The following is a 134,529-nucleotide window of genomic DNA, read 5'->3' on the forward strand; positions in this document are numbered from 1 at the left end:
AAAGCTACCACTTTTTTTTTTTTTTAATGCTTATGGTGGTACTAGATATTCAACATAATGTTTCCCATTTTAACCATTTCCAAGTACACAATTCAGTGGTGTTCGTTACATTCACAATGTTGTGCTGCCATCACCACCATTCATTACCAAAACCTATTCATCACCCCAAAAAGAAATTCAGTACCCACGAAGTACTAACTCTCCATTCCCCACATCTCCATCCCTGGAAACCTCTAATCTACTTTCTGTCTCCATTAATTTGCACATCCTAGTTATTTCACGTAAGCAAGATCATGCAATATTTGTACTTTTGTGTCTGGCTTATTTCACTCAAGGTTCTTCAAGGTTCAGCCATGTGGTTTCGTGTATTAGAAATTCATTCCTTTTCATGGCTGAGTAATATTCCATTATATGGATAGATTGCATTTTGTTCAACCGTTCATCTGCTGATGGATATATGGGTTGCTTCTACCTTTTGGCTATGATGAATAATGCTTTTATGAACATCCATGTGCAAGCATCTGTCTGTCCATGCTTTCAATTCTTTTGGGAGTGGCGTTGCCAGGTGATACGGTGGTTCTATGTTTAAATTCTGAAACCACCAAGCTGATTTCCACAGTATCTGCATCATTTTACACTCCCACCAACAATGCACAAGGATTCCTATTTCTCCACATTCTTATCAGCACTTGTTATTTTCCTTTTTTATTTTTAATAGTCATTCTAGTGAGTATGAAGTGGTATCTTATTTGCATTTCCCAAATGGCTAATGATTTGAGGCCACCACTCTTGAGAGCATGTAAATATAAAAATATTCAAGAAAAACCATTTTTTAAAATTCTTAAGTCCAATATTTAAAAACTGGAAACTTTACTGAGACATGAATCTCCTGAATATTGGCATTACATTTATTTGCCCCATATTTATAACATGATTCCACTCAAACTACAAAGAGGAGTTTTTACTTCAATAAAAAAATTAACCGAAGCTCATCTAGAAGAGTAACTAATATTATGAGAAAACTATTCTCCCAACCCCCCCAGATGCTCAGATATTATTTACTTTGGCTCTGAGAGAGGAACTAATAGGTGGCAATGCAACTGGGCCACAGGAAACCTTGAACAGAGAATTCTGCACAACTTAAAAATGCTCCCATATGACGAAGGTATCACACATCCATGGAGAAGGGAAATATTACTCAATAAATAATACTGGTTCAAGTAATAAGCATTTTGGGTAAATTTTAAATCATCTCACAGCTTTGACCACAATGAATTTCAGATATATTAAAGAAGTACACACACACACAACTATGAGAAAAACAAATCATACTCTCTGGGGACTTCTTTATAATTTCTTTTATATTCCAATTTTTCTATAATAAAAAATATAACTGTCCTGCTAATTGAAAACTGGTCATATAAAACAAAACTCTTCTACAGTCTTACAGCGGGTACACCCTAAAGATAATAAATTCCAACCTCCCAGCCCCCATCTGCTGCTGCCACGGGAGCTGTGTGGTTTGCTGCCCAGCCAGGCGGGCCCAGGCTGCCCTCACTCCAGTCGGCCCCAGCAGGCCACCCTGCCTGCCTGCACCCTTCTCCCAGAGGACAGGGACCCTCCGTTCTATCTGCCAGGCTTCTCTCTTGGTGCTGAGAACCGGGAATCCCAGCACCCAGCCCAGCCCGGCGCCCAGCCCAGCCCAATGTGACGTCCAGCCCAGCAAGCCCAGCCCAGCCCAGTGCCCAGCCCAGTGCCCAGCCCAGCCATACATACAGCTCACACCCAGCCCAGCCCAGCACTCAATCCAGTGCCCGGAACAAGACATGAATCCCACAAAGAGCAGAATGGCTGACGGTCTCAGCCTCACCTTCCAGAAAGCCCATCCCCAGGCATCCCCAGAAACGTGCCATCCTGCCTGGTCTCCTCCCCAGGAAGCATCTTCACCCAAATCTGTTCCATCTCAGGACACGGCACCTCCATCCACCAAGTCCTAGAGACAGGACCCCAAATCCCCTGTACCCATAACCTCCGCCCTCTGTCTGAGCCACACTGCAGGGTAAAATCCTTTACTGGGGTGACTTTAAAATCTCTGGATGGAGAAGGCACCTCCTACACCCAAATCGATTCCAGACAAAATGAATATTTCAATTTTAAAAAATATTACAAAGTGCTTAATGGGTTCAGGGTCTCCTTTCAGGGTGATGAAAATGTTCTGGAACTAGACAGAGGTGGTACTTGCACAACTTTGTGAATGTACTAATTGCCACAGAATTGTACACTTTAAACAGTTACTTTAATGTTATGTGAATTTCTTCTCAATAAAAAATAATACCAGAAACTTTAGGTGGACATACATAAACTTTTGCACCGTAAATGGTTCTCCTACAAGACATCAAAGGCAGTATTTATAATGATGTATTTTATTTCAGGAAAAAAAGTTTCTAAATATCAAAAACAAAATGTTAAAAAGGCAAACAGTTAATTGTTTAAAAACCCAAAACATATGACAAAGGCTAATATTCACCTTTTTTTGTTGTTTTTTTTAATATATTTATTTTTAATTGTGGTAAAACATACATTAGGAAAAAAATAATTTGAACCGTTTTGAGTGGACATTTCTTTGACATTAAGTTCACTGACAAGACTTTCACCACCATCATTTTCCAGACAATTTTCATCACCCTCAACCAAAACTCATACTTATTTAGCAATAAATCCCTATTCCCCACTCCTGCCACCCGATAACCACTATTCTGCTTTCTGTCTTTACGAATTTGCTTATTCTAAGTTTTTCATTTCAGAGGAATCATACAATATTTGTCCTCTTGTGTCTGGCTTATTTCACCCCACATGACGTCTTCAGGGTTCAGGCATGTTGTAGCATGGACTAGCACTTATTTCACAGCTGAATAACATTTCATTGCATGGATATACATTTTGCATATCCATTCATCTACTGATGAACACTTGGGTGGCTTTCACCTTTTGAATATTGTGCACAATGCTGCAATGAACACGGGTGGACAGATATCTGAGTCCTTGCTTTGAATACCTAGGAGAGGAATTGTTGGGTCATACGGTAATTCTGTGTTTAACTTTCTGAGGAACTGTACAGCTGTATTCTACAGTGGCTGCACCGCTCTACATTGCCACCAGCAATGCATGTGGGTTCCTTTTGATCCATACCCTAGCCCAAACTTGTTGTTTTCAGTTTTTTTTTTTTTTTTTTCAAATAATAGGCATCCTGGTGGATGTGAAGTGGTGTCTCACTATAGTTCTACTTTGCATCTATGGCTAATGATGTTGAGCACCTTGTCATATACTTATTGCCCATCTGAATATCATCTTTGGAGAAATGTCTGTTCAAATACTTGGCCCATGTTTTAAAAGTGCAATTTTATTGAGATATATTTACAAACCATAGAAACCATCTGAAGTACACCCAGTATAAATAGTATCATCACATAGTTGTGCCTGCATCCCCATGACCAAATTTAGAACATTTTCATTACTCCAGAAAAGAAATAAAAAGAAAAAAGAAAACCCAAATCCTCCCATACCCCTTATCCGCCCCTATTATTGACCCACGGTATTGGTGTGGTACATTTGTTACTGTTGATGAAAAAGTATTAAAATATTACTGCTAACTACAGTCCATAGTTTGTAATAGATACATTTCCCCCATATATCCGTTTATTACTAACTCCTTGTAATAGCACCGTATATTTGCTCTAATTCATGAAAGAATATTTTTATATTTGTACAGTTAATCAGGGACACTGTCCACCCCAAGAGTCACTGTGTTATACATTCCCATGTTTTCTCCTCCAACTTTCCTTCTGGTGACATCTATGGCTCTAAACTTCCCCCTTTCACCACATTTACACACCATTCAGCACTGTTAGTTATTCTCACAATAATGTGCTACCGTCACCTCTGTCCATTTCCAAACGTGTAAGTTCAACCTAGATAAACATTCTGCATATTAATCAACCACTCCCCTTTCTTTAGCCTCATTCGATATCCTGGTAACCTGTATTTTGTGTCTAGGAGTTTACATATTACAGTGAGTTTACATATTATAATTAGTTCACATCAGTGAGAATATACAGTATTTATCCTTTTGTGTCTAACTTATTTCACGTAACATAATGTGCTCAAGGTTCATCCATATTGTTGCGTACTTTAGAACTTCATCCCTTCTTACAGCTGAATAATATTCCATTGTATGTATATACCACATTCTGTTTATCCATTCGTTTGTCGATGGACAAATGGGATGTTTCCATCTTTGGCAATTGTGAAGAATGCCACTATTAGCATCAGTGTGAAAATGTTTGTGCCCCTTCTTTCAGATCTTCTGCATATATCCCTGAGAAGTGGGATAGTTCTTGGCCCACTTTTAAACTGGGTTGTTTGTCTTTTCCTGTTGACTTGTAGGAGTCCTTTTTATATTCTAGATATTAAACACATATCAGATATATAGTTTCCAAATATTCTCTCCTGTACTCTAGATTCTTTTCACTTTCTCACTAATGTCCTTTGAGGCCACAAAAGTTTTAAATTTTGTTGAGTCCTCTTACTCTATTTTTTCTTATGTTGCTTGTGCCTTTGGTGTAAAATCTAAAAATCCATTGCCTATACAAGATCCTAAAGATATTTCCTTACATTTTCTTGTAAGTGTTTTATAGCATTAGCTCTTATTTTTAGGTTGTTGATCGATTTTTAATTAAGTTATTTAATATGATGAGAGATAGGGGTCCACATTCATTCTTTCACATGTGGATTTCCAGTTGACCCCACATGATTTGTTTAAGAGACTATTCTTTGCCCATTGAATGCACTTGGCACGTGTCAAAAATCAAATGGCCATAGAAGTGGACTCTCAAATTCTATTCCATTGGTCTATATGTCTACTTTTATGCCAGTACCACACTGTTTTCTTTACTGTCATTTTGCAGTAAGTTTTTTTAGTTCAGTTTTATTGAGATATATTCACATATCATACAATCATCCATGGTGTACAATCAACTGTTCACAGCACCATCATATAGTTGTGCATTCATCACACCAGTCTATTTTTGAACATTTTCCTTATACCAGAAAGAATCAGAATAAGAATAAAAAAGAAAAAAGAACACCCAAATCATCCCCCCCATCCCACCCTATTTTTCATTTAGTCTTTGTCCCCATTTTTCTACTCATCCATCCATACACCGGATAAAGGGGGTGTGATCCACAAGGTTTTCACAATCACACTGTCACCCTTTGTAAGCTACATTGTTACACAATCATCTTCAGAGTCAATGCTACTGGGTTGGAGTTTGATGATTTCAGGTATTTACTTCTAAATACATCAAAACCTAAAAAGTGTTATCTATATAGTGCGTAACAATGTCCACAAGAGTGACCTCTTGACTCCATTTGAAATCTCTCAGCCACTGAAGCTTTATTTGGTTTCATTTCACATCCCACTTTTGGTCAAGAAGATGTTCTCAATCCCACGATGCCGGGTCCAGATTCATCCCTGGGAGTCATATCCTTGCAGTAAGTTTTTAAATCAGGAAATATGAGTCTTCCAACTTTGTTATTTTCAAGATTATTTTGGCTATGTGGGGTCCCTTGCAATTCCATATGATTTGAGGATCAGAAAAAAAAAGGCTGCTGGAATTTTGATAGTGAGTGTATTGAATTTGTAGATTGAGAATTGACATCTTAACAATATTCAGTCTTCCAATCCATGAACATGGAATGTCTTTCCATTTATTTAGGTCTTCTTTAATTTCTTTCAGTAATGTTTTGTAGTCTTCAGGGTATACATATTTCACCTCCTTGGTTAAATTCCTAGGTATTTCATTCTTTTAGATACTATTGCAAAAGGGATTTTTAAAAAAATTCCTTTCCGGATTCTTCATTACTGATGTATAGAAATCCAACTGACTTCTGCATCTTTATCTTGACTCCTGTAACTGTGCTGAAATTGTTTACTAGTTCTCATAGCTTTTTTTGGTGAAGTCTTCAGGATTTTCTCTATATATGATCATGCCATCTGTGAATAGGGATAATTTGCCTTCTCCCTTTCCAATCTGAATGACTTTTATTTATTTTTCTTGTATGGCTGCTCTGTGTAAAACTTTCAGTACGATGCTGAGTAACAGTGGTGACAGTGGAATCCTCACTTGTTTCTGATCTGGAGGGAAAGCTTTCAGTCTTTAACCACTGACTATTATATGTCCTGTGGGTTTTCACAAATGTCCTTTATCGTGTTAGGAAAGTTCCCTTCTATTCCTAGTTTTCTGAGTGGTTTTTTTTTTTTTTTTTTTTTATCATGAAAGGAGGTTGGATTTTGTCAAATAAATGCCTTTTCTACATCAATTGAGATGATCATGCATTTTTCCCTTTATTCTCTTTATCTGGTGTGTTCCACTGATTTTTTTATGTTGACCCACCCTTGCATCCCTAGAGTAAATTTCACTTGGTCATGGTGTATAATCCGTTTAGTATACCATTGGATTCGGTTTGGCATTATTTTGTAGAGGACTTTTGCACCTAAGTTCATAAGGGATACTTGACTGTAATTTTCTTTTCTTGTTCTATCTCTATCCGGCTTTGGTATTAGGGTAATGCTGGCTTCATAGAATGAGTTAGGAAGTGAACCCTCCTCTTCTACTTTTTGGAAGAGTTGGGGAAGGATTGGTGCTAAATCTTTAAGTGTTTGGTAGAATTCAGCAGTGAAACCACCTGGTCTTAGATTTTTTGTTGTTGGGAAGATTGTCACTTTTCTTTGTTGGGAGGTTTTTGGTGGCTGATTTAATATCTCTACTTGTCATACGTCTGTTGTGATTTTCTATTTCTTTTGCATCAGATTAGGTAATTTGCATGTTTCATAATTTGTCCATTTCATCTAGAATTTTCCTGGAAAATGTTCCATTTGCACTTGAGAAGAATGTGTATTCTGCTATTTTTGTTGTACACTCTATATATGTCAATTAACCTACGATGGTTAACAGTGTTGTTCAAGTCCTCTATTTCCTTACTCATCTTCTGCTTAGCTGTTCTATCGATTATTGAAAATGATATATTGAAATCTCCAAATGTTATTGTATTGTTGATTTTTGTGCATATGTTTTGGGGCTCTGTTGTGAGGTGCATATGCATTTTTTAAGCATTATATCATCTTGCTGGGTTGAATTTATTATCAATATATAATGTCCTTCTCTGTCTCTTGCAATCTTTTTTGACTTAAAATCTGTTTTGTCTAAGCATTAATAGAGCCACTCTGGCTCTCTTTTGATTACTGTTTGCAGTAATCTTTTTCTACTGTTTTACTTTCAACTTCTTTGTGTCTTTGTACATAAAGTGACTCTCTTGTGGAAAGCATAAAGATGGATCACACTTTTTCATCTGATCTGCCAATTTCTGCCTTTTAATAGAGGAGTTTAACCCACTGACATTTAAGGTAATAATTGAGAAGAAAGAATTTACTTTTGCCACTTAGCTATTTGTTTTCTGTATGTCTTCAAGGTTTTTAGTTCCTAAATTACTCCATTACCACCCCCTTTTTAAAATATTTAGTTGCTTTTTTGTAGTGTAACAGTTCAAGCCCCTTCTTTCCTTTTCTTTCTTCATTTTTTTTTTTAGTTATTTCCTTTTTGGTTACCTTCGTAAACAAAATGAACATCTTATAACAAAGATCTAGTTCAACTAGAATCACCCTGGTTTTAACAATATACAGACTCCCTCTCCCATTTATTGTTATATAAATTTTACATCTTTATACACTGTCTGCCCATTTACATAGATTTATAATGCTATTTTACACATTTGCCTGTTAAGTCATATGGGGGGAGAAGCAGTTACAAATGAAAAGTACAATAATACAGGATTTTATACTTAATATGAGTTATCTTTTCTAGTGCTCTTTATTTCTTTTTATGGCTTTGTGTTACTGCCGTGTCCTTTTATTTCAGCTTGAAGGGCTCCCTTTAGCATTTCTCTATTTCCCCTAAGAGCAATGGCTCAGTATTCACTAATTCAGGGTTTGCAGTGGCTTTATGAAATATAACAACTGCAAATAATGAGAATTGACTGTACCATACCTTGATTGACCCAAACGCAGGGTCTACACTACAGTTACGGTCAACAGCCTGTGGACCTGGTCACAAACAGTGAACAAGTAGCCTCATCAGACTCAGAGCACACTCTGAAATATATACATTACTATAATTTAAGGAGGTTTTTATCAAGAGAAAAATCAAGAGAAAAATTTAAGGAGGTTTTTATCAAGAGAAAGAGTAATAGGTATGTTGGTGATGTTGCTGGAGAGTAGTAAAAGCACTAACACCTGTGACCACGACTGGGGTTTCTGAAACCAAACTACATAGCTCAGGGGGTCCTCCCCAGTGGATCTGCTTGTCACACTCACCAGGGTACCCAGCCCGTGTCCAGCTGCGGGGTGCCACGTGGGCAAAAACTGACACCTGCTGTATAACTCAGCAGTCCCTTTGCAGATTTGGAACTGACAAAGCTCACAGTGAAATCTACTGGTAAAACCTCTGCCTTAGCCCCAAATGGCTTCAGAAGCAGAGGGTGGGGGGTGGAATATGTGCCCAGGGGTGCTGGCTGCTCCTAAGTTGGCTGGGATCGTGGAGAAAGCTCCGGTCAGGCTCTGCCTGAGAGGCCACAAGCTGTGGATCCGCAGATTTCCAAGCAAAGTGGGCAAATCAGACTCACAGCTCCCCAGGCCCAGAGGTAACTCGGGGAGGGCAGAGGGCTGGGAATATGGGGCCATTCTAGCCTCGGCGACACCCCAGCTACAACTGTTACACTTCCGCAGTGTTCCTGCACGGTCACCCAGAAAGCTGGATGAGCACCGGCCCCAGGGGCGGACAGAAGCATTCTTGGATACCCCCAAACAGGCTGAAGGACAATGGCAACATGCAAATAAGTCTTTTTTAAATGTCAGAGGACCCCCAAAAGTCTGGACACCTGAGCTGCAGACCTTTCCCACCCACAGGGACCCCAGGGTCCAGGGGACTCAGAGACCCACCCACCCTGGCTCCTCCTGGCGCCTGTGTCACCCCCAGGGGAAGGGGCACCCCTGATGTCACCCCCTGTCCAGGAAAGCACCTGGACGCTCAACTTCTGAGAGAGGACAGAGCAAAGACCCCTGAGTGAGGGACTCAGATGGGAACCCCCAAAGCTGTGAACCCCGCATTGGGAACCAGTCCCAATGGCCAGACAGGGGCACAGGCAGGATGGAGATTCCCCCCCCTTCAGGTTACCGATACCGATCTCACCCCTAATGGGCACCTACTGCAGTGGGGCAAGTTGGGTGCCCCCCACGCAACTCCCAAATTAAGGGCGTGCCCTCAAGAGGTTCAGGGTCCCAAATACCCTCCTTGTTCAAAGGTGGGGAGGGGGTTCTGCCTGAGAGGAGACCCTCTACCCTCTTCCAGCTTTACCTCTGGGGACTGAGAGAGAACCCCGGAGGCAGGTGGGGAGCCCTGGGTTCCCGCTGCGCACGGCCAGGAGTGTGCCATCACCCCACACGGGACAGGACCTGGGGGCCCCTCGCCACAGCCCTCCAAGAAGGCGGATGGTGGGGAGGGGGCGGCTCCGGCCTGCAGCCCCGGGCCGGGGTCTCAGTCAGGCCGAGCAGACAGATCCGGACCCTCGTCCACGTGAGGAACGTTACACCTGGACAAGCCACCCCGAGATGGACGCACGGACACTGGGCCACACAGCACGTGCAAACTCCAAGAGGCGACACACGCAAACGCTGACCCGGTGCGCGCAGGCACCCACCCACCCGAACCCCCCACCGCGGGCCGTCCCGTCCCCGCGCGCACCAGGCAGGCGGCCGCCCCCAGGCCCACCTCGTTCCGGGTCCCCAGACCCGCGCTCCGGCCCAAAAGAGATGCACGAGGGCTGCGGGGCGGAGCACGCCTGCGCAGAACGGCTGCGCGTCTGTTCCCGCAAACTACATTTCCCAGAAGGCCTCGCGCGGCGCCGCCGCCGAGACGGGCGCCCCAGCAGAGGGCGCCGGCGCGGGGGCGCACGGGAAATGTAGTCCGGCCGCCGTGGGCGCGCGGTGCACGGGCGTTGGGTCCGCCTTTCGCGTGGGTGTCTTCCCGCCCCGTGCGCCGGGCTCGCTGCAGTCCTCCGGGGGCTCGGGGTCTGTCTGCAAACCAGTCATTGATCGGAGACGCCTGGAGGCCCCTTTGTGCACCACACCTGTCGGGCTGTCCACCTGTCCTCCAGGTCTGTCTTTCTGTGACGTCCCCGACGGTCCCTCTCTGCACCGTCCATGTTGCGCTGTCCACGTGTGCTGCTGGCTCAGCGCCCGTCCATCTAGATTTCTGGGTGTGTTGAGGTCAAGGTGGAAGTGAGACAGAGAGGAGTATTTATAATGATAAGGACAATAATCGGTGAGGTGTTTGCCTCAGGATACAGACGACGGAAACTTCAAGAAAGTACCAGGGGAAAAATCAACAGCAACAAATACAAGTCGACACCTTAATTCACCTATTGTAGCCCAGGGCAGAAGAAGTAGGCAAAAGTAAATAAATAAATAAATAATAATAATAATAATAATATGGATGCTCCGAAGTAGATTACAATTTTAGTAGCTAGTATTTCCTGAGCATTTACTATGTACCAGACATAAATTCTCTTATTTATCATCATCACCATTTTAAAGTCAGGAAATCGAGGCTCATGGAAGCTAATGGATTTCCACTTCTGACTTGATGCCATGACAACTGCTTTTACCCTCCTGCCCATTACACTGGAGAAAATGTATGAACTGGCAGTTTTCAGACATAGGACCACAGGCAGCAGAAGATGGTGATCCAGGATAGAAGTTAAACAAAGTCATCCCTAAATAAAGCCTCCAATATCCAGAACCATCAGAAAGCAGTAAACAATTTCCAGAGCTCTTATAGGGCTGGGGATAGTTTGGGTTCCCATTAGCCACAATGGAAAAACCTACACAGGGCATCGAGCAAAGCTCTCAGAAAGGTATTGCCTGAAGTGTAGGGCTACATTCACCTTGACTAAAGACACTTCTGAACCTGCCCTAATAAAGCTTAAAAAACAAGTCTCAAATGACTCAAAATGATAAAACTGATTCCAAGTCTCTTAGCTGCATGCCAGAACAAAGTGCAATCCTGAAGGAATACAGCCAAGTCCAGCAACCCAACAATAAAAATTCACAATGTCCAGCATCCAACTGAAAATTACCAGGCATTCAAAGAAGCAAGAAAATACAATCCCTAATCAGGAGAAAAATCAACCAATAGAAATGGACCAGAAATGACAGATGATGGAATTAGCAGACATGGTCATGAAAATAGCTCTTAGAATTATACTCCATGCATTCAAAAAAGTAGAGGAAAACGTGAATATGAAGATGAGAGAAATGGAAGCTATTAAAAAAACCCAAATGGGAGTAACAATCCCAGATGGAGTAAACATATGCCAACCTTTCTCTACCACTGAATGCAAATATAAAAACTGGATATAATGCACTGCACAGCTGCTTGAAGTCTCTCAAAAGTAAACATCAGCAGGTGGAGCAGGAAAGAACAACAGTATTTGAAGTGCCACTGAACTGGTATATTTAAACCATACCAAGAGTCTCAAAACATAATATTCCCAATGTTCAGGGAATGATAAAAAATTACCTGATACGTGAAGAACCACAAAAATCTCAGCTCCTGTGGGAAGAAAACAACCAACAGAGAAAAATGATAAGATTGCAGAGATGTTGGAATTATCTGACAAAGACTTCAAAGCAGTTATTACAAAATGCTTGAACAAAGCAATTACAAACACTCAAATGCATGAAGCAAACAGGGACAGAACTTAAAGGAGAAATAGACAAATCCAAAATTAGAACTGGAGACTTCCACGTTCCTCCCTCAATAATAGCTAAAACTAGTAGATGGGAAGTCAGCAAAGATCTAGAAGAACTGAACAACACCATCAACCAACTAGCTCTAACTGATGTGTATAGAATACTGTACCCAAGACAGTGGAAAACCCATTGTTTACACATTCACATGGGACATTAACCAAGATAGACCATATCCTGAGTCATAAATAAAATCTTAACAAATTCAGAGAAATTAAAATACTTTGCAGTATGTTCTTTGACTATAATGGAATTAATCTAGAAATAAATAACAGAAAATTAACAAGACTATATCAAGACACTTCAAAACAAACAATACACTTTTAATTAATCTATGGATCAAAGACGAAGTGTTGAGGGAAATTAGAAAATATTTTGAACTGAACATAAGGAGAAAATGCAATATATTGAAACTTGTGGGATGCAGCTAAAGCAGGGATTTGATAGAAACTTAGAGCATTAAAGAAAAATACAATGGAGTTTTATTTGTACTAGAACTCTAGGGATTTTATAGCTGTAAACGCCTACACTTAAAAAGAAGAAAGATCACAAATCAATAATCCAACCTTCCACCTTTAATAAATAGGAAAAGAAGAGCACATTAAACCCAAAGCAAGCAAAAGGAAGGAAATAAAAAAGATTAGAAAGGAAATAAATCAACTAGAGAATAGAAAAATGACAAAGAAAATCAGTGAAATCAAAAATTTTATTTTTTTTTTAACATCAATGAAATTAACAAACCTTTAGCTAGACTACCTGAGAAAAACATGATCTTATACAGAAAAAATCCTAAGAAATACCCCAGAAAACTATTGGAAACTAACAAATGAGTTCACCACAGTTGCACAATACAAGATCAATATGAAAGTCAATTGTATTTTTATATACTTGCAACAAACCATCTAAAAATGAAACTAAGAAAGCAATTCCATTAGCAGTCACATCAAAAAGAATGAAACACTTAGAAGTGAATTTAACAAAAGAAGTGTAAAATGTCTACTCTGAAAACTACAAAACATTATTGAAAGAAATTTTTAAAAATCTAAATAAAGGAAAAATATCCCGTATTCATGGATCTAAGACGAAACATTGCTCAAGTGGCAACTCCCCAAACTGATCTACAGATTCAATAATTGCTTCTTTGTAGAAATTGAAAAGCTGATTCTAAAATTCACGTGGAATGACAAGAGACCCAGAATAGCCAAACAATCCTGAAAAGCAAGAACAAAGTAGAAGAATTTATACTTCCTGATTTAAAAACTTACTTTAAAGCAAAAGTAACAAAGACAGGATAGTGCTGGCACAAGGAACAACACATAGAATGTTAGAATAGACTCGAGATCCTGAAATACACCCATACGTTTATGGCCAACTGTTTTTCTACAAAGAGGCTTTGGTGGTTTGGAGCTATGTGTACCCCGACAAACATGTTCTTAAATCTAATCCATTCCTGCGGGTGTGGACCCACTGTAAACTACCACAGGTAAGGTGTGAGCCACTTCATTCAGGATTGGACTTAATCCTCTTACTGGAGTCCTTTATAAACAGACTGGATACAGAGAGAGAAAGCCACGGATGCAAGAAGCTGAAATCAACGAAACCGGGAAGAGAAGAGAGAGACCAGCAGATGCCGCCATGTGCATTGCCTTGTGGCAGAGGAGCCGAAGATCACTGGCAGCCGGTTTTCGGGAAGAAAGTATCGCCTCAATGATGCCTTGATTTGGACATTTTCCTGGACTCTAACTGTAAGCAACCAATTCCCTGAACCCATTTCATGGTATTGCTTTCAGCAGCCTGGGAAACTAAAACAAGGGCCAAGACCATTCATTGGGGAAATAATAGTCTTTTAAAGAAACGGTGCTGGGACAACTGGACGGCCACATGCAGAGGAATGAAGCTGGATCCTCACCTTACACCATATATAAAAATTAACTCAAAATGGATCAGAAACCTAAATGTAAGAGGTAAAACTATAAAGCTCTTAGAGGAAAACATAGGAGGAATCTTCAAGACCTTGGATTTGGCAAAGGATTCTTATGTATGACACCATAGCATGAGCAACAAAAGAAAAAACAGACAAATTGAACTTTCTCAAGATTTAAAACTTGTGCATCAAAGGACACTTTCAGGAGAGTGAAAAGGCAACTCACAAGAATGGGAAAATGTATTTGTAAATCATATATCTGATAAAAGATTAATATGCAGAATATACGAAGAACTCCTATAATTAAGAAAATTTTTACTGTGCAAAGGACTTGAATATACATTCTCCAAAGAAGATATACAAGTGACCAATAAGCACATGAAAAGAGGCTCAACATCAGTGGGTCATCAGGGAAACGCAAATCAAAACCACAATGACATAGCAATTCACACCCATGAGGGAGGCTAGAATAAAAAAAAGTCAGATAACAAGTGTTGACGAGGACGTGGGAAACTGGAAACTTGTACACTGTTGGTGGGAATGTAAAATGGTGCAGCCACTTTGGGAAACAGTCTGACAATTCCTCAAACGATTGATTAAACATAGAGTTACCATATGACCCAGCAATTCCACTCCCAGGTATATGAACAAGAGAAATGAAAACTCAAGTCCACAAGGAAACTTGTACATGAGTGTTTATGGCAGCATTATTTTATAATAGCCAAAATTCAGAAACAACCAACTATCCATCAACAGACCAATGGATAAAAATGTGGTCTCTTCATACAATGAGATATCACCCAACCATAAAAAGGAATGAAATTCTGCTACATGCACAACATGGATGAACCGTGAAACCATTACGACAAATGAAAGAAGCCAGTTACAAAAGGCCCCACGTTGTATGATTCCTTTCATATGACAGTCCAGTGAGGGGAATCTGTAGACAGAAATTAGATTAGTGATCGCTCGGTGGGGTGGGGAGTGATGTGTAAAGGGTCCAGAGTTTCTCTGTGAGGTAGTAGAAATGTCCTAAGTCTGATTATGAATAGACTGAAAACCACTGAAGTGTACACTTTAAATGGGTGAACTGTATGGTATATGGATTATATCTCAATAAAGTTGATTATATCTCAACAAGTTCACAGAAATGTTGCTATATTAGGTAACTTTCTTGGGGTAAAGTAGGAACATGTTGGAAGTACAGCAGTTATCTTAGGTTAGTTGTCTTTTTCTTACTCCCTTGTTATGGTCTCTTTGAAATGTTCTTTTATTGTATGTTTTTTATTTTTTATTTTTTTCATACAGTTGATTTAAAAAAAAAAAAAACAAGGAAAAAAATATGTAGAGCCCCCTTGAGGAGCCTGCGGAGAATGCAGGGGTATGGGGCTACCCCACCTCGATGGTTGCTAACATGACCACAGACATAGGGGACTGGTGGTTTGATGGGTTGAGCCCTCTACCATAGGTTTTACCCTTGGGAAGACGGTTGCTGCAAAGGAGAGGCTAGGCCTCCCTATAATTGTGCCTAAGAGCCTCCTCCCGAATGCCTCTTTGTTGCTCAGATGTGGCCCTCTCTCTCCGGCTAAGCCAACTTGAAAGGTGAAATCACTGCCCTCCCCCCTACGTGGGATCAGACACCCAGGGGAGTGATTCTCCCTGGCAACGTGGAATATGACTCCCGGGGAGGAATGTAGACCTGGCATCGTGGGACGGAGAACATCTTCTTGACCAAAAGGGGGATGTGAAAGGAAATGAAATAAGCTTCAGTGGCAGAGAGATTCCAAAAGGAGCCGAGAGGTCACTCTGGTGGGCACTCTTATGCACACTTTCGACAACCCTTTTTAGGTTCTAAAGAATTGGGGTAGCTGGTGGTGGATACCTGAAACTATCAAACTACAACCCAGAACCCATGAATCTCGAAGACAGTTGTATAAAAATGTAGCTTATGAGGGGTGACAATGGGATTGGGAAAGCCATAAGGACCACACTCCACTTTGTCTAGTTTATGGATGGATGAGTAGAAAAATAGGGGAAGGAAACAAACAGACAAAGGTACCCAGTGTTCTTTTTTACTTCAATTGCTCTTTTTCACTCTAATTATTATTCTTGTTATTTTTGTGTGTGTGCTAATGAAGGTGTCAGGGATTGATTTAGGTGATGAATGTACAACTACGTAATGGTACTGTAAACAATCGAATGTACGATTTGTTTTGTATGACTGCATGGTATGTGAATATATCTCAATAAAATGAAGATAAAAAAAATAAAGTGAAAAAAAAAACAAAAACCTAATGACAATACACATCTATCCCCCCGCCCCCTCCAAAAAAGACAAGCAAAAACAAATGATGCACTATTTACAGGATACCTACAAACAAGAAAAAAAATTTTTAAATATATATATCAAGGAAAACCATTCATTCAGGGTTAGCCCTAAGCTGGGGAAACATGGGTGTGAGTTGGGGGTTGACTAGTGGCTCACAGGCTGTCATTATGTTATGCTCCAAAGTTACATATATGCTACATATTATTTCGTGTGTTTCCCATATTGCATTAAACATATAATAAAGAGGATACTCGCCCTCTTGGCAGCTTTCTCCTTTTTGGGACAGGAAGATGTAGAGGAAAGAAAGGCTTAATGGGGGCATCGGTTACAGGGGTGTACACCAATGTCTGACATAACCTGGTTCTAATTCTGGAAAGAGGTCTACACTCGCGCTCCCACGTGCCCCCCAGCCCCACCTGTCCCGTTCCATCACCCCCACCACAACAGCTATTAAGGTCCTGGGGCTCAGTGTGGGGGGGGGCAGGGAGTGGCAAGGGTGCACCCCGCCCCGACGTGCACGCCCCTCCCCACCCTGCGCCCCCCTCCACGTCCTGCCACAGGCCGAGGGCTCAGAGCCCGGGCAGGGAACCCCGGGGACCCAGCCCCCACCCCCCCAACCATACCCACTGCCCCTCTTCACCCCAGACGGGAGCACGGGGACACAGCCAGGCGCGCGCCCACCTGGAGCCCCTTGGGCCTGGCGGGAAACCCAGGCGCACACGCAGCCCCAGCCCGGAAATAAAGGGAGTGCACAACTATTGAGTGCTTGCTGAATACCAGGCCCTGTGCAGGCGCCTTTAGTGGCTGATAGTGGATGTGCATTAATTATGCACCTACTGTGTGTCAGGCTCTTTCCTGGGCCTTGGCAAGAAAGAAAGTCCCTGCCCCCCTGGAAGCCAAGTCCAAAGTGGGGGACAGAGTGCAACCAAGTGCTAACAAATACAATTACAGTTACTGCATCATTACTCGGTGCTAACAAATACAATTATAGTTACGGCATCATTTTCTAAATGCTTTCTAACTTTCTGATGTATTGTGGTGCAGCCAGAAGCAATTATCTGGAATGGTTGTGACGCACCGAACTTGAACCCTGGTGGCTTGTTTCTTTGATGACATGCTCTATTTTATAGCTGTATAGTCCAGATAACTAACTCGTGGCTGGCCCCACATGTATCCCCTCATCTTGTCTGGCAACCCGCCGAAGCCCCCGAGTGTTTGTTAACAAAATAACACGAGTCAGCCCAGAAATGACCAAGCTGGCTCTCGTCAGAGTGGACTGAGCCAGACATGCAAAAACCTAAACCTTAAACTTCAAATGAGCTAAGCACGTAGGCAATCTGCACGCACCCAGAGACGCGCTGTCTCTAACCTCGTCATCTAGACCTGCTGAGTTTGGTTGCATGCTGGAAAGCACTGGAAGTTTCTCCGATTCGGGGAGACGATTAGAGGGTCTGCCGTCCTCTCCTCCCCAGGCCAGCCTTTGCTAAGTAAACCTTTTCTCTCCTCAAAATCCCAGTGCCACTTAATTAGCCCTGGTGCACGCACATCGGGCAAGGACTTGCTTTTGCATGGCCACGGGAGCAGGGCCCTGCCCCCCAGGGGTCATGACAACGCCGGGCAGCGCCAGCTGGGGGGGCCCAGAGGCACGTGGGGTCAGGGAAGGCCTTCCTACGCGTCACCTCTAAACTGTGTTCAAAGGTGCAAACCCAGTGGGCTTGGAGGAACGTGGGGTGCAAGCTCGGGGTGGGGGTGGGGTGCCGGGACAGGGGTGTCAGGGGTCCCAGGAGGCCGTGGGCAGGAGCTGGGTGTGAGCTGCTGCGAGGTCACGGCCGAAGAGCCCAGAGACGCAGCCCTTGGCCCCGGGGACATTGATGGGGACTTTGATGGAGGTGTCTTTATTTTCATTTGCTCAATTTTTAAAAAATTTAAAAATAGATTTTTTTCTTGAATCTTGTCAAACGCTCTTTCTCGCTCTATTGATAAATCATAATTTTTTTCTCTCCCATTCTTCCAGCATGAAAAATTGCATTATTTTTTTTCTCCTGCCCTCCAGCCCAAGGATTTTGAAAACTCACCTTTACTCAACTATATTTACATGAAATATAAATCGGCACATTTCAGGTTCACAGGAAAAAGGACTTCTGACAAATGTGTGCACCTGCGTCACCCCACCCCATCAAGAGAGAACACCTCAGTCATTCCAGAAAGTTCCCTTGAGCCCCCTTTGCAGTCCATCTCCCACTCACCCTCTCGCCATCGATTTCTATCACTCCCCCTCAGCTTAAGTTTGAATTTACTTTTAATTTCGCCTGGTGTGTTCCCTCTTCCTCTTTTTCTCTGTTCCCACCTCCCCCACCAAGTCTCCCCGGAGATTTCTAAGTCTTCTTTCTTCCTTATTTTCATGGGCGTCTGGACCTGGCGCCAGAACCCCCCTCCCCAGCCCGTCACTGGGAATGAGGGGACAAGGGCAGTCAGTCCCCAGGATCACCGGTCACGGAGACCCCCAGCCGGCAGGGAAAGGGGAGCTCTGAGGCGCTGGGGCCGGGGCACCCCCTCTGCCCTCCGCCAGCAGCCACCGCACATGCAGACACCCTTCCATCCGGGCTTGTAGGTGGCAGAATGTGGCACGGAGTGGTTGAGACAGTTGCAGCCAAGAACCCGGAAGTTTCCCCCTCGGAGCCCAGGCGGGGGGTGCCAGGCCCACCCACGGCCCGGACTGGCCAGAGCCACCCTTCGGGGCTGCTGACGCCAGGCCCAGGCAAACAAGGCCATTCCCAGGCACTGAGCTTGTCCTCGAGGTCACGCAGGATCATTACAGGTAATGAGCTGCCCCTGCAGAGCCTGCTGCCCCAGGACAGTTTCCAGGGAACTCTGTGTAGCCACTGCCCCCCAGGGCCCAGTGAGCAGGGCAGGGGGTGTGCCCTGAGTGCAGCCCCCCAGCCCTGCACTAAGAACCGGGGCGAGTCATTGTCCCTTCCTGACCCCTTCTTTAAGACAGGGGCCACCTGCAGCTCAGGGGTCAGCAAGGCAGAGACATCCGAGTTCCTGGGGGCCCTGGGACGGCGTGGCCTCTGCCCCCCTGACTGCTGCCCTCACAGCCCGGTTTCGGACAGGCGGGGAAACTGAGGCTGGGAGAATGCAGCGGGATGGCCCAAGCCAGACCTGAAGCCAATGTCCCCTCCCGGCCGAAAGGCTCCCTGTTGGCTTCTTGGGGTCAGCCCTGCTTGGCTAGCAGCTTGTCCTCCTGCAGCTTCTCACCTGCATTTTCACGGAAACATAGAACAAGGTACACCAGCCCTGCCCGCAAAGCCGCACGCTCCACTCGGCCTCGGAACCTTGGGGTCTGTGTTTCCAGAAGCTTCCCGAATGGCCGTGGCCCTGCAGTCCTAAGCTGCCCCCTGCCCCCACCCCCGGAGGCCACCCGAGCGGGCCAGGGGCAGAGCTGGCCGGCACCTGCCCGCCCAACCCTGTCCCCCCACCCCCCACCCGCCTCCTCTCTGGGTGGCTGCCCCTGGGTGTAATGGCAGCAGGGCGAAGCGGTGACGACAGCGAGGTCCCACGGAGGGGCTGCCCCCTCCTGCCCCCGGCCCTGGCCGCTGAGGCTGCCCTGCTGCAAGAGTCTGCGAGAGGCAGGGTGCAGGGCCAGTGTGGGGAGCAGCCCGGCCCTGCTCACCCATTCCCCCGTTATGCTGCCCCGGGCACACAGAGGGCAGGGGGTGGGGGTGCGAGAGGAGCCCGCGGGGGTCCCCGTCAGCTCTCGGCCCCTCCACCTGCTGCCCCCCGCCACCCCTCTGCCACCTCCTTACTCAGCTCACCTCCTCCGGCGTGGCCTGACTCGTCACCCCGGGGCCCCCCGGCTGCCTCCCCCCTCCCTCTGGGCCACCTTGTCCTCCACACGCAGGGCTCTGGGACCCCCCCCACATCCAAGCGGCCACCCTCCACCTGCAGCCCCTTCCCGGGCATCTCGCCGCACACGGAACAAGCCCCAAGCCCAGGCTCAGCTCCCATCACGGTCCCGTCCCTACGCGGTTCGGGACGGTGAGAGTGGGGGCCTCACCCTGTCCAGGTGTCCTCTGCAGCCTGCCCCCGCCCTTCTCACCTCGAGAGTCCCCCCCGTTCTTCTCCCACCCCCCTAGCCTCTTTGCCAGCCCCTCCTGGGGATCTCCTTTCTCCCTTCCCAGTGAGGATGGGGGCTGGGGAAGGAACCAGGGCTCCTCTGTCAGCAGGATTTTAATGACTGTGGGGTTTGGGGGTGGGGAGGGGGAGAGGACGGCTAACGAGGCCCCAGGGAGCAGCAGAGCAGATGCCAAAGGGCGGTCCCAGGGGGGCAGGTGACTCATCAGGAATGGGGTGGTGGTGGTTCTGAGGGGCTGAGTGCCAAATTATCAACCCCCCAACTCACCCCTTGCAGGGATATAAGCTGCAAGGAAGCATGGAAGGAAAGAATGGGGGGCACCCAGGCTGCTCCCCGAGAGCAGGGTCTACAGCACCCCCCACCCACCCACGGAGAGAGCAGCATAAGGCCCAGGCCCCTGTGGGCCCCGGGGACACAGGTCCCCGCGGCTGGCTGTTCTCCCCTGCCACCCCCAGTGGATCCAGGCCAGGCCCTCCCTCCCCACGATGTGCCGGGCCCAGGACACAGCGGCCTAATTAGCCCCTGGGGGTGCAGTGGAACAACACACTGGGGGGCGACCATCCTCCCGCAGGGCCCGCAGCCCCTGGCGTGGCCGTGAAATGGGCACAGGCAATGCACGGCTCGTGCAAAGGCCCAGGGGCTGCAAGCCTGGCTCCTCCCCTCACCCCCAAGGGTAAAGTGGGGGGAAGGTCCCGGCCCCACCCGCCCAGGACCCTCCGGGCCGCATCATTCATTCACTGACACCTTCACCAATGTTCTGTCTGGACATTTGGGACCAGCTGTGTCCGGGTCCCCGGGGAGGGCTTGGCCCTGGACAAGAGGACCTGGCCCTGCTCTCAGGGATCCCACTGGGGATGGAGGGGTCAGGCAACAGAGAACCACTTAAACACGGCTGGGAGGGGTGCCGTGGTGGACGGCCAGTGTGGCCAGGAAGGATTCCCTGCCAAGTGACTTCCAGTGGAAGGATGAGTGGGAGCAAACGGGGACCTGGAGAGGTCAGGGGGACATCGGGGAGCAACAGACGCCCCCCAAGAGCTTTCCTATTGGGGCAGGAGGACATGGCTGGGGACGCCCGGGGATGGTTTCCTGCAGCTGCCCGGGGAATGAAAGGGGATGGAGGGGGGCAATCAAAGTGGCCTGGAAGCAGGTGGCCATGCCAAGGGGTCGGTGACTACAGGCGCCCGGGAGAGAAGCTCCGAGGGCCGGGAGGGCGCGCGGCTGCCCCTGGGCTCGCAGCCTGGCTCTGCGCCCACCGCTGCCCAGAAGGCGGCCCGAGCCCCGCGGGGCAAATCCCGAGCACCGTGGCCCGCAAGCGATGCCCGAGAGGTCCCCGGGGGTCCGGCCGTGCCGGGCTTCCCCGGGCCGTTTCTCCGGAGGCCCCGGTCGTTCCCACAGCCGCCCCGGAGGCCCTCTCCACGGCGCGTCGCCCGGGCCCGGCTGTCGCTAGGCTGCGGGCAGGGGCTCCGCGATCGGCGGTGGCGGCGGAGGCGCGGATGGCGGCGGAGCCCGGGCGCTCGTGGGCCCAGGCGCGCACCGCGTACGGCGCCAGCGAGGCTCTGCGGCGCGGGGCCGCCCGCCGCCGGGACCCCGACGGGCCGCAGCCCAATGGGCCGGGCCCCGAAGGCACCCGCGGCCCGGGCCGCCTGGCTCGGCTGCGGGGCCAGCTGCGGGCTGAGGCGGCGGCGCGGGCCGAGGCGCCGCGGCTGCTGCGGCTGGTGGAGCGCGCGGGGGCCGCGGCGGCCGGGGCCGGGGCCGGGGAGCGGGCGGACGCGCGCAGCCGCGGCTCGGTGTGCTCGGTGTGCGGGGAGCCCCGCGGCGGGGCCACCTACCCCGCGGGCGTGCTGGAGGTGAGCGAGCGGCAGCTGCAGGCGGGGCTGGCGGCCGTGCGCGCCGAGCTGGGCGCGGGGCTGGAGGCGCTGCGCGCGGAGCTGCGGGCCGAGCTGGAGGCGCTGCGCGCGCTGCTGCCGCCCCCCGCGCCCGCGCCCCCGGACCCCGCGCGCCGCGAGCCCCGCGCCGGCCCCCGCGCCCCCCGCGGCCCGGCCCTGCTGCGCGCGCTCGGCACCGTGCACGCCCTGGCCGCCGCCACCGCCACCGCCACCACCGCCGCCACCGCGCGCCCCGACGACAACGACGCCCCCGACGGCCCCGCAGACGGCACCGCGACCCGGGCTCCTGGCCGCAAGGGCCCGAAGAAGACGCCGGTGCCGCCCGCGGCCCCGCAGGGAAGTGGGGACTGAGGCGCCCATGGGCGCGCCGGGGCGACCCCGGGCCAGGTGGGTCCCCCGGGGTCGCGTCTGGGGCGCGCGGGTGGCTCTGCGCAGCCGGTGGGGGGTCCCCGCAGGAGCCTGAGTCCTGGCTTGGGGAGAAGGGGCTGGGACCGGGGTGTGTCTGCTTGGATGTGCTAGATTGGCAGCCCAGGGGACCCCAATTCCTCCACCAAAGGAAGGGGCTCACAATTCTGTTTCTTTAAGGGCCTGCGTGCACTGGAATAGAGGCTGTCACCCGCTCTCCCAGGGACACCCGGACACAGCCCCACTCGAGGACAGTCACCACACGTGCAGCTGCAGCCCACAGGGCATGGATTGGACACAAACCCCAACTCCGACCAGCCTCCCCGGACAGTGTCCCTTGGACTCTCAGCTCCACTTCGGGCAGTGACACCTTGTCAAGGACACTTAGCTTCACCACAGGCAGCCACCTGGACACTGGTCTCTCTCCAAAAAGTGTCACCCTGCACTCAGGCCCACCGGGACGGGCAGCCCTGGGCTAGCCAGGGTGCGGTCCCCTCCACCCAGGTGAGGGGCTGCAGACGGCAACTTCCCACCTCCTGGACTCAGAAATGGCCACTGGGGCCAGTTAACCTCGCCAGAGTCCCTGTGTCCATCCACCAGCTCCTTTAAAAATAAAATGTGTGCTCCTAGGCTAACGGTGATGCTAAGACCTGCTGGCTTTCCTCCTCGCAGCTGGTTTGGGGACTCAGGACGTGGAGGGTGGGGCGGACAGTTCTGGAAGGGGCTCTGGGGCTGACTGTGGTGGGGCAGGGGAGGGTCACTCAGGGGCTTCCCTGTTTATATGGCGGGCACAGTGAGGCCTCAGAAGGAAGGGGCTTTTGTCCTGATCCTGGTGGCACGAGGGATTCCCCACATGGGTGACTGAGGCAGAGCCCCCAGGACCCACCCCCAGCCACACGCTGCCAAGGCCGTTCTGTGCATCATTTATTGGGGTGAGGTGGGGGATTCCTGGATCTTAGAGGCGCCCCCAGAGCCACAGGCCAAGGCCCAGGCCCAGCAGGGCCCCCCAAGTGCTGGCCTGGGTGCAGGCAGAAGGAATGGCTGCAGCGTGGATGGAGGCACTGGGGGACGCTGAGACCCTGCGCCCCGCAAGCAGCTGCTGTGGGCGGATGTTACCCGTGAGCCTGGGGGTCCGGCCTAGGGCACCGTCCGGAACTGGGCCACCTGAGGGTGGGGGCGCAAAGACGGGTCAAGACAGGCAGCTGGGCAGAGGCAGTGGGGCCCAGGGGAGGGCAGCAGCCCTCACCAAGGGACAGGACCCCACCTGGGCACGCCCGATGGGCACCGGGTCTTCGAAGACGGTCCAGAGCACGGCGGGCTCGCAGCCGGGGGTGGTCAGCGACCCCGAGTAGCGGAAGTAGTGTGACAGGCTGGAGACGCCGGGCAGCAGCGAGGCCAGCGGGAAGGTGGCAGCCAGATCTGCGGAGACCCCTGGATGGGTTTGGGGGGTGGGCTTGGAACCGGCCTCCCCGTGCCCTGGCCACCCTGATTTCCAGGACCCCCCACCCGGGATGCCTCCCGTGGCTCCTCACCCGGCCAGGACACATTCTTCAGGCCGGACACGAGGGCCGAAGAAGTTGGGGTTGTCAGCATCCTGCTCCTGAGAGGGGCTCCAAGTGAGGTGGTGGTGGGGGGCGGGGGATCGAGGAGATCTGGGGGGTCTAGGGGAGGCTCTAACTGGGGAGATGGGGTAGGTGACCCCACTGATGCTGCAGATTCCTCCCACTTCCCATCCCCTGGGATCTTGAAATCCTACAACCCCAATAGACACCCAACCACTCCCCACTGCCCCCAGAGACCCCACAGGCCCCCCTGGTTCCTCCCCAGCCCCCCGTGGATCCCGTCCAGGAGCGTGGGAGCGGCGTCGCTCAGCCCCTCCCTCACCGCCAGCAGCACGGCCAGCACCGCATGCATCTGGGGAGGTACAGACGTGGGGGGTACTCAGGCTGCCCCCCACCCCCTCCCGCCTCCATGGGGCCCTCCAGCCCAGCAGCCAGCACCCCCAATACCTGCTCCCTGAGTCCCACCTCCATGGTGCAGCGCCGCCCGTCCAGGCTGTGCTCGGAGCCCCCCCAGTGGAAGTGCAACTGCAGCGTGCGGTAGGCGGGCGGGGGCAGCCCGGCGCCCCGCACCCCCAGGAGGCTCTGCGGGCCGGCGTCCAGGCAGAGGAGCACTGGGGAGCACGGGGGCCTTGCAGGGTGTGGGCAAAGGTCACCTGTCCCCCCAGGCCAGTCTGCTCCCGATGGGGCTCACTGCCCCCGTGGGTCAATGCTGGGCCAGCCCCTGGCCTCGGCGGCCACAGTGGAAGTCTCCCCACCCTGCAGGGCCCGGGGAGGTGGCCTCCTGTAGAGGGGGTGCTGACCCCCCAGGAATGTGTCACTGTGGGGGGCTGCAACTATTCCGGGGCATCCTCAGCCTGTGTGGGGTTTGGGCTTCTTGGGGTGTCCTGATCCCCGTCCCCTCTTTGTGGAGATTGATTCCTGTGGGGTGTTTGCACTCTTGGGTAAAAGTTCCTAACCCATTTGTGGGGGTCCCTAACATATTTGTGGGGTTCCTGACCCCTTTGGGGGCCCCAACCCCCTGTGTCAGGGCTATGGGGTGCTGAGCTGTGTGGCCATCATTCTCCAGGGTCCACAGACCTGGGGGTGCTGAGTCGTAGCCTTGGAAGATGAAGGGTCCAAGAGTGGGGTCCCGCTGGACTTGGTGAAGATTGATGTTGATGGGGGACTGCGATGGACCCCCACAGGCAGGGGCCATCTCCTTCCAGTGGGTGGGGCCTGAGGGGACAGGGTCTGGGGTCTGTAGGGGGGGCCCGGGGGGCAGCTTGGGGGTGCACAGGGGAGAGTGGGAGGGGTCCACCCTCCCACACATGCCCACAGAGTAGCCCAGCTCTCCCCAAAACCCAACCTGGATGTGTTACAAGTGCCACATGCCCAGCCCGTCCCCCCCAGATCCTGTCCTAGTCCGGTGTTCGCAGCACCCTCACACAGACGCTTGCCTCGGATCCATGGCCACAGGCTGGCTGGCACACGGAGAGGGGACGGAAGGCTCTCCCGGCACCCGGTCACCCGCCCGCCCCGTCCACTCGCTTGGGCTGACCACACCGACGGGCTTGCGGGTGCCCGTGGAGACTAAGCCTGACGGACAGACGGCTGGGCACACGCTGACCGGCAGACGTTACACACACAGAGGGACAGAGGGACACTGCCACCGGTGCCCAGGCAGCCACGGGCACCCGGGTCTACAGACGGAAACCCGCAGAGAGCAGACACCACATGCCCCGACGGCCCGGACATGGCGGCAGCCCCTGCGCCCCGGCCAAGCTCTGTCCTCACCGCACTCGTCCTGGGGGTCGCAGCACCGGGTGCCTGCGGGCAGGGCAGGGGCTGGGCTGTGAGCCCGTCCACCCGGGCCCTCTCAGGGTCCCGTCCCCTGGGGGGCTGCCAGGCCTGGACTCCCCGCCGGGAGACCCCAGGATCTCCTCCCCCGCCCAGAAGGAACCCCCCGGGGCCTGCATGGTGGAGGCGGCGGCCGCAGCTCGTGGGGGGGAGGACTGCAGGGAGGGCGGCGGCGGCCGCTGCATATTCATGAGCGGGGCGTGACCCAGCGGCCCGGCTGCCCGCCCCCGTCCCCGCGCTGGGCTCGCGGCTCCCCCCGGCCCCCCGAGGGGTCTACTGTTAACCCCGTTTACAGACGAGGAGGGAGGGGTGGGGGCCTGGAGGGGCGCTCCGGGGTGGGCTGGGCTGGGGTCTCCGCCGCGCTGCGGGCCTGGGCGCCCCAAACCACCGCCTCCTTCCTGGCGGCGCCCCCCGCGGCCCTGCGCGCCGATCCGCTCTTTTCCGAGGCAGGAACGACCCCGCCGAAGGGTCTCCGGCCGCCGCGGGCCCCGGTGGCAGTTCGGGACCCTCCCGCGTCCAGCAGACCCCCGCCCCGCTGCGGGCTCGCCACCGAACACCCCCCGTCGGCGGGCTGGGAAGGGGCGCCTGGCGGGGACTGGGTGACGGGGGCCGGGGCGAGAGGACGGGCATCGCCGAGCCAGCCGGTGCCCTCGCGCCCTGCACCACGGTGCGGGGACTTACCGACGGGCCACTGGCCTCTGGGACAGCGATCAGAGACAAGCAGGGACAGGAGGGTCTCAGGCTGCACCCACTGGGCTTCCACCTGCCGCCCAGCTCCTCTCTGCACCCGCGCAGCCGGGACCGCCAGCTCAGCCCTCACCTGTGCCGGGCCGGGGTCCGCAGCAGTCCATGTGGAGGGACGGGAGAGGGGACGACCCAGCCCATTCTACAGACAAGAACAGGGAACCCCAAGGCCTGCAGAGAGGGCCTGAGCCCCCATCCCCACATCTCATGAGGGAGGGGCCAGTCCCAGCCCAGCCACCCCACCCCAGCTGAGGCTGTCAGGAGGGCGCAGCCTCCCCAAGGACGGACCAGGCCTCTTCCAGAACACAAATTTATTTGGCATTTGGATGAAATGGGTCTCACAGCATTTTAAGAAAAGGATTAGTGCCAACCCAACCAAAAATAAACCCGAACTAAAAACCCTTAAGTGAAAGGAAACATAAAAAACAGGCATCGAGACAATGTACAGTGCCCGATCCCCGCGGCCGGGAGGGCAGAGGGCAGCCGCCCCGCAGCACAGCGGAGGCGCCCCCGGGCAGGGGCCCGGCTCTCCCAGGGTTGCAGGGTCGTCAGACTGCGAGGACCCCGAGGGCGGGCGTCCGGGAGGGAGGGCAAGGAGGGACAGGCGGGCCCCACGTGCTCCGTGACCCCTCGGCGGCCCCAGCAGGGCCGACCCCCGGGCTGGGCGGGACCCAGAGCTGTCGGGATCCCCCGCACCAGCCCCGGTCCAGGGCCCTGAGCGGGTCCCGCGGGTCGGCAGCAGTGGCCAGCGGAGGCCCGGGCTGCCCGGAGGTCGCCGAGCCCAGGGACAGGGTGACGGCCGGGCGCAGCCCTCCACCAGCTTTGGGGGCTGCAGGTCGGTTCCGAGGGGCGGCCTGCGGGAACCCCACTCTTCCTCCACCCAGGAAGGGTCCCAGGGTGGTTCCCATCGGGGAGCGGCGGAGCGTCTCCACCACGGAGCTCCCTCCCGGGGCACGAGGGGGCCGGGGAGCCAGGCCGCGCGCCTCCGGGCAGGAGGGGTGACGCCGCAGGGCACAGGTGCCCAGGGAGCCCCCCACCGCAAACACACAGACGCACACGAACACACAGACGCGCACACACAAGAAAAGCTCCAGACATTCACGCAGAAAAGGTTACAGAAGTGCTAAAAATCGCACAGAACCCGCGAACCCGCTTAGTCTCCAAGGAACGCTTCAGCCCCGGAGGACGGGCCCCGCAGGGGCAAGTGGTGGCTCCCTCGGCCGCCCCGGGGCTGCTGGGGAAGGACGGGGAGCGGGCACGGGGCGGGCGGGAAGCGGACCTCCAGGGGATGGTCGCCGGGCCCCCTGCCCCCCGAGAAAGAGCCCTCATGGCACAAACAAGGTGGGGGTAGGGCCAGGGGCCAACTCTGCCGGAGGCGGGGGGCCGGGACCCTGGAGGGTGGCAGACGGGGCCTGGACTTGCTCCGCTCCCCGAGGAGGGCCGGGGGCAGGGCCCTAGCTGGGCTGAGGCCTCCGGGGGTCCACCCGGGCGGAAGTGGGCTGCGGGGAGCCAGCTGGAGACGGGCCGAGCTCACCCTCCTTCCAAGCGGCCCTTCCCAGGGTCTCGGGTCCCAGAGCCCCCAGCCTCGCGCCCTGAGGGGGCCATCCTGGGACCCCCTGAAGCAGACCCCTGCCAGGCAACGCTGACAGTGCCCCCGGACTGGACACCCCAGCCCCCCATCGTGCCGGGGGTCGTCGGCCCGGTCACAAATTGCAGCACGGCACAGCGTTGGCCCGTGTTCCCAGCCTTTGTTCCCAGCCCCTCACTCTGTCCTCCTCTGCCGCCGGGTCCCATGGGGAGGTGGGCAGCCGCAGCCCTGCATGTCCGGAGCCCCCGCGCCCAGGCCTGCCCTCCGAAGGGCAGTGTGGGCTCTCTCACAGGCACACACACGCGGGGGGCACAGTGGAGCTGGGCCGGGGCCCTCACGGAGCTGGCTGCTGCGTCCATCAGGGTCGCCACGGGCGGACCGTCCCCTACACCATGGTGTTGAGGGGGCTGTGACCGAGCCGGGCAGCCCCCCGCAGGGCCTCTGTGGCCAGGGCACTCCCGCCCTGGGTGGGCTCGGGGGGCACGAGGAGGGTGCTGCTGCTGTCGGCCGAGTCCTCCGGGTCTGCGAGCGAGGCCCCCGCGGTGGGCAGGGACTGCTCTGGGGGCCGCGGCGACGCGCCCTCACTGCCACCAGCCCCCGGGGTTGGCGGGCCGGCCTCGGCTGGTTCAAAAGCGTCGTCGTCTGCAGAAGCGACAGCGGGGTCAGGGTCAGGGGCCAGGCCGAACCGCGGTTCCCCACCTGCACGCACCCAACATGGCCTCATGGGGGTGGGGTCCCCAGGACACGCTAATGGCCCCATGCTCTGGGCACCCGAGATGTGCAAGGGGCAGGGGCAGCCGTGAGCAGCCAAGCTGGCTCCCGCCAGACAGGGCACCCCCAACGGCACCACAGGGTCAGGCCAGACAAGCCCCCCACCACTCCTTCCTGCGAGAACTACAGCCACAGCGTCCCGAGGGGCCAACAGTCAAGCCACTGGCCCCGTCACAGACCTGCTCTTTCCCCCCTCTGCAGGGAGCACCCCACACACAGCGCCTGGCGTCTGGGCCTGCAGATCCCCACAGCCCCGTGGTCAGCTCCTGAGCTCGGGTGGGCCTCACCTCCAGCCCTGGACTGGCGCCTCCCCTCAAATGCGCCAGCTCTGAAGGGCCCCAGGCCCCTGGGGCACCCACTGGGGGTCCCAAGGACAGGCTCCGCCACCAGCTGCTCAGGATGGGGTCCTGGCCCCAGAGCCCCGTTCACCCGAACGCCAGGACTCGAGGGCCGGGGAGCAGGCTGAGCTGTGGGCACCGGGGGCCCTGGGCGTGGCCCCCTCCCCGGGCGGAGGCACCTGCGGGGTCGTAGAAGACGCCGTTGGGGTTGACGGAGGCCTCGTAGGGGGGCGGTGGGTCGTCGGGCTGGTCGAGGTCGGGGTACTTGTAGGCCGTGTAGGGGGGCGGGGGGTCGTGGAAGTGGAAGGTGCCGCCCTCGCCATCGTCCGACAGGTGCAGCGGGGTGAGGCCCGTGCCGAAGCCGTCTGGGCCGTAGTCGAAGCCGGGGATCCTGCGGCCCAGGTGGAAGTGGTGCACTGCCGGGCGGCGAGAGGGCGCCGGTCACTCGGGGGCAGTCCCCGGGACCCCGCCCTGCACCCTCCCCATGGGCCCTGCTGCTCCCCCGTCCCCTCCAGTCCCCTGCTCCTCTGCACACACCCGGCCTCAGGCCCACTCCCAGGACCCCGGGGGCTGCCGCGCGTGGGGGTCACAGGGTCAGGGGCGCTCACAGTTGGCCCCGATCAGGGACTCGATGCGCTCGCGGCGCCTCTGGCGCAGCCGGTGGACCATGAAGAGCAGCAGCGAGAGGATGAGGAAGGAGGAGACGCAGCTGACGACGAGCCGCATCCCGCTGGCCATGGAGTCAAACAGGCTGTTGCCGTCTGCGAGGAGAGGAGGAAGGTGCCAGCACTGAGGTGGGGAGGGCCCCAGACCCCACACCCCGCCGGCCCTCATGGGACCAAGCCTCGGCCATGTCTGAGGAAGGACGGAGCTCAGACTGAGGACAGCAGGACGACAGCAAAAGCAGACACGTGTCACAGCTGATGGCCCCGAGCGGAGGCCCCCGTGCTCTGGGGCTGCAGGGGTGCACGGGGAGCCGGCCTTGTCAGCAGGGTGGCCGAGCGCCTCCATGCAGGGCTCAGGCCCCCAGGACTGCCAGGTGCAAACACGGTGTGAACGGGGCCACCACAGGGGGCTGCACGGCCACCCAGGGCAGAGGCTGCTGCCGGTTGGCACGGCCACGGCTCCTCCCCAGCCACCAGGCACGTCCGGGAGCAGGGGCTCAAGCTGAGGACAAGCCTCAGTCTCCCCGTCCCCACTGAGAGCCGACGGACACAAAGTCCACAACTGTGACTGGCACAGGAAGTGCTGACAGCGAGGCAGGCTCGTGCTCTGCTGGACAGTGAGGCTGCGAGGAGAGGGGCCGAGGCAGGGCCGGAGGGGCGGGGGCTGCGTGAGGGACGCCGTGGGAGGTGTGGGCTGGGGCAGGTCCCCTGGTGCCAGAGCTCTGGCTCATGACAGCTGCTGGACAGAGGACGCCAAGGCGGGGACAAAACAGCGCTGGGAAGCCACTGGGGCTCCTCATGCAAGGGGAGAGAACGGTGACAGGATGGGGTGGGGGCGGCTCAGGCCCGCCGAGTCTGGGGACTGCTGGGGACGGTCAGCCCTGACCTGACGTCACACACACGACCCCGCTGCAGCTGTGGGGCAGCTGTGAGCACAGGTCCTCACCGGCCCCCTGATGATCTAGGCCCACCAGCCCTGGGCACGTGGGCTGTCGGGGGGCAGCGGGGCCCCGTTCCTGTCCGGGCCGAGGACCAGGAAGTGCTGGGTCACACGTTCGCGTGCCTCGGACCTCGGCACGAAGGCCCCCTCCCCAGTGTGGCCCCCGTGCTGGGTGTACACCAGGAGGAGCACAGCAGGGCCCCGGCTCTGTGCCCAGAGCACCGTAAGGCCGCAGCGGCCCTCAGCGTGGTGAGCACGAGCACGTCTGCGGTCACCTCCCACCAACCTGATGAAGAGGGTGAACTCCCCGCCATGGGGGGACCCGAGGCTCAGAGCAGTCACCCCCCACATCCCAGCCCAGCGGGGTGACTCAGGGCTCCCTGTGGGCCCCACACCGCCTGCCATCCGGGCCTTCCCAGTAGTGGACCCTCCGAGGCCCCAGAGCACCCTCCCTCCTCCACAGAGGGGGATCCCCACACCCCACTTTTCAGTGAGCGTCCCTTTGGGGTGGGAGCCCCTGGGGTCTCTGTCTGTGACTGTAACTCGCAGCTCACAGGCACAGAGCAGACTGGAGAGGGTCCGGGAGGGACGGGCTCCACAGATAGAGGCATGGCCTGCTCGGCTCCCGGCATGGACAGGGGCCCCGGGGACCGTCCACAGCCCTCTGCCCCAGGTGGACACATCAGGAAACCAGCCCCCCACCCTCCCGCAGGGGCGCCTGCCCCGTGCCCCACACCCCGGAGCTGCCTTTGCGGCTGACAGCACTAGAGATGTGCACGTGGGGAAAGGAAACGTCTCCCACCAACTGCTGCTTTTCCTGCTGCCTGGGGCCGCCCTCCAGCCTCCGGGAACATTCTGTCCCTGTCTGTGGGTGACAGTCCATCAGCCGGGCGCTGGCAACTGTCTTTTAACGGCTGCCAGCTCAGAGATCCCAGAGGCGCTTAGAACAGCAGCCCCTTTGCTGTGACAAACTCATGGTCAGTTGCAAAATAAAACCAAGGACTTGATGGAAATCCTGACCGTCCCGCCACAAAGGGTACTGGAAAGAAGCTTCTAGAAGCAAGCTACCCCTGTCCAGAGCAGACAGCGCCAGTCCCTCCGTGGTGTCATCGCAGCTGGGGCTGTCCTGTCCCCCGGGCCTGCTGGCTCCCAGCCGCCCCTGGGCCCTGCTGGGATAGATGCTTCTGGAACGGAAGGTGCCCTGAGGTCCGCAGGCCCCGCCCTGGTCTGACGCCCGATCGCTGAGCGACGCCCTCCCCAGGCGGCCGCCCGGCCCGAAGCTCAGTTACACGGGACGTTTCCAGGCCGTCCTGAGAGGAAGCAGCCGGAAGCAGCCGGGCAGGGCACCTCCGTTCCCAGAGTCCACGGTCCCCGGACTCCCCAGGAGGGAGGGGAGAGCCACGGGGGACAGCCCGGGGAGCCCCGCGTCGCTGCCAGCGCTCGGCACGGTCGGTTTTACTAGCTTCACTGTTTTATCGGGGAGGCAGCGGTGCCCCGTGTGGTTCTAATTTGTATCCCTACTGACCAGTGATACCGAGCAGCTCTTCATGGGTTCAGTGAAGAGTCATTTTAAATCCTGCCCATCTCTAAACAGGGGTGTTCGTTTTCTTGTTACTGTGTTTTAAGAGTTCATTACAGATTCTGAGACCTCGGCTAGCCACGTGATTTGTTAAGTGCCTCTTCTCAGTCGGCGGTTTGTCTTTCCATTTCCTTAATAGTCTTTCAAAGAGCAGAAGCTTTCGATCTGGATGGTCTAATTTACCACTTTTTCTTTAATGGACCACGTTTTCGATGCTGTATCTAAAAATGCTGCCTACCGCAAGGTCACTAAGATTTTCTCCCAGGTTTCCTTCTGAGAGTTATTTTTGCAGCCTTAGGTTTTGCAGTCAGGACCATGAGCATTCTGAGCTGGTTCCTACACACGGTGCAGAGCAACGTGGTGGGCGGGGACCCGCGACAGCCATGGTTCCAGCACTGCCTGTTGGGAGGATTCCCTTTCTCCCCGGAACGGCCTCTGCTCTTCAGTGAAAACCAGCCGAGCACAGCAGGGGAGGCCTGGTCCCACAATCTCTGCTGATTTCCGTGCCTGTTCCTTCACCACCGACACACTGCTCTCATTGATACCTAAGTCTTAAATCAGGGAGCGTGACTTCTCCAACTCAGTTCTTTTTAAAAGCTGCCTTGGCTCTTTGAATTCCTTGGCTTTTCCATGTAAATTTTAGAATCAGCTTCTCAGTGTCTACAAAAAACTCCACTGGAATTTTAAAAAGTGGGAGCTGTGCTGAACCCACAGTACTCTGGGGACCACTGACCCCTCAACGACACTGAGTCTTCTGAGGGTGAACACAGGGCAGCTCCCCCTTCCCTTCTGTTTAAGTCTTTAACTTCCTTCATCAGCACAGTGTGCAGTACACGGACCACAGTTAATTCTGTAAGATTTATGCCCAGTATTTCATGGTTTTTGGTGCTGTTGTAAGTGGTACTTTTCTTTAAAACGTCAGTTTCCAATTTTTACAGGTAGTGTGTGTGTATATATATATTTTAAAATTGACTTCTGTGTATTGATCTTGTATCTGAAGACCTTGCTGAACACACTTACCAGTTCTCGTAACTTCCATGGCTTCTCTGGGATCTTCTTTCTAGACAATCAATCATGTCATCTGCAGAGAGAGACGCTTTCCCTTCTCCCCTTCCAGCCTGGGCCCCACCTCCAGGCCATGCTGAGCAGGGTGGCGAGAGCAGACCCCTGTCTGCTGAGGGGACCCTCTGAAGGCTGACACCGGAGACCCCATTTCCCGTGTCCCAGCTTCGGGGGCTGTCTCAGTCCTTGGAAGAAGGACGCACTGCTCTGGGCGGAGAGCAGGCCCCTGGCTGAGCGCCCCTCTCTGCCTGAGACCCTCAGGCTACCCCTGCCTGTGTCCGGCACCACTGCAGAGCCGGGCAGAGGGGCTCCTGGGCAATGGAACCAGGCAGCCGGGCGATGAGACTTGTGCAGGACAGAGCCCGTGGAGAAGGCAACGAGAATCCCGGGGGGTGTAGTCGGTGGCCTAGGACCCTTGGTGAGGCCCCGGGAGGGTTTCTATGGCCTTGTTCAAGCCGAGCCTGCCCACCCCGAGACAGGACGGCCAGGAGGCCACGCTCCCCAGCTCCAGCTCCATGGCCGCTGCGGGCTCCACCATATGTTGGGCCCGACTCCCTCCTAGGCAGCGCACCCTTCCTGAAGTATGCGTCGGAGGCCCCGGCTGCCTGGCCTCCCGGCCTCTGAAGGACAGGTGCCCTCGCCCCGCAGCCCCCGGCATGCAGGGACATGACAACTGTGCATCCTGGGCTGGCTCGCGCTGCTCTGCACCCCCACGGGCATGGGATGCTGATGCTTGGGGCACAGAGACGGCCCCACACCCCTCTTTGGCTGCTCAGCTGCAGGGTCCGCGAACCCCGAGACCACCACAAAGCGCTCCCTGCCCCAGGTGTGCCCACGCTGTGGCACCAAGAAAGAACGAACCCAGGTGGTGAGCGCCAGGTCGCGTGTCTCTGAGACTGGATTCCTCTGGCGCCAGCAATGGCCCTGGTGTGGAGCACGACCAGGCACGCGACGCAGAGTCTGAGGCTTGCCAAGCACCCCTAGAGGGCGGGACCCCACGTGCTGCTGCTTTGGAAGTGGGAGGAAAAGGGTCACCCCCGAAACTCTTAGGTAGTGCCCACCTGTAAAGCACCACCTGATGGGGAGGACTTTCACCTTGAAAACGAGAGTAATGTTAAATGTGTCTTGAAGATGCCGACAGGAGCGACGGGAACCGTCACGACCCGCCGCGAGCACCCTGCTCAGGAACAGGAGGTGGGTGCGGGCCCGGCGGGAAGCCCAGCTCCGACCCGTAAAGGCTCGAGGCCGTCAGCTGCAGCGGCCCTGCGAGCACGGCCACTCTCCAGCTCTCAGCACCCGAGGGCGAACCAACCCGAGAGGCTCCAGGAAGCCGGGGGCCATGGGGAGGGACCGCAGCCCCGGGACACAGACGGGCCAGGAGCAGGTCTGGGTGCGAGCCACCGAGGAAGCAAGGGAAGCCCAGCGCCGGCCCCGGTGGGCTGAGTGCGACCCCCCGTCTCACCTGGGTCCAGGCACATGAACTTGCAGCACTCCCTGGGGTCCTTGCGGTACTGCTGGCAGCCCTGGGGCCGCTCGCACAGGGCGGCCACGCACATCTCCGGCTCCCCCCCGTGGCAGGTGCAGCTCAGGCACGGGTCGTCCCCCTTCGGGGTGAAGTAGAACCCTTCGTCCACCACGTTGTCCTTGATGTCGACACACGTCTGACCTGCAACAGGCACAAACACACACACACACACACACACACACACACACACACACACGCACAGGAGCGTGTTAATGTTGGTCTCAAGCACAGGTCTTGGAGCCCTGCCTCACCCACCCACCCGGGCCTGGGCACACCTGCTGGGTGAGGAGGTGGCGAGATGCGCCCGAGCCCTGCCCGGGCTGGACTCCCCGACCACCCCACACCCTCAGGGAGGGCTGTCGGGAGTGGTCACCACCAACGCCCAGCTGTGACCAGCACACCCAGTCAGGGCAAACTGACCCCGGGTGGCGGGGGAGCTGGGATGGAGGGGAAGGCCAGGTCTGGGGGAAAAGGCGCAAAGAGTTTGCTTCTAAGTTGCCTAAGTAGTTGTACTTAGGAGATCTTCTCGCCTCTAAGATACAGCTGCTGCACGTTTTAGCGGCTTCAAAATCAGAATGCATCTCTAATGAATCGCAGGAGACAGTGCCGGGTCTGCTAGATAAGACGACCCACAAACCTGAGATGTGCAGGGAACAATGCAGGGCTGAGCTGTGGCCGGGGGCTGGCCCCAGAAGAGCCGAGGAGGGGCTGCAAGCCAGAGCCCTGAGCCTGCAGACAGGACGATGCCGGGCGAGGGGCCGAGGCAGCAGGGGGTCCCGCTCCAAGGGACACGCGCCTGAAGGGGCCACGTGCTCAGCACACGGCAAAGGCACGGGAGAAGGACGTTGTTCCAGCGGCTACACGGGGAGAGCACGGGGCGGCCAGGAAAAGACTCGGCGGAAAGTTCCTCCGCATGGGTCTGCGGCTCACGCAAGGTGAGGGTGAACCTGTGTAGCCCACGGGGTCAGGGACAAGCAACTCAGGAAGCAATTCCCCTCCAAGGGGCCTCCGGGGCACCTGCAGTCGAGACACCCAACCCCAGGCCGCAAGGAACCCTGGCGGACAGACCCCGTCTAAGGTGAGTGACAATCCAGAACCATGACACACACGAGCATACGGTCCACCAAGAACGGGAGGCAGCAGACACAACAAGAGCAGGATAAAAGCCCGAGGGTCTTCAGAGAATGTCACAGTCAGATAAAGAATAAAACTTTTATTAAAATGAATGTAAATATGTGCACACAGTTATCAAAACATTAAGAACAACGATTTGTGAGAAAGCAACAAGAGAGATTCGTTTTCAAAAACACAGAAAACATCAAGAAATAAAAAAGAAAACAATTTCATTTATAATAGCAACTAAAATAATAAAATATCTAGGAATAAATTTAAACAAGGATGTAAAGGACTTATACAACAGAAATTAAAAAATATTGCTGAAAGAAGTAATAACAACATAATACTCAGAATGTCCAGGTGTCAACAAAAAATTACAAAACACACAAAGAAACAGGAAAGTATGACCCAGTGACAGGAAAAAGAGAATCTGCCAGATATCATCCCCGAGCAAACTCATATAACAGACTATTAGAATAATTAGGCAAAGACTTTAAATTTAACATCTTAAATATGTTCAATGAGCTAAAAGAAATTAGGAAAAGGTTGTCTGAACAAAAGAAGAAGATAAGAGATTATTAAAAAGGACAAAACAGAAATGTTGGCGCTGCAAAGTACAGCAATTTAAAGAAAACCTCCCTAGACAGATTCAACAGCAGACTCAAACAGACAGAAGGAAGGAAGGATCAGCAACCCTGACGACAACTGAACTCAGGCAGTGTGAGGAGCAGAGAGGAAAAATAAAGAAGAAAAATGAGCAGGGCCTGAGGGAGCTGGTCCCTGTCAAGTGCACCAGCAGACACCTCACGGGGTCCCAGAAGGACAGGAGAGGCAAAGGGCCAGAAAAAGTATTTCAAGAAATAATGGCCCAAGGTTCCCAAATCAGATGAAAGACGCAAATATACACCTCCAGGAAGCCCAACACATTCCGAGCAGGATAGACTCCAAGAGATCTACACAAGTCACATTAGAGTAAACCTGCCAAAATCCAAAGACAAAGAGAATTCTGACAGCAGCAAGACAGAGGCAACTTGTCACATACGAGGGGTCCCCCATAAAGATTCCAGTGGATTTCTCATCAGAAACTAAGAAGGAGAAGACAGTGGGATGACATATTTAAAGTCCTTAAGGAAAAAAACCTGTGAACCAAGAATTCTATAGGCAGTAGCAAAATTATCCTTCAAAAATGAAACGGAAATTAAAGACATTTACAGATAAACAAAAGCGGCAAGAGTCCATTACAGGAGCCCTGCTATATGAGAAATGCTAAAGGATTCCTTTAGATAGAAACAAAAGGACCCGAGAGAGTAACTTGAAGCCGTAAGAAGAGATATAGGACATTTGTTGCAGACAACTACACAGGTAAATATAAAATCCTGTATTATTGTACCTTTTGTTTGTAACCTGTTCCCCGCTCCATACAGCTGAACAGAAAAAATGTGTAAAAACAAAAAAAAATCTATGTTAATGGGCGTACAATATATAAAGATGTAACCTGAGGCAATAAGAACACAATGGGGGCGGGAAGGAGACACACAGGCATAGAGAGTTTGTAGGCGACTAAGAGGAGTCAGACGAGGTTGTTATAGTATAAGAAGTCCAGGGTAATGAGGTAACCACTCAGAAAATAACTAAAAATATAGAGAAAAGTAAAGACGAAGGGAATCAAAACTGCACACTACAAAAAAAGCCAACTTTTAAAAAAAGGCAGTAATGGAGTAATTAGAGAACAAAAACCCCACAAGATATACAAAACACAGAGATAAATGGCAAAAGTAAACCTGTCCTTCTCAGTTATTACCTTAAATGGAATCAGCTCCCTTTTTAAAAGGCTGAGACTGGCAGTTTCAAAAAAAGATCCGTTATGTACCGTCTTTAAGAGACTCACCAAGTAAAAGGGAGGAAAAAGAGAGCCCAGGCACCCAGTAATCCAAAGAGAGCCAGAGAGGCTATGTTACTGTCAGACAAACAGATTTCAAGTCAAAAGAGATTCCACAACACAAAAAAGGACATTATATATCGATAAAAGTTTCAAACCAATAGAAGATACAACAATTATGCAAACATATGCACCTTACAACACAGTACATAACATATGAAGCAAAAACTGACAGAACTGAAGGGAGAAATAGACGGCTCTACAATGACAGCTGGAGACTTCAAGACACCACTTTCAAAATCGACAGAACATCTAAACAGAAGGTCAGCACAGAAACAGAGGACTCGAACAACACAGTCAGTCAGGCCCAATGGACACACACACAGCACTCGCCCCACCAAAGGCAGAAGATACTTTGTTCTCAAGTACACGCGGAACATTTTCCAGGAGAGACCACATATTAGGTCACAGATAAAATCTTAATAAATTTATAAAGACTGAAATCACACAAAGTACCTTCTGGGACCACAACGGAATAAAGCTAGATGAAGAAACATCTATCAAGACCATCTACAAAACTTCCTTAAGAAAAGCACGAGTCTCTGGTACTTGGGCCAAGGCTGCTCCCTTCCCTCCTCTCCCCGCCATTCAGACATAAAGACACCACCCCGGGCCACACAGCCAAGAACACGGGGCTCCCTTCCTCTCCCCAGCCCCGCTCTGGGAACGGACACTCAACCTTGGGCATGAACCGCTGAAAACACTGGGATGCTTGGGCAGTCTGAAGCTGAACAGCCCCAGAAAAGACCCAGTACTTTTTTTTTTTTTTAAATTTTATTTATTTATTTATTTATTTTTTTAGTCTTCATTTTATTGAGATATATTCACATACCACGCAGTCATACAAAACAAATCGTACATTTGATTGTTCACAGTACCATTACATAGTTGTACATTCATCACCCAAATCAATCCCTGACACCTTCATTAGCACACACACAAAAATAACAAGAATAATAATTAGAGTGAAAAAGAGCAATTGAAGTAAAAAAGAACACTGGGTACCTTTGTCTGTTTGTTTCCTTCCCCTATTTTTCTACTCATCCATCCATAAACTAGACAAAGTGGAGTGTGGTCCTTATGGCTTTCCCAATCCCATGTCACCCCTCATAAGCTCCATTTTTATACAACTGTCTTCGAGATTCATGGGTTCTGGGTTGTAGTTTGATAGTTTCAGGTATCCACCACCAGCTACCCCAATTCTTTAGAACCTAAAAAGGGTTGTCTAAAGTGTGCATAAGAGTGCCCACCAGAGTGACCTCTCGGCTCCTTTTGGAATCTCTCTGCCACTGAAGCTTATTTCATTTCCTTTCACATCCCCCTTTTGGTCAAGAAGATGTTCTCCGTCCCACGGTGCCAGGTCTACATTCCTCCCCGGGAGTCATATTCCACGTTGCCAGGGAGATTCACTCCCCTGGGTGTCTGATCCCACGTAGGGAGGAGGGCAGTGATTTCACCTTTCAAGTTGGCTTAGCCAGAGAGAGAGGGCCACATCTGAGCAACAAAGAGGCATTCGGGAGGAGGCCCTTAGGCACAACCATAGGGAGGCCTAGCCTCTCCTTTGCAGTAACCGTCTTCCCAAGGGTAAAACCTATGGTAGAGGGCTCAACCCATCAAACCACCAGTCCCCTATGTCTGTGGTCATGTTAGCAACCATGGAGGTGGGGTAGGCGAATACCCCTGCATTCTCCACAGGCTCCTCAAGGGGGCACTGCATCTTTTTTTTTTTCCTTGTTTTTCTTTCTTTTTTTTTTTTTTTAACTTTCCCTTCTTTTTAAAATCAACTGTATGAAAAAAAAGTTAAAAAGAAAACAAACATACAATAAAAGAACATTTCAAAGAGACCATAAAAGGGAGTAAGAAAAAGACAACTAACCTAAGATAACTGCTTAACTTCCAACATGTTCCTACTTTACCCCAAGAAAGTTACCTAATATAGCAACATTTCTGTGAACTTGCTCCTACTATATCCATCAGAAATTAACAGACCATAGTCATTCCTGGGCATCCCCAGAACGTTAAATAGCTTATCTGTTCTTCTTGGATTATTGTTCCCCCTTCCTTAATTGTTCTCTATTGCTAGTTCCCCTACATTCTACATTATAAGCCATTTGTTTTACATTTTTCAAAGTTCACATTAGTGGTAGCATATAATATTTCTCTTTTTGTGCCTGGCTTATTTCGCTCAGCATTATGTCTTCAAGGTTCATCCATGTTGTCATATGTTTCACGACATCGTTCCTTCTTACTGCTGCGTAGTATTCCATCGTGTGTATATACCACATTTTATTTATCCACTCATCTGTTGAAGGACATTTGGGTTGTTTCCATCTCTTGGCAATTGTGAATAATGCTGCTATGAACATTGGCGTGCAGATATCTGTTCGTGTCACTGCTTTCCGATCTTCCGGGTATATGCCGAGAAGCGCAATCGCTGGATCGAATGGTAACTCTATATCTAGTTTTCTAAGGAACTGCCAGACTGACTTCCAGAGTGGCTGAACCATTATACAGTCCCACCAACAGTGAATAAGAGTTCCAATTTCTCCACATCCCCTCCAGCATTTGTAGTTTCCTGTTTGTTTAATGACAGCCATTCTAACCGGTGTTAGATGGTATCTCATTGTGGTCTTAATCTGCATCTCTCTAATAGCTAGTGAAGCTGAACATTTTTTCATGTGTTTCTTGGCCATTTGTATTTCCTCTTCAGAGAACTGTCTTTTCATATCTTTTGCCCATTTTATAATTGGGCTGTCTGTACTACTGTCATTGAGTTGTAGGATTTCTTTGTATATGCAAGATATCAGTCTTTTGTCAGATACATGGTTTCCAAAAATTTTTTCCCATTGAGTTGGCTGCCTCTTTACCTTTTTGAGAAATTCCTTTGAGGTGCAGAAACTTCTAAGCTTGAGGAGTTCCCATTTATCTATTTTCTCTTTTGTTGCTTGTGCTTTGGGTGTAAAGTCTAGGAAGTGGCCGCCTAATACAAGGTCTTGAAGATGTTTTCCTACATTATCTTCTAGGAGTTTTATGGTACTTTCTTTTATATTGAGATCTTTGGTCCATTTTGAGTTAATTTTTGTGTAGGGGGTGAGGTAGGGGTCCTCTTTCATTCTTTTGGATATGGATATCCAACTCTCCCAGCCCCATTTGTTGAAAAGACCATTATGACTCAGTTCAGTGACTTTGGGGGCCTTATCAAAGATCAGTCGGCCATAGATCTGGGGGTCTATCTCTGAATTCTCAATTCGATTCCATTGATCTATATGTCTATCTTTGTGCCAGTACCATGCTGTTTTGGCAACTGTGGCTTTATAATAAGCTTCAAAGTCAGGGAGTGTAAGTCCTCCCACTTCGTTTTTCTTTTTTAGAGTGTCTTTAGCAATTTGGGGCATCTTCCCTTTGCAAATAAATTTGATAACTAGCTTTTCCAAGTCTGCAAAGTAGGTTGTTGGAATTTTGATTGGGATTGCATTGAATCTGTAGATGAGTTTGGGTAGAATTGACATCTTAATGACATTTAGTCTTCCTATCCATGAACATGGAATATTTTTCCATCTTTTAAGGTCCCCTTCTATTTCTTTTAGTAGAGTTATGTAGTTTTCTTTGTATAGGTCTTTTACATCTTTGGTTAAGTTTATTCCTAGGTACTTGATTTTTTTAGTTGCTATTGAAAATGGTATCTTTTTCTTGAGTGTCTCTTCAGTTTGTTCATTTCTAGCATATAGAAACATTACTGACTTATGTGCATTAACCTTGTATCCCGCTACTTTGCTAAATTTGTTTATTAGCTCTAGTAGCTGTATCGTCGATTTCTCAGGGTTTTCTAGATATAAGATCATATCATCTGCAAACAATGACAGTTTTACTTCTTCTTTTCCAATTTGGATGCCTTTTATTTCTTTGTCTTGCCGGATTGCCCTGGCTAGCACTTCCAGCACAATGTTGAATAACAGTGGTGACAGCGGGCATCCTTGTCTTGCTCCTGATCTTAGAGGGAAGGCTTTCAGTCTCTCACCATTGAGTACTATGCTGGCTGTGGGTTTTTCATATATGCTCTTTATCATGTTGAGGAAGTTTCCTTCAATTCCTACCTTTTGAAGTGTTTTTATCAAAAAGGGATGTTGGATTTTGTCAAATGCTTTTTCAGCATCTATTGAGATGATCAATTGATTTTTCCCTTTTGACTTGTTAATGTATCGTAATACATTGATTGATTTCTTATGTTGAACCATCCTTGCATGCCTGGAATAAACCCCACTTGGTCATGGTGTATGATTTTTTTAATGTGTCTTTGGATTCGATTTGCAAGTATTTTGTTGAGGATTTTTGCATCTATATTCATTAGGGAGATTGGCCGGTAGTTTTCCTTTTTTGTAGCATCTTTGCCTGGTTTTGGTATTAGACTGATGTTAGCTTCATAAAATGAGTTAGGTAGTGTTCCATTTTCTTCAATGTTTTGAAAGAGTTTGAGTAAGATTGGTGTCAGTTCTTTCTGGAAAGTTTGGTAGAATTCCCCTGTGAAGCCATCTGGCCCTGGGCATTTATTTGTGGGAAGATTTTTGATGACTGATTGGATCTCTTTGCTTGTGATGGGTTGGTTGAGGTCTTCTATTTCTTCTCTGGTCAGTCTAGGTTGTTCATATGTTTCCAGGAAATTGTCCATTTCCTCTACATTATCCAGTTTGTTGCCATACAGTTGTTCATAGTATCCTCTTATAATTTTTTTAATTTCTTCAGGATCTGCAGTTATGTCACCTTTTTCATTCATTATTTTGTTTATATGGGTCTTCTCTCTTATTGATTTTGTCAGTCTAGCTAGGGGCTTGTCAATCTTGTTGATCTTCTCAAAGAACCAACTTTTGGTGATATTTATCCTCTCTATTGTTTTTTTGTTCTCTATGTCATTTATTTCTGCTTTAATCCTTGTTATTTCTTTTCTTGTACTTGGTTTAGGATTGGTTTCCTGTTCATTTTCTAGCTTCTTCAGCTTGTCCATTAGTTCTTTGATTTTGGCTCTTTCTTCCTTTTTAATATATGCGTTTAGTGCTATAAATTTCCCCCTTAGCACTGCTTTTGCTGCATCCCATAGGTTTTGGTATGTTGTGTTCTCATTTTCATTCGTCTCTATATATTTAGCAATTTCTCTTGCTATTTCTTCTTTAACCCACTGATTGTTTAGGAGTGTGTTGTTTAACCTCCAGGTATTTGTGAATTTTCTAAGTCTCTGATGGTTACTGACTTCTAATTGTATTCCATTGTGGTCAGAGAATGTGCTTTGAATAATTTCAATCTTTTTAAATTTATTGAGGCTTGTTTTATGTCCCAGCATATGATCTATTCTGGAGAAAGTTCCATGAGCACTAGAAAAGTATGTGTATCCTGGTGATTTGGGATGTAATGTCCTGTATATGTCTGTTAAATCTAATTCATTTATCAGATTGCTTAGGTTTTCAATTTCTTTATTGGTCTTCTGTCTGGTTGATCTATCTATAGGAGAGAGTGATGTGTTGAAGTCTCCCACAATTATTGTGGAAACATCAATTGCTTCCTTTAGTTTTGCCAGTGTTTCTTTCATGTATTTTGTGGCACCTTGATTGGGTGCATAGACATTTACGATTGTTATTTCTTCTTGCTGAATTGCCCCTTTTATTAGTATGTAGTGGCCTTCTTTGTCTCTCAAAAGATCCCTGCATTTGAAGTCTATTTTATCTGAGATTAATATTGCTACACCTGCTTTCTTTTGGCTGTAGCTTGCATGAAATATTTTTTTCCATCCTTTCACTTTCAGTTTCTTTGTGTCCCTGTGTCTAAGATGAGTCTCTTGTATGCAACATATTGATGGTTCATTTTTTTTGATCCATTCTGCGAATCTATATCTTTTAATTGAGGAGTTTAATCCATTTACATTCAACGTTATAACCATGAAGGCATTTCTTGAATTGGCCATCTTATCCTTTGGTTTATGTTTGCCATATTTTTCCCTCTCTCTATTAATATCCTTTATTGTACCCATACCGAATCTCTTTAGTACTGAACCTTTCTCCAAGTCTCTCTGTCCTTTCTTTGTTTCTCTGTCTGTAGGGCTCCCTTGAGTATCTCCAGTAGGGCAGGTCTCTTGTTAGCAAATTCTCTCAGCATTTGTTTGTCTGTGAAAAATTTAAGCTCTCCCTCAAATTTGAAGGAGAGCTTTGCTGGATAAAGTATTCTTGGCTGGAAATTTTTCTCACTCAGAATTTTAAATATATCGTGCCACTGCCTTCTCGCCTCCATGGTGGCTGCTGAGTAGTCACTACTTAGTCTTATGCTGTTTCCTTTGTATGTGGTGAATTGCTTTTCTCTTGCTGCTTTCAGAACTTGCTCCTTCTCTTCTATGTTTGACAGTGTGATCAGTATATGTCTCGGAGTGGGTTTATTTGGATTTATTCTATTTGGGGTTCGCTGAGCATTTATGATTTGTGTATTTATGTTGTTTTGAAGATTTGGGAAGTTTTCCCCAACAATTTCTTTGAATACTCTTCCTAGACCTTTACCCTTTTCTTCCCCTTCTGGGACACCAATGAGTCTTATATTCGGACGTTTCATATTATCTATCATATCCCTGAGGTCCATTTCGAGTTTTTTCAATTTTTTTCCCCATTCTTTCTTTTATGCTTTCATTTTCCATTCTGTCATCTTCCAGGTCACTGATTCGTTGTTCAACTTCCTCTAGTCTTGTACTATGAGTGTCCAGAATCTTTTTAATTTGGTCAACAGTTTCTTTAATTTCCATAAGATCATCCATTTTTTTATTTAGTCTTGCAATGTCTTCTTTATGCTCTTCTAGGGTCTTCTTGATTTCCTTTGTCTCCCGTACTATGGTCTCATTGTTCATCTTTAGTTCTTTGAGTAGCTGCTCTAGGTGCTGTGTCTCTTCTGGTCTTTTGATTTGGGTGCTTGGGCTTGGGTTATCCATATCGTCTGGTTTTTTCATATGCTTTATAATTTTCTGTTGTTTTTGGCCTCGTGGCATTTGCTGAACTTGATAGGGTTCTTTTAGGATTTGTAGACCAATTGAAGTCCTTATCTCTAATTTATCAGATCTACAGCTTCGTGGAGTACACTTTCTCTAACTAACCAGCAGGTGGCGTCCACGAGCCACCTGTTCTCCACAAGCCAGTTCTCCCCTGCTTAGCCTTTTTGGTGAGTGGGGGAGTGAGTCTTGTGGGGTCCAATTGGTGTACCAAGCTTGCGTGTGTAGTTGGTGTTGCCTGCCCTGTATATGGGGCATGTTTCTGGGCAGTCAGGGAGGGGGGGTGGCCCTAACAATCAAATCTCCCTGGTGATCCTAGAGTTTTAAAGCTGCTGCAATAGTCTAATCCTTCAGTTCAGTCCTGCCACAGTTTGTCTCTGCCACTGACCCACAAGTCCTTGGTATTGGCGTATGGCTCCTGAGACTTGCAAGTGGGCCCCTCTTCCAGGCTGTGCACCCCGGGTCCTCTGTTGAGGGATGACTGTGCTATGTCACAGGTGAGTGCCGTCCCCCCAGGGCAGTTCTGGGCTGCTGGGCTGTGTAGGGAGGCTCCAAGTCTGCTGAAATGATGGCTGAATGGGGCTTTGTTAATTCACACTGCTCCACCTTCCCAACTCTGGGACAATCAGCTGAGGTTGCAGGGAAGGCTAATGTCCACGCCCAGTTTTGTGCTGTGTGCCTGTTATTTGAAGCACTTCCGTCACACTGGGTTGTCTGGGGCAGTTCTGGGCTATGGGGCTGGCGATGGGCAGGAGTGTTTCCTGTCCACCAGGATGATAGCTGTGAGCGGACACCTCCCTTTTCTTGGGAAATTGTGGTGTTTAGTGAATTTTCTCAGCCACTGGATTATTGCCTTTTGTCTCAGAGCTCTCTTAGTTCTGCTCTTGTCTTGACCTGCCCAAATTGCAAGTCTTTGAGGCTTTCTGTATTGGGCTTCTTAGAGTAATTGTTTTAGAAAAAGAAAAAAGGATTAAAAAAAAGGGGGGGGCCCTCCTCACAGATCTGATGGGTTATTGAAATGCTAAGAGACAAAGCAATTAGGGCCATTAAGGAAAGGTCCACAGGGCAGAGAGATCAGCTTTTCTTCGGGATTTGCATATGCGCCTCAGGGCCCTTCCCCTTTCTGTGTTCACCAGAACTCCAAAAATCCTCCGCTTTTATTTTGGAGTTTTTCGTGTTGTTTTTTTTCTATGCCTGTCTCCTCTCTGTTGGGCTGGCTGCTCTCAGATTCTCTGGTGTCTGGTCTCAGTCTATCTATGGTTGGAGTTTGGATCAGTAGAATGAGTTTCCGATAAGGGCTGCCACTGCAGTTCTCCCTTCTCCTTCCTGGAGCTGACAGCCCCTCCTCCCACGGGACTGAGCCTGGCAGGGAGGGGCGCGGGTCCCCTGGCCGCAAAAACTTACAGATTTCGCTGATCTCAGCAGTTCCACGTTTTCATGAGTGTTGTATGAAGTATGCCCAAAGTCAGATTGCTCTGTGGTGTCCAGTCCACGCAGTTCCTGGCTTTCTACCTACTTTCCTGGAGGAGTAACTAAAACATACAGCTCACCAGTCTGCCATCTTGCCCCGCCTCGACCCAGTTCTTTTAATCCATCGTTACAGGTGTGACCTGTTGCAGGTGGGACCTTGTGATTAAGCTACTTCAGTTGAGACGTGACCCACGCAGATGGTGCCAGAGAAGTGGGTGCTGCTGAGTTTGCAAATACACAACAAGTTGGAAGAGCTTTACAAATGGATAAGGAGAAGATTCTGCAGGAACTGTGAGGAGCTTGACAGAAAAGGCCAAGCTGGCTTTGAAGAGACTGTCGGTAGAAATATGGACTCTAAAGAGACTTCTGATGAGGCCTTGAGCAGAAATGACGAATGTGCCATTGCCAACAGGAAGAAAGGTGATCCTTGTTTTAAAGCAGCAAAGAATTTGGCAAAATTGAGCCCTGGTGTCAGGTGGAAGGGAGAGTATTGAAGACACGCTGGGATACTCAGCCGAAGAGCTCTCCAAACTAAACGTGGAAAGCGTGGCCTGGCTTCTCCTTGCAGCTTAGAGTAAAATGTGGGAGGAAAGAGATAAGCTGTGAACTGAACTCTTGGTTACAATGAAACCAAAAAGTTATGGTCTGGAAAATTCTGGGCTTCCAGAAAGTGAGACCCCCGAGGATAGTGTGTCACATGAAGATTTAACAAAAGCTAGAACCAGGCAGCCACTTCAGTACAAGCTAGAATAGGAGATGAACACCGAGAGGGATTTGTGGCAAGTCCTTCCGTCTGATGGCTCTGACCCCCGTGTGCTGCAGGCCAAGCCAACAAACTTTTTGCGAGACCTGTATAGACGGAACCACTGCCAGTCTGGACTAAAAGGGACAGAAAAGGGAAGACTGAAGGAGAAATTTCTTCAAAGACAGAGCTATGGAAATTGAAGTCTGGAGTCAAGAGGTCTCAGGCTGGGAGAGCGGAGCAGCCCACACACCTGGAAAGGGTGAGTTTGCCCCGGAGGTCAAGGGTGGGCCTTCTGCCTCGATGCTCAGGAAGAGTGCTGGCACCCCAGGGCTCAGAGAGGGTGAGGCACACTCCCTGGGGACTGGGGAGAGCCTGGCCACCACCCCCCTGCTGAGAGAGGGGAGAGCCTTTGCCCCGGAGAGGCAGAGTCCGGGTGGCACCCCGATGTCTGAGGAGGGTGGGGCCCAGTAGAAGGTGGTCTCCCCACTGTGTGGATATGTTGGAGCACTCACCCCAGCGTTTAGAGACAAAGGGCTGGACTCCCACTCTCTCAAGCCCCAAGGATAAAACGTTGTTGTACAAATGACTCTCAGACTTTGAAATCTAATGGCGCTTGCCCTGCAGGTTTTAGAACTGTTTTGTTTCCATGCACCCTGTTTTCCTTTCAATTTCTCCCGATGGCAACGGGAATATTTATCCTATGACTGTCCCTACTTTGTATATTGGAAGCAAATAACTTGTTCTGAGTTTCATAGGTCCACAGCCAGAGGGGCATGTTAGCACTTTGTACTTATCTATATTGTGATGGAAAGAATCAATTTTTGCATTTGGAAAGAACAAGTCTTTTTGGTGCCCAGGGAGTGGAATGTGCCAGTTTGGATATATTATGCCCCCCACAAAAAACATGATCTTTAAACCCAATCTTAGGGTGGAACTTTCTGATTTGAGTGTTTCCATGGAGATGTGACTCACCCAACTATGGATAACTCTGAATTATTTCTATGGGGGTGTGGACCCCATCTATTCAGGGTGAGTCTTGACTGGTTCACTGGAATATTTAAGAGAGTTAAGAGCCAACACAGCTGACAGAGACGCCTGGAGATGCCAACAGAAGGACGTTTGGAGATGCTAAGCTAAGAGATAAGGACCAGAGTTTGCCCTGGAGAAGCTAAGAGAGGACCCCCCAGATGCTTGGAGAGAAATGCCCTGGGAGAAAGAAGCAAGGACTCATAGGAGCTGAGAGAGAGGAGCTAAGACAAAAGCCCAGAGACATTTTGGTGAAAGCCCTTTTGAAACACAACCTGGGAGCAAAGGACCAGCAGACGCCAGCCACGCCTTCCCAGCTGACAGAGGTGTTCCGGACGCCATCAGCCGCCCTCCAGTGAAGGTGCCCTCTGGTTGATGCCTTAGTGCGGACACTAGTACGGCCTTAGGACTGTAAATCTGTGACCTAATAAACCCCCTTCATAGAAGCCAGTCCATTTCTGGTATTTTGCATAAAAGCAGCTCTAGCAAACCGGAACAGCCACCTCACTGTACGTGGGTCTTAATCCTCTTACTGGAGTCCTATTTAAGAGGAAAAGAGGCAGTAAAAGCCCCAGAGCAGGTGAGAGAGGACACACAGAAAACAGAGAGGAAGCCACTGAAGCCAGAAGCCGGTTTCTAACGAAACCCGGGAGAGAAGGACCTGCAGATGCCCCGCTGTGCACCACCACATGACACAGGAGTCCAGGTACCATCTGCGGTGCCTGGATTTGGACATCCTCACGCTTCAGAACTGTAAACTTGTCAGTTAATACATCCCCATTGTAAAAGCCACCCCATTTCTGGTATACTGCATTTTGTGAGCGTTACCAAACTAAAACAGCCCTGAGTGTCCCTGCGCGGCTCATAAGGTGGAGGGTTCCCCACTGGGAGAGGCAAGACCCGAAGACCTCGGGTTACCCCCCCACCTCCAACCAAGAGCTCCATGCTAAAGCAGACATGGCCCTCAGCAGCCGGCCACTGTCCCAGAGCCTTGGCTCAGACATTTTGACGTTTTGCTTGGGGACAGAAGTAGGCCTTTAAAAAAAAAAAGACCCTAATCTCTTTCCAAAGGATCTGATTTTGCTGGCAACAGAGCATGGAGAAATTCAAGCGTAAGAACACTCACAAAAACAGTCGAGGATGTGGTGACAGGCAACTGTAAAGAGACCGGTAAACTCCACGAAGACACAGGCTGCACTGCCAGCCGTCAGCAGAGACCCAGGGAGGGGCGGCTGGGAGGAGTCCTCCTGGGGTGGCAAGAAACAGCAAACGCTGGGCCTGGAACTGCTCCTTCAGGAAGGGGCTGGCACTTGAGTGGAGTCGTCTACGGAGCAATTTTCACCCCAAGCAGTGCTGGAAACAGCAGGGCAATCAGCCGGAAATGAGTGTCTCATTCTGGAGAGTATAAGATGAGCCCGGAACATCTTGAGTGAAAGGAAGGAAGGGCTCACAGAGCCACTGGAATATGCCAAAAGGACGGTTTGTGAAACAACCGCTGACAGAACTAGAAGGAGAAATAGACAGCTCTAAATTATTTGGGGGACTTCAACATCCTTCTCTCACCATTGACAGAACTCCTAGATAGTAAGTGAGCAAAGACACAGAACATCTGAACAACGCAATCAACCAACAGAATCTAATATATTTCACATCACCTCAATGCAGCAGAATATACATTTCTTTCAATCACACACAGGACATTTACTAAAATAGATCACATCGTGGGGCATAAAACATACCTCGACAAATTTAAAAGAACTCAGATCATACAGAGTGTATTCCCTGACCATAGTGGAATCAAACTAGAAATCAGTAACAGAAGGACAACAGGAAAATCTCTAAACATGCAGAAATTAAATGACACACTTCTAAATGACCCATGGGTCAAAGAGGAAGTCAAAGGTAATAATAGTAATAATAAAAAATACACAGAATTGAATGAAAGTGCATATACAACATAGTAAAATATGGGAGATGGACCTAAAGCCGTGCAAAAAAGCATGGAATGTTTACACTAAAAATGAGGAAAGGCTCAAATCAACCACCCAACATCCTACCTTAAGAAACTATTTAAAAGAAAGGCAAAATAAGTCCAATACAAACAGGAAGAAAACAATAATGAAGAAATCAATAAAACTGAGAGTAGAAAGAAAGCCTGAGAAAAATAAATGAAATAAAAAGCTGGTTCTCTGGAAAAAAAATCAACAAAACTAACAAACCGCTAGGAAGACTGATCTAAACAAAAAGAGAAGAACATAAATCACCAAAATCATGAATGAAATAGGGATATCCACTACAGATTCTACAGCCATTAGAGTATGAAGGGAACAGTACAACTTTATGATCATAAATTCGGCAATTTAGAAGAAATAGACTAATTCTTCGAAAACATCAAACTACCCAAGCTCACCCAAGATGAAAGAGACAATCTGAATAGCCCTATAATCATCAAAGAAATTGAGTTCATAATTAAAAAGCTCCCAAAAAAGAATTTCCAAGCCCAAACAGTTTCACTGAAGAATTCTACCTACCAAGTGTTTAAAGAACTAAGACTGATTCTCTCCAATCTCTTCCGGAATACGGAAGAGGAGGGAGCACTTCCTAACTCATTTTATGAGGTACGTATCACCCTGATACTAAAACCAAAGCCTGCAGAAAAAGGAAAACTGCAGACCAGTATTTCTTATGGGACACAGAAAAAAATCCTCAACATAATAGCAAACCAAATCCAGCAACGTTTACACCATGACCAGGTGGGGTTTTCCCAGGCATGCAAGGCTGGTATCATATCATAAAATCAAACAATGTGATCTGTCATATCAGTAAGCTAAAGACGAAATATCATATGATCGTATCAAAGGATACAGAAAAAATATTTTACAAAATCTAACACCCCCCTTGTAGGAGAATATTTTTTAACATCTTCAGAAGTAGGCCTGATTTGTTTTCAGAGTTTTCAAACTGGAAGTTGAGTGAAGACATGAAAGGACTTCTCTTAACTAATAAGCTGTGTGATTTAAGCATCTAAAAAAAGTACATAAAACCGAAGTCAAACAGAAGTGTGATGACAAATTTGCCAGAAAAAAATTAAGCACAGTTAATCCTTAAAATATAGAGAGAAAAATAATTAAATCAAACTTGTATGGAAGAATGGGAGCTGATTCAAAATGTTGTCATACTTTTACCTAGCTAATTAATTGAGATCTCTATCTTCAAAGAACATTTTAAGAGAAACACAAGTCAAAGTTTTATGATTATTGCGTAGATTACAATCCCTCAAAAGTTTCAAATGCTTGTTTCTAAAGGGTTGTTTGTTGAGATCATGTGAATTCTCTCTGCTTCAAATTTATTCCTCCTTCAGAAACTATGATACCCTGATTAATAAACTGCTTGAATTACATTAGCTTTAATCCTCAAACTTCTAATAAATGCTTATCTATATCAATTTAAGTAGAGAAATTTAGACATTTACATGACATTTGCAGAGTCTTAGAGATACCTTAACTAAATCAATTTGTTCAGTTAGTGTAGGACCATAAAGAACAGATTATTCTATGTATTTCCCTAAAAAAAGAAATGTTGATAATGTGCATGTTATCTTCATTACCTGATTTGATTGATTTCCCAACCCTGTGTTCCCGTCTATTCACGTGTTTTATATGGATTGTGGATGGGCTCATAGATGTTAGCTTCCTAAGGAATGAAGCAGTTTTAGGATTTCTTACTTGTTGGTTTGGGCTTATTTTAAGACTAAAGTGAAAATTAATTTCTTCTTCAGTAAAAAAAAAAAATAATCCAACACCCCTTCAGGATAAAAACTCTCAGCAAGTTAGGCATAGGGGGGAATTACCTCAACTTGATAAAGAACATCTACAAAAATCTACAGCTATACCTAGTGGTGAAAGGTTGAACTGTTTTCCCCCAAGATCAGAAACATGGCACAGACTGACCAGTCTCAGGATTCTTATTCAAATAGTTCTAGGAGTTCTCATCACCAAATAAGGCAAGGCAGAGAAACAGAAGACACACAGATGGGAAAGGCAGATGACATGATTGTCTTTGTGGAAAATCCCAAGAAATCTGCAAAAAAAAAAAACCAAAAACAAAACCCTCCTAGAACCAAGGTCTCGGGATAAAAGTTCAAGATGCAAAATCAGTTGTATTTTTGTAGACTAACAAATAAGGGGAAACAGATTAAAAACACATATCATTTATAATAGTTCCAAAGAAGTCAGAATACTTAGGTATACACTGAAATGTGGGCAGGATCTGCAGGCTGAAAATTCTGATGAAAAAAATAAAAGACTTGAATAAATGAAGAGACGTACCATGTTCACTTCTCAGAAGATTCAACTTAATAAAGGTGTAAATGCTCCCCAAATTAATCAACAGGTTAAGTGCAATTCCTATCAAAATCCCAGCAGGGTTTTTTATAGACATAGACAAAACACATCCTAAAATCTTTATAGAAAGGGACAGGCCTCAGAAAAGCTACACGATCTTGACAAAGAATAAAGGGTGAGGAACCACTCTTCTGGATTTCAAGGCTCATTACGGAGCTGGTGTCGGAAGAGGGTGAGACACAGAGGAAGACGGAGCAGACTCGAGGGCCCAGAGCAGACGCGCGCGCCCGCACGCACGCACGCACACACACACACACACATGCACGCGCACACAAATGAGTATATGCAAAACTGGGGAAATGTGACTAGGACGGTGGATTTGTCAGTCTCCACACCCCGGCTGTGACGTTAAGCCTCGATGCCAACATCCTGGCTGTGACATTATATGCTAGTTTTGCAATATGTCACCATCAGGAGAAACCAGGCAAAATGCACACCGCACCTCTCCATATTGTTTTTCACAACTGCGTGTGACTCTCAATGATCTCAATAAAAGCCTCACTTAAAAATGAAATGTCCCACTTGAATGGGGCCAATACAGCATCAAAATAAATAATGGTGGCAATGCATTATAACTCACCTGATACAATAAAAACCCAATCAGTCCACTCTCATGTAAAAAGAAACCGATAAAAGGGGAGAAGGGAAAGTGCTTCCTTACCAGAACGCAGGAGGAGGGAAGGAGTCAGATCAGCGAGGTGCTAGAACCGGCGGGCGGTGGTGAGACGACCGACCGGAGTTACACAAGGTCTCAACGCGCCTCCCAGGAATGACTTATCAGCTGCGAAGGGGACAAGCAGGACTTGGCCGTGGAGGCACCTGGCGGCCACACCTCAGCCCAGTGGGGACAGCTAACGCCACTGCGTCGGGGCAACGTGACGGATGCACTGAGGACCGACGACAGGGGCCAGGCCCACCGCCTCTGCGGCAAGCACCCCAGGGTGCCAAGCCATAACCTCCGCAGCGTGGACCAGCGGGTCAGGGCTTCGTCAGTGACTGCCGGCTGCCTCAGCTCTGACCCTGCTCCCAACTCCGAACCAACCAGGAGAGCCAGACATGCCACCAACCAATCACACTGACGCCCTGCTTCTAGCTGCCCCTCCGTGGCTCCCCCATGCCGCCAGCCCCCACTCAGAGCCCGCCCGAGCCTCCGGGGCGCTGGTGAAGCCCGCTGTGCTGGATCCGGGCGACAGCTGGTGGGGAGCCGGGCACCTACGAAGGCCAGTCTGGAACACAGGGCCCCGTGTCCGCCGGAGACAGGCTCAACCGAACAGCAGGCAGCAACCCCCCCAGCCCCTCTGCCACCGGGGGGCCGACAGTGGACAATGGCTGCAAGGGACAGACCAAGGGGCAACCCAGGAGGAAGACCTGAAGCTGGGGGTGAGCAGACATCAAGAAAATGCTCCGGCAAACCAGCCCCCGCCCAACACAAGGCACCGCCAGAGAACCGTGGAGCCGTGGCACCTGGGGGGTGGCCACAGCGTCAGCGAGCCCGACAGCCAGCCCTCCTCTACCTCAGTGAACCCCCACAGGCCGAGGGCTGGCCGAAGGAAAGGGGTGCCTGCTGCCAAGCACCATGACGACTGAACTCAATCCCACCGTCCCCAAAGTCCAGAAGAAACCCCACACTCCAGAGACGAGACGAGCAACAGAACCAGGCAGACGCCACACAGACTATACCCCTGGGGAACGTAAAAGGACCATGGGCGATATGGTAAAGGCTCTGGTGGGAAAGGGGGACGACACGCAAGAGCAGGTGGGTGACTCAGCAGAGCACGTGCACTCAGACGGAATCAAATAGACCTGGATGTTGAAAGCAACGGGTGGAGGAAGCCGCCGGTGACCATATCGGAAGGCTGACGCAACCCAGGAGAGAGTCAGCAACCCCAAGTGGCAGTTCCTCAGACCAGAGGAGGAGAGACAGGACAACGAAATGCAACGCATGAGCCCGAACTGCTCCTCGGCCACTGGACAGAGAGAAGAAGCCACAAACGATAGTCCTGGAACAACGGACAAAACTGAAATAATGGATTGTGGATTAGGTAACATTATTGAATGATGTTAAATGGCCTGATGATGATGTCTATGCTGTGGGTACGTAAGAGAGTCCTTGTCTTAGGAAACACACACTGAATGTTTAGGATTCAAGGGCACTGTATCTCTAACTTACTTTCCAATGGTTTGGAGGAGAGAACGATAAAGCAAATGGGGCAAAATATAAACAAGTGGTGAGTCTGTGTGGAAGGTATGTATATGAGTCGAGAGTTCCTTGTATTATGCTTACAATTCTTCTTTAGGTTTGAAATGGTATCTAAATAAAAAGTTCCCAACCTCACTATGCAGCCCCCACCCCAGCCCCAGCCCCAGATGTTCCACCAAATACTTGAGGACAGGATTACCCCCGACTTCCACAGACTGATTCGGAGCCTGGCAAAAGCGAATGCTTCCCCACTGCCTCATTCGACCAGTGTAAACGTGATACAAAGACCAGTCAAGCGGCGTTCAGAAAAGGAAGGAACGGACCAAGCTCACTTTTTAAAAAGGCTGCAAAAGTCCTAAATAAAACATCAGCAAATTGAATCTGGCATTATATACACAAAAACCATGGGGAAGGCTTAATGTCAGAAAATCTATAAATGTAAAACAGCAAATGAACAGACTAGAGAAAAAAAACCGTATAACCCCAATAAAGGCAGAAAAGCACTGGACAAAAGTCAATACGTTTCTGCAGCGTGAAAACTCCCAGCAAACCAGAGATGGAAGGGCATCCACCTCGTGAAGAGCATCTTCCAAAATACAAAGCAAGCATGGGGTTTCCCACCGAGACACTAAGAGCATTCCCTTTTAAGTTATGAAGGTAAGAATCATCTTCACTGCAACACTGGTGACCTTAGCAAGAAAAGCAACGGCAGAAAACAAACACAAGGTAAAGAAATAAAAGTTAAAGATCGGAAAGGAGAAATAAACTGTCTAAACAGAAAATCTAGGGAATTCAAAAGCTAATTTAAGAACTAACGAGAGAGGTCAGAAAACGGATTCTGAAATTCATATGGAGAAGAGGGTCAAGAACAGCCCGGAAACAGGCAGGAATGAGGCAGGGGGCCCACCAGCCATCCGGGTACTTCACAAAGCTGCTGCCAAGAAGACAGGGGGGTACTGACATGAGGATGGACAGACAGCTGAGGACAGAATGGGGGGCCAGAAACAGAGTCCAGCACACTTGGAAACGTGATGTGGGACCAACCAGCAGGGAAAGGAGTGACCGTCCCGTGACGGGGCTGGGGTCAGCAGCTGCAGCCAGACCCCCGCCCCACACGCCACAATGAACACGTTGGTGGCCTGGCAGTGCAGCCCCATCCCTGGCACCCCTCTCTTTCCCACCCCCAAATGCACAGGAGGCTGGCGGAGGGGAGGGAGTCGCTGTGAGCCCCAAGGCTGCTGGGGTCTGGAGCGCAGGGGACAAGGGCAGGGGTGAGACCGGCCAGGCGCAGATGCAGCGAGCCGGCCAGGGGACAAGACAGACTGTGACCCCACAAACTGTGGGAGCAACCCAGACACGCAGGAGGAGAGGGGGCAAGACCTGCGGAGAGCGGAGGGAGGGGCCAAAGGAAATGCCACGAGCTCCGGCAAGTTCCTCGGCGCCCATCTCGGCGAGTCTCCGAGCAACTGTCCCACCCTGGGCCCATGCAGCCGGCAGAGCCGGGTCAGCTGCGAGGGGCACCCCTGCAACCAGGCGGAGCAGGGCTTGGCTCAAGCTGCAGCGAGCCCAGAACTGGGGAGCCTCGTCTCCAGGCCGTGCCCCCGCCCCGCCCTGTCCAGGTGAGGGCACTTACTCCTCTTGCAAAGGAACGAGGATTTCTCGTAGCAGTTCTCGGCGTGCCAGCTGTGCAGGTCGTGGTGCCGCAGCGTGGGGAAGTGGAAGCACTGCAGCTGGGCGCAGAACACGTTGTCGTTCTCAGACACGGCCGAGGCGAAGATGGGGTCTGGGGGCAGGAACACCTCTGAGGAGCCTGCAAGAGACAAAGAGGGGCTGGACGTGAAATGGACGGTCAACGTGTGAACCAGGCACCAAAGCATGGCGGGGGCCGTGAGGGACTGGCTGTGGCTGCTCCCCAGCCCCCCACCACCTCGGGGCCTCCCGGAGCCCGCTGGGGGCCCCCCGCTCCCGGGGAGCACGTGTGGAGAGCCGGTAAGCACGGTCACCCGAGCAGTCACTTGCCCCCAGGTCCCTGCCCCCAACTCACCCTCCCCACTCACCCTCCCGAGCCAGGGTGCCGTCTGCCTCTCCCGCTCAAGGCAGGGCCCCCACTGCCCAGTGGGCCTGGAGAGCACACTTCTCTGAACCAGCCCCTGCAGGGCCCACTGGGGGCCCCGGAACCCTGCCTGGGTGTCGCTCTGACCACAGGCTGATCCCGGCAATCCCGGCCCAGCAGCCCGGTGTCCCCTCCGCAGAGGCTCCAGAGCCCAGGCCCCCTCGGCAGTCCCGGCCTCCCCGCCGGCACCCCCAGTGTGGGCAGCAGGGCAGAGAAGACAGAGACCTGAAGGAGGCCGGCACCAAGGGGAGAAGGGGCCTCCCTCCTCCCAGACAGCACCTGCCCCGGCCCCAGCTGGGGGTGGACACGCAGGGCCGCGAGGCGGACAAATGGCAGACACTGAACACGCCTTTCATGAGGCACCAGTTAGCAGCAGCGTGAACACAGAACACTCGACAGAGTCCCACATCCATATTTTAACATAACTGTCAAGTTTCAATCTGCAGAAACTGAGGTGACAGATCATTATCAGAGACGGCCCGAGGGAGGGGCCGCCAGTGATGTTGTCTAGACAAGGATCTGCTTTCTCAGAGTCCGGCAAACAGTCCCAAACGTCCTCGCGGTCCGGGGCAGCGACGGGCCGAGGGAGGCAGAGCTGCCTCCTGGGGGTGGACAGGCGGCCGTGTGCCCCCCGAGGCCTCGGGAACCGAGCGTTCTCCAGGGCAGAGCTCCAAACTCAAAATTTAGGAGGGGAAGGTGTGTATGTGTGTGTGTGTGTGTGTGAGAGAGAGAGAGAGAGAGAGAGAGAGAGAGAGAGAGAGAGAGAGAGGGAGAGAGGTACTCTGGGTGGACACATAACATAAAACACACAGAAGCAGAGGAAAAACTGACCAGATGCAGACGAAACAGACGTTTCTGAGCGTCCAGTTGTGAAGCCGTCATGCTACCAACGGCCGACAGCCCCTCGGGAAGTGTTCGCCGTGAATGCGGGGAGGCCTGCCTTTCGGGGGTCCCCTCTCACCACCTTCCCCCCAGCACGGAAGAAGAGCTCACCAGGGCAGGGGTGAGCCCGCATCCTCCCGTTGCCTAGGGTTTGGGCTCTGAGTCTCTGACCTGCAGCTCCCTGGCAGGACTTGCCGTGGGGGCTCTAACTGGGGAAGGCTCCGGGCAGGCCCGGAGTGGAGTGGGGAGCAGAACCCCTCAGGCCTAGCCCTGCTGGATCCCCACCTCGTCACACCCCTGAAGATGCCGTGAGGGGTCACCCTTGAGCCCTGGTGGGCCTCTCCCCAAATCGAGGACCTTCTGGCCACAACCACAGCCCCATCACCGTCCTGAGGAAACGCACGGCCACCCTCTGTCATCTCCCGGGAGGGCCACGTGCAAGCGTCCCCTCCCCACCCACAGGCAGGTCTGCCTTTACTTCTCCCTGGTTTCCTTGACGCCAGAACAGCTCCTGGTGCTGAGTTGTGTCAGAGCCCCGGCCAGACCTCCGGTAGCAAAGCAATCTTCTTACGTCACTCGTTCACTTTGTGACCGTCGTCAAACCCGGGGAACCTAACCCCAAATCCATTCACCCGGGCGCGAGCACCACCGCCACGCTGTCCGCGCACTCGCACCCCCACCGGAACCCCACCGGGCAGGGCTGCCCGCCTCGCCTTGGGACGGCTCCCACAGCGACCAGCACGTCAGTCGGGGCTCCCCTCTTCACGCCCAGCGGGGCCACGGGAGGCCGTGATTCCTCCACTGCGCTGCTGCTGGGAGGCTGGCCCAGTCCCCAGCCGGAACCCGCGGTCATGCCACGAGGACAGACGCCTTCGTTTTTCAACCACCAGGCCGAGGAGACAGCCGCATCCAGGCGTCCACGCTGCCCTGGAGGCCACCCCACTGCTGGGGCGCTGAGCTCCCCCTCCACCAGCTGCCGCCTCAGGGCAGGGAAACCCCACAGGGGCGCGTCCCCTGCAGGGTGCGCTGCGACCTTAGGGCCCTGTGCCGGGGTGGGTGTATTACGTCCCACAAAAAGCAATCGTGTGGGGACAGGTTGATTAGTCTGCTGATTAGGGTGGAAACGTTTGATTGAATTATTTCCACGGAGGTGTGACCCCGCCCACTCAGGGTGGGTCTTAATTAGATCCCCGAACCCTATAAGAGCTCCCAGCAGAAAGAGCTCAGACCAGTGAGAGAGACATTTTGGAGAAAGCCATCTTGAAACCAGAACCTGGGAGCAAAGGACCAACAGACGCCAGCCACGTGCCCTCCCAGCTGACAGAGGTGTTCTGGACACCATCAGCTTTTCTCCAGTTAGTGTATCCTCCTGCTGATGCTTAGTTTGGACACTTTTATGGCCTCCAAATTCTAAATTTGAAGCCAAATAAACCCCCTTCATTAAAGCCAATCTATTTTCGGCATTTTGCATGATAGCAGCTTTAGCAAACCCAAAGAGGCCCAAAATCCCAAGCCCTGAGGTAACTAGTCCCTGTGGTACAGCTTTGGAAGGCAAACTTGTGGGTGGCTGTTTCCTCAGGGCATTCGGAAGACACAGCGTGGGAGCCCCTCGGAGGGGCAGGGTGGTCCGGCTCAGGCCTCTGCCCCAGGTTCCTCCCAGCTCCCGCACCGGCCCCCGCCCTGCCCATGGGGACGCCCCGCTCTCCAGGGAAGCCAACGCCCAGGGCCTGATCCCTCGATGCCAATCGTGCCTGCACCTTCACCTGCCATGCAGAGCCCCAGCCAGGTCACCTGGGCCACCGGGTGGGAGGACAGCTGGCTCGGCCCGCGCCCCATGGCCCTCCACGCTCAGCAGAGAGGTGACCGAGCGAAGGCTGTGCGCCCACGTGGCCTGACTGCTCGGCCCTGGTCCTCTCCTCACCTGTCCCCTCAGAGACGCTGAAGATGAAGACATCGACAACAGGATGGGTGTGTGTTTGGGGAGAAGGAAACCCTCACCTGAGCTCAAGCCAGAGGCCCAAGGAGGAGCCCGAAAGCAAGGCCTGATGAGGGGAGGATGGAGAGCGTGGCTTGGAAGGTGAGGAGATGGGGCTCGGTCAGAGCGCGGGTGGGGACACGCCCAGGGCTGGGGCAGGAGGGGGGCGTCTGGCAGGGAACGGGCTCAGCTGCTCCATCAGCTACTTTTATGTTACTGTGGTATTTCCAAGCAACTCGGTATATGATCCTTACACACACACACACACACTATCTATTGTAACTCATCTGTGAGAATTTTTCTTCAAGTTTTGGATTTGAAATCTAACTTCTCTGTCCTAGAAAACTTGTCAAGTTTTGGATTTGAAATCTAACTTCTCTGTCCTAGAAAACTCGTCCTTCCCTCTGGCCTGTTGGCTCATGCCTCGTAAGCTCACAGTTACGCCCCATCAGAGTCCTTCCCTAAAGGAGATGAGCAGACTAGAAATCTGCCCAAAGTGAGAAGCCACACGGGATTTGGAGGAGGCCCCTGCAGGGGCTGGGAGAGGGGCCTGTGCAGCTCGTGTGCGCTGGCCCCAGCCCCCGCTGTCAGAGCCCCCGAGCCCAGGGCCACACAGGTTGCCGGTGCTCTCGGGCCCCAGCCTCCCACGGCTCTGCAGCTGTCGTCGGGGAGTGGGGAGTGGGGAGGCCCAGCAGGGCCCCGCTGGGCAGAGGCTCACCTTTGAACGCGACCTCCCAGTGGCCCTCCAGGGAGTGGTTCCGGCCCGTGATGACGTACTGGTAGCCAACCCACAGCCTGGAGCGGAGGCAGAAATGGAGGGGCCCTCAGCGTGGTGAAGGGGAGCGAGCCATCAATTATGTCGTTAGTGTTTTAAAAAAGACCTTTAAAAAACTGACCGTCTACAACATGAGTTTTTTAAAGCATTAATTCTTCATTTTCATGAAATGCATTAAAATTCTAAACCCTAAGTTCACAGGTCAGTGAAAGTTTTATCTCAGTAAGTCCCGGCGAGCCTGTTCTCATGGAGCTGATCAATCCAGCCAACCGTTCCATGCGAGACAGACCCCCACGGGCTCCCGTCCGGGGGACTCCCCTTCCACTGCCCGCCCCACCCCAGGGCCCCAGGAGGGAGCCCCCAGCCCCCTGTGCACACCTCGAGCCCCTTGCCCGACAGGCCTGGCCTGCGAAGCCCCCGACAAGGCCGGAGCCCACCCACGCTCAGAGGGGTGCGAGGGGACGGGGCTGCCCCGTCACGCACGGAGCCCACAGCTCCATCCCGAGGTGCCTGGCGCTGCCTCGGGTGCAGTGGGTGCCGGCGTCCCCTCCCAGGCAGCCCCACGCCCGCCCCACCCTGGGCTCACCTGCGCTGGTCCTTCCACCCGAAGCTCCGCTCTGGCTGGTCCCACTCCTGGGCCAGCACGAAGCGCAGCTCCTGGTCCGTGGAGAACGTGGCCAGGGAGCCATTGAGGCGCTGGCAGGTCTGCGCGGCGTCCCAGTAGTTCTCCCCACTCAGGAAGACGCGGTAGCAGCTGGCCGTGCCCTCGTGGTGGTGCCACCCTGTCGGGCACTTCCCTAGGAAACATGAAGGCGGGAGGGGACAGGTCCCCACGTTAGGACCCCCCCAAAGGCGACAGGCCCGCCTCAGGGTGCACGGGGGACGTGGGGAAACCGAGGCTCGAGAGGGCAAGCTCCTGCTTCTGAGGCAGCAGGCTTTGTGGAAGAAGCTTCGAAATGCAGGGCAGCCACAGCACCGGCACGTTTGGGGACCCCCGTCCCTGAGAGGCCCTCGGTCTGCGGTGGTGAGGAAGGTGCACGTTCCACCCTCTGACTGCAGCAGCTGAGCCAGGGCCTGCTGGGCACCCATCGCGCTGTGCCCTGTCTCCAGGCGCCTGCCCGCCCCCGCCGGCGAGGAGCTGAGGCCCCGGTGGCCCCGGGCGGGCAGACCCCGAGAGGCCAGTGGGACTGGGGACGCACTGACACTGGCCAGGCCTCGCCTCGTGGCTCTCCCGGGCACATCACAGCCTCCTCAGGCACCAGACACTTCCCGATCCACAGAATCTACGCCCTCCAGGGCTGCGTGCCTCCTACCGGGACGCCGACAAGGAGCAGCGGTTTCTAGCAAAGGCAGTTCGAGGGAAAAATGCAGTTTTTAAATGCACCTCCCTCAAGCAGACCCGGGATAAATACTTTAAGACAGACACCGAAATACTGAGGTTTTACTGCTTTGAGCTCTCGTGTGTGTAATTTAACAGGAGAGCACAGACTACAAGAAAGAAATGGAAGTTCTGGCCAGCGCCTGGCCGTCAGCGAGGGCCTAGGGAGATGAGAGTCAGGGGGAGCACTTGGCGGGACGAGGGTGGTGCTCCCGGCATGAGGGGCGAGCCGCGCGGCTGTGCGCACACCCCGGCCCGGGAGCAGAGTGGGAGGGAGGCCGAGTGTCGGGCAGCACCCATCGCCCACTTCCTGGGCTGTCCACACGCACGGCCCACTCGGCCGCTGACTGCACCAGGCCGCCGTGGGGAGCGGCTCCAGGGAGGAACAACCCACCCTGGGCTCCTGATTTCCCTAAAGCCCCTGAGAGAGGAGCCACACCCTCCCAGGTGGTCACTAACTGCCGGAGCGGGACAGGGCAGCCCTGCCCAGTGGGGCCCAGGCCGGGGAGGAACATGACAGCCCAGGGTGACATGTCCTCGCTGCTTGGCGGGATCCCCGGCCCCCCACATCTGGGGGCTCTCGCATGGCACTGCGGACACCCCCACCAGCCACGTGGTCTGGGCCCTTCCACCGAGGCCATCTGCCCCTGGGAGCTTCCCCACCAGGGGCCGCTGCGGCCCGGCCCTGAGGGCAGTGGCGGGAGGAGGACACGGAGCCCGACTCCAGGGCCCAGGGCTGCATTCCCAGGGGTCCCTCTCGTCCCCACTCGCAAAGGCAGGTCACGGCCAAGAGACCCCCAGGGCTGCTCGGGCTGCCCCCAAACGCCCCTGTCGGGGCAGGTCTGCAACTTACTGCTGAAGCGCACGGGCTGGGCCATGTTCACTGTGTGTGGGTGCACGGGGTCGCCTCCTCGGGGCCGGCCCTGCCGCGGGTCCCCGGCCTCCTTCCCATGGTAAGGCCGCGCCTCCCCGCTCACCTCTGGAAGGAAAAGGAGAGGGTGGACGTGAGCACGGGGCCCCCGCCACGAGGCCAGCATCGAGGCCCGGCTCGGGGCGCTGGGCCTGGCAGGCCCACAGCGGGCTGCCTTCAGAAGTCTCCGGAACGCGGCGTCACTGCCAACAGGAGGCAGTGCCTCACTCGCAGCGCGCCACGGCAGCCCTCGCCTCTAAATTACGAGCAGGACACAGAGGCTCTTCTTCGTGACGGGCTGACAGTCTCGCGCTAGTAAGGCGAGGCGCAGCCGGTCCTGCCCTCAGCGGACCCCAGGCCCAGGAGCCTCCCGGGCGGCCTGTGGGGGGCCCACTGCCGTGCCCCCACTCACCCCCAGCGCAGTGCCCCCCGCACCTGCCGCCTGCCCGCAGGGCCCTGGTGGGCAGCATCAGCGCGTGACCGGGAGGGGAGGACGGCACGCTCAGGTCGGAGACGGGGAAGGATCCCGGGCGTGTGCACCGCGAGCCCTGCGGCAAACAGCCTCTCTGCGGGCTCCTCCACCCCAAGGACGAGAGGGGACCCCGCCCCTCCCCGGTGCACTGAGAAGGGGATGACGTCCCCAGGGCCACAGAACAAGGGGCAAGCGGGAAGCGAGGCCCCACCCCGCCTGGGGAGCACCACGACAGAGAACACGTGGCGCACGGTCAGGCCCAGCGCTGGCTTTGTCTGCTGGCTGCACACAGACAAGACGGACGGCCGGACGGCCGGACAGGAGCTCTCAACTCCCTCGGGCCGGCCTGCAGCTGAGGGCCGTGCTGCGCGTGTGGCGGCCTGTGGCACGGCAGGGCACGGAAGACTCCGGCAAACCTGCGTTCCCGCGTCCACTGCTGGCCTTCAGCCGCCTGCCTGGAGCCTCCCCAGTCCCTGGCTTGGCCGTGCCATGGGCTCTGACACTGTTTTTTAAAAGTATAAATAATCTATATTTCTTCTCATTATAAAAGTAAGAAATATTCAATGTGAAATATCCGAGAAATACAGACACTTGGAAAGGAAAATCGCATGAACTGGCAGTGCGTTAAGAGCACGTCCTTCCTGTCCACCCTCAATCCAGACAGTACCGGGGGGTCACACCACACGCTGCTCCATGACTTGTTTCCTACGCTGAAGACTGGAGGCCTGGAGCTCTCTGCTTCCGACGGCTGCACAAGAATTCTGTCAACGGGTCTACTGCGTTCCCGGAAAGCGGGGATCCTCACCCAGGCTCTAGCTGATACCTGCTCGTCAAAGACGAAATCAAACACCCGCCCCCTCTCCCACATCCCCTCACTCCCAATCCCATGTCTTGGGGAACCTTTTTCCCTGGTTTGTTTTGCCATTTACCTCCACATTTCCAAACAAGGGGTTGACAGTGCTACTTCTAGTTTTACCTGTTTTAACTGGTATTATGGCAGACGAAGATGTGGCTCTCATGTACTCCTACCCCCTTCCCAGTAAAGGAGAATCAACTTAATTAAATCGAGGCTGTATAACACTGTGACATGGTCAGCATTCTTCACCTTCGAGCCAAAGAGCACACTAAGACAGCTTCATTTCTCCAACCACTTTCCTTTCTCCTGGAGTGAACATGGACATCCATTGCTAAACTGTTTTCTGTATCTCTACCACTCATTTTGCCAGACCCACAACACATAAAAATGGTGAGCAATACATCTCTTGTGCACTGCCGTGCCTCCCAACACCCCTGTGGCCCTCTGCCTCCTTGGCCCCCGGGGCCGCTCTCCGCTCCGGGCACGGCTGCAGCTCTCCTGCCCGCTACCCGCTTCCTGGATCCGGGCCGTCTGCCTGCTTGCCTTACCCTCTCCTTCCGTCATCTCCCTAAGAAAGGGTATGGAAACCTTTTATTTTTTTCTTTTTCTAAGTCTATTTGTATCTGAAAGTTTCTTTACTCTCCCCTCATGCTTGATCTAGAGTTTCTCTGGGTATAAAAAAATCCCAGATTAAAAACATCATTGCACTTCCCAGGTACAGAAATTAGACTGAACACACACACCTCACTCCAGTCTCGAACAGCAGTGACGGGACGGTGTAAAAGGCACACGCTTACAGGGACAAACAGAGCGGGAAAGAGGATGACAAAGTTCTAAAAACTGGAAGACAGAGGGTGAGGGATAACCAACGAGGAAGGGGATGGAGCCCTGGGGCGTTCCTGGGGCGATTCCGGTTTCCGTGGCTGCCTTGGTATCCCGTCCAGCGAGCCTTTCTCGCTAACTAAACCGTCCTGTGTTAGAAGGAAATCATTCCAAGCTTGCCGGAGCCCAGAGAGCTGAGGACGAGGCCAACAGCTGGGAAAGTGGAAAAACAGGACATGTGGCAATATCTAGCAAAACTACAAAAGCATTTTCCCTTTAACCCACTTTTAGGAATTTACACTAAAGGTACATCTGACAATAATTCAAGGCCGGGGAAAACATGCAGAGTTATTTATTGTGGCATTATTTATAGCAACAAAATAATGGGAGCCACCTAAAGGCCAGACATAAGAGAATGGTTAAAGAAAGGATGGTGCATCCCTAAAACGGAGTGCAATGTCGCTGTAACAGAGAATGAGAAGAATCTCTGAATTAACAGAGTGATACCAAGGATAGTGTTATATTAAAGGAAAAAACACAGTGCAAATAGTACATACAGATACCTGTTTGTGTAAAAAAAAAAAAAAAAGGGCAGCTCAAAGAGAGGAAATTATGTGTGTTTACTTATATAAACAGAAACTCAAGACAGGCCAGAAACGGATGAAGTTTCTGGAACTAGCCCATGGACAGACATCCAGACCAATGGAACAGAACTGAGAGTTCAGAAAAGAACCCCCACGTGTGATCTTTAACGAGGGTGCCCAGTGGACTCACCGGGCAAGGAGTAGTTTCTGTCCCAAATGGTGCTGGGAAAACTGGAAAACCACGTGCAAAGGAATCGGATCCCGACCTCACGCCAAATACAAAAATAAACTCAAAATAGATGAACACTCTAAATATTTAAAGAGCCAAAACCATAAAACTCTTAGAAGAAAACATATGGGAAAACTTCAGGGTCTTGTATTAGGCAATGGATTCTTAGAGAGGACATCTAAAGCACAAGCAACAAAAGAAAATAAATAGATATATTGGACTTCACCAAACTTAAAATATTTTCTGCTTCAAAAATCTTGAATCAAGAAAGTGAAAACACCATCTATAGAATGGGCGAGAATAACTGCAAATCACCTATTTGATAAGTGTTTAACATCCAGGTAACACACAGAGAATTCTTAAAACTGAGCACAAGAAGACAACACAATTTAAAATGGCAAAAGATACTGGGTGTGGGGTGTCCGTCCGGGGGACTGTGAAAGTTCCAGTAATGGAGCTGGTGAGGGTAGCAGAACGCAGCGAACGTGACTTCCCCTGAACGGTGTGCTTGGGAGCGGCTGAGACGAGAAAGTTTATGCCGTGTGTATGTTTCCATGACTGTTTCAAAAAAGAGCAATTACAAAGACACTGACAATCAAACGAAACACATCATGCTGAAAAGGAACTAATGATGGAGGAGAATGGTGCGAAAGGACACTATTGGGACATGTGAAAAACTGGGATATAGGCTGAAAGCTTCATCTCAGTGTCCCTGAACTGGGTAACCGGTTAAGTATGAGAATGTCCTTCTTAGGTAACGTGCATGGAAGTGTCATGGGTCCAAGGAGCATGAGGTACACTTCCTGCTTTCAAATATTTAGAAGACTGGTAAACAGATACATAGACAGACAGACAGACAGGCAAATACAGCAAGTGTGGCAAAATGTTAAAATTGCTGGATCTGGGTATCTGGCGAGGCGGGTATGTTGGAGTTCTCTGTATGGGGTTGGTATTATTTGTGTAACCGTCCTGAAACCTGGAAATTATTTCACAATAAAAAGTTTAAGAAAAAATGAGAGCCCTGCCCTGATCATGAAGGTGGGGTGAGACGCTTCGGGGCTCCATCCCCCCAAAGAAGCTTTGAACAACCAGTAGAACCGGCAGAAACACCTTTCTCAAAGCTCCAGAAAACGATCCAAGGACGGCAGTGACAGGGCGGGCACCAAATCCAGAAAAAGGCCACTAAAGCGGCGGCCCCTCCCCTCCCTCCCCCTGCCCAGGCGGAGCCCCCAGTGCGGACCCCCGGCCCCCGTCGGAGGGAACACAGTACCCTCGTGCACTCACTGCAGACGTGTCCGGCGGTGGCCTTAGGGACTCGCTGCCTCCAAACCTGCGCAGCGCACAGAAGGCGGCTCCCTGAGCTCACAGCGAGAGCGGTCGAGTGGCTGCCGGGGCTAGGGGTTTCTGGCCGTAGGAAAGAGGGGACAGTCATGCAAAGGGGGAAGTGCCAGGGTCACGTGCACATGCCCAGGACAAGAGGTGCGTGAGGAAAGCAGCAGGGGGGCCCACGCTTGGGCCTGGAGCCCTTCTCCAAACTCACTGTGCAGGTCCGCCCAGAAGAGAGCACTCCCACAGGGCAATCCGCAGACTGGGAACATGTTTTCTTTCATTCCTTCCCCCTTTTTTTTCTTCCGTTAGCTCCCCAGCATTCAAGGAAAAATCCATTAACACTAGCTGGATACAAACTTAAAGGACAGATGCTTCAGGGTCTAAATTCCAGTGACAACACCTTAAAATAGCAAAATGTCCAGGTTTCAACAAAAGATTACAAAACATACAAGGAAACCAGAAGTGATGACCCAAGCAAAGAGGATGAGGAGTCAATGAGGAAGAAACCCTCAGTAAGGAGGACCAGGGCTGGGACATACCTGATGAAGATTTTATTTAAAAAAAAAAAAAAAGGTCATGTATGTGCTCAGTGAGCCCAAGGAGAAGATGGACAAAGAACTAACGGAAATCAGGAAAATGACAGAGATGGAAATTATGAAAAGGAACCAGACAGAGCTGAAGATCACAGTAACAGAAATTTAAAATTCCCCGGAGGGGTTCTCCAGGTGACTGGAGCTGAAAGAAGGAAGACTCAGACAACCGAAGATGAGACAACAGGAACCATCCCGTCTGAGAAGCAGAGAGAAGAAAGAGAAGCGAGCAAAGCCTAAGGAAATTGTGGGACATCATCAAGTTCACCAACACATGCCTTGTGGGAGCCTCAGGAGAAGAAAGAAAGGGGCAGAGAGACTATCCAAAGAAGTAAAAGCTGAACACTTCCCAAATTTAACAAAAGACACGAACATACACATCCAAGACTCTCAACAAACTCCCAACAGGATAAACCCAAATGGACCCACAAGGCAACATACAATAATCAAACTGTCTAATGCCAAAGATAGAAAATTCTGAAAGTCTCAAGAGAGAGGCTACGTGTCATGTACACGGGAGCATCGATGGGATTAAGTACCAAGTTCTCATCGGAAACCACGGAAGCAAGAGGGCAGTGGGAAGACAGCAAGAAATTGCCAACCAAAAGAATTCTACATCCAGCAACACCGTCCTTTAGAAGTGAGGGAGATCTGCCGAGCCCTAAGCAATCACTAATTTATTTTCTGTCTCCACAGATTTGCTGATTCTGGCCATTTCATAAAATGGAATCATAAAACATGTGGTCTTTTGTGACTGGATTCTTTTGCTTAGCATGATGTTTCCAAGTTTCATCCATGCTATGGCATTTATCAGTACTTCATTCTTATGTCTGAATAACGTTCTGTCACGTGGATGTGCTGCATTCGTTTATCCATTCATCATCTGATGGCAGTCTGGGTTGTTTCCACTTTTTGGCTATTATAAATGATGCTGCTATAAACATTCATATACAAAAAAAAAAAAAAAAAAAAAAAGAGGGAGAGATTAACATTCCCAGATAAAGAAAGCTGAGGGAGTCTGTCACTAGATCAGCCTTATCAGACATGCTGGAGAGAGTTCTGCAGGTGGAAAGGAACGGACACTGGACAACAGAGCAAGGCCACATGAAGAAACGAAGATCTCCATGATCTCATAATGTATAAACACGTAAGCTGTGAAAAGAACTACATAAAGGTGGTGGACCAGGGGCTACAGAACATAGTTTGTGTGTACCTTTGAAGTTAAGTTGGTATAAAAGCAAACGAGAGTATGACAGATTCAGGATGTTAAATTGAAGCCCCATGGTAACTACAAAGAAAATATCAGAGAACATGCCAGCTCAAAGAGACAGAGTAGAGTACAGGCTGCTGGGTGGGGTTGGGGGGCAGGGGGAATGGGGAGTTAATGCAAAATGGGTGGGATGTTTCTATTTGGGGAGGGGAAACTTTTGGTAATAGATGGTAGTGAGGGCACCGCGATATCATGAATGTGATCAATCCCAATGAACGGTGTGCTTGGGAGTACTTGAGATGGATAATCTTATGTTGTATCTGTTCCCACAATTTAAAAAGAGAAAAAAAAAAAAAAAAAAAAAAAGAGCAACTAAAAGATGAAAATTAAATGCAATACATGATCCTGGACAGGACTGGATAAGGGAGAAGAAAGGTTCAAAAGGACATTATTGGGACACATAAAACTGAAATACAGACTGTAAGCTTTAAACCAATGTTAAATTTCTTGAACTTGACAAATGTACTTAAGGTGGTTATACAAGTGAGTATCCTGGTTCTTAGGAAATGTACACTGCAGTATTAAGTGTTCAAGGAGTGTGATTATACAACCTATGCTCGAGTGTTCAGAAAACAGATTGGTGATAGACAGATGGACTGATGGATAGATAGAATGATACAGGAAATGTGGCAAAATGCTAAAACTGGTGGATCTGGGTATCTGGGGAGATAAGGGGATGTTGGAGTTCTCTGTATGGGGTTTATATTATTTTTGTAACTGTCCTAAAAGTTTGAAAGAATTTCAAAATAAAAAGTTTAAAAAATTTTTAAACATAAATTTATCATCCCAGCAACTCGACTATTTATTTACCCATGAGAAATGAAAACGTGTCTACACAACTTGTTTGCAAATGTTCATAGATGCATTATTCACAATAGCCAAAAAGTGTAAATAACCCAAATGTCCATCAACTGGTGACTGGATAAACAAAATGTGGTAGTTCAAAGGAAATGTTGATTATGTGAGCCTCAAAAACGTTCTGCTAAGTGACAGAAGCCAGACATGAAAGACAGAAGGCTGTGTGACCGATTTCTAAGTAATGTCCAGAAAAGGCAATACAGCACGTGAGGAAACAGACGAGGGGTGCCAGAGACCCCAGTGGGGAAGGGAACGGGGAACAACTGCAAACGGGCCCGAGGGATCTTTCCAAGGTGACAGAAACGTTCCCAAATTGGACTGTGGTTATGACTGCAGAACGGAAATCTACTGACCATCACTGAACTGTACATTTAAATCAGGGGAATTTCATGGCATATAAATCAATCAATCATTAAAACATAAAAAATTAAAGAGTATCATGAGAGCTGGAGGTAAAAATAAATGAATACATGCATAAAAATGAGATGACCCTGAAATTATCACCCTGAGTGAAAAACGTCAGACAGCGAGGACCAGATATTGTATAACCCCATTTATAAGAATGTCCAGGATGTGCAAATCCACAGAGACAGAAAGGAGAGGAGAGGCTGCCCAGGGCTGGGGTGTTGGGGAGAATGCCAAGCGCCCTGCTAAAGGGTTTGGGGTTTCCTTTTTGGCGCGGTGAGAAGGCTCTGGAATCGACTGTGGTGATGGCGGCACGATGCTGAGAACACGCTACCGACCACCGAGTGGTGCACTTCACACGGATCAACGCTATGGCATGTGAACTACAAGAGTACACAGCTGTCACACACACAAACAAGGCGGCGGCAACCATCAAGTCTGGGGGAAAACCAAAAGGAAAATGGAAGCCTCTTCCCCAGCTCAGCCGGGAGAGGTCTCTGTGAGCGAGCATGTTGACAAAGGGGTCAAAGCCAGCCAAGCCTCTGTCGTCTCAGGACAAATTAACAGAGAATGTCTAAGAACATGGCACTCAGAGATACCAGTAATATGCAGCAGCTAAAATAATCCAAAGCATTTGCTTCTGAGGAGTGGGAAGGCAGAGGGACCCCACCAGGATTGCCATTTTTGGTGAAAGACCTTGTAGAACTGACTATTTAAATTGTGTGCAGGAATAACCTGAATAAAGTTCTGGGTTGGACGGTCAACGTCCACTCCTCATGGAGCTTGCAGCTCGCCCCTGCACCAGGCTGTGGGGCAGTGGCCAACACCACTCTGATTCCGGACCCTTCCGGGGGACCATCTTCCTCCTTGGAGGCTCGGTGGGCCCCTGCACTCCCGAGGGTCTACGCGGGATAGGCTCCCGTGCAGGGCTGCCCTTGACCTGCCGTCCCAGGCCCCCAGACCTGAAGCCACGCACCTCCGTTCTGGGCACTCTTCCCATGTGACTCCCCCGTCACTTCTCTCCCACTCCTCTCTGTTTTCTTCAAGGGGACTCTTCGTGCTGGAGGCTGGGCTTTCTGGACTTGCTTTTTAACATTTAAGGGCTCTTTCCTGCTCAGTTCTTTATCTCACGTTATACCCATGCTCAGCAGAGGGAATATATTTTCACGTTTTCTTTTGTTCCCTGAATTAACAGGCAATAGCTGCTAATGCACATTGAGGGATTACTGTGTGCCGTGCTGTTCTAAGCAGTTTACACACATCATCTTACGTAATCTTAACAACAACCCTAAGAGGCAGGCATTCCTTTCTCCATTTTACGGATGAGGAAAAGGAGGTTCAGAAAGCTCCTTGCCCGAGGCCCCCAGCTGGAGGTGGAGGCAGGGGGGCAGCCCCAGCAGCCCGGCCCCTGGCCCCACGTTGACCCCCCATGTTGCTCTGCTGCCTTGGGCCCTTTTGGTCTTGGCCTTCCACATTGGGTGCTCTCTTCCAAGGGCTTTCGTGAGCAAAAAGGACGGTGGTCCAGCTTGCTGGAGGCTCTGGGAGCGCCAGTGGGAAACCATGGGGGCTGCCTTTTAGTCGGGAACCCTCCCCACAGTGGTATCTGCTCGGAAGTGCCCGTTTCTCCAGGAAAGACATCTCCCGTCTCCTGCTTGAGGAGGGAGAGCTGGCTGCCGGCACTGGGGGTGCAGGACAGTCAGTGCTGAGGGTCCCACTTGGGGCCTAGAGAAGCCCCCTGAACTCCTCTCTACTGTCCACCTCCCCGAGTCCCAGCACCCCCTCTGCTGTGCCCGGCGGCCCCACCTTCCAGACTTTATGTCCTGATGCCATCCGATACTGAGACAATGCAAGCCACATTTAAACAAGGGAGGAGAAACAGAGGAAATTAATTTTAGTTTTTTATTTAACCCATTATATCAAAAAAATTTCAACTGGGAATCAATAAGAAAGTATGAGTGCGATGTCTTACACTCTTTTCTTTGCACTCTCCTTGATACTCGGAGTGCATTTTACACTTGCTGCTCGCACACGTCAGTTTGAAGCAGCCGCAGCAGCTCGTGGCTGCCGCACTGGACAGCACAGGTCTCCAGAACAAACCTTGTGTCTCCTGGTGGGAGACAGAGTCATCCGGCTCTGCAGAGTGAAGGAGGGCGCGAGGGGTGGCTCAGGAGAATCCCACCCAGCCCGCCATGCTCCCACGCCCGCCGCCTGCCGCCCCGATGCGTGAGGCCTCTGGGTGCTGAGCTGTGAGGGTGCTGCCGGCCACTGAGGCCCATTTCGCGCTGTTCCCTCTCAAACAGGCCCCCTGGTGCAGCGCCTCTGCTAGACTAAGTCCTCGTTCTTTGGTTTAAAAAAACAGAAACAGAACAAAAAAAAGATGCATAATCTCTGAAACATCCCAAAGAATATACTTGTGTAATACACAAGCAAGTTAGAAAGCCTAATAATAAAACAGTGAGACAACCCCCTGCCCCCCACTTGAGAACACAAACACCATCTGCAGGTTGCATGTTCACTTCTCCCCCGTCTCACCCTCCGTCCCCCACCAGGGAGGAACCGCGAGCTGGAATTTTACGTGTAGCTCTATGAAAGAATGCAATGCTCGGTCTCGCTGGCCCTCGTCGTGCTGCGGTAGCTTCTGGCACTGGCATTTGTCACCTGGCACCCTGGTTTTAAGCTCACCCACATCGCTGTATGAACATACCATTCACACCGTGTTGCTGGGGCCTAGTACTCGGTTATGGGTTGAACTGTATCCCCCCCACAACAGATGGAGACCCCCTAACCCCAGTGCCTTGGACCGTGACCTCATCTGGAAACAGGGCTGTTCCCTGCGGACCAGACAGGTAAAGGGGAGGCCGCCCTGGAGCGGGTGACCGTGTCCTCACGTTGGGGAGAGCAGACACAGACTGACACTAGGGGCGAGTGAGGAGGGGGCAGGTGCGTGAGTGAGCCACGGATCCCCGGGACCAGCAGGGAGCCACCCTCACTCTGGACCCGCAGCTCCGGAACCACGAGGTGCTGTCGTTTAAGGCTTCGTCACGGCAGCTCTGGCCAGTGGGGACACATGTCTTCCTACGAGCGCAGGCACGTGGTGCTTTCCTAGAAGTCTGGTTTGAACAGCCCTCAGGAACCTCTCTCGAGCCTCCCGGGGTGGAAATCCAGGATCACAGGACATAAGGATGTTCAGCTTTACAAGCTCATGCTTGTTTCCCAGAAGGGGTGTATCCATTTGCCCTTCTAACGTGTGGCAGATGAAGATTTCCAAGCCATCACACGCTCTCCAACGCTTGGTTGTGTCACACACCTTAACTTCTGCTAATCTAACTGGCCTTGAAAATGGTATCTCACCGTAGTCTTGAAAGTCCTAAGGTGGGTTAGTATCTTTTCGTATGTTCAATCGCAGTTCTCATGAACTTTTCGGTGAAATGTTTATGCCTCTTGCTCCCCTGGAGGATTCCTGGCCTGTAATCCTGTCCTGGGACACTCCCCCTCTCTGGGCTTTCCCGCAAGCAACAGCCGGACGGGCTCCCGGACACAGGGACACCTGAGGGGCTGCTACACTCTAGTGCCCAGGGCAAGCCGGCGGAGGCAGGCCTGCTGGAGGGGTCACCAGGAGGGCCCCCAAGACGGGGCCCTTCACAGACAGACACAGGCCCATCAGACCATCTCTGCTTATTATTTTGGAATGCCCCTAGCTCAAATGCCAGCTTCTCTCTACTGCTGTACCCAATCCCCTGGGGGGCCCCCTGGATCTTCTTCAGGACTTGGCGTATGGGGACGACAGCACACTTATAATTCGCTGCATGTCTGAACGGACCCCAGAGCCGGGCAAGGGTCTGGTGAGGAGGGGGAAGGTCTCCTGCCCCAGAGAGGCCACGGGCTGGAAGGAGAGAGCAGGCTGGGCTCAGGTAATGGAGAGAACTACAAACAGTGCTGGGTGCCAAGGGGGAGGGATGGCAGAAGCAACCCTATGCTGGGGCACCCAGGGGCGTCACTGTGGGCGGCAGCATCTGCACCCAGTCTGTGAGCCGAGCCAGAACAGGGAATTCCAGGAGAGAGAAACGCAAGACAGTGTGCAGTTAGGAAATTATTGCTGGGAAGGGCCCGGCTGAGCTGCTGAGGGGGAAGTGGAGATCACTCAGGGGGCAAAGCACGGCCGTGCTGGACTAGGGAGGAGCGTGCACGCCCTGCGGAGAGTCCGATCCGCCACTCCCGGGCCTCCTTCCCTCGAGGAGCTTTCTCAGAGCCACCGAGGCCCCTAGGCAGGTGTGTGCGAGTGTGTGTGCATGTCTCACATGCACGTATACCAACGCCCGTGCACGGCGCCACGCCTTCCGTCCTGACCCAGGGGGAGCCCACAAGCAGTGAGCAGGTCACTGCTGGGGAGGTGTCTCCTCAAGGGTGCTGGAGAGAAACCAGGGGGTGGGGGGTAGCCCGCAGTTCAGCTGCCGTGAGGAGCCCATGCCCGGAGGAGACCCACTAGTGATGACCCAGCAGGCAGCAGGGGTGGGGTGGAGTGGGGCCGGGCAGGTCCAGAGGTCCAAGCTGCTCGGGGTTCCAGCCGAGCCTCCCAGGAGCCTGCAGGGGCCGGGCCAGGGCGCGGTGAGAGGGGAGATAACTCACGGGTTCTGGGCTCTGCCCGTGTCGGGCTTCTCTTCAAAAAGGGGACCTGCCCCACATGCCTGTCTGCCACCCGGGAGGACTCACCGGGACAGTCGGCCTCGTCGCTCTCGTCCTCGCAGGTGGCCCAGCCGTCACACTGCCAGGGCAGGGGGATGCACTGGATGGCGCCGCTGCGGCAGGCAAACTGCCCGGGGTTGCACCGCAGCTCTGCGGGACAAAGGGCAAGAGCCGGTGAGGCGGCAGCAGGCGCGGAAGCGCCGGAGAGTGAGACCCCGCCCCCAAGGGCACACCCCAAGACCCCACGACGCCCAGTCTCACACCTGCCAAGTTCCCCCGACTCGGGCTCTGCACCCCCCGGAGGGGCTGGGGACAGAGGGAACGGACTCCTCCTGCCCGAGGGTTTCGGGGCAGCAGGGTGGACACTGGCACGTCTCACAGAGAGCTGACAGCGGCCGCCCCCACGGAGAGCTGCTAACATGTGCCACAGCATGAAGGAAGGAGAAACCGCCTCCAGCCGAGGGCTCCGGGGTGCTTCCTAAACAAGGGGGGACCTGGACAGTTCCGAGGAAGGCTGATGGTTTCAGAAGGGCTGGGGAAGAGCATTCCAGAAAAAGCAGGGCTTGAGGAGCAGCCCCGGAGCCGAGAGTGACGAGTGCATCAGGCGGCCTGGGGGCTCTGACCCTCCAGTAATCGCGGGGAACATGCTCGAAGATGTAAGAAGGAGGCTTTCAAGGTAAGATGAGTCTCACCTTTAACTGGTATGTCATAGGAGCCAGCAGTTACTTGGCCAGTAAGTAACATGGCAAGATCTGTGTTTTAAGCCAGGTAAAACTAGCAGTGGTTTCCAGAAGCAACTATAACAGGGGACCAGGTGGAAATAGTAAACAACTCTGCAAAAAAGCGAGGGGCCAGTCTCTGCCCTCCCTGCCTGGTTTTTGAAGCTTTATTTGCACCTGGCTGCTTTTGAGCCCAGGCAACAGAGCACTTGTGACAGTGCACACAGGGGTGCAGAGCTGGAAACAGTTACCGCCCAGCCCTCTAGGAAAAAGCCGTGGGCTCCTGAACGGAGTGCGAGCAGATCCACGGGGGCTCTGGAGCAATGGGGAGCCCTGATCTGTGAGAGAGAGGCCTGTGCGCTGACCTGGTGGCTCAGGAAGGAGAGACAGAACGCAGCTCATGACAAACGTGCGCTGCGACGCGAGTCCCTCAACGCCCTTCCTTCTTTCCGAATCACTGTGCTTGAACTCAGGAAGGAAAGGCAGTGTTAAGGCCCCGAGCCCTGCTCCAGCGCCGCCTCGGGAATCAGGGCCGGCGAGCACCCGGACTCACCCGGGAGCAACCACGCCGCCCCCTCTGCGGCGCAGACGCCTGGGTCCTGTGTGGCTGCGGGGGACAGGTCGGGGCACCTGGGGAAGCGGGCACGGCCGAGAGGGGCAGGCCAGAGGGAAAGGGACTATCCAGTCAGCGCTCTCTCCCCTCGCTGCAGAAAATCCATCAAATACAGCTGTAAAAAAACAGCCTTTATAAAATGTACAACCCTGGTCCAACAGTCACAATGTTGGGTTTGTAAAGGCTTTCAGCCACGACGGAGTCACAGAGAACCAGATGAAACTGTCCACCTGAAACGCCTGGAACAAGACGGTCGAGCGAGGAGAAACCACCTACGGTTCTCCCCAACACGGGGCACCAGGCACGGGGACAGCTGGTAACGGAGCTTCAGCGACACGAGGGAAGAACTGTAACTGCTCAGAGGAACGGACAGTCCACACTGAGGGGTGAGACTCAACCCTCTCGATGGCTGCACAACAAGCAGACACAAACCAGCAAGACGGACACGACCCGGCGACGCCATCAACCGCCCCGCCCCGCCCCGACGCGACACCCCAGGCAGCAGAGACCCCGTCCTTGCAAGCGCACAAAGGACATTTAACACGACGGCCATTAAACAAGCCTCTATAAATTCATAATGATTCAAAGCAGACCAAGCACGCTGTCTGCCCACAACTGAACTACATTAAAAATCAACAGCAGAAAAACAGCTGGGAAATCCCCAACCACTGGGAAATAAACAAAATGATTAAGTACTTCAAATTAATGAAATTTCGTGAGACACAGCTACAGCAATTGTCAGAGGAAAATGTACAGCGTTAACTGCACTGCGTCAGACAACGAGAAACGTCTCCAAAGACCTCAGCTTCTACTTTAAATAATTTAATTAAAAAAAAAGAGCAAAGGGAAAACCAAAGTAAGCAGCAGAAAAGAAATAATAAAGATTGAAGTTGAAATCAATGAAGAAAACAGAAAAATAATGAAAACAAAAGCTGGTTCTTAAAGATCAGTAAAACATCAATTAACTTACAGCCAGACTACACAGGAAAAAAAATAAAGACCATAAAATACCAATGTCAGAAGAGAGGTGTCCTCACTACGGATTCTACAGATATTAAAATCATAAGGGAGAATAATAATAATAAAGAAATAGTCTGAAAAACTTTATGCCAGTAAGTTTGACAATTTAGATGAAACAGAAAAACGACATGAAACACATCAACAGCCAACGCTCACTAAAAAAGCATCAATACTGCAAAAACCTGGTGGCCCACACCCCCTTCTCCAGCGCACGGACGCGCAAGCACAGAGACCGGGGCAGAGTAGATGAATAATGGGAGGCGGAGGGGTGTGGGATGTTTCGAGTGTTCTTTTTCACTTTTATTTTTATTCTTGTTTTTATTTATTGGAGTAATGAAAATGTTCAAGTTGATTGTGGGGATGAATGCACAATGACGATACGGTGAACAACTGTACACTTCGGATGACTGTATGGTATATGAACATATCTCAATAAAATTACATCAAAAACTAAAATCAATAAATCAAGAACTTAAATAGTCCTACAACTATTAAATTTGACTTTTTAGTTAAAAACCTTCACACAAATGATTTGAACCTTCACACAAAGAAAACTCCCAAGCCAGATGGCTTCACTGAGAATTCTACCAAAATTTAGGAAGAAAATACTAATTTTACACAAACGCTTTCAGAAATCGAATTATTAAAAATCACCACTGACAAAAGCATCAAAAAGCTGAGGGATCAATCTACCAAACAACGTGCAAAGCTAGTACACTGAAAATCATACAACATTGCTGAGAAATCTTTTAAACAACTAAATATATAGAGATGTACTACATTCATGGATCATTGGCTCAATTCAGCTAAAATATCGATTCCACCCAAACTGATCCACGGTTTCAATGCAACCCCAACCAAATTACCGGAAGGCACACTGGGGAACACGCCCCGGTCAAGATGGTGGAGGGAGATATTTTAGGGTGCCGTCCCCCTACAGAAGATTTGAACAACCAGCAAGAACCGGCAGAAACAACTTTACCAAAGTTCCAGAAGGCAGTGAAAGGACTGCGGTAAGCGGTGAGCATGGAGCCAAGAAAAAGGATTGTTGAAAGTGGCAGGAACTTGTGTGCCATGGCTGGCTGCCCTCCCCTCATCAGCCCGTGCTCCCCGTGCAGATCCCTGGTCCCGCTGCAGGGGCAGCAGTGGCCCCGTGCACACGCTGGGAGCCTGCACGTCTGGCCCGGGCTGTCCGGTGGTGGCCTGTGGGTGTGTGGAAGGCGGCTCACGGAGCTCTCCTACGGAACACTGTGGAGAGCGGTCAAGCTGTGCTGCCTGGGGTGAGGGGCTGCTGGCTGGAGGACACAAGGTGAATCGCCCGGGACCCTGAGGAAACTTTCCTACGGAAGAAGGGACATTTGTGTCCAAGTAAAGGGGGGAATCCTAGGGCCAACACACATGCCCAAGACAAGATGCATGTGGAGAAAGGATCAGGGAGGCACTCATGCCTTGGCCTGGAGCCATTCTCTAAACTCACTGTATGGACAAGCCCTGAAGGAGCGCACATGCACGGGGCAATCTGCGAGGAAGGGGAAAGGTGTTTCCTTTTATATATATATATATATACTTATTTATTTACTTACTTATTTTTGTTAGCTCCTGGCATTCAAGGAAAGCTCTGTCATAATACTACCTGGATATAAACTTAAGGAACAGACACTGTAGAGTCTAAATTCCAGTGATAACATTAAAACATCAAAATGTCCAGGTCTCAACAAAAGGTTACAAAATATACAAAGAAAGAGGAAGTGATTGTGAGAATTAGATTAAGTTTAGCTTTCACACAGGGTGGGGGCAGCTCGGGAGAATGGCAGAGGGGCAAGAAGCCAAGCTATTATCAGTGGCCAGTCCTCCTGTTTATCCACCCACTGTCTTTGCAAGGTGGAGACTGGGGGAGGGGGTAAATATTCCTTAAACAGCCTCATAAGTGGTAACCAAACTAGCTCAGACTGGCTCTGCAGTTTAAGAACAAAGGAAAGAGGGGTGGAGACTTGTTTCAAATGTTCCAGGTTTGCACAGGAGACTTTTTTTTCAAATGTTTCCAATTTGGGCAGGCTGCATGTTTCAAATTTGCACGGGCTAGTTAGGCTTGTCGAATAGAATGTAACCTCTGGAGTATCAGCCACTGGAGAAACAGGGGAGGGACTTGCGGTTAGGTGTAGGGATTAAACACTGCTGGGTCTATTGTTCTGCGCGCCAACTCCCCACATTTTGGTTGGGCACCCGTTCTTGCAAGATTGTGAATAAATTCTTTTCTTCTCCACAATCGGGTGAGCATTTATTCCTTTTAGGAACAGTGCTTGTTTCTCACAGTGATGGCCCAGAAAAAGGAGAAGATTAGAGCATTAAAAAAAAAAAGAAAGAAAGAGCAACTAAAGAGACAATGACAATTAAATGCAATACATGATTCTGGATAGGATCTAGGAAAGGAGGAGAAACGACTCAAAGGGACATTATTGGGACTTATGGAAAAACCTGGAATATAGACTGTAAACTTCATATCAAAGTTAAATTTCTTGAACTTGACAGCTTGCACTTTGGGTGGTGACATAAGGGAATATCCTTGTTCTTAGGTAACATGTGTGGCAGTATTAAGTGTTCAAGGGGAAGGGTTCAGAAAATGGATTGGTAAAAAGATAGGTAATAGAATGATAAGGCAAATGTGGCAAAATGTTAAAAGTGGTGGATCTGGGTACCTGGGATTTGTGTACTTCTCAGTATGTTCTCTGGATGGGGTTTGTATTATTTTCGGAACCAATTAGTAGGTTTGAAAGTATTTAGAAAGTTAAAAACAAAAACCTTGAACAGGCACTTCAGGAAAGAAGATATCCAAATGGCCAGTCAAGGAAAAAGTGCCCAAGGTCATTAGTCGCCAGGCAAATGCAAACCTAAATCATGGCATCCTGGCCCGGCACACCCTCCGGAACGGCTAAACTGAAGAGGGCTGGTGTTGGTGAGGGTGCACAGCGACCAGAACACTAGGCACCCTGGAGGGAGCGCCATCTGGTAAAACCATCTTGGAAACCATTTGGCAGTACCTACCGAAGCGCCACACACGCCTGCCTTCTGTCCCAGCCTACCCATCCACAAGATACAGAACCAGCTAGAAATGCAGGGGAACATTTCTAGCAGCACCATTTGTAACGGCCCAGATGTCAAACAACCCGAGGGTCCATTAATGCAACGGAGAGTGCAAGTAAACTGCAATATATTCATGCAACGGGACATCGTATGGCAATGAGGATGTATAAATGACAATAAAACAAGCGGATGACTCTAAGAAACACAGGGTTGAGCAGAAGGTGGCAGACAGAAAAAAATACATGCTAGACGATTCCAAGTCTAAAAAATTCAAGGACAGGCCAGATTAACCGGAATTGAGGAGTGTGGTCACCCTGGGAGGTGCAGCGTGAACCTCTCTCCCTCCACCTGGTAGCTGGGCACCCTACGTAGTCACTTTGTGAAAATTTACCAAGCTGTGCATTTTGACTTGTGTACTTCTCTGTATGTATGTTATGCTTTCATTAAAAGTTTACTTCAAAAAAGAAAAAAGAATTCCAGGTTTTTTTTTTTTTTTAACTTTCCAAAATTCAGATGGAAACTGTGCCAGTTTGAATGCATTGTGTCCCCCAAACGCCATTATCTTTGGTGTAGTCTTGTGGGGCAGACGTTTGGTGCTGATTAGATTTGCTTGGAGTGTGCCCCACCCAGCTGTGGGTGCTGACTCTGGTGGGATACTCCCATGGAGGCATGGCCCTGCCATTCAGGGTGGGCCTTGATCAGTGGAGCCATATAAATGAGCTGACAGACAGAGGGAACTCAGTGCAGCTGAGAGTGACGTTCTGAAGAGGAGCAAGCTTGCTAGAGAGGAACGTCCTGGGAGAAAGCCATTTTGAAACCAGAACTTTGGAGCAGACGCCAGCCACGTGACTTCCCAGCTGACAGAGGGTTTCCGGACGCCAGTGGCCATCCTCCAGTGAAGGTACCCAGTTGCTGATGTGTTACCTTGGACACTTTATGGCCTTAAGACTGTAACTGTGTAGCCAAATAAACCCCCTTTTTATAAAAGCTTATCCATCTCTGGTGTTTTGCATTCTGCAGCATTAGCAAACTAGAACAGAAATAGAGTTTCAGTTTGGCCAAGCAACTTCAGAAGGGAAGAACGAAGCTCGAGGGCCCACTACCTAACTTGAAGACATACCTGACAGTAATTGAGACAGTGTGGCGTGAAGATCAAGGTGGAACAGAATGAAGCGTTCAGAAACAGACCCACACACAGGGGGCTGGTTTCTGACAAGGTGCAGAAGCGCTCCAGCAGAGAAGGGGCAGCCTCTCGACCAGCGGGGCTGGGCGACTGGACATCAATGTACAAAAGAGAAAAGAACTTTCATCCGTTCCTCCCGCGACAGACAAAAACTAACTCAAAATGGTTCATAGGCCTAAATGTAAAACCTACAGCTACAAAATTTCTAGAAGAAAACAAAGGGAAAGATCTTTGTGCCCTGGGCTAGGCAAAGATTTCTTCGATCCATCTGTCAAAAGCCTGTTCCCTCAGAGAAAAGCTAGTAAACTGGACTTCATCAAAACTAAGAGTCTGTGTCCTTCAAAAGACACCTTTAGGAGACTGGCAACTGGAAATCTCTCACACTACTGATGGGAAACAATTGTTTGGAAAACAATTTAACAGTTCCTTAAAGAGGTGAATATGCACCACCATATGATCCCGCCATCCCACCCCGAAGTATTTACCCAAGAGAACTGAAAGTGTGTGTCCACTCAATGACTTGCACGCTCGTGTTCACACATTTCATTTGTAATAGCCATAAACTGGAAAACACGCAAATGTCCCTCCACAGGTGAATGGATAAACAAGCTGTGGTAGAGCCACACAACGGATGCCACCTGGCAGTAAAATGAACTACTACTACACACAGTGACATGCACAAATCTCAAAATAATTACGCCGAGCGAAAGAAATCAGTCCCCAAAAATGATATGCTGTATGAGTCCGTGTATAGGACAGTCTGCAAACGGCAGAACAATGGCGATGGTAAACACACTGGTGGCTGGAGGGTGCGGCTATGAAGGGCTGGCAGGAGGGAGGTTCACGGGCGTTGGGACCGTTCTGCACCCCGACGGTGGTGGTGACACCAACCTAGACACGCGTTAAAATTCTCCCCCCTCCCCACCTGCCGCGTGTGCCAAGGCGCACCCTCCCCCCGACCCCTTCCCACATGCCCCCGGCCTGACTTCTCCTCGCCTGGTTCTGACGAGCACCCCCACCCACCCCTCCAGCTCTCCTCTACCCCTTCATTCCCTCCATCACAGCCTCGTATAGACCCATCTTCCAGAGCAGGGGCCGGCAAACTTTTTCTTCAAGAGCCAGATAGTAGATGTCTTCAGCTTTGCAGGCCATACCGACTCTGTCGTCTTGACTCGGCGCTGCCAACGGAAACACATGTCCAGACAATGCGTGGACACATGGGCGCGGCTGTCCCAAGAACACTTTACTGAGAAATAAAACACGCTGGCCAGCCGCAGGATGCAACCTGGTTCTGGAGCGTCAGTGTGGGGACATATCCTCCTCACCTCACATCCCTTATACCCACCAGCAGCCCTGGGAAGTGCTTACTAACTGCACTGTGCACGGATCTTCTTAGGTTCCTAACGACAAGGTCCGCGCCCCCGATGCACCTGCCGTGCAGGGGCTGCCCTGACAGCCATCGAGCCACCTGTGTGGGTCACTCACACCCTGCAGTCTCTGCAGGCCCCTCCTCTGTGCCGGGCCCTTCTCCAGGGATGGGTCCAGTGGAGGGGACGCTGGGTAAGAGGCAGGGGACAGACACGGAGCCAAGCACACGGTACACGGTGGGACTCCAACGGGCCGCACGGCATTACTTTGGCTCCTCGTCAGCACTCCTGTGCTTTTCCTTCTCAGTCCCTCCCTGTCCCTCTATAAAGCATCCAGCACAATTTCTGCCACATACAAAGTTGCTCAAAACTGCTGCCCCTCTTCCCGTCCTGGTTTTGCCAAGGCACGTCCTGGGCTACTTCTGGAGATAAATGTCTCCTCACTGAACGTAAACCGGGAGAGAACAGGCCAGCTCTTCCTAGCCGACAGATCCGGGAAGATTTCTAGAAGAATCTCTGTCTTCCTCTCGCACAGCCGTCACACAAAATAGGAACTCCCATCAGGCCAGCAGTGCTCGGACTTTCCGTTACTGAGGACCCCAAACAGATTTTGTTATGAGGATTTTATCTATTTATATGTACTGTATCAGAAATTAAAAATGAGAAATTTTTAAAATGCAAGAATCCTAAGCCTATCCTCAAAAGGTTAAAAATAGAATCACCCTATGGCCCAGCAATTCCACGCCTACATATCCACTCAAGGGAACTGGAAATATGTCCACACAAAGACTTGTGCATAAATGTTCAGAGCAGCGTTATCCTTCATAGCCGAAAGAGCTACGTGGATAAATAAAATGTGGCATATCCCTACCATGGAGTGCTACCTGGCCACAAAAACGAATGACGCTCTGATCCATGCTACACACCATGGACTAACCCTGAAAACATCAGGCTAAGTGAAAAAAGCCAGCTGCAGAGGACAACACATTTCCAGCAAGATGAAATGTGCAGAACAGGCAAATCCACAGAAAGTAGAAAGTGGGTGCCTACGGCTGGGAGGTTTGGGGGGCAGGAGAAGTGACTGGTGATAGGTAGGGCATTTCTTTTTGGGGTGATGGAACAGCTATAAAATTGATTGTGGTGATGGTAGCACAACTCTGGATATACTAAAAACCAGTGAACTGTGCACTGTAAATGGGTGAGTTGTGTGGTGTGATGGTTTGACACTGTGTGTACCGCAGAAAAGCTCATGTTCTTAAAGCGAATCCATTCTGTGGGTGTGCACCTACTGGGGTGGGACCTCCTGATGAGGTTATTTCCGTGGAGGCTGCCCCAGGGGGTCTTTATCCTCTTCCTGGAGCCCTTTGTAAGAGCATGAAATAGAGAGAAAGACACAGAAGCTGCCAGGGAGAGGAGGACACACACAGACGTCCAGAGAGGAGGCCACCGAGGCAGAAGCTGGAAGCAGTGCGACCCGGGAGAGAAGGGAGGGCCTGGGCCTTGCTGTGTGACCGAGGGGGCACCAGACGACGTGGTGATGCCTTGATGTGGACATCTCCACGGCCTCCGAACTGTAAGCTTGTAAGTTAATAGATCCCCACGGTAAACACCACCCCAATGCTGGTATACTGCATCTCAGCAACCTTAGCAAAGGAAACACTTAGTATGTCAATTACATCTCAATCAAAGTGTCATCAGAGAGAGAGAGAGAGAGAATCCAGCACGCAGCCCATCCACCGTCAAAGCCGTGACGCCATCACACGCCAAGCAGCCTCCAGAAGACGACCCTGAACACATGAGAGGACGAGGGAAAAAGGCAGGTCCCATCCTGGGACAGGTCATGAAAACAGCTTTGAGCTCGGGGGCTGCTGCTTTAGACCACGCAATGTCTGGGAAATAGAAGATCTGTGCCCTGTACAAATCCAGAAGTCTCCGCAGCATAGCCTCCTTCTCTAGGTTCCCTTTCTCCCTTGTCAGCAAGCCTCGGCCCTGTTTTCAGTTATGTAAACTGCACTGTCTCAGACTGCGGTGTGAGATTTAGCGCGTGGCACAAGCTGTGTGGAATTGATTTCTTCTCCACGTTTGCCCACAGAGAAGCCAGAGGCAGCGAGCACACTGGGGGAAGGACACGTGCCCACAGGCCCACTGCTAAGGAAACGAAGAGGCTTCCAGCGAACAGCAGCAGGGACGTTCTGTCCCAGCACCTTGCGCTGCCCACGGCCGACTCCGTGGGTCTCCACCAGAGCCCTGAGACGCAGCCCCCACCCTAGGGGGTCTCGGCTTCTCCGGCTGGGCCTCGAGCGCTCCGACACCCTTCCTGGGCCCACCCGCCCCAGCTCTCAGTCCGCCTCTCCACCGGCACTAAGGAGAGGGTGATTTATCGAGCAGCACACATGAAAGCACCGACAAGGCGGAGACTGCGAGCACCGGCTGCCGTGCCCCATGGCATCGAGTGGCCATGAGGGCCTCAGGGCAGCTCCTGGGGTCTCCCCCAGCCAGCCCCACGGGACCTGGGCTAGCAGCTCCCTTCTCTGGACACTTTCGTAACAAAATAACTGAAATACAAACGGAGGGCATCCCCGCTAAGCGGCCTCCTGAGGCGAGGTGCCCGTGTCCTCAGGGAAGGGCTTCATCAGAAACCCGACGGGGCACCAGGATGGGCAGGACCAGCAGGGTGGAGAAGCCTCACCCGGCGTTCGCGGCAGTCCACCTGGAATCCTTCTAGAACGACCCGGAACGGTTACACACTCCCCTGCCCTCCCTCCGACTGTGCTGAATATCACCTGCCCTTTCTGTGAACCTGCCCAGCTCCTGGGGTCCCGTGCACGACCGTCCCTGCGACGCTCCCCTGCACTGCTCTGGCCACTGCCCAGCAGCTGTCACTCCTGCTGGGAACCTCCCTGCCCTCCCTCTGGCTTCCAGGAACCGTGGATGACAGATGAGCTTTGACAGAGGCCCACGGACCAGTGACAAGACAAACCACTGGCCCCACCCCGGGGAGCACTGCAGCCCCCAGCCCACCGCATCGCTGCACCACCTGCTCAGGCTCCCCGGGGCTGTGTGCCTTCACCTGTGGGGTGGGGAGGGTGGGGTTCCTTGCCCTCCTACCCTCCAGGGTGGCCCTCAGGCCCACCTGAGAAAACCAGCAAACCCAACTGCTCCCTGGACTCCCCAGCAGTCCCCTGCACCCCGGGACTCTAAACCACTCTGAGTGCTCCGGCCATGCAGGGGCTCAGCGGCGAAGCCTGGTTCCCTCTGCTTGCTGCTCCCGCAGGAGTCAGGGCTGGCACGAGACGGGTACAGCACCTGAAGGCCCAGCTGGGAGGGGCAAGAGACCACCCAGGCCGGCGATTCCCACAAACAAGGCCCAGCGTGTGCGAGAGATGTGCACGGTTCACAGAAAACGGAAAGGACTGGGAGCCTTTTTGATCGGGAAAGATGAAAGCTAGCCCTGAGGCTTTTACTCAGTAGAAGATGGGTTAAAAGCTACAGAGTAACCCTGCCTAGCACAGTGGGCTCCCCTCGCAGGGGCCGACTCACCCGCTCAGGGTCCACGTCCTGGCGGCAGCCGGTTCCCGGGCACAGCTCGGGGGGTTCCACCGGGAAGCCAGCACAGCGGGGCAGGAATTGGGCTAGAATCAGGGGTGGCCCCTACCAAGCCACCCTGAGTTCTGCTGGGAGCTCCTGGGTGTGCAGCTAACTACCCCTTCGGGTGGCCGCACCCCACCCTTCTGTCTCACCCACGTCGCCCTTGCAGAGGCGGACGGCAGGGGACCGAGGAACCAGCGCCCCGCAGAGGCCACCCGACGCCCAGGGGGCCAGGCTGGGTCACTGAGCTCCCCGGTCACCCCTCCACAGAGCGGACAGACCCACCAGGGGACAGGGCGGGCGGCGGGGAAGGCTGCCCCACGTGGGGAGTGGCAGCCACGTTCCCCAGGGGGACGCCACACCAGGACGAGTGACAACGCCCGTACGTCTCCTAAGTGCAGGCAAGGAAGCCATCGCCCGTGCCTCGCCCCTCGGATGCTGTCAGCCAGGGTGGCAGGCTGCCTGCCCTCCCCCTCCCACGCCCCTCAGGCAGGGTGTCTGGGGGAGGAGGTCCCCACTTCAAATAAATTTTCCTAGAAAAGGGGGTGGAAAATGGATCTGACCCTGGAAGATGACAGGAGAGCAGAGGCAGGCTCACTGGTGCTTCTGGGGGCCACACGGCACTTTCAGCACAAGCGCAGCGACTCACCATCGGCCTGCGTGTCGCGGGGGCGGAGGGAGGCTGAGGGGGGCCCGGGTCCTTGGAAGTAACAACAGGCACCAGGGCCCCCGAGGTCAGCCCTTCCGGCGGCCCCAGAAGAGACGCCGCCCAGGCCGGGCCCACGGTGCCGCAGCTGGTGGAGCCGGGCCCTCTCGAGGGACAGCCCTGGAGCAAAGCAGGTTTCTGAGTGTGGACCTTCCACATTGCCAGGAGTGAGCCAAGCGCCTGGAATTCATGATTATATTTACAACCTATGGACAAATCTGTTAATTCCTCCAACAAACAAGTCTGGCACCTCCTCAGGGGCCAGACGCTGGGTGGACACGAGCGCGAGGAGCGGAGTAGGAAGGACGAGGCGTCTGCCCCCGTGGCGCCCAGGTCCTAGGAGGGAGGAAGTCTGTGCAGTCTCGGGGTAGGCAGAGTTCTTGGAGGAAAACAGAAAGCACTAACCATAAGAGAAAAAAGTGACAAACTGGACTTCTCCGTGTTAAAAACCTCTTTCGTTAAAAGCCCAGTAGACACACAGGTCAACAGAACAGTCCAGAAACAGACCCACACAAATACAGTCGATCCATTTTTCACAAAGGTGCAAAAGCAATTCAGAGAGAAAGGATAATCTCAGCACACGGTGCTGGGAAACTGGACATCCACGTGCGAAAAAGTGAATCTCAACCTCCCATTGCACCCAAACGGGTCAAACACCTGAAAGTACAAAACTTCCAGCAGAAAACACCGAAGAAAATCTTTGCAAATGCGGATTAGGCAAAGGGTTCTTAGACAGGATTCCAAAAGCACACTCTATAAAGGAGAACAAGGTCATGCACTGGACTGCCGTCAGCTCAGTGGTGGCGGGAGGGGCTGCGCTGGAACCTCGAGGTGGGAGAGCCTCTGGCCTCAAAGTGGCACCGAGGAAAGTGGGGTGGGTTTACTCTTCTGGATCTGGATTGTGATGCTGGTTACATGACTCCAGGCACTTGTCAAAGCTCAAAGAACTCTATACCAAAAAGTGAATTTTAATGGATTAAATTTTTAAAACAGATTTTTTGAAGTACAGTTACGCTAACACATGGGAAAGCCAATGACTGAGAGAGAATGCGTGCAACATTGGCATCCAAGAACTTTTATCCAGAATATGTAAAGAACTCCTATAACTCAATAATAAAAGGGCAGTAAACCTCACTGAGAGAAAAAATGGGCAGAAGACTGAAACTTACACTTCTCAAAAGAAGATGTATGGATGGAAACAAGGACGCGAAGAAGGGGTCAATGTCCTCAGCCTAACTGCGCCCACGACGAGGCGCCACGACCCAGCAGGACGGCGGGAGGCCCAGCGGCAGCGAACGCTGTGAGGCTGAGCAGCGGCTGGAACTGCCTCACTGATGGGAACGGGAAACAGCAGGACCGCTCTGAAGAAGCACCTGGCGGTTTACAATAAAACTAAAGCTTGTTTCATGGGTCACTCCACTGCCCTCCGAGGGCCCTTCACATCCCTGTCTGGGCCGGTTTCCCCACAGACATCGGGGTCACATCTAACCGCCACAAGCACAAGCCAAGTATGGGGAGGTGATATTAAAACAGAGTAGAGTAACCCCGATAGGAAAGCAGGCCTGGGAAACCGAGGCACCCAGGGGAGACGGACCCACGGCTCCTCCCTGGGGCTGGGAGGGAGGACGGCACTGGGGTCACCCGCAGGTCACCCTCACAGAGCCTGTCCTCGATGGGCCTCTTTAGCCAGCGTTTGCAGATGATGTTCAGAGCCCGAGAGTTTCCTCTCGTGCTTACTTTAGAACTTAGAAAGAGATAACACAGCCAAAAACAGTACCCAAAAACTAGGGTCCCTGTTGGGGTTAGCATGATACTGCACGCCAAGTGCTCAGCAATGAGGATGACAGAAGCGGGGTGCGGGGGGAGAAGGGGGGAAGGGGGACCCAGCCCGGCTGAGAAACACGCTGGCCGGGACAGGGACGAGCCCAGCGGCTCCAGCACGCCGTGTGAGGTGCCTGAAGGGGGCTCGCCTGGCAACGGGGAGCAGGGAGACGGGGGGAAGGTTCACGAGGAACAGGCAGGACGAGCAGGGGGAAAGAGCCCAGGGGGCCCAGTACCCACTGGCCGGTGCGATTTGGGAACGTGAAACCCCAGCTCCACCGCGTCTGGGCTGGGCGCCCCGGGCAAGCCACGCGAGCCTCAAGCTGTTTCCCCACGTGCAAAGCAAGGCTAGCGCCCGCTTTCTGAATAAACAGACTGCACAGCTCAGGCTGCAATTACAAAGCAAAAGCATGCAACGGCGGCTGGCTAGAATTTCACAATGGCTTTTTGTGTGTTCTACCCACGTTAGGGTCACCTTCCCTTTTTTGCAAGTCAGGCCAGTTTGTTTCATATAGTTACAAGAAATTTCCTTTAAAATACTTTTTTCCTGCTCGTTTACTTCTACTAATGTGCCTTGAAAGGTGACACATCACATGGTTCAAAGCTCACCGGTCCGTGCAGAGAGGTGAGGCTGTGAGAAGAGCAGCCCCTCGATGGCCACCACAGGCTGTGAGGGGCTGACCTGCTCATTCCCCGACGGGGAGCCGGCGCCAAAGAGCTGGCCCGATGCCGGGGTCCACTGGAGCTGCGGGGGGAGCCGGAGGCCGTGGGGACGGGGGGCCATGCTGGGCCCCGCTCAGGAGGGCAGGGACGGTGACTGCCCACTGGCCACCACCCACCCCCATCTGTCCATCCCGCTGTGGGATCGCGCAGGAGGCAGAGTGCTTGGGCAGAGAGTCCCCAGCGTCCTGTGTCTGCTGCTTCTACTTTAAAAGCGACGGGATGCCGCCAGGTAAGCTAATGTCCTCTCTGGGCCGCGGCATCCTGCTCTCCAAAACGGACGTGCCCCTGCTTCGCTGCCCTTTCCCAAACAGGGTGGCTGGAGAGGCCCTTCAGAGACGGGTGGGCACGATGCCACCACCTGCCAGGCCGGCTCAGCCCCTTCTGCAGGAGCTGCCCACCCCCGAGCAGGGGCCAGGGCTGTCCGAGCGTGAGCTGCACGGCAGAGAAGGCTGGACGGCCAAGAGCTTCTGAGACAAACCCACAAATCTACAAGCTCCGTGCGAAATAAACCAAAACAGCAGTGAGGTCAGGGCCGGGGGCAATGGCCCCCAACATCGTAAATGTTATCACTGTCACCAAACTGGACACTAAAAAAATCGCCCCCTGTGCACCTCCAAAGCCTCCACACTTCCAGTCCTCACTCTCCCGTCTCACCAACAGCTCTTCACGGATCGATCCACCAGCGCGGACTGTGAGATGCAGCCAGTGGAGCAGCAAGGGCTCCGCCCGGGACAGTCGGTTTCGATGGCAGTGAGCGAGCCGGCCCCGGCACCCCACTTCTCCTGCAGACCCTCGGCACGCCGCGGTGGCTCCTGCCCTCGCCCAGCACCCCCAGCAGCCCCGAGCAGTCCTCTCTGCAGCTTGGGCTCCCTGAGGGAGGTTCCCGAGGGAGCAAGACCCCCGAGGCAGGGTCTCTCCGGGAAGCGCCCTCCCCCAGCATCCCCCACCGGGGCCCTGCCCTCAGCCCCGCCCCAGCCAGCCCGCATCGGGTGACGAGCTGATCCAGCTGGCGCTGCAGCCTGGGGTCAGCTGTGGCCAGCCTGCGAAAGGGGGTGCAGACAGGCCCAGGCGTGGGAGCCGCAGCTCCAGGAGCAGGCAAGGGGGTCCTGGGTGAGAGGCAGGGCCCTGGCACCAGCAGCCCCCGAGCCGGGCTTGCACTGTGCCGTGGCTGCAGGCAGGGCAGGCCCCCAGGCCCACGCAGGGGGGTCCAGTTCCCAGCCTCGGGGCCGGAGAGGCAGCCACCCCCACCCCAGGCAGAGCTGGCTGGTGACCTGCAGTGAGGATCTAGGCTGGCGGGAAGCCCCCACCCGTCACCCTGCTCAGCCCTGCTCCCACCCACGGCGCGGGCTCCCCCCATGGAGGCCGGGTCCTCCTCAGGCACTCCCGCGGGGCCTACCGGCTGCTGCTCTCACAGGGGCAGCTGCAGAGGCCTGTTGGCTACGGGCACCACTGCTCTTTATGTCAAAACATAGATGGCCGTTTTAGCACTTGTTCAGTAACTGATGTGAGTGTCCGCCCTGCCTGACCAGGCTGGGAGATGCTGTGTGGTGGGACACACAGCAAGGCATGGCAGCACGAACCACCCTGGCCTGTCCAAAGCGTGGCGGCCATTTCCTGGATGTCCCCAGCACGCAGCAGGTGTCAGACACTGCGCCACGTCACAGCTCGGCCGCCTCCTGAGGGGCACACACCTACACACACACATGCACACAACTTCCAGGGGCTCCCTGGACTCCCCTAACAGCTGGCCCTGAGTAGTCGTGTGCTTTACATCGGACGCCGCTTTCAGGGCTTTATACTCACCCCTTTTTATCCTCAAAACATGCCTATGAAGGACGGTCTACAGTCACGACTAAAGATGAGGAAACCGCGGCACAGAGCAGTCACGGTGGGCGCCGTGGAGCCGGACCTGAGCCGGGCAGTCAGGCTTCGGGGTCCCCAGGCTGGTGCACACCTGCCACCAACCCTGGGCCAAGAAGCCCTGATCTCACACTGGCTCATCCTTTCACAGACAGCTTGTTCATTCCGGGAGAGCCAGGCCTTGGCCTTCCCACCTGCCGGTCGCTGCCCAGTAGCCCAGGACCTAGGGCTCACGGCATCGCAGCCACAGGCCACAGGCCTCTCGCCCTGCAGCCTGGCTGGCCCTGCCGGGACCCCCCACATCCACTCCACAAGCACGGCCCTGCCGGACCCCCCACATCCGCTGCCACGCACACCAGTCCACTGCCACACACGCGGCAGGACGGGTACGAAGGCTCTTGCTCAACACCATGCCTGAGCCGCTGAGTAAATCATGCCAGAAACAAAAAATGCAGACAGCACAAAATAGCCATTCTGCGAGATGCCCGTCACTCTGCTGGGCCAACTCGGCTCCCACAGAGCTCTTGGGCTCACTCACCTGCTCTGCAGATGGACAGGGAGGGGACCAGGCGATGCCCCTCAGCACCCCAAATACAACAGCACTCTGAGGAGGAAACAATCTAGCGTCCAAAATGCCTCCACAGCTACCAGGCCCTAAATGCTGCTGCCAATACATAGTGGAGAGGCTTTTGTAGTCAAGGACTGACTCGATCTTTCCCTAAGCCAAGCACCAAACAAGATAGAGGCACAGAGAGAAAACATCCCCCCTGCCATGTAACAGCTTAGGTCCGGCCAGGGAGGGCTAGCGAACAGACCAAGGAGACCCCACAAAAGAAGGGAAAGGGCAGAAGAGCTGGGAGCTAGCAAAGAGGTACCGGAAAGACACTCCTGACAGCAGCCCAAAGGCACAGGATGCACCTGCCAAAGTGCTCACCCACCAGGCAGACTCCCCCTCCAGAGATGAGACCTCCGCCCACAGCGACAGCCTGACGCAGGGACCCACACACGTGCCCGCCTGGGCTGACCCCGGTGTGGGCTGCGGCAGCTTCCTGAGCCGCCACACGCAGGGCTGGCACGCAGCAGGCACTGCCAGGGCTTGCTCGGAGGGTGGGGAGGCACCATCTGCCCGTCCCCAGTGGGCACCGTGTGCCGTGGAAGGCTCACCAGGAGCTGCCGCCTGCTCTCTGCAGTGGCCGAAGCGTGCAGAGGCAAAAGGCCAGGATGTAGGCAACAGGCTTGCAGATGGTTCAGGAAAAACACTGCGATTACGCACGTATCCACACACACAGGAGCGGGGAGGGGGTGAAAAACACGGAAGGCAAAATGCTAGCAGATAAATATGGGTAAAGGACATATGGATATCCTGTGCACTCATTTTATTCTTGCAACTCTTCTGGAAGTTGAAAGCCATTTTCAAAATTTTTTTTAAAAAGTCACCTCATTAGCTAGTGAAGCAAGAAAGTGGTGTAAAGAAAAACTGTCAACCCAAGAGCAACATCTGCCAGCAGGGCAAGTTCTAGGGTGTGCAACAGGGCCGTGGGCGGTCGGGGAAGGACTGCGGACTCGGGGGCACTCGGGACAGGCTCAGGCTCCTCGACTTTCCAGATGCTGCTCCGACTGTCAGCCTCTCCCGCTCGCAATGAAAACATTCCCACCCTCCCTCCTCGGCATGCACAGGAAAGGAACCTGTGGGCTACAGCGCCACGGCGCCACGCCGAGGCCCAGCTCGCGGGGAACTGACCCAGCCAGCCTCGGCGGCTGATCAACGGCACAGGGGCGAGAACCGCCACCTGCGAGCCAGCTCACCCGGCTCCGGATCCCGGCTGCTCACCCTAAGCAGGTCACCGCACCCCTCCCAGCCGGCTTTCCCAACACAGGAAAGACGCCCCCAGTCCTGCGAGCTCAGCCGGGGGCCTGGCCCACAACACGCCTGTGGAGGGCCGGGAGACGGGGAGAGGGGCGGCTGCGGGGGTGGCGCTCTCTCAGGGGAAGGCTGGGTGTGGCAGGGGCACCCTGGACAGAGCCGTGGGTGAACCGGGGCATGATGTGCCTCACGATTAAAGCTGGATATGCACATTGTCAGATCCACACCCGGGTGCTGTGTTCCCTGCACGGGGGGACATTAGTCGGTGGCCCCAAAGGCCCACCCATCCTGCTACCACCACCCTTACCTCGGCGAGGTCCCCAACCTTTCCTCATCCGCCCCGGGGGACACGACACATCCTGGGCGGCCACAGTGGCTCACCACAGAAGGAACTGGGGCAAGGGGTGGCCCCATCCGTCAGAGTGCAGTATTCAGAGGACGGCTGGGACAGATGAGGGGGACAGAGGCCAGCCCCTCGACCAGACCCCACACCCCAACACAGACCTAAGCAGGGGCCTCCTGCACAGCCTGCCCTGCTTCAGGTGTAGGGGGCTGGTTACCGTGCTCCTACACAAGGGGCACCTGCCACCCGTCGTGCAACATCGAGGTACTGGGCACTCCTAAGGAAGCAGGTGCACGCAGCAAGCACTGGCAGATGCTTTCGGAACTGCCACCGGCCACTCGGCAGGACATGTAGACAGACTGGCAGAGGGAAAGGAGGTGGGCCATCAGTCACCCCTACCCCCAGGCAGGAGACGCCGGTCCTGAAATGAGTGACACCTAAGACAGGCAGGAATGACGTGTGGCTTCACCTCTACGAGCCCAGCGACCGGATCTGTAGAACCTGGGCCTCATCCCTGGGGCCCCAGAGCCAGGCTGCGGTGGCACTGCACCTCCCCGCGGGTTCACTCCTTTGCTAGCGAAGTTAACCACAAGAACCCACTGGCTCTGATCTCCAGGGGCCCCTATGGCATCCCCCTTCTGCAGGGGCCTTTCCCTGCCTTCTCTTCCTAACCAAGCCAAGCTCCCACGTTAGGATCACCTTCCCTAGGTACAGCCAGCTCTACCGGGGAGCCAGGAAGAGAATCACGGACACGGAAGACCCTGGGTGCAGCAGAAGCTTCCAGGCAAATAGCAAAGCACAGAGCCAGGAGCAACAGTGTGCCCGGGGCGCCGGCCTGCAGAGAGCAAGGGAAGGCTTTCGAGGGCCACCGTGCTCCTGAGCCCCCCTGGCCTCCACCCCTGCTTTACACCCCGAGGCTGGGCGGCTCTCGCCACAGACCGGCCTGGACGCTTTTCTCCCCGGCCCTTTCCTCCACTCACAAAAATACCAAAAATGACACTTTTCGAGTGCATTGTACATATAGACACTAATGCATTAAGAAACACGTTAAAACATTTTCTTTGGCCTGAAAGTTCCCGTTCTTCCCATGCGGACAGAAAACACTTTCGCGGGTGCCAGGCGCTGCACCTCCTGCACCTGGGGGGCCTGGCGTGGTTTGGTTTTCCGAGTGCTCTTCAAGGGAAAGGGGGGTCCAGCAGAAAGCGCAGGGAGACAGACCTGTCGGGGCCTTCTGGTGCCCCGGGCTGGCTCCCCACGCACACCCGCCTGCTCGCCCGTCCCAAGGGGGGTGCCCACGCCACCTGCCCGCTCATCCCGCCCACCGGGCGCAGGGCAGCCGCGGGCCCCAGGACGCCTCCGCCGACGCCCGGGGCTTCCCGAGGGCAGCCCCCCGCTGGGGTACAGGAGACCCGCGCCGGCGCCCCCACCCACCTCCAGGCCCCCTGTCTGGGGCCCGCACCCCCGGCCCGCCCCCGGCCCGCCCCCGGCGCGCACCTGGCCGCAGCGGCTCGGTGACGGTGAGCACGAGCAGGAAGAGCAGCAGGAAGGCGCCGCTGTCTGCCTTGGGCACCATTTATCCTCCGTTCATGGTCCCCGGGGCGGCCGCGAGGCCCCGCGGGGAGGCCGGACCGGGCCGGGCCGGGCCGGGGAGCTGGGGGTCTCGGCCGGGGCCGGGCGCGAGGCGGCGGCGGGGCACGGCTCGGGCCTGGGCCGCCGCAGGGCTGCGCGCGACCTCGCGCGCACTCCCCGCCTCAGGCCTCGGGCTCCGGCTCGGGCTCGGGCTCGGGCTCGGTTCGGCTCCGGCCCTGGCTCCGACTCCGGCTCCGCGCAAGATGGCGGCCGTCCTGCTCGGCTCCGCGCGGCCCCGCCCTCCGCCCGCGACGCCGGCGCGGGCCAATGAGCGTCGGCGTGGGGGGCGGGGCCGGCGCGCGCCCGGCGGCCCGCCGGCCAGTGGCGACGCAGGAAGGCGGGGCCTGAGCGGTCGCTCCCGAAGGGGGCGAGGCCTGAGGGGGAGGTGGTGGGGGCGGGCCCGAGGGAGGGGCGGGGCAATAAGGAACGGAGCGTGCCATTGGCTGGGCGGAGAGGCGGGGATAGGGGGCGGGGCCAGAGCCCCGAGACTCAGGGGAGGAGGGGCGGGGCCGCGCTGACGGACACGCCGAGGGGCGGGCCCGGGGGCGGGGGCTGCGGGGGCCGAAGGACGCGGCGGGCCGGGGGCGGGCGACCCTGGGGCGCCAAGGCTCCTCACCCCTTGCAGTCGGGTCAGCGGCCCGAGGGGCGCCCTAATAGTGGTCTTTTTACGGCGGGACCCCTGCGCAGGGAGAAGGAAACCTGGGGGGCCCGGGGCACCGCTGAGAAGGCCCCGAGGGTCGGGGAGGCGCTGGCGACCCAAAGGCTTCAGAGGAGAAAACAGCCCCAGGGAGTGAAAGCAAAGCTCAGTCCCTCGAGGGGAGCTCACAGGGGAGGGGGAGCGCAGGACCCCCGGGCCCCGTCTGCGTGGAGGAGAGCCGGGTCTCCAGCAGCCACAGGGCGGAGGGCAGTGTCATCAGAGACCAGGTGCATGTGGGAGGGGCGAGCGCAGGTGGGCGTGCCCTGGAGGGAGGGGCTCGACGTCGGGAGGAAGGACCCCAGGGCTGAGGAGCAAGCTGAAGATGGGTCGCAGAGAGAAGGGGCAAGGGCCGAGGCTGGTGGGGACAGTGCTGCCCCAGCCTGGTGCACCTGCAGCCCCTCCAGGCACCCCAATTTCAGCCTGCCAAGCCCCCTTGGGGCGTGGCCTCCGCAGCATCCCAGAATCGCAGCAAGTCACACTTGCACTTTGGGGAGCTCTGAGAGAGGAGCACGCACTCCCCCTGGGCAATAGGCTTGCCTGCTCCTGCTCCTGCAGGGCGTGGCCTGTAGCAGGTGCTGGCTAAAGGCCTGTCACAGCAGAAGGGAGGGGCCCGCTGCCCCCCCAAACAACGGCCCCCGCCCAGTTTGCCCTCTCAGACGTACCATCTGGACCCAGCCTTCCACCCCCCACCCCAGCCTGAGATCTGCTCTGGGAACCCACCAGGGCTGTGAGCTGGGCAGGCCCCTGGGACGGAAGGAACTCATGAGCCAAGAACAGATATCCCTCCCCGTTGTCCCCTTGCGGAGCTACTGTCAGGGAAGCAGGCCGGCAAAGGCTCGGATGAGGGAAGGAAAGAACAGGGAGGTGAAAATTCCCACTGGGACAGGGCAGGCCCCTGGCCCACCCCCACCCTGCTGCCCCGTGTGCTGTGCCCCCAGAGGCTGCCCACGTGGACTGCGTCGTCTGGTGGGGTCAGTCGTGCAGGGAGACCCAGCAGGAGACTGAAGGGAAGGAAAAGAGATCAGGAACGTTGTTCTCCCGCCCCCTGCCCGTGGCCCCTCCGCCCTTCCAGGTTCCAGAGCCTGTCACTAGGCTCGGGGACGGCACTGCCCCCACCTCTGTGAACAGCCCCACGGTTAAGCTGTCCTCAGAGTGTCCTGATCTGAGTATGTCTTGTGTGTTCTGCTGGTCCCAGATTCATAAAACCACCCGCCCTGCATTTGCTAGGACACCCTGGTTGGTCCCGGCCTGGGGAGACACGGGCAGACTCACGTGATCCCCGAGGCCGCCCTCCTACAGCAGGTCCCCACCAAGCACGAGGCCACCTTCCACCAGCCGTCGGTCCAGCCCAGCCCACCAGGCCGCCTTCCAGGGTTCCGGGTTGTTCCCCAGCACGCTCCTCCTTTGTGACTTCACCCACTGAAGTCACCCAGGAGACGTGCCGAAGGTTCCACCCCAGAGCCTTGGCCTCGAAGGAGGCAGGGACAGCGGGCCCGGGCAGCCCAGGGGACGCTCAGTCCGCAGAGTAGATGAGGCCGCCGCTGGCCCATGACGAGCGGGGATGTAGATGGCAGCCCCAGAAGCACTGGGCGCTCGCGGCAGCATGGATGACGCGGCCGTGCTCAAGCGACGGGGCTACATCATGGGGATAAACTTGGGGGAGGGCTCCTACGCCAAGGTCAAGTCAGCCTACTCCGAGCGCCTCAAATTCAACGTGGCGGTCAAGATCATCGACCGCAAGAAAGCCCCCACGGACTTCTTGGAGAAGTTCCTCCCCCGGGAAATCGAGATCCTGGCCATGCTGAACCACCGCTCCATCGTCAAGACCTACGAGATCTTCGAGACGTCGGACGGCAAGGTCTACATCGTCATGGAGCTCGGCGTCCAGGGCGACCTGCTCGAGTTCATCAAGTGCCGGGGGGCCCTGCACGAGGACGACGCGCGCGAGAAGTTCCGCCAGCTCTCCTCGGCCGTCAAGTACTGCCACGACCGGGACGTCGTGCACCGGGACCTCAAGTGCGAGAACCTCCTCCTGGACAAGGACTTCAACATCAAGCTGTCCGACTTCGGCTTCTCCAAGCGCTGCCTGCGGGACGACAGTGGGCGGCTGGCGCTGAGCAAGACCTTCTGCGGGTCGGTGGCGTACGCGGCCCCCGAGGTGCTGCAGGGCATCCCCTACCAGCCCAAGGTCTACGACATCTGGAGCCTGGGCGTGATCCTCTACATCATGGTCTGCGGCTCTATGCCTTACGACGACTCCAACATCAAGAAGATGCTGCGCATCCAGAAGGAGCACCGCGTCGACTTCCCACGCTCCAAGCACCTCACGGGCGAGTGCAAGGACCTCATCTACCGCATGCTCCAGCCCGACGTCAACCGGCGGCTGCACATCGACGAGATCCTCAGCCACTGCTGGGTACAGCCCAAGGCTCGGGGCCTGTCCTCAGCGGCCATCAACAAGGAGGGGGAGAGCTCCCAGGGCCCCGAGTCCGTGTGGGCCGCTGACCCCGCGTCTGACAAGAAGTCGGCCGCCAAGCTGGAGGCCCGGGAAGAGGCCCGGCTCGAGGTTGGCCCCGAGGAGGAGACGGTGCAGGTGTCCAGGCAGCTGGAGACCCTGGGCTTCCCCGGCGACCAGATGCCCGGGGAGACGCAGGAGGGGCCTCCCCAGCAGCCCCCCGAGATGCACGCCCAATGAGCCTCTCGCGGCCCAGGGGTCGGCAGGGAACCAGGCGGGCGCATGGCTTTGAGCCCGAGCGTGGAGGAAATGGAGAGAGGAGCCCGAGAAGGGGCACGGGCCCCAAGGAGCTGCTATTTTCTTCAGTTTCTTCTCCCTCTCTTTGAACTTGGTAACCCACGTGGCTGAAGAAGCAAATAAATCACAGGCTATATTAGTGCACACGCCAGGGTGAAGGCCTCTCTCCGGCCGATGCGCTCGCTTCGCGTTTGGGAAGGGGCATCTCAGAGGGTCCTGGGTGCCTGGCCTGGCCCGTGACCCCAGGCCCCGGCTGCAGAGGCTGGGGGGCAGGGGGACGGCTGGAGGGGCGGGGAGGACGGGACCCTCGGGTTGGGGAGCCTGGGTGGCCCAGCCCTCACCCCACTCCCACACCTGCCCTGCCCATCTTGATCTTGGGGAAACCTCCCGAGCCCCAGTCCCCTGGGAGAAGAGCCACCAGTACCCCGGACCTGCCCTGTTGACTCCTCCCCACGGCCAGGCCACCCCTCTGCCTCGATCCTCCCTCTCCTCACTGCCGCCTTGCAGGGTTTCTTGGGGCCCCAGCCCTACCTGCCCCCCAAGACAGCTCTTCCACGGGGGAAAGAGCCCCTCCTACATCCAGCCTGGTCCCCACTGCTTCTCCTCCTTCCCCTGGGGCCTCCTGGCCCCGCTCCCCCCCCCACACCCGCCCCTGGACAGGCCCTGCAGACCCTGCCCAGGCTGCTGTCTGGGGTGGGGGCTGCTCCCCACCTCCCGGCCTGTCTACCCCCTCCCCCGCCATCTCTCCAGGCTCTGCCAGGACAGGCCCTGGGGAACACCAGAGGAGTCACCCCCTTTTCCCAGTGGACAAAGAGGCTCTGAGGGTGACAGAACTGGTGTGTGGGGGGGAGCAGCTCGGTGAGGAGAACATCGGGAAGCCCCCTCCCGTCACCTCGGTGGGCTGCTTGGTCCTCGGGCCTGGGAGTGACCTGCCGGGGCGGGAGTGAGCCAGGGAGGGGCTGCAGGCGCCCACGTGCACCCCACACCCAGCATCCTGCTCAGCGGCCGAGGAAGCAGCTCAGAGAGGGTCGGCAGCCTGCCTGAGGCCACCCAGCCCAGGGTGCAGGCCCAGCGGGCTGAGGTCCACCCCTCTCCAGGAGCCCTCCCGAGCGGGTGGCTCCTGGCACCTGCCTGGCCCCCTTCAGGGAACCCCAAAGGTGTCAGATCAACCTTCAGGGTGGCCCCCATGGCCCGGCTGGGCCCCCTCTGCCCCGCATGCCCAGCTGTTGCCCGTGCAGCCCTCTGCTGCACCTCTGGCCCATCCTCCACCTACCCCCCTGACTGGCCACTTCCTGTGGTTTGCCCTCCCGGCCTCCCTGACCAGGGCTCCAGGCCCGTCCCGCACCCTGGCACAGCCTCCTGCATCCACACACACGGGCTGGGGTGACAAAACCCTGCTGGGGTCCTCCTTGCAGGGGCTTGAGAAGGTGCAAGCCCTGCCTCTCACTCGTCTGTCTTCCCAGCTCCTCCAACAAGCCCTCAGACACTTGTGGGTGCATAGGTGGAGATCCACTGTACAGAACAACCAAAGCTCAGAGCGAGCATAGCCTTCTCAGAGCCAAAGGACCCAGCCCGCTGGCCTCCAACCCCCAGGCCTTGGGCTCTGGAGCGACCCTGGAGGTCCCTGGCAGGTCTGATCATCCCCCCCGCCATGGGCAGGACACCTCCCCGGGAAACTCCGGGAGCCCACACCCCTGCATGTGCAGCCCTGACGAGGAGCTAGTGCCGCCCGAGGCTGCATGCCCCCCACCCAGGCAGCTCCACATGGACAGTGCTGAGGCCTCCGCTGACATTTCCCCAAACCAGAGTGCTATCCCAGTACTGGTTGGGGGCTGAGAAGAGCAGAACCCACAAAAATGGAAGTAGAGAGATGTCCCAGGGTATTTGGGGATGCTGGGAAAGGACAGCAGAGGGGGCTCATGCCTGCAAATCCTCACAGCCAGCCCCTCCTGAGACCCCAAAGAGAGATCTTGGAGGGGGTCTGGGGTGGAGAAGGGCCGCCAGCCCCCTGCTCATCCCAGACGTTCCCAGCTGAGCCCAGGAGGTCTCTTCCCCCCACTGTGGCACCCTGTCACTTCCTCTGCAGCCTCCCCTCACTACCCGGGGAAACAGGCCACCGTCCCTCTCCCCTAGACACCGGCACCCACACACCTGTCCCAGCAGCCAGGCCGGAGCCAAGGAGAGAGGCCCGGTACCCACAGAGGCCACGTTTTCCAAAGGAAAATTCTGCATACAGGCCCCCAAAAAAGGATGTTCGTGCTGTTTCCAAGTGCAAGAGCCACGATGTGCCAACCCAGGCACCCTGGGGGTGGGGTGGGGGTTCCCTTGGGCACGAGGCCCCCCAGCCCTGATGACCCAATGGTACACGATTTGGGACCCTCAGCCAGGTGCTGGCTCTAGAGGTGACGCTCCAGATGCCGCCAGCCTGGGCCCCAGCACCCACGCACCCACCGGCCCGGGGTGACCACACTTCCCTATACTTGCCCTCCCCCTGCCCGTGGCCTGACCCCCGATCCCCGATCCGTCCTGCCCCCTGCGACCTCACCCAGAGCCCGTTCTCTCCACCCTCACTGCCAGTGATCCCCTCCCAAGGTAACTTGGGCCATGGCTGCCCATCGCCCAGGGAAAAGCCCCCACTTACCTCTTCCTCCACGCCTCACCCGACACTCGGATCGCTCAGAATTCTCAGAGCAAGCTGGTGCCGATCTTGCAGGCTCTCCCTTCCTCGGGACGCCTCAGCACCCGTCCACCAGACCGAGGCCCTGCCCTCGCCCAGAACCCAGCCACGGTGTGCCCACATGGGCCCAGCTCACCGGCTCCCACCCCCACCCCCTGGAGCTGCTTCTGTCCTCTGGCCCTGGAACCAGCAGTGAGGACACCAACCCTCGGGAGCAGCTGCACCCAACGGACCCCAGAGGGATGGGGACTCCCGAGTGGCGAGGCCAAACGGGGCCCGGGGCCACCTCCCCCGGGGTCGTGGTTCGGGAGGCGTTGCTTTTGCTGCCCACCCTGGCAGGCGGGCAGCGGGTGCTCCTGCCGGGTTCCAGGGGCCTGGGCACCCCGGCCCTGCCCGCTCCCAGCAGCCTGGCTTTATGACTTCACGTGCTGAAGTCACCCAGGGACAATGCCGAGCGTTCCACCCCTCCACGCCGGGCCCAGCCCACCCAGAGGACTCCCCGCAGGGCCCAGGAGGCCGATGCCCACTGGCCTGCGTGGGGGGGGGATGTAGAGGGCGGCCGCGCCGGCCGCTCCGGGCACCATGGACGATGCCGCGGTCCTCAGGAAGAAGGGTTACATCGTGGGCATCAACCTCGGCAAGGGCTCCTACGCCAAGGTCAAGTCGGCCTACTCCGAGCGCCTCAAGTTCAACGTGGCGGTCAAGATCATCGACCGCAAGAAGACCCCCACGGACTTCGTGGAGAGATTCCTGCCCCGGGAGATGGACATCCTGGCCACCGTCAACCACCGCTCCATCATCAAGACCTACGAGATCTTCGAGACGTCGCACGGGCGCATCTACATCGTCATGGAGCTCGGCGTCCAGGGCGACCTGCTCGAGTTCATCAAGTGCCGGGGGGCCCTGCACGAGGACGACGCGCGCGAGAAGTTCCGCCAGCTCTCCTCGGCCGTCAAGTACTGCCACGACCGGGACGTCGTGCACCGGGACCTCAAGTGCGAGAACCTCCTCCTGGACAAGGACTTCAACATCAAGCTGTCCGACTTCGGCTTCTCCAAGCGCTGCCTGCGGGACGACAGTGGGCGGCTGGCGCTGAGCAAGACCTTCTGCGGGTCGGCAGCGTACGCGGCCCCCGAGGTGCTGCAGGGCATCCCCTACCAGCCCAAGGTCTACGACATCTGGAGCCTGGGCGTGATCCTCTACATCATGGTCTGCGGCTCCATGCCTTACGACGACTCCAACATCAAGAAGATGCTGCGCATCCAGAAGGAGCACCGCGTCGACTTCCCGCGCTCCAAGCACCTCACGGGCGAGTGCAAGGACCTCATCTACCGCATGCTCCAGCCCGACGTCAACCGGCGGCTGCACATCGACGAGATCCTCAGCCACTGCTGGCTGCAGCCCCCCAAGCCCAAGGCCCTGTCTTCTGGTTCCCTCAAGCGGGAGGGTGAGGGCAAGTACCGGGCCGACTACAAGCTGGACGCCCGGCCGGGCTCGCGAGCCGAGCAGCAGCCCGACCACAAGCTGGGGGCCAAGACCCAGCACCGGCTGCTGGTGGTGCCCGAGAACGAGGACAGGGTGGAGGACAGGCTGGCCGAGCCCTCCAGGGCCAAAGACCATCTCCCCCCTGGGGCCGAGGTGGGGAAGGCGAGCACCTAGCAGTGGCAAGGGCCCCGGGTGCCATGGTGCGTGCTGTGCGCTCACGTCACGTGGGCAGGTAGGAGATGAAGAAGGCACGGGTGCAAGGAACAAGTAAAATCCGTCAATTAAACCACTATTTTGATTACGTTCTATTAGCTTTCTTCCACTCAGTAGCAGAGACGTTAATTACTGACCACCAAATAAACTGCAAAATATATACAGCTTCACCAGTGCCCACCGAGGAGTCTTTTTCTCTGGGACTCAGCCGCCCACCCTCCCTGCGGCGTGGGAGAGGCCTGGGTCTGCAGCGGAGAAGCCACACGGCCTCCCTCGGACCTGCATCCCAGCCCCGGTGCCCACAGGGCTGGGCCCACTCGTGCCACCACCGCAGAGGCACTGGCCCCACCACTCTCCCACGATGGACCCCTCAGCGGCCTCCTCCCCCCTTTCCCGGGGCCGTCCGAGGTGGGTGACCTGTGTCCTTGAGCCCTCTGCTCCACCCCAGCTCAGACCCTGCCCGTGCCTGCCCCCGGCACGCTCCCCACACCAGCGCTGCACGTGCCCTGTGAGGTGCCCCCCCTCCGTCTGACCCACCCAGCCGGGGGCTCCGCTGGGCCAGAGCCTGCCTGCCCCTGGGGAAAAGCACCAGAGACGGCACCTTCCACCTGGTCGGCTGCACCCCCACGTCCCCCCTTGGCGGCTTGCGGGCTGTGCATGGGGCTTGGCCCCCTGGGAACTTATAGGAGTCCCGGTCGAGGAGCGCAGCTGCGGTGCCCAGTGGCAGTCCCATGGCAGATGGCGTCCTCGGCCTGGCCTCCGGAGGGGTCCGTGGGCTGACAGGGGGACAGAAACAAGGACGTGGCGCAGGGCTGGCCGGGCTCCACCCGGGCAGGGGCTGGCTGTGCTTCTGTGGGCTCCGTCACCCAGACGGCCAACTGTGACCCCGTGTCAGGCCTGGAGAGAGCCCCTTGGGAGCCAAACCACAGCCTCGGTCCCAGCTCCACCGGGGGCCAGGCCTCTGCCCTGCACTGGAAGCAGCCGACCAGGCTATCGGGGACCCGCAGTGGCCAGGCCTCCTGGCTCGGGCCCTGCTGATGGGGTGCCAGGGGCCTGGCCCCGCTCCTGCTGACCCCAAGGCCCAGGTTCCTGCTGTCTAGGGCCCGGGCAGGTGGGGACGGTGGGGGCTGCAGCAGGTGACTTGGCAGAGCCCTGGCGCAGGGGAGGGGCAGGAGACAAAGCCACCTTCCCCAGGTCCACTCTTCTTGGCCTTGGGAGCTGGAAAGAGGTGCAGCCAAGGCCACAGGTAGGGGACCCCAGCAGTCCCGGCAACTGTTTGCCCCGCTCGCGGGGCTACAGACCTGCCAAACTGAGGGCACAACTGCCAAGGGTCTCCGAGCCTGCCCTGGAAGAACAGAAAGACTTGGGGGTCCATGGGGGGCAGACCTGCTGTGAACTCAGTCTGGGCGAGGAACACAGAGGTGGCGGGAGAGCCATTGCCCTGACCCCGCAATTGGCGGTGGTAACCATGGCCGCGGCCTCCTCCCCTGGGAGGCCCGTGCAGCCTGAGACAGTGACACAGACCCGGCCAGTCCAGGGGACGGAAGGCGCCTGCCAGATCGTGCTGCCATCCTTTAATGACCGTCCGGACAGGGGTGATAGAAAACGGCGAGTCGCCTCTGGCTGCGCGCTGAGCTCCATCCCTGCGGTGAGCACGTGTGTCCTGTGTGTGCCCGGGTGCCGCAGCCCTGCAGCCGGCCCCTAGAAGAAGTCGGAGGCCTTGCGGCGGGCGGGGAGCTGCAGCAGGTTGTCCGTGATGGAGGCTGGGTCCTGGCTCAGCGGGGTGCGCGTGGCAGAGCCGGGGGCCGGGGTGCCAGTGGGGGTCTGGGGCCCGCCAGCCGGGGTCTTGAGGTGGGTGGGGCGTGAGGGGGACGGTGTGTAGCTGGCCCGCAGGGCGCGGTCAGTGTACTTGCTGGCCGTCCTGCTCACCAGGCGCTGCAGGGCAGGGGACATGGCCGGGCTCAGGCCTTTCGGGGTGAGGCTGGGGGAGGCGAGAGAAGGGAAGGTCAGGCCGGGCCAGGCCCCCCACACCAGGCCGCCCTGGGCCCCAGAAGCATGTGGCCCCCCTGGGCTGAGGACTCAAAGGATGTGGACGGAAGGACAGGGTGGGGCCTCGCTGCTGCCCCGCACGCCCGCTTGGGCTCTGCAGACCCTGCACTCTCACTCCCGGGCAGGGAAAGCCCGCCCCTCACCTGGCCAGGTTCTCTGTCACTCTCCGCAAAGCCTCCTGCTTCTTGGCCCGGTTCTTGGCGGCGGCCTCGTTGGCCATCTTCAGCCCCAGCCGCTCCCTGCGCCCCGGCTCCAAGATCTGCAAGGCGGCAACAGTGTGGGTGGCCCATGCCTGGACCCTGACTGCCCCTCATGCAACAGAGCAGCTGCAGAGGCGCCGGCCTTTTCCCCGTGGTCCCCACGATGCCAACAGGTCACCTCCCCTGAAAACCACACTCCACCCAGCCTGGCCCGTCCACCTGCTGTGGCCACGGCTCTCCTCACCTACCCACCCTCCTCTCAAGGCGAGGCCGGCTGAGCTCTGGGCCTCTGACAGCCTTTCAGGGAAGAAGAAGGTCGTTTTAATTGGCTTCCCTTGATCTCCACAGTGAACATCTTTCTGAGTTTACTGACCCTCTGGGTATCTTTTGATAACCTCTCCTATGCGTCCTTGGCCTATTTTTCTAACAAGGTGCTTAACTCTTTCTTTCCACTTACAAGCAGTTTATCTACATCAAGTATAAGCCTTATCACGTCTGCTTTTATTTTTAGTCATCACATTTTCCGCCATGCTTTGGTCTGTAATCTTACGCAGCGTCATCCAGCTCCCGCTTTCTCTGCTTGTCCCTTGAGGAAGTCCCTTCTACTTGAAGAGCACCATGAACACAAGTCCACATTTTCTCCTAATTGCTTTAGCTATTGGTTTTACAGGTAACGTCTTCAGCTTTCCGGAACTTGTTACACCGTCTGTACAAAGGATCTGGGTTGCTGTATCTCCAGACCCTCTGCCCCCTGGCGAGACCTGAACTGCCGTCTGTCACACCCTCAATTCTGGCTGAGGTTTTCAGAGTTTTCCTCTTCTCTACTGACCCGGCGATTCCAGGTGCAAAGGAGGGCATCTAAAACATCCGTGGTCCCGTGACGTGCTTTCACTTGGGCAGCTCAGGCTCCTCGTTACTCTCTCTCAAGGTTTTCTTGGTCATCCTTCTGTCCTAGACACATTTTAGAATCTTGGTCCCAAGCCCTGTGCCCCTGCTTTTTTCCCTTTTCCTTTTTCACTCCCCTCCATTCCCCCGGTGACTTCTAACGTGCCTTTGTCTCTGGGGATTTGCTATTCCTAGACGTCTCTCCTAAGTGACCTTATACAACATTTGTCCTTCGGGGTCCTGCTTATCTCGCTGAGCACAGGTTTCCAAGGCTCTTCCACGTGGCAGCACATCCCAGAATTCCACTCTTCTTACGGCCAAGTAACGTTCCCCCGCGTAGATGGACCACATTTTGTTTTTCTGCTCGTTTGCCGGCGGAACTGGGTTCCTTCCACCTTTTGGCTGTTGTGAATAATGCTACTATGAATATTGGTGTACAAGGATGTTTGAGACCTTGTTTTCACTATCTCTGGGTCTATATACATCCCTAGAAGTGGGATGGCTGGGTCAAATGGCAATTCTATATTTAACTTTTTGAAAACTGCCGTGTGATGCCCACCAATGGACCACCAGAGTTCCAATTTCTCTGCATCCCTGCCAATACTTACTTTCTGGTTTTTGAAAAATAGTGGTCACCCTGTGGGTGTGAGACGGTGACTCACTGGGGTTTGGATTTGCACGTCCCTCACGGCTGACAACCTGCCCTGTTTCGTCTGGTCATGCACGGCCTCCACGAGCTGCTCTGGGAAACGACGGGCAGTGCCACACTGGGGAGTCGTTTGGGTTTGCTAAAGCTGCCGGAATGCGATATACCAGAAATGCGTTGGTGTTTTAACAGTGGGGATTTATTAGCTTACGAATTTAGAGTTTTAAAGCCATGAAAATGTCCAAATTAAGGCATCAACAGGATGATACCTTCTCTGAAGACAGGCTGCTGGCATCTGGGGCTCCTCTGTCACGTGGGAACGCACATGGCTGGTGTCTGCTGGTCCTTTTGTTGCTTTTAGTTCCTGGCTTCAGGGTCTGCCTCTCTAAGCTTCTCTGGGGCCTCCCTTAGCTTCTCTGGGGCTTTTCTCTAAACCCTCTCTGGGCTTTTTCTTTTATCCTCATGAAGGACTCCAGTAACAGGACTAAGAGCCACCCTGAATGGGCTGAGTCACATCTCCATGGAAACAACTTAATCAAAAGGTCCCCCACAACAGGTGTGCACCCACAGGGCTGGACTGAAAGAGCACAGCCTTTTCTGGGGTACATAAAGACTCCATGCCAGCACATGCACATACCCCTACCCACGGAGCCAGCCTCGGGCCCTGCCCTCCAGAAAGCATTCTTCTAACGTCTGTGCTAAATTTTGTGGTTTTCTTGAAAAAAGCTAAGATTTTTCCTTGTTATTCTAAGATTCCATGTTGCCACAGTGAGTTTTCTCTTCTCCTCTGCATTTCAAACTGGTTACTGTTCAAGATGGCCTGCAGCCACCTAAGTGGACCTTCATAGTTGATTATTAATTCCAGACTTTCAGACTTGACCCCTTCGGGTTTTCAGAGCAGGTGATCTCACTGTCCACCGCCTTGCCGCCACGGCAACACAGCCCCCTACTTCCTGCTCTCTTGGCACTCTGTAGTCAGCATGGCCAGGGGCTCCTAACTTCTGGGGGACTCTCTTCCTTCCAAACCACACCAGTTGCTCAGTTTTCCCGGCCAGCTCCCTGCAGACCGGAGCACCTCCCCTGCCCGATACACTCCAGAGCCAGACCTGCCTGCCCACAGCCCCCGGCATGCTGGGCAACCCCAACTCCTACAGACCACTCTGCTGCCAGCTCCCCGGCACCGCAAGCACTCGGGGTCCCTCGATGTACCCTCCTGCCAGCACTCAGGCCTGCCGGGCCTACCAGGCGGCCTCCCTTGCCTGCTCCGGGCCCTGCCACCTCCCCTCTCCCATGGCCGACAATGCAGGGTTTGAGCCTCACCACCGGGCAGGTCCTCGCCCGTGCTCTGCAGCGAGCACAGTGCCTCCTTGGCAAGCATGCTGGCCTTGCGGGACAGAAACCACACCCCAAGGAGCGCTATGGTTTCTGGGCCCTGCCTGGGCATTCTTAGGACCTCCGAGACCCCCCTGCATCGTCAAGCAGCCCCTGCTCCCATCCCCCTGCAGCCCGCAGCCCAGACCATAAGCCAGCTGTGCGGGAATAAGCGAGCCGGGGTCGCCTCCTTGGGAACCCCCCCACACAGACCCCCACCCCACCACCACCGCGGCCCCCTCCCCGTGACGCACCTTGAAGGCTGGCCCCGGCGTCCTGTCCACGTAGGGAGTTTCTGATCCTTCCACCCTCAGGGGTGTGTTCTCGACCTCACCCCAGGTCATGAGGGGGGACTCATTCACCCCTGCAGAGAGAGCCGGTCACAGCCGCCTCTGGCCAGGATCCCCACGCGGGGCACCGCTCAGCCCCTCGCCTCCCCCATGGACTTAGAGACCTCCGGAGCTAAGGGGCTCAGCTCGGGGGGCCGGGCGGGTGAGGCTCCATCCAAGCACAGGGCTGGGGGCTGGGGGTCCCAGGGCCTCCTGGGGTGCTTCCAGGCCCCCCACCCCCCAGGACCCTGGCCGGCCTACGGCACCCCCACACGTGCCTGAGCCTCAGCTCCTCCCCCATGAACGGTCAGTGTGAGGTCAGACACATGAATTTGTTTGTTGGTAGCACACACAGAGGATCCCTCCCGCTACAACACAGAGGCACCCAGACCAGGGCGGGCCCCCAGGGCTGACAGCGACATGCCGGGAGGGTGGGCACAGTATTGCGTCCCCACAGCGTCCGGCCTGCGGACCGTGATCTGGCTTCTGTGCAGCTTGTGTGGGCGAGGAGCCCCGACTGGCAGCCCTCCAGGCAGCCCCCCTCGCTGTGATATACAGAGGGGCCTGACCACACCGCACCCCTCAGCTCGGGCTCCAGACTGCCCACACCCCTGGGTCACAGCGGGCCCAGGTTCCGCCCTGCTGAGGACTGGGCGAGTGTGGAGATGGACACTGTCTGAGTAAGCGGAGGCGGGGAAGGAAGGTGGCACACTGCGGGCCGGGTGGGGATGGGGGGCCCACATCGCAGGCCGGGTGGGGTTGGGGGGCAGGCTGACCCACCCCCTTTACAGAGGGGGAGACGGGTCCCTAATTTCCTGGGATGTGTGAGGGGCGGCCGGCACCCGCCAAGGAGCCCACGGGCAACCGCTCACCGGGCGCAGGAGAAGGAGTGGCGACGAATCCAAATCCCCCCACCCTGGGGGCCTCCTGGGGGATCAGCTCCTTGCCGTCGGGGCCCACCTTGCCCTGTTTGTGCTGGAACGACACGCCGGGGTGGACGTGGAGGTCCAGGGCACTGCAGGCCAAAGGACCCCCTGCTCCCCCAAAGCTGGCCAACAGGCAGACACACAGGGGCACCCTGGAAACAACCCCCTCCTCCCCTGGGGACGGAGAAGAAGGAAGGAGACCCCCACTAAAGACCTGGAGGGCCTGTCGGGGGGCATTCCCAGCCAGGAGCCCCCGTCCTCACACCCGGGTCAGGGGCCAGTCCCCATCGGCCACTGTCAGGGGTTTCTGACCCCAGGCTCCTGCAGGGGCCTGCTGACCAGGGGTGCCCCTGCTCTGGAGTCTCCGGAATGGCCCCCCGTGGACTGCCTCCAGCCCCCCAGCCCCTGGCCCGAGTCCTGGGCTCCCGCGGCCACGCTGGCCCCGGCGCGCACCTGTGCGTTGAGGGCGGCCGCCTGCTGCAGCTGGGACCGGCTCAGGGCCTGGCTGAAGGGATCCCTGAGGAAGCGGGTGTTCCCGTGCACCACCTGCCGCGGCTTCCTGAACAGCTGCTCCTCGTCAGGGACGCCTGGCGGGGCGGGCAGAGGCGGCAGCGGGCGTCGGGGGGCGGCAGCCTGTGGGAGAGGAGCAACGCCCTTCCCCTCGGCCGAGTCACCCCAGGCGAGCCGAGGCATCGGACTGCTCAGACGCCGCAGCCACGGGGCCCGGGCGAGCTGGGGAGGGCCCCGCTCCCTCGCCGACCTCACCCGGAGCCAGCCGCCCCCTCCCGAGGCAGACCGGGACCGAGGCGGCCGAGGCCCAGAAAGCCAAAGGCCAGAGCACACGCCACCCCCAACGGCCGCACACGCCTCCCCACGCGGCGGTGCCCACTCACCCTCGGGGTAGTACATGAGGGAGTTCTTGGCCTTGTACTTCCAGGTCTCCACTCCGGCCTGGCTGCTCTCGATGGCCTGGTGCTCTGCCGACGGGAGCATGAGGTTATCCTTCTGCCTCTGCAACCGCGTGGGGAAGACAGGGTCAGAGGCCCCCGGAACTGCACCGCTGGCCCCGAGACTCCCCACCCCCGAGAGAGGGTGCCTATGCCCCAACGCCCAGGGACACCTTCTCGAACTCCTCCTCGGCCTGGTACAGCCAGGCGTGGCGTGCCCGGCTCTTCTCCTTGGCCACCTCCATGACCTCCTGGAAAGAGGCGTTGTCCTCGCTCGTGTAGCGGCTCAGGAAGACGTCCAGGCTGGGCAGCGGCTCCTTCCCCTCCTCCTCTCCAGCGTCTCCTGCTCAGGGGCCGGAGGGGGGAACACGGCACCATCGATGGCATGTACAGCCGGCTCATCCGTCCCAGGAATCACACCGCCCTGCAAGGAGGGCCGGAGCGCCCACCCCAACCCCTGTTCCCGAGTTTATCTGTGGGAGCCCACCCCGCCAGAGGACGCCCCGCTGGGATCGCCCCCAGTGCCCCAGCCAGCTCTCCTGGTCTGCCGAATGCCCAGTGAAGCAAGCGACCTGATTCAGAACAGAAAGGAACGTAAACGGGCTTTCCAGCAGGGCTGATGGGATCCCAGCAGGCTCCTCCCCACCCAAACAGCCCCAGCCCTGCAAGATCTGCCTCCAGAGTCCCCACTGCTACGGAATCTACCGGGGCCTCCCAGAGCAGGGCCCTTCTCCCTCCCCAGGGTCTCTTTATCCCGACCCCTCCTCCCTTCTCACCTGTGCTACGAGCACTGCTGTCACCTAAGTCTCCCAACTGCCAGCAAGCCCCAAAGGCAGCGACCCCACATGACCCAGCGGTCCAGACAGGGCCTCACACGCACGGAGTCACAACCCCCGCCCCCATCCCCAAAAGCAGCTCCTTGCTGAGGTCACACAGCAGGTGACCCTTCTCTTCCTATTGTAGTGAGTTCTGAACACCTACTTCGTGTGAGACCGAGTTCTGAACACCTACTTCGTATGAGACCGTGCATAGAGCACAGCGGTTACAAGTTCAAGACTTGGAGTCAAAGACATGAGGACTCAAAGCCCCCTCCATCACCATCCCCTCTGAGACCCGCAGAAGTCACTGCCTTCCCAAGCCTCGATTTCCTCGTCTGTATTCAAGAATGATGATGGCACCTACCACTTAGCTGGGTGAAACTTAAGTGTCTAGGATCTGACACCCCCCACCCCCGACTCAGGTGCCACGATTCAGATAGAGAACCAAGCCCCAAGGACACGACCCAACAGACCGTGTAGATGGAAGAAGAGCTGGGCTATGGCGCAGAGGCAGCGACACTGGCATGAATCCCCGGGGCACCCATGTGGGCACGGCACCTTAGAGACTGGAACCCAGCAGAAAATGACATCCACCCACCTGCGAGCACAATGACATCCTACCCGTGACAAGATTAACTGAATGTGACAAAGTCCCAATGGCATGCTTCTGCGTGCTGAGAAGCTTGCCATCTTCAAAGTTCTGAGGTCAGACAGCACTCAAAGGCTCTTCTCTAAGAAAATCCCCCGGTAAAGGTGGAATATACCACGTACACCTGCACGTCTTACACCTCAGTAACTGTGCGGAAGACGACAGCTCATTTGTTCATCCACACGTGTTTCTTCAACACTATAGCACACCAAACGCACCGTTCTGCATGCTGAGGAGGCAAAGGGATGCGAGACCGAGTCCCTGCTCTCCGGAGGGGATGTTAGAGACACGAACAATAAACAGATAAAAATGCTTTCTTTAATGCTATATTCTACACTAGGTTGTGGGGGCGTGGGGAAGGCAGGGAGGCAAAAGTGCCGTTACTTGACACTGGGCAGTCAGGAAAAGCTTTCTTGGAGGGCACCGTCTGGGCAGAGAGCTAATGGAGAAGCAGCGAGCGGGCAGTAACTGGGGAGACATGACTGCTGCAGAGGGGCCTGGGGCTCCCATGGAAGCAGCTCTGCATGTGGCGAGCAGTTGCGGGGAGCAGCCCACCCAGCAAACAGTCCACACAGCAAGCTGCACGCACAGCCATCTACCAACACAATGAGCAACCCGATGCGGAGCCAGTGTTATTCCCACTCTACACAGGATAGCCACAGGCTCAGAGAACGGACCTGCGTTTGTCAGCGTGACCTAGAACTTTTGGTCTCCTGGACCAGTGCTCTTTGACCCCACAAGTTGCCTTCTAGGCAAAGAGATCCCTCAATGTCTCAGGCCACTCCTGAGGACCTGACAGGGTGAGAACCCCTGGTCAGTCCACTGTGTGACTGCAAGCAAACACTCACTCACCTTCCTCCAGCCCTCGGCCCCGGCCCCGGGGCTTGATACCCCCTGTTCCGGGGCCTGTGTGCACCTCAGGGGTCTCAAATGTGGCTGGAGTCACATCTGGGGGATGAGAGGAGGCAGGGATTAGAGAGAGCCTGGCAAGAGCACAACGGCCTTTCCCCTCTCTGCCACCCCCAGCATCCTCTTACAGGGCGGCGGGGGCTCTCGGGACATCTTGCCCAGAGCAGAGCCAAACTTGATGGCGATCTGGCGCATGCGCTCCAGATCTCCATTTTCCTCAGCCTCCAGGTATTCTTTCTGTGCCTGTAGCTTCTCCACGTCGGGAAAAAAATCCCTCTGGATGACTGTCTGGAGGCCCTATCAGGTGAGATGATGACAAAAATCAGAGCCACCCTCTGGGTGCCCTGCCTCAGTCCACCAGCAGACATGCTATTGCCCTGGCTACAACATCCAACCCTAATAAACTCTCCTCCAAATTCCACAAAACCCTTCCCGCTCCCCTCACTAACTGGTCATTCTTGTTCTCCTTTGCTGGCTCCACCTCCACACCAGCAGGTCCAACATGGGTGATGCCACCAGGAGAAACCTTCCAATCCAAACGCTTTTCCTGGGTGACTTCAGTCAACCCATAACTCACACCACTGCCGCGACGTCAGATTCTTTAGTCTGCACCTCCACACCTGCACACCTGCTATATACCTCAGAGGCATCCCCAATTTAGCAGACCTATAACCGAACTGGCTTCCTCCGCTCCCCGCGCCAGCTCCTCCGTCTACGTGTTCGCAGTAGGACCGACTCCCGCTCGGAGGTGTCGTCAGAGGCCCACGCACTCGGCGGTGCAGCCCATTTCCAGGAGCCCTAGCCTTTGCAATCGCCCGTGTCGCTCTCTAGAAAACCCTCTCCGCCACCACCCCCCCGCGTCTGTCAGACTCCTTCCCGCGCTTTAACAAATCTTCCTTCTCTGAGCTCCACCCCGAATGGACCAACCTGCCCCCTCTGCCCCCGGGCGACGCTGGCAGCGCCTCTCTCATCACACATCTCTGTGCCCCGTGTCTGCTCGCCCCTTAGGGCTTCCCTCGGCTCCCGGGGCCGGGACCAGGCCGCTCGACCCCCGCGAGGAGACTGGGGAGCCACGGCCGAGAGGAGGGGCCGCAGGGGCGAGCCCCCCTAAGACCCGGAGGTCGCCGGCGTCCGCACGCAGGTCGCACCTCGATGTACTCCTCCTCGTCCAGCACCCGCTGCTTGCCCGTCACGGCCTCCGCCGCCCCCGCTGCCCGCTTCCTGCGGGGCCCGGGCGCCTCCGGGAGCAACAAAGGCCCGGCCGAAGCGCCCGGGGTCTCCATCGCTATCCCAGAAGCGCCCGGGCGGCGCAGGCGCGCTACGGGCTTGGGAAGGGGCGGGACTGCGCTCAGTGCGCAGGCGCCCCCCACGGACGGCCAATGAGGGAGCTGCGCGTCGGAGGCCGGCCCGCGCTCCGTAATGACGTCGCCAAGGAGCGGCGCCTTAGGGGAGTTGTGGTTTTGCCCCGCGCCGCGCTGGTGGTGCGCGTCTCGGCGGCAGACACCAGGTGGCGCTGTGGAGGCGGTGGGGAAGTGTCATTCACGCTCACAGTGAAAAAATTCCAGCGCTGCGTAAGGGCAAAGACGCGGGATGCCAATTTCCCGCAAATAATCACTGCGCGTACTTAGACGTTAACAAAACACACTCTTAGGGAAATTTGGTTATAGATGCCTTTCCAAGTTTTAATTCAAACTTTACGTAAAAAAAAGTATCCTAAAACAATTGACAGTTATCTAACAAAAGAAAGAACAAAAAAGGAAAAGATGGTGTTTCAATAAAGAATTAGACCAGCAAGTTGCCTAAGCATTTATCACGAATGATCATTTCTTCCCCAAAGAAGTTGTGCATTACACCAAACAAACAAATTATGCCCCAGAACAATTTTTGTACAATTCTGCTCCATCCTTCACTCGCTGGGGGCTCCACTTCGATGGCTCCTGCTTCTCCCAAGGCTGACAGTCCAGGGGGAAGACGGACAGTTAGATCATCACACGGACAGGTGTAAAATTGCAGGGCTGACAAGTGCAAGGAGCCTGCGCTTGGGGAGTGTGATCTACAGGGGAGATCAGGGGAAGTTCTCCTGGGCTGGAAGTGACTGCAGATCTGAAGGATGAACAGGCATTGAAGAGGAAGGAGGTTGCACAAAGGGCAAGCGCCAAAGACTTCTGGATAAACACAGAGCGCAAGACGAGTGGGGTGTGAGACCAGTCCAGAGGGGCACGGCCAGTGTGAGGAATTTTGTCTTTATTTTAGGAGCAATGTCTTTATTTTGGAGGACTGTAGGCAGAAGAGAGGCACGGTCAGAACTTAGCTCTGGCTTTGATGAAGAATGAATTACAGACGTGTGGGAGAGGGTGCAGGTGGCTGCAATTGTCAACGTGATCGATGACAGAGGTTCACAGCAGGTTGGTGCAGTTGAAGCTGGAAAGAGGATCAATTCTGGGATTATTTGGAGGTAAAAGCTGTGGGCCTGGGGATGGTGGGTGAGGGAGAGAAGGGCTGGTTTGGACAGCACAAAGCTCCTCTTGGATAAGGCAACCCTGAGGAGCCTGCAGGCTTCCATGAGGGATGGTCAAGAGGGACAGCTGGACATGAATGTCCAGCTTGGGGAGAGGACTGGGCTGGCAGAGAGATGAAAATCAGAGCCCAAGGGTGGGAGAGAATGGAGGCGAGAGGGGCGTGTGCAGCACTGAGCCACGGCCTGAGGACCCTGTATGGCAGTCAGGTGGGGGAGATGAGCTGGGAAAAGGGCAGCTGTAGAGAGGAAGGAGAGAAACCCCTGAAACGTCACCTTGGGCCAGCCCCGTCCTCCACATGACAGATGGCATCAAACCAGGGAGGTCAAGGGGCCCAGAACCCAGTCAGATGGTGCTGTCTCCAAGGCCAGGTCAGGAGTCCAAGGGATAGCTTCGTGAGAGCCGGAGGGAGAACATAGGCATGAGTTGCCTGTCCCGGAGGCACCAGGCAGAGCTGGGGCCACCACCGTGCCAGCCTGCCGTCACCCGGGCAGGCCGCCTGGAGTGTCTCCAGAAGCTGCAGCCTCAGCTTCCGCACGTTTTAAGGATGGATTGTCTCCTGCCAGAGGACACCCCTATCCCACCCATTCTTTCCAGGCGACAGCGCAAGATCCCCCAGCCACACGACAGGGCTGCGAGATGCCTCTGGGGGTACCGAAGTCTTGTTTCCACGCTGCTCGTCACCCTGGGAGCAGGACGGGAGGGTGCTGGGTGGGCTGCCCCCCCAACCCAACCTCCTCTTGCCCCACTCTGGGGTGGCAGGGCTTGACTGCTGTGAGCGAGGCACACACCACACCCTAGAAACCCCTCCCCCGAGGGGTGCCAGCCAAGGGGTCAGCAACACCCAGGCAACCCCCCAATCCTCTGTACCTCGTGCTCACCCGGCCCCCCCCCCCATCCTGGGGAAGGAAAAGGGGGAAGGGTGGCAGCTGGGTGTGGAAGCCAAGCCCCCGGCACACTTGGGACTGTGGGCTGCTTATTTATTTCTCATGTCAGCATGAGGCTCCCAGAGGAAGGGGCTGGCGAGGGGGCGTCTGGGGATCACACCCCCCACACTTCTTATTCTACAGCTCTGGGCCCCCCAGGCCCCATGTAGGACCGGTGAGCAAGGCCAGGACCACTGCATTCACCCCCTGCAGGCCAGGGGGGCTCCAGTCAAGGGGGGCTCCCCTTCCGGACATGGGAAGGAGATGCCACCGGTTGGTCGTTTTGGTAAGGGGGTGATTCCATTCCTGGGGTGGAGTTAGTGACTCCGGGGGGCGCCCCCAGAAGCCGTGCCTTCCCTGCCTTCCCAAACGCGCCAAGGGGCTCTGCGCCCAGGACTCAGGCAACTCTGGGGACGGAGAGGTATCTGCGTCCTCTCCCGGCTCCTCCTCGGGTAAGTCTGTCCTCTCTCCCAGCCGCCCCTGCAGGACGCGCGGCCAAGCCCGGCCAGGAGTGAACCCCAGAATCCTCAGCAGCTCTCCTTGGGGGGCTTCTTGGCTCCGGGCAGGAGCCTCGCGGCCGCCGACGCACGCTTCTGGTGTCGCCACTTGGCCCGGCGGTTCTTGAACCAGACCTGGGAGGGGGAAAGAGGGCTGCCTGCGCGGGGGCCGGGGACCCCGGGTCGCCCGGCCCTTCGCCCCCTTCCGCCGCTCCGCGCGCTCTGCTGAGATCCCCAAGTGCGGGAACACCAGCGCGCACCAGGAAAAAGGGAAAAAGAAAAGTTCAAAACAAAGGAAATGAAAACCAGCCTCACCACCTCTCCCCGCTAGCGCCAGCGACACCTTCCCGGCCCGCGCGTCCTGCCGCGCCTCCCTCCTCCAGCGCGCCCAGGCCGGGCTCAGGAAAGGAGGGAGGGACGGGAGGGGCGGAGGGCGGAAAGAAGGAAGGGAGGAAGGAAAGAAGGGAGGGAGAGAAGGCCTGTGCCGGGCCCCTCCGTAGGCCGCGGGCACCCACCTCCACGCGCTCCTCCCGCAGGCGGATGCGCCCGGCCAGGCGCTCGCGGGTGCCCACGTCGGGGTACTGGTTCTGCACGAAGAGCGCCTCCAGGGCCTGCAGCTGCTCCTCGCTGAAGATGGTGCGGTGGCGCCGCGTGCGCCGCTGCGGGCCCGGGCCGCCCACGGTCACGGCCACCGCCACGCCGGGCAGCGCCCCGGGCTCCCCTGACGGCGCGGGCAGCGGGGCCCCCGCGGGCCCCAGCCCCAGCCTCAGCGGCCACGGCAGCCGCGCGCCTGCGGGCCCCGGAGCCCGCGCCCGGCGCGCTGCCCACTCCCCCGGCCCGACGACGGGCGCCGGGGACCCGCGGGGGGCGCGGCCGCAGCAGCAGCAGCAGGCGCAAGTCGCGGCCTCGGGCGCAGCGGGGCTCCCGGGCTCCCTGGAGCGCGGCGTGGGGCTCGGGCGGGCCGCGGGGCTGCGCTCGGCCGGGCTGGAGAGGATGTGCTCGATGGAGAAGGCGCACGGCCGCCCGGGGCCCCCGCGGCTCGCCGCGCCCCCCGCCGCCGCCGCCGCAGCCATGCCCGCCCGGCCGCCAGCCCGGCGCCGCCGCCCGCATATATACGTCGGGGGAGCGCGCGGTAATCCCCGGGCCGGCGCCGAGGCCACGCGGGCTAATCCCCGCGCCCGCGACGTGCGCGCTAATCCCCGGCGGCCGCGGGCCGGGAGAGCCTGCCACGCATCGGGGCGCGGGGGCCGGCCGCGGGGTGGGGTGATGTGGCCGCGACGGGAGGGCCCGCAGGGGGGCTCGGCGCTCGCGTGTCCGCGCTTCTGTCCCACCAGCAGCCGGCAGACCGCTGGCAGGGAGCCCCTTGGGGAACGCGACGCCCCTCGTCCTGCGGTCACTGCGGTGGGGGCTCTTCCCCGGCCCTCCCGAGGTGGGTGAGCGAGTCTGGGGGAACCCACCCGGCCCCCGCCATCCCCTGGCCCCCAAACTGTTGGTCTCTAACCTCATTTGTCCCCCCTTCTCCCGCAATCCCACCACACTTTGGCTCCAGACCTCCTCTCTCACTGGCGATGGGGCCTCAGCTTCCTGAAACGTCTGGGCAGGAGCTGCTGACTCAACTGCTGTCCCATGAGGTCCCAGAAGAGGGTGCCCCAGGCTTGGCAATCCAGCAGCTCAGAGATGCCTGTCTCCTCTGTGAGCCGCCCTCCTTTTCCCAGCCACCTGCCTCGTGGTTGCAGGATGGCTGCCGCAGCCCCAGACCTCCCATCTCTTCCCACATGTCCCTTTGGATGACTGTGGGAACCTCTTCCTGCAGACCTCCCACACAGAACCATGGCACACACATGTGCCTGAGCCAACCATGATGCCCAGGCATGCTCATCCGTTAGATGAGGTGGCACGTGGGCTCGGCCACCCACCCAAGTCAGAGTCAGGCTAGGAAGGGGGCAGCAGTGACAGTGGTCAGGGAGGCCACCACAATGTCTGCTGGGAGCTCCTCCTCCCAGCCCTGGCCGTTCCTTGGCAACCTCCTCCAGACTTTGGCTACCATCTTTGTGACAATGACTCCCAAATCCTTACCTCTAACCTGCTCTCTGCCTCTGCTCCAGGATTGTGCTTCCTGAAGCCGGCTCCACTGTTCCATCTGGGTGACCAGGTAGCATCTTCCAGGCACCAAGTCAGGGATGAACCTGTTCCTTATCTGACATTCTCCCATCTTGGTGGTTTTAGAACATGTCATAGATTCTTTGACACTCCTCCCTTCAAGAATCGGAGTCTAATTCCTTTCTCCTTGGCCATGCACTGGTCTTGTTGACTCACTTCTAACCATCAGGACACAGCCAAAGTGACACCTTGTGACTTCCAAAGCTAGGGTATATGGCTGGGTGACAGAGCTGCTTCCTCTCTCTCCCCCCTCCCTCTCTCCCCCTGTCCCTCCGTCTCTCTCTCTCTTTCTTTCCCTCAGGATGTTTGCTCTCAGAACCCAGCCACCATGCCATGAGATGAATAGCTGTTCCCACCAAAAGCCCCAGCCGAAGTAGCCGACAGCCAGCGTCCAGCACGTACCTCCAGATTTGAGGTGGGTTTCTTACGCAGCTCTAGATACACCAGGACCAGATTTGGTACCAGAAGTGGGGTGCTCTCAACTCAAAAGCTGCATCATGTGACGTTGGCTCTGGGGCCAGGCAGAGGAAGGGAGCTGGAAGGGCCTTGCTGAGGCCAAGATGAGGACTTAGAGGAAAGCAAGAAAAATGTTCTTGGAAGATGGGGAAAAGGACACCGTTGTGAGGCAGGGGCAGAAAGTTTAGCAACACCGTCACCTGTAGAGGAATAGGATATAGAAACTGCACCCAATGAAAGAGATGACTTAGCTAAGCTTTCCAGGCAGAGTTTGAAGGTACCGGTTGACTTCTAGTTTCCTGTGATAAAATGAGTGGAGAGAACTGAGCAGAAGAGCAAACTGCCGACCCTAAATAAGGCAGATTATAAAATTAAACATACACTTACTGTATGAGCCAGGAACAAATGCCGCTCCTGAGTATTTACCCCAAAGAAATGAAAACTTCTATCCACACAAAAAGCTGTACACACAAGATTGGAGTAGCTCTATGTATAATCACCAAAGCTTGGAAACGACCCAAATGTCCATCGACGGGTGCATGGATAAACAGACTATGGGCCACCCAGACTGTGGACCCCTACTCAGCAATTAAAAGGAAGGAACTATTGAGGAGCCCAAACTGATAGAGACATGTGCATCAACATGGATGAATCATGGACACAAGGCCAAGAGACGGAAGCTAGTCCCCAAGAAAACATGCTGTGTAATTCCATTTATATCACATTCTGGAAAAGGCAAAATTATAGTGATGGCAAACAGAATAGTGGGGGGCAGGGTGAGGGAGTCTTCTGGAGATGAAAATGTTCCATATTTTGATTGTGGCGATGGTTACATGAATTATACATGTGTTAACACAGAGGCTGGTAAATTAACATCACTGAATTGTATACTCAAAAGTGGTTAACTTGGGACATTTTTAGGTCATATGTATGTCGCCTGAATAAAAAGAAGAGAGTCACATTTACTGCATGTTAATTTTTTAAAAATTCAATTAAGTTAAAAGAAGCCAGAGCTTATTACATTTGAAAGGAAAACCGGATCTCATCCCCAGGCTCTCCAGATGACAAATGATTCTTCAGTTAAGAAATGGGTTTGGGACAAAGATCAAATACAGAAAACATGGTATGAAGACAAAGCCAGTGATCTGACAGCAGAACCTTTTGTTCAGTCCTTAGACAGAGACGCGGGGTGCTTCATCCACCCATGAAACAAAGAAAAGTGCTCCAAGGACCCAAGGATCTTGGGGTTCAACAGTCGAGACCCTAAGAACATCAGGGTCCTTTTCCCACAGCCCAGATTCAAGGGGGCAGGGGGCATCATTGACCGACACTCACATCTGAGGGTGCTGGGGGGCTCCGGGTGGGGCCAGCAGTCTTGACCTCACCCTATGCCCCCAGCCCCACCCTGCGCTCAGCCCTGTGTGCTTCTCAATCAAACTCAAACCCTGCATCCAAAATTCAGACCCTTCTCCAGCATTCTGGTTGGCCATGATTTCTGGGGAAAAATACACATTTCTAAGTGAGTGGGACAAACAGCATCCCCTGGCTGCTTACGTTGGTTTGGAGGCTGGAACTAGGAATTGCCCTCTCCACCTCCCTCCACCCTTTCTAGATCCTTCTCTTGTGGTGGCACTGGGGCCGGTCCAGCTGGCTCACCGGTGTGGTTGGTTGGTATCCTCACCACTGGGGGTCTGAGCTCCTGGACACCATGCCGCGTCCGCCTCAGGCTGTGGTGGTGTCATAGCACACTCACGGTGACCTTGGGCCCCTGGGACCCAGAGGATGGAAAACACAAATTCCCCAAGTCAGTCCCTGAGAGTGACAGGGACGGAGCCCCCTACCCCACCCCTAGGTGGGAGCCCACATGCTCCAGGCTGGAAACAGGTGCCCCCTTCATCACTGGCTTTTCAGATGCCCCCTCCCCGGCTTTCTTCTCTCCAGTCTTGTCATCTTGCTCTGTCCAGGTCCCAGAACCCACAAGCTGAACCATTTGCTAACTCCCAGGTTTCCATATATCCATTAGCTCAGCCATGCCTCTCCCACCCCACGTGGGAGACAGGGATATCCCGGAAGCTCTGTTCATTGGAAGCTCTCCCCTGGCCCATGCCTTTGAGCTGAGAGAGAGGGGCTGGTGCAAAGCGACCCTCCTTCTGGAACCTTCCGGAGGCACGACATGAAATCCTTCTCAGCTGCAGACTTGTCCACAGCCTCGGTGGGTCATCGGGCACAAGCTCAGGGCTGCTTGCATCGCAGCTGGACCCGACACCGATCCCCTCCTTGCTTGGAGCTCTACTCTAAGCTGGCATCCTTCTGCAGCACCCAGCCAATGGCGCATGGCAGTGTCCTCAAGAGCTGAACACGCTGCCTCCAAAACCCAAAGAGGCCTCCCAAGTGGTGGAGGGCACGGGGGGTGCCCTTGACTCGGGAGGGGTATCCCAGTGTGGTTGACTGAGTTACGTTCCCCAACAAAGACTCCTTCTTCGTCTTAATCCGTGCCCGTGTGAGTGTGAACCCACTGTAAATAGGACCTGTCCAAGATATTGTTAATTAAGGTGTGGACAAATGAACCAATCCATGTTTACTGGGGACATATAGAGAGAAATCCACAGGGAGGAGCCCAGAGCCAGAAGTCAGAAGAAACCGAAGAGCAGACCCGAGGAGAGAGAGCTGGCCTTGTGACAGGAGGCAGAGATGGAAGCCAAGGATCCCAATGATTGCAGCGAGCCGGTGCCAAAACGCTACGGGATTCACAGAGAAATCCTGACCCTACCGACGCCATCTTGATTTTGGAATTCCGGTCTCCGAAACCACGAGGCAATAACTTCCTGTTGTTAAGCCAGCCAGTGAGTGGCATTTGTCACAGCAGCCCTGTCAAACTGAGATGCCCAGCATTCCCTAGACGTCTCACTTACGTGGCAGGTGCTTGGATCTGTGCAAGTTTCTCTCCCACGCCCTGAAAAACTTGTGTCTTCCTGGGTGTTCTAGTTTGCTAATGCTGCCAGAATTCAAAACACCAGAGATGGACTGGCTTTTATAAAGGGGGTTTATTTGGTTGCACAGTTCCAGTCTTAAGGCCATAAAGTGTCCAAGGTAACACATCAGCAACTGGGTACCCTCACTGGAGGATGGCCCATGGTGTCCGGAAAACCTCTGTTAGCTGGGAAGGCACGTGGCTGACATCTGCTCCAAAGTTCTGGTCTCAAAATGGCTTTCTCCCAGGACGTTCCTGTCTAGCAAGCTTGCTCCTCTTCAAAATGTCACACTTAGTTGCTCTTGGTTTGTTTGTCTTCTCTTAGCTTCTCCAGAGCAAGAGTCTGCTTTCAACGGCCATCTCCAAACTGTCTCTCATCTGCAGCTCCTCTCTCAGCTCCTGTGCATTCTTCAGAGTGTCCCTCTTGGCTGTAGCAAGCTCGCTCCTTCTGTCTGAGGTTATATAGTGCTCTAATAAACCAATCAAGGCCTAAGCTGAATGGGTGGGGCCACACCTCCATGGAAATTATCCAATCAGAGTTATCACCCACAGTTGGGTGGGGCACATCTCCATGGAAACACTAAAAAAATTATAATCTAATCAACACTGATACGTCTGCCCACTCAAGATTACATCAAAGATAATGGCATTTTGGGGGACATAATACACCGAACCGGCACACCAGGCATCTAGAGAATATGGTGCTCCGGTGAAGACGATGTCAGCAGTGTCGTGGGCCCAACTGTCACAGTCTGTGGAGTATGCAGATAGTCTAGGAAACCTTGGGCTGTGTTAGGACGGAGAGAGAACAGAAGCCGGGGATGGGACCGTGAATGTTTACTGTTGTCCATCCTATGTAAGGGCAAACCGCCTCTGATCCTCTCTCTGACGATAAGGAAATGAACATATTTGCCAGATCAATAGCTCCATGCTACATACCCAAACCTGTATTAAACTGCTCTGATTAACATAACACCTCTGGCACAGCGGCTGAAAATTGAGGCTCTTTCTTGGTTACGTTTGTGATAGCATCACCATCACTCACCATGTTCCAACCAGTTTGTTGTATTTTTTTGGTAACAGATATATTTTTATCAAGATATAATTTATCGAGATACATTCAAGATATAATTTACGTAACATGCAATTCACCCACATAAAATGTACCATTTGATGCTTCTTAGTATATTCACAGAGCTGTGAAACCGTCATCACAATCAATTTTAGAACATCCCCCCCAAATATTGTGTACTTATTAACCATCATGCCCCAATCTCTCCATTCTGCACCCTGCCCCCCACCCCCAGCCCTAAGCACCCACTGATTTCTTTTCTCTTTCTATACATTTGCCTATTCTGGACATTTTGCATAAATGGAATCATATAATGTAGAACTTTGTGACTGGCTTCTTTCACTTGGCATAATGTTTTAAAGGTTCACCCATGCTGTAGCATGTACTTCATTTCTTCTTATGGCTGAATTAATATTCCTTTGTATGAAGAGACCATATTTTCTTTATCCATCCATTTGATGGTGGACATTTGTGTTACTTCCATTTTTTAACTAAATTGCATAATTCTGCAATGAACATTCATTTATAAGTTTTTTTTTCTGATTCTCTTATGATCTTTTTTTTTTTGAAATGCAATCCCCCTAGGCTTTTCTTGTGGAAATTAGCAAGATGATTCTAATACTTTAAGGAAATGCAAAGGGCCTGGAGTATCCAAAGCAAGAACAAAATCGGAGGACTTTGCTTTTTCACTTCAAAATTTTCTGTGAGGCTCCTGTAATCAAGACACTGGGCTACTCACAAAAAGGATCAATAAATAGATCAGTGGAACAGAGTGGAAAGCTAGAAACAGACTCACACTTTTACAGTCATTTAATCTTCAAAGAGGTGCCAAAGTAATGGAACAGAGAAGGAAAAATTTTTTTTCAACAGATAGTGCTACAACAACTGAATATCTATCTACATGGGAAAAATTTAACCTCGACGCCAAACTCAAACCTTACAAAAAACTTAACTTGAGATCTATCATAGACCCAACATAAAATCTAAAGCTATAGTGTTTTTAGAATAAAAGATTCCCAATCTTCCAAGGGCCATGCCAGACGCATACTCGAGTCATCTCCAGGGGTCCCCCTGTGCCATGGAGATGGCCCCTGCAGGGACGGGCTCTCCCTTTTGTCCAACTTTGCAGCCCCCCTCCTCGGGATCCACCCCAGCTGCTAGGTTGTCCAGCCTCCACTAGCAGGCTCAGCAGCTCCCCAGTTGGTCTCTGCTGAAATATGACCATAGTTTTGGGTGTGGCGCCAGCAGGGGAGATGGGAACAGATCTGGAGGAGGGCAAACCATCTTAGGAGATGATATTTGAGATCTGTGCAAACTTCTCATGGACGTGGGGCTGCCATCACTTACTGGGGGAGCAGGCCGCTTCTGCAGGCTGAGAGAAGGTTGGAGGGAGTCTGGGGTTGAAGGAGCTCAAGCGCGTCCACCTAGATGGTCCCACCCCACGTCTCAGGATCCCACTCCTTGGCCATGGGGGGCCCTGACTGTGATGTAAGAGTCTAGGTTGAGAACTCAGCTTGGCTGGGGCTCTGTCATGGTTTGCTTAAGCCCCTGTCTCTTCTTCATGTCCTTCTACCCTCTGGCTGCAGCGAAGAGGGGCTGTCTCCACGTCCCAAGGTGGCCTCTGACATTCACATGTTGGATTAACTTGTGGGTTCACCAAGTGTGTTATTTTTCTCAAGGAATCAATAATGCTTGGCGACAGCTGCTCAGTTCCCCAGCCCTTAGAGCTACTGTTTCCTCCCCACCTCTCCAGCTCCGAAGACGTGGCACTGGCTCCGACATCCTCTTTTAGGCGTCCATCCCCGTTCTCCCAGGTGACGGCCTTTGCCACTCACTGCCACACACGCCAGGAGCCCTCGAAGCTCGCCCTGCCGCCGAGATGGACCCCCACTGCCATCCTCAGAGCTGCTCTCCTGGTCCTAGCTGTCTCAGCTCCAGGCCCCCAGAAACAAAGCCCGACGTGGGGATTCTTGTTCAAATGATTTTTTTTTTGAACACTCCGATTTGGGTTTTGATGTTTGTGGTAATTGCCAGTGTTTGGTTTCCCACACGACTCAAGCAAGTGCCATGTCATAGTTCTGCTTAAACAATGGGAAATTATAAGGACAATTGCTCATGGTTTTGAGGCTAAGGGACAGTCCAAATCAAGGCATCGTCCCCGAAGATGGTGGCATCTGGGGCTGGCTGCTGGCAACCCTCGGTCCTTCTTTGTCACATGGCAAGGCGCCCAGAAGTGTCTGCCGGCCTCTCCTTTCTCTTCCGGGTTCCTCTGAATTTCAGCTTCTTGCTTCTCTGGCTTTCTCTCTTTCTCTCTGTCTGAATTTCCTTCTCTTATAAAGGACTCCAGTTACAGGATAAGACCCATCCTGACCGAGCTGGACCACACCCTGCCTGAAGTCACCTCCACAAAAGGTCCCACTGACAATGGGTTCAGACCCACAGGAATGGATTAAGTGTAAGAAAGTGTCTCTCTGGGGCACACACAGCTCCAAACCACCACAGTCAGCTTTTAAAGAATTTGTGTGGTATCTTTTTTTCATTAAAAAAAAATTGGGGGATTATGAGAATTATCTTGATGCCTACCTGTCACACGTGGGAAAGAGAGATTTCCCTCAAAGCCTGGTGGTGAAAGTAAAAGTCGCCAAAACACCCAGATGTACTGCAACATAACATTTACAAAATGTCAGAAAAAGAGAGCCAATGTACTATTCTGTTTCTTGTAAAAATTCTATCCTTCACTGAAGCAACAAAGAATATTCTCTTGAAGGAAGGCTTAAGCCACCCATACTTCTCTCCCACTTGCATAGTTCAGGAGACAAAACACTTCAGTCTAAGGAGAAAAAGAATTCAGCATCCATAAAAAATCCTGTAAGAGGAAGACAAAAAAGGGAGGAAGGAAGGGGTGGGAGGGAGAGAAGGAGGGAGGGGGAGAGACAGAGAGAACAATAAACAATGTCCCAGATCTCAAACAGTCTGGTAGGAAAAACTGGACAAATATAAAATAGTGCAGAATCTGCCTGCTTTCTCTCTTAATACAAAATAAACAATATTTAAGGAGCTTTTGCAGATAAGCAATTTCATGAGCTTTATGTTGATATTATCATCTTTCAATTTTTATAGTATCTTGATGATGCATCTATCTACTTATACACCGTACCTACCATAGGTACTCAATGAATATATAAAAAAAATGTATTTTAACTTTTAGTGTGGTAACATGTATACAATCCAAAATCCACCCCTTCGAACCACTTCCAAGTGTACGAATCAGTGGTGTTCATTCAGAGTCATCCATTCCTGAAACTTTCTCATCACCCCAAAAGGAAATGCTTTCAAATGATTTTGGGGGGGGACAGGCTCTCAAGACAACAGTGAAAAAAGCACAAAGCGGCCACTAGGGGACTTGGCTTTAGCACTGACCGTTCTGTCTCCCAGGAGTCTCCTTGGTCCCGGGAAAACGGAGACGCTGGGTCACCCTAGAAGCAGGACAGGGCTGGGGTGGGGCTGGGGGATGCTAAGCAAAGAGGGGGTCCCAGGTGCAGGGGGGTCAGCGTGGTCCCAGGTGGCCGTGCCGGGCAGGCAGATGGCATCTTGTTGCTGAAGCACATGGGGGCAAGGCAGGGGCTGGCCTTTTGTGCCCCATGCCGGGCAGTCAGCATTGGAGATCTGCCCCCAGCTTTGGAGGGTGCCACGTGGGTCGCTCCCGTCACCCTGGGAAAAGTCTCCAAGATGGGGCAGCCGTGTGCTGTTAGCAGCCACCACTCCCTGCGGGGGGACATTGTCATGACGTCCCAGGGGTCTGCACCAAGCCCAGTGTCTCCATTCCACCTCTGGTGCACACCTGTCCACCTGCCCCCCAGGTAAGTGCACACCTGGGCTTCCCCGTTACCTGTCCACCCAGGTAAAGGATGCACCTGCCCACCTGGGCACCTTGGTAAATGCCCAGAGCTGCCCAAGCCTTAAACCTGCAGGTGACACAAGACTTTCCCCTCCCCAAAACCCACATGGAGTCACAGCACTGCCTGGTGTCAGACTCTCCAACCACGTTCCTTCCCCTCAGGACAGGAAGCAAACTCGGGGGTCCTTTCCTTCCTAGAGGGGGACACTCTCTGCCTCACCTCCCCCCAGCCACCCCGTCTGGCCTTGGCCCAGGCCCCTCTCCCGGGACCTCCCGTCCTTCCCCCCCACCAAGTGTCATCACAGCGTCGCCCCTGGAGGAGCCTTCCCTGCTCCCAGCCCCGGCCCTCTGGGGCCCGGCTCCCCTGGCTTCCAGGACAGGCCAGCGCCCAGAGAGGGGCAGGGCAAGGGCAGGGCCCCCGGGAGGGGCCTCAGAGACTAATGGTGGACGGGCCCTGACAGGCAGGCGGGGGTCCCAGTGAGCATTCCTGGGGGGGGGGGGAGGGAGGGTGCCCCCTGCCCAGGTGGGGGTGGGGGTTAGGTCCCAGCCAGGGCAGAGGTGTGGTCTGGGTGGGTGGGAGGTGGGGACAGGAGATGCGGCCCTCCCCAGGGGTGCTGCTGCCTGGGACCTGGCCGAGGCTGGGGGCATCAGCTGCCAAAACCAAAGCTGGGGAGTGGGGGGGAGGGGGTCCCGGGTGTGGGTGGGGGGGTCCTGGGCACAGACAGAGAGGGGTTCCTGCAGTGGGTGGGGAGGGGGTCCCAGGAGCGGATGAGGAAGAGGTTCCAGTTACAGGTGGGGTGGGGGTCCCGGTGCAGGCGGGGAGGGGGTCCCGGGTGCAGCTCCGAGCTGGGGGACTTGGACTCGGGATGGAGGGGGTGGGCCGGCGCCCAGGGCACCCTGAGCTCGGTGCTCTTCTCCCTGCACCTCCCGCCCCTCCCCCTCCCCCCGCCCCCTCCCCGGCCATCGGGGCCCCCTGATTGCTTTCTTTCATCCCGGAGCCTTCACTGCCGCAGACGCCGGCTAATTCCTCCTTTATCACAGAATTAGGGGATTTAGGGCCGATCGCACAAAGGGGCCCTCGATAGCGGCCATAATCAAACGCCAATCGGCCGGATCTCGGGCGCGCCCGGGAAGAAAGCGCGCGCCGGGGATTAGCGGGACCCGCGGCCGCCCGGGCCCAGATAGCATCGGCGCAGCCCCGGGCTGCGGCCGCCGGGAGGGCCGGGCCGGGCCGCGGAGAAAGGCCGGCTTAGCGCCTGGCGCGGGGATTCTGCAGCCATTAGGGGGGATTAGCCGCCGGTTAATCCGCTTTGGCCGCTCGATTGTCAGGAGGGAACCGCGCGCGGGGCGCAGCGGCCAGTGCGCGTGGGAGGGGCCGCGGCGCGGGCCTCAGTTTCCCCCGCTGTCACCGGGCCAAGCCCTGCACCTGAGGAGGCGCCCGAAGACACCCCCACCCTCGAGACCCCGGGATCACAGCCCCTCCGCCCCCAGCAGACGGCCTCTCAAGAACTGCCACCCCCTCTGCCACTTGGCTCTTGTCTTCTCTGCCTCGAGGACCTTCCCCTTCTTCCGGGCTTGGGGTCCTCAGCCCTCGCCATTGCAGAGGAGCTCCTGCAGGGCATGGCACGTTTGTTGATTGACGGCTGGTGTGATGCCACCCGCTGCCCCCCCCATCCTCAGGCCCTCCTCCGCGGTGGGGCATGGAGGGGGCTGGCCCCCGCCCTGGGCCTCGTGGGGTTCCCCATCCACAGCACCTGCAGGGATGGCATGTTTGTTGATTGACTCGCTGACGGCTGGTGTGATGCCACCCGCTGCCCCCCCATCCTCAGGCCCCTCTCCGCGTGGGGGCATGGAGGGGCTGCCCCGCCTGGGCACCCTCCTGGGGTTCCCCATCCCAGCTCCTGCAGGGCATGCAACGTTTGTTGATTGACTCACTGACGGCAGTGTGATGCCACCCGCTGCCCCCCATCCTCAGGCCCCTCTCCCTGGTGGGGCATGGAGGCGCTGGGCACGCCTGGGCCTCCTGGGTCCCCTATGGGCCCCTTTGCCCGCTCGCGCTTTCCCAGCTGAGAAATGGGGCCAGCTGAGAGGAGGGAGGCCCCCAGTGCCTCCGGGGGACCCTCCCCGCGCCCCCTCCTCCCCTTGGGAGGCTCCTGACCAGCTCCCCCTCCCCAGGGTGCGGACGCAGAGAGCTGCCCCTGCCCGCGGGGCCTCCCCGGCCTCGGACTCCACGGGGATGCGGCGGGGCCGCCGGGCCTTACAGGAGCCCCGGGGCAGGGAGGATGGGGAGGGGTGCGGAGGGCAGTGCGGGGCCTGGCGCGGCGACCCCGGCCCGTCTCCCTTCCCACGGCCGACGCTGGAGACGCCGGGGAGGACAAGCCCCCGCCAGAAGCCCTCGGGCGGCCACGCACCTCCAGGGCTGCGTGCGCGCGTGTGTGGCGGGGGGCCGGGGAGGGACCCCTCATCTGGAGCCAGGAGGGGCCCTCGGCTGAGGGTCGCGTTGCGGGGGATGCAGACGAGGTCGGGGGACCCGCGGACCAGGGGCTGGTGGCTGAGACCCCGAGGAGACGCGGACGCAGACACCAGCGTGGGAACAGGTCGTCCCCGGGAGGAGCGCGTGCGCATGCGCACCCAGCTGGGGGCGCGACCTGGTGACGCCATCAGCGCGCGCCAACCCGACTTCCGGGCGCTAATGGCGCCGCCCATCGCGGCCTCGGCCTCCCGCCTGGGAAGCTCGGGATCCGGGAGTGTCGGGCGGCCCTGCGGGTCCCTGGCTGCGCTGCCTGTCGCCGAGGCCGGGGACCCCCGAGTCCTCCTTCAGGAAGGGGCCCCGGGAAGTCCCCTAGGTGCCCCTCGGCCCCTCCACGGCCCAGCGGGTCTGGGCCCTCGGCCTTCAGCACCCGGCCCCGGGGCGCCGACAGGTGACCCCGGGCCCCGCCGCCCACCGGAGCGACCCTCCTCCCGGCCCCGCAGCGTGGCCCGTCTGGCTGCAGGATAAGCCCCGCAGGATCGCAGTCGCCGGCGCTTTATTTACCTGCGGCGTCTCCTGGGCTCGGAGGAGAGGGTCTCGCCAGGGGCGTCACAGCGGGGGAGGCGGTCGGGGTGCGGTCGGCCTGTGGAGGGTCGCCCCGGCTGGCCAGAGCCTCGTAGGCCGACACGCTCAGCCGCGAAGACCGCCCAGGGCGCCAAGTGGCTTCACCGGGCTTCCTAGCCAGCCAGCCCCAGGGCCCTGGAGGCGTTTAAACAGCTTGGGGGTGGAGAGCGGTGAGGTGGCTCATCCCTCAGGTCACTTGGGGAGATGGGAACCTGGGGCGCGGTGGGGCATCCCAGTCAGGCCAGGCCAGTGGAGGATTAGGTGGGAGGAGGAGAGCTGCAGGGCCACACCGAGGGCCACCATGCTTTCCCCAGGTCTCCACATTGCGGTTCAGTCCCGACCCCCAGGGCCCTCGGCAGTCCTCCCATTGCCCGGGCACACCTCTCCGTCTTCATTCTGGCACATCGTCCCCCCAGGTGCCTGGGCTGATGGCACAATCACCGTTCCCAGGTGTTCCACAGTGCCACGTCCCCTGTGTTGTTGGCACCAGGCCATGTTTAGCAAGTGTTGGTGTTTTCTCTGCTTCCCCATTGTCCTTTCAAGCCTCACCCTCCCTGTCCTCCACTGTGCTATGTGCCCGGCCTTGTTCCCAGGCCCCCAGGAGGCCAGGAGATCTCAGACCCCCGGCTTTGCCCCTGACCTAAGACTCTTGTCCGGGGAGTCTGTGAAAAACATTTAGGAAATAAAGAGAGGAAAATACTCTTGCATCCTCAAAATACTCTAAGGGCTGAGAAGGATACAACCCCCCCCAAAACCAAAATTCTCTTTGCAGAATTCTCTCCAGCCCTTTGCTGGCTGGAAGGAGACAGAAGACCCATTTGTCAGGAGTGATTGGCTTTTTCTCGATACTAAGCTCTGATTGCAACTCTTCTACACAGAAGACATGGAAAAGCCCAGGGAACACTTCTGCAGCAGTGTCTAAGGGGAGGGTTCGAGGAAGTCCCCGGCAGGCAGCTGCCTGAGGGGCCTTAGCCCAGAACCAGACACAGTCCTCAGCAGGGAGGGCAGGGCGGAAGTCAGCCCAGCCCTGCCCCAGCCCGATGGCCTCACCCATGGCTCCTGTGCCCTCCAGAGCCATCGTCCCTCTGGGGCACAGAGCCCTGTGTCCAAGATTGCGTGCTGGAGGCTGTGCAAGATGATGAAGGCAGACATCCTTCTCTGGTTTCTGGCCATGGCAGGATGGGTGACTTGCAGTCCTCAGCTCACAACTGTGCTCTGATTTGCAGCCGGGTTGCTAGGGGAGCTGGGGCGCCAGGTTGGAAGTCCAGGGGTCACCCACGAGTCTGCTCGGCCTCCCGGTTAGCTTGAGGACCCGCCCACCTCCCTTTGGCCCTTGGCCCCCTCACTGCACGTGCCACCTCTCCAGCCGCTGTCGGCGTGCTCACTTCCCTCCAGCCTTGCTAGCTTTTTCTGTGCATGGGACACCCCTGCCCTCCTGCCCCCAGCCCCAGCCCCACCATGTCTGCCTGGGCAGGGCCACCTGATGTCCACTCTGTGCTGTGTGGCATCAGCAAGGGGACGCTGGAGCTACAGCAGGATCCCTGCTTTCAGCTCCCTCCTCCCTGGGAAGGGGGACAGGGACAGGACTTTGTGGCATTGGTGTGGGGCTCGTGAGTAGCTGGCATCCTTGAAGACTGTTAATGCAGGAGGGCAGGGGGACAGCTGCTGGGCCTGTCTACTCCAGCAACGACCTGGAACTCCCTTGCACTCTGCCCCAGATACCACCCCACAGCTCGCTGATACCGGGGGGCAGGCCCTGACCTCCAACCTCAGTAACTCAGGCTGCCAGTCACCTGCTCCCCACCCCACAGGCTTCGCTGCCTGCACCCTTTGTCCTCCACTGCAGCAGAGGGTGGGGGGTCTCCAGTGAGCTCAGTGCTGGCTCCGGGTGGCAACCCACCCCTGGGCCCTGCCACCAGGCCAGCAGCTGCTCCCCTCATTCCCCACACCCCTCCTTCTCCAGCTGCGGGCAGTCTGGGTGGCACCACTGGGTGTTGCTGGGGTCACCAGAAGCAGCTCTCCCTGTGGCCGACTGGGCCATGCCCCCCACAAAGACATTCAAAAGCTAAGCCCCAGTCCCACGGGGACGAACTCATCAGTAAATGGATCTTCCGGAAGCGCCTATTTAGAGGCTAAACTCAAGCAGGAAGGGCCTGAATGGAATCCTCATCAGCAGAGGAAGCAGGGCCGGAAGTAGTGGAAAGCAGAGGACACAAAACGAGACCGAGGTTGACCGACGGCCACCAGCTCCCACTGGAAGGCTAGACTTTGCAAAGACCTGGCCTGCAGACACTGCAATTTTGGATTTCCACACTCTGGGGCAGTAAATCCCTGGTGAAGCTGCCGGCACACTCTGATGCACCCCCAGAGGACAGGCTTGCAGAGCAGCTGCAGGGCCTGGGTCCTGCCTGCGGGGAGGCCGCTGTTGCCAAGTGGTCACCCCTCGTTCTGAGCCGGACCCAGGGTGCCTTCTCCCCTGCATGGCCCGGCCCGGGGGAGGCGATGAGCTCAGCTCTGGCTGCAGGGGGCAGAGGGATGGGCATTGCTGCACAGAGGGGTGCCCAGGGAGATGAGGCGGTGGGCGGTCGAGGGGCCCCCCCATCCTCCCCTGCACTGACCCCACGGCGCCTGCCCGGCCACCCCAGGTCTCGTGGACTCACCGTCCAGCCCCCCAGGGGATCTTGCCCACCGGGCTACAGAGAGAAGCTGGCTGCCGCCAAACCTCATTGTCAGCCACCCCCCCTTTGGCCGCCCACAGATGGGCCCACACAGCAGGAGGTGGTGACAGGATTCGGTTTATTCTGCCGTGGGAGGGAGGTCCTGAGCATGGCAGTGCCACCCCGTCCCGGGCGGAGAGAGGGCCCGAGGGCCACTTAAGGCCAGTGGCGGGACAAGCGGGGGGCACGCGGGCCCCGGAATGCGGTGAGGCCAGGCCGAGGCCCGGAGGCAGCTGTGGTGGGCTGGGACGGACGCCCCAGCACCCGAGGTGGAAGGCACCGGGCTGGGACTGGGCTGGGGACCCAGGCCCCACGGGCACCCCGGGAGGCAAGGCCCAGGGTCACACGACATCAAACACCGACAGGCGGCTCACAACGGGCACACGGGGCCACAGCCGGCCACACACAGGGACACCACGGTGACATCACACACAGACCACACGGATGGGCCACCCCTGTGAACATGGGGACGGACACGGACTGCGGGGGGCAGGAGGGGCCTTTTGGCACAACTGCACTGGAATCGGGGACTCGGGGGGGGGGAACGGCAGGACGGCTGGTCTGGAGGCATGGGGGGGGGGGGTCCCCATGCAGCCCCCCTGCTCATTCCGTCTTCCACACTTTGTTGAGCAGCTTCACCACCTCGTCATAAATGACGAACACGATGGCCACGTCCAGACAGACGCGGCCCAGGCGGGGGACAGTGCCCTTGTAGAACCTGGGGGAGGGGTAAGCACAGGGGTCCCTAAGGAGTCTGGGAAGGGGGCCCCAGGCCTGTGGGGGAAGGGATGGGTGCCAAAGGTACAGGCTCCCAGGGGATGGGGGCGGGGAGGGCAGGGAGACGACGCCCCCCCCACCCTCGTACACCCATCTTCACTGCACCTGGCTTGAGCCCTCTGTT

The 134,529-nt window shown here is 54.9% G+C and overlaps 6 protein-coding genes across 9 annotated transcripts; 2 read left to right on the top strand and 4 right to left on the bottom strand.

The window, feature by feature from the left end:
- Positions 1–23,554: 23,554 nt before the first annotated feature.
- On the bottom strand, positions 23,555–26,188 carry LOC119524847 (carbonic anhydrase 15-like). The gene is given in 10 exon segments (XM_037823480.1): positions 23,555–23,721; positions 23,724–23,763; positions 23,864–24,030; positions 24,132–24,171; positions 24,173–24,199; positions 24,484–24,513; positions 24,627–24,775; positions 25,209–25,398; positions 25,660–25,762; positions 25,935–26,188. Coding segments are annotated over 10 exon segments (1,167 nt in total).
- An 849-nt stretch (positions 26,189–27,037) lies between these two features.
- On the bottom strand, positions 27,038–96,000 carry DGCR2 (DiGeorge syndrome critical region gene 2). 3 transcript variants are annotated; one of them, XM_037823511.1, is made up of 10 exons: positions 95,634–96,000; positions 75,279–75,401; positions 63,097–63,222; positions 61,452–61,662; positions 60,809–60,885; positions 56,754–56,930; positions 35,147–35,350; positions 30,047–30,199; positions 29,618–29,854; positions 27,038–28,971 (listed from the first exon to the last, which is right to left on the bottom strand). In XM_037823511.1, exons 1-10 carry the CDS (start codon positions 95,710–95,712, stop codon positions 28,715–28,717), a joined length of 1,644 nt encoding a protein of 547 aa, XP_037679439.1. In that variant the 5' UTR covers positions 95,713–96,000; the 3' UTR covers positions 27,038–28,714. The 3 variants fall into 3 exon arrangements, with proteins under 3 accessions (XP_037679439.1, XP_037679438.1, XP_037679440.1); XM_037823510.1 differs by having other exon boundaries at positions 61,452–61,671; XM_037823512.1 differs by lacking the exon at positions 63,097–63,222.
- A 2,068-nt stretch (positions 96,001–98,068) lies between these two features.
- Positions 98,069–99,190, top strand: TSSK1B (testis specific serine kinase 1B). Its single transcript, XM_037823624.1, has one exon. The coding sequence runs from the start codon at positions 98,069–98,071 to the stop codon at positions 99,158–99,160; it is 1,092 nt and encodes a 363-aa protein (XP_037679552.1). The 3' UTR covers positions 99,161–99,190.
- A 3,286-nt stretch (positions 99,191–102,476) lies between these two features.
- Positions 102,477–103,553, top strand: TSSK2 (testis specific serine kinase 2). The gene has a single exon (XM_037823640.1). The coding sequence runs from the start codon at positions 102,477–102,479 to the stop codon at positions 103,551–103,553; it is 1,077 nt and encodes a 358-aa protein (XP_037679568.1).
- Positions 103,554–103,669: 116 nt separating this feature from the next.
- On the bottom strand, positions 103,670–114,611 carry ESS2 (ess-2 splicing factor homolog). Of its 2 annotated transcripts, XM_037823638.1 has the most exons (10): positions 114,470–114,611; positions 113,450–113,618; positions 113,265–113,360; positions 111,119–111,288; positions 110,892–111,009; positions 110,452–110,585; positions 109,945–110,047; positions 108,998–109,107; positions 105,785–105,900; positions 103,670–105,573 (listed from the first exon to the last, which is right to left on the bottom strand). In XM_037823638.1, exons 1-10 carry the CDS (start codon positions 114,602–114,604, stop codon positions 105,294–105,296), a joined length of 1,431 nt encoding a protein of 476 aa, XP_037679566.1. In that variant the 5' UTR covers positions 114,605–114,611; the 3' UTR covers positions 103,670–105,293. The 2 variants fall into 2 exon arrangements, with proteins under 2 accessions (XP_037679566.1, XP_037679565.1); XM_037823637.1 differs by having other exon boundaries at positions 110,452–111,009.
- A 2,641-nt stretch (positions 114,612–117,252) lies between these two features.
- GSC2 (goosecoid homeobox 2) lies at positions 117,253–121,586 on the bottom strand. Its single transcript, XM_037823481.1, has 4 exons — positions 121,558–121,586; positions 118,824–118,979; positions 117,776–118,703; positions 117,253–117,395 (listed from the first exon to the last, which is right to left on the bottom strand). The coding sequence occupies exons 1-4, from the start codon at positions 121,584–121,586 to the stop codon at positions 117,291–117,293; spliced, it is 1,218 nt and encodes a 405-aa protein (XP_037679409.1). The 3' UTR covers positions 117,253–117,290.
- Positions 121,587–134,529: the final 12,943 nt, after the last annotated feature.

The sequence above is a fragment of the Choloepus didactylus genome (assembly GCF_015220235.1).
Source record: "Choloepus didactylus isolate mChoDid1 chromosome 23 unlocalized genomic scaffold, mChoDid1.pri SUPER_23_unloc1, whole genome shotgun sequence".
Taxonomy (NCBI): Eukaryota; Metazoa; Chordata; class Mammalia; order Pilosa; family Megalonychidae; genus Choloepus; species Choloepus didactylus.

What these genes read in the sequence shown, in the direction of transcription:
- GSC2 (XM_037823481.1), bottom strand. Translation starts at nt 121,586, where the DNA reads ATGGTGTCCAGGAGCTCAGACCCCCAGTG. An exon ending in AGGAGCTCAGACCCCCAGTG is followed by an intron (nt 118,980 to 121,557) that starts GTGAGGATACCA and finishes ACCACGAGGCAG; the next exon opens with GTGGCTGGGAAAAGGAGGGC. An exon ending in TGCGGGAGGAGCGCGTGGAG is followed by an intron (nt 117,396 to 117,775) that starts GTGGGTGCCCGC and finishes TCCCCCTCCCAG; the next exon opens with GTCTGGTTCAAGAACCGCCG.
- DGCR2 (XM_037823510.1), bottom strand. Translation starts at nt 95,712, where the DNA reads ATGGTGCCCAAGGCAGACAGCGGCGCCTTCCTGCTGCTCTTCCTGCTC. An exon ending in CTCGTTCCTTTGCAAGAGGA is followed by an intron (nt 35,351 to 56,753) that starts GTAAGTGCCCTC and finishes TGCCTGTTGCAG; the next exon opens with GTCAGACGTGTGTCGACATC. An exon ending in GTCCCTGATCGGGGCCAACT is followed by an intron (nt 29,855 to 30,046) that starts GTGAGCGCCCCT and finishes GCCGCCCGGCAG; the next exon opens with TGCACCACTTCCACCTGGGC.
- ESS2 (XM_037823637.1), bottom strand. Translation starts at nt 114,604, where the DNA reads ATGGAGACCCCGGGCGCTTCGGCCGGGCCTTTGTTGCTCCCGGAGGCG. An exon ending in GGGCCGAGGGCTGGAGGAAG is followed by an intron (nt 111,289 to 113,264) that starts GTGAGTGAGTGT and finishes GCCCCTGAGCAG; the next exon opens with GAGACGCTGGAGAGGAGGAG. An exon ending in CGGCCGCCCTCAACGCACAG is followed by an intron (nt 110,048 to 110,451) that starts GTGCGCGCCGGG and finishes GTGTCGTTCCAG; the next exon opens with CACAAACAGGGCAAGGTGGG.
- TSSK1B (XM_037823624.1), top strand. Translation starts at nt 98,069, where the DNA reads ATGGATGACGCGGCCGTGCTCAAGCGACGGGGCTACATCATGGGGATA.
- TSSK2 (XM_037823640.1), top strand. Translation starts at nt 102,477, where the DNA reads ATGGACGATGCCGCGGTCCTCAGGAAGAAGGGTTACATCGTGGGCATC.